Source organism: Emydura macquarii, unplaced genomic scaffold (genome assembly GCF_026122565.2).
Source record: "Emydura macquarii macquarii isolate MOO-44397 ecotype Brisbane River unplaced genomic scaffold, CSIRO-AGI_Emac_v2 contig_2924, whole genome shotgun sequence".
Lineage (NCBI taxonomy): Eukaryota > Metazoa > Chordata > Testudines > Chelidae > Emydura > Emydura macquarii.
The window spans coordinates 5,579,211-5,717,291 of record NW_027133061.1 but is presented as its reverse complement, the minus strand read 5'-3'; the positions used below and the strand labels follow the sequence as shown (position 1 = coordinate 5,717,291).

The window sequence follows — 138,081 nt, the reverse complement described above, 5'->3', positions numbered from 1 at the left end:
GGGCTGGGGGAAGCAGCAGAGAGCAGAATGTCTCTCTTTAAAGCGAGACAGCATTGTCCAGTGGTTTGGGTGGGCAATCGGCATGAGGATTCCTGGGTTCTAATCCCAGTTCACTCACCGTGGGGCAAGTCAGTTTCCGTCTCTGTAAGGGGAGGTACTGCCCTGTCTGACCTGGGGTCGCAGGATCTGATTCCCATTTGTAAAATGCTTTGAGATCCTTAGGTGATGGGTGCTGTGCAGAGGGAAGGGCAGCAGCAGGGAGCACCGAGGGTCTGCCCCTTGAAATAGAGAACAAGGCGTGACACAACCAGGACAGAAAGTGCGCACATGTGTGTCTCTTGCTTCATAAGAGACGTCAGCAGCCTCCGAAGAGCGCTGGAAGCTGGGAAGATAGAGTGGCCTGCCAGACTTTGCATTAGGACCTTGTAAACGGAGCCCTCTTGATTTACTGTCCGGAGCAGATGGAACCTTTCTAGCAGCCGGCGAAGCAGGGCTTGAAGTAATCCAGCCCAGTAAGTGGGGCGGGAGCCAGGCAGAGCTGAGGGTGCCAGAGACCCTCTGGACGCGTTTGAGGCACGCAGCCAAGGCGGAGGCAGCTTAGCGATGCACTCCCTTGGCGGCCGAAGCGGGCTTTACAGGCCCGGAGTGTAAGTGTCCAGCTGGCCTTCGGAAGCGGGTGATTCCCAGTGAGCGTGGCGCGGTAGGTGGCCGCGTGCTGCCAGTTTGGCCCTAGCCCAGGGGCAGGAACAGGGTGAGTGCTGAGTGATTAGCAGGGGACTGGGAAGCAGCACTCCCCTCTGTTGGAGCAGGGAGGCAGCTGGCTGGGCGGCTGCTGGGGGCTGACACAAGAGGTGTAATGGAGCCGGTGACTTGCTCTGGGGGTGCCGTTGAGATAGCCAGTGTTTGTGCCGGGCTCTGAGCGGGGAGGGGCTCCTACCTCCATGGGGAGTTCCTGAAATAACATGGGAAGTCTCACTTCTCTCTTCTCAACTGTGCTCCTTGCTGGGTGCTGGTACTTCCCTGGTGCCAGCCTGTTCTGTTTCGCTTTCAGGTCCTTAAACACTAGCTGGGGGCATTGCGGGGGCTAGAGGAAGGATACGAGGGTCAGGATCCTGGGTCTTCCACTAACTCCTTGGGTGGGTCACTACATGCCTCTGTGCCTCAGTTTCCCTGCCTCTACTGATAATGATTGTCAGTCCTGGGGTAAAGTGCTTGGAGATCCCCCCCCCAGGCAGGCCCGGCTCTGTTCTGTGCAGAGAGCAGGAGGGCTGCCTGTGCCCCAGGGGCGAGCTGGCTTCTGCTCCGTCAGAGCAGGTGGAGGGGCACAAGCCAGGCTGGCCTCCAGGGAGAGGCCAGAGGCTGAGCTGGGCAGAACTTTGGGGTCCCTTCCTCTGCATGCCGCTATTCTAGAAGCACAGGGAGCGTGTGCAGTGTGGCTCAGACAGCAGCTGGGGGCTGGAGGGGTCGGATTCTGATCTCACTGGTGCATTGATTTCAGCAGAGCGCCTCCTGCTTTACACCACAGAGCTCTGGTCAGGCGGCGTCCCTAGCACTGAATCTGTGTGATTTCCGCAGCACCAGTTCCCCCCCCTTTTATCTTTAGCGGCCCGCCTGGCCCGCAGGAGAGGGTCGGGCATGAGCAGCATAGTGCCGGGCACAGCGACTGGCAGCAATCCGAATGCTGCTGCTGAGCTGTGCGCCCCGCTGATGCAGAGCAGTGGATCCTGGCAGCACGTCTGACCAGCCTTGGAAGCTGTTCACAAGGTCCTGGCAGGCAGTTCAGGGTCCAGTGGCAGACAGGAACTTTCCCCTGCATCCCGCAAACTCCAGCAGGCCGCTATGGCTATTGACTTGTATGTGAACAGGAAGAAGCTGTGGACTGGATAGCAAAGCCTTCTGGGAGTTGTAGTCATTGCTGCCCTGTAACTTCCTTCGCACTGGGCAATGTGTGGGCTCCTGCGAGGAGCAGGCGTCTCTCGCTGCAGCGCTGCTTGGCTTTGGAAATTAAAGCCGAGCATGCCACTGCGGGAGACGGGTGCTGGGGCACTCGAATCCCTCATGCTGATCTCGGTACAAAACCGCAGGCTCTGGTTCTCATCTCATCAGCAAAGGAATTTAGCAGGGTTACATGGGCCGTAAGAAATATCCGACTATCTAGACTTTAGGCTGGGCTCCTCCCTGTATGCAGCACGGCTGCTCTCAGGCTCCGGGGGTGGCAGGCCTGCGCTTACGTTACTTGGCTCGTGCCCGCTCTCGTGGCTGAGCAGGGTTGGGCCTTGTCGGTACTTGGATGGGTGACTCCCAGCTAACCCTGGTGGTGGCGATTCTGCAGGGGGCGCGCTCCCCTCCGTCGGTGCTGAAACGGTGCCCAAGGCACCCTGCTGTTTTTCAGCAAGATGTGAAATTGAGGCCCTGGCTGCTTGTGGTTCTCCGCATATTTTGCAAGGCAGGAAAGAATGACCCATGTCCCCCTGCAGTTCTAGTTGGTTGCTGGGCTCCTTCCCCCCTCTGGGCAGTGGCACTGGGCGTGGTCTCTCCCATTTCAAGGGTGGTTGAAGGGATCTCTTCTTTGTAACTGGTCCCGTGAGGACTGGCATGCTCCCCAGTGCCATGCCGCTGACTGGGCTGCGGCTGCAGGCGGCGATGTGGCCAAGGACAGCGTGAGCCGCTGCTGGACGGGCGTTTGCAGGCTCTTTTCTGCCGCAGGCTTTGCCGTATTTTGATCGTCTCGACTACGTGTCCATGATGTGCAATGAGCAGGCCTATTCCCTGGCCGTGGAGAAGCTGCTAAACATCTCTCCACCCCTGAGGGCTCAGTGGATCCGAGGTGAGAGATCCTTTCCTTCCGACCGGGGCGTCCGCTGCCCGGAGCCCCGTGCTCTTTGTAGCTGGCACAGGGGCAGGTGGTCTCCAAGGCCAGTGTGCTCAGGTAGCTGGCTGTGCCCTCCCTGGGGCTGCGTCTGCATAGGAGTTGCCGGGCCCCTTTCACTCATTTGGCTTATTCTCTGGTGCATCCCCCCCATAATGCACTGAGGGAACAAGACACGTGAGGCTATTTCGGCAGCCGGTGGTCCCACCCACCACACTGCCCTGGATTTCCCCAGCGTTCTGCCTCCCTCTGGTTGGGCAGAAGAGAATCCCCTGACTGGGTGACCTGGCTTGTCAGAGCCCATTGGTGCTATTCTGAATTAGGCCAGAAGAGGGCACTGCAGAGGGAGAGGGCGGCTTCCTGCTTGTGTGTGTGTGGGGGGGGGGGAAGAGATGCATTGCTCTGCCTGCACCTTCCTGTGTGTGTGGGATGCACGCTGCCCACCTGCCCCTTCCCCATGTGCTGTTGGACGCACGCTGCTCTGCCTGCCCATCTCTCTCTCTCTGACTGGGGATGTCTCTCTCTGTCTCTCCCCTCCGCCCAGTTCTCTTTGGGGAGATCACGCGGCTCCTGAATCACATCATGGCTCTCACCACCCATGCCCTGGACATCGGGGCCATGACCCCCTTCTTCTGGATGTTCGAGGAGAGAGAGAAGGTAAACCCCCAAGTTGCAACGCGCTCCCCTGGGGGAGAAGAGCAGGGCGGCCAGATGCCAAGTCTCTGAATGGGCCATGGCAGGTGCCTTTGCAGCCAGTGCCCACCCCCAAACGCAGCCAACGGGGCAGTGTTGTCTAAGGTGGGTGGAGGTTTTCCTGGCCCAGCTGGGGAGGTCAGCGCCTGCTTCACCAGGGACCCCTGGAGCTCAGTCCCCAGATCTGGAGCAGGGTGATTGGCCCAGGAAGGAGTTCCCCCTTGGCCCAGGGAGCGTGCTGACAGCGGCCAGAGTCAGATGACGTTGCCCATGAATCAGCCTCAAGCTCAGCCACTGCTGAAGATTCTGGCGCCCAGGCCAGGGCTAAGCAGCGCTGTGCCGAAGGCCAGCGGTAAATTACACAGGCCCCGTGCATCCTGCTTTGTCTTCCTCCGCCACGGTGCTTCCCTGGGCTGCTGTCCTGCCTGGCTCCCTGGGGAACACCCTCGGAAGGGCCCTTTCTTTGCCTCCCACATGCGGGGTGCTGCAGCCACTGTGTGCCCCTGCCGGCGCTGGAATGACTCCCAGGAGTGCAGTCTGCCGACAGCCCTGCTCGCCGCACTGGCCATGGCTCAGCTCGCAGCCTTGTTTTACCTTTCTGGGGAACTCGCTGGGGCTTCCTAGTCCACCAAATATGCCCTGGAAAGGGTCCTTCCAGGGTGCGTGACCAGCCCTGAGCCATTGGCTTGAAGCCCTTCAGTTCCCCAGACCCCCTGGGAACAGGATCTCTGGGTGGCTCCATGGGGTGGATCCTGCAGGGCTGGGAATCACCCCGGGGTGGGGGGGATTTTAAGGCTGGCCTGCACATCTGGTTTGCTCGGGCTCGGTGCCCCACATGCGTGGGGTGCTGGGCCCGTGGGTGAGCAGTGCTCTTTCTGTCCCCTGCAGATGTTTGAGTTCTACGAGCGGGTCTCCGGGGCCCGGATGCACGCGGCCTACGTCCGGCCAGGTGGGGTGCACCAGGTACGGCCGGCAGCTGCGCGAAGTGCCGGCGTGGTGGCCGCGCAGCGTCCTTGTGGCTCTCCTCTTGTGCTGCACGGCCCCGATCCCTCCAGAGCTGCGTCCGCCTCTCTCTGACCCCACACGCTCAGCACGGGACCAGCCTGCGGGCTGGGGATGAACCCAGGCCCCTTGTCTGTGGACCCCTTGTCTGTGGATCACAGCGCCCCCTGCAGCTCACAGGGGGATCTGATCCCCCCCCCCCCCGCCCCTGCTCAGGGGGTGGAGCCGCAGACAGAGCTTGTGCCTGATTGGGCACGGGCACCCAAACCCCTCCCCCTTCCTTCAGCAACAGCACTTAGTTCCCACAGTGGTGCCCTGGGCCTGGAGGGAGGCCCCGTCTCTGCCCAGCCCTTCATCTCCCTCCAGCGCTCGCTGCGGAGAGAGACCCGCAGCGCTGGCCTCCAAGGGGGTGGGGAGGTCTTGCCAGCCCCAGCCACTGCCATGAGCCTGATTCAGGGAGGGGCTGCGTCCCCTGCTGCCCCCAGAGGGGGATCCCCTCGCCCCCACCGTGGAGTGCGTCCAACACGGCTGGCTGGTGGCGCTCGGCATGTAGTACGATGGCACAACCTGCCTCTTGTGGTTGAGTTTTCCACTCCCGTGACCCTGAGCTGGGGGAGTCGGGTCCTTCGCCCCGCCACACAAATGTGTCTTGTGAAGGCCAGTGTAGCTTCTGAATAGACCTTGGACTCCGGGTCTCGGGGCAGGAGGGGGAAGGCGAAGAGCTGGCTGGGGTCTTGCCAGCGCCTGTCGGACTTGGCAGCAATCCCAGGGGCCCCCTGCTCCTTGGGTGCTGAGCGATCGCCCCCCACGTTCTCCAAGGGCGCGTGTCATCGGCTTCCCAGCCACTCCGCACGTGCACGCTCACGTGCTGCAGGAAGAGCTCAGACTCTAACCCCCTCCTTCCTCCCCCCCACCCCAGGACATGCCGCTGGGGCTGATGGATGATATTTACGAATTCACCAAGAACTTCTCCATCCGGATTGACGAGCTGGAAGAGGTGCGGAATTGCTCTCTGCAGTCAGCCCCTGCCATTCCCCGGGGAGGGAACCCCTGGGTGGGACCTGGGAACACAGGAACCCTGTGTCCTCCTCACTCCCCTCCAGCCTCACAAGTCTGGCACGTCTCAGGGGTTGATAATGGGAGCTCGAGGAGGGTTTTGCTCAGTCCATCCCCTCTCCCACCCTGCACCAGGCTAACGTGGGATCGTCCCCTGCAGCCTCTCACCGGTCTGTGTCCGCTGATTCAGCCCCGGGTGCGCTGCTGTCGATCCAGACCCCTCAGGGTTTCCTTGTAGCGAGCAGCTGATACAGCCACAAAGGGCGTAAGGGGCGAGGGGCTGCTGCCCGAAGAAATGCACTTTTACGAGAGTGAACAAATCTGTGCGTGTCTGGGGCGTGAGGCTGACAGCAGAGCGAAATGCGTAGTGGGCCCTGTGGGGTATGGAGGCCCTGTACCCTGGCTGCTGGGCTGCCCTGCTTGACCATCTGATGTGTAATTCGTTGTCACTGAGGACCTGGGCACTCTTCGTTAATCAAGGTGTTGATTTTGTTGCCTTAGGCAAGTTCAAACCCCTCTGGTTACATCCCCATAATAGCAGAAAAAGCAGAATCCTATCTCCAGCAGGGGGAATTGAGGGAGGCAGAATATGAAGTGATCAGGGGCTGTCATCACCTGCTGTGTTCCACCCCAGAGCTAGCTGCATTCCAGTGGTGCAGAGGGTATATGTGGGGAGTGGGGGTGTGTGAAATGCTTCTGGTACTTGGAGCTACTCTGCCTGCACGGAGCCAGCGCTGAGTGTTTGTAACGAGCCCGGGGTGGCGATTCTCTGCTCACAGATGCTCACTAACAATCGGATCTGGAAGAATCGCACGGTCGACATTGGAGTCATAAGCGCAGAAGAGGCTCTCAATTACGGTTTTAGGTACTGTCCTTGCCTTGGGAGCTGGGAGGCCTGCCGGGCAACACTTGGGGACCTTGCTCCCCTTCTCAGAATGGGGGTGGGAGCACCCCGGGGCGATGAAGTTTTTATGACCTGTCTCTTCTCTCCTACATGCCGGCCTTGCTGGGGTGTCAGTGGGTGGCTGATGGTGTCAGACGCAGCAAGAGAGCCCAGCGTGGGCGTGTGAGAAGATGCCCCTGGTCTGGGGACGTCGGGGCTGTTGTGGTTTGGGTTGCCCCGGGGGTGGCCCTGGAGACTGTCCGTGGAGAAGGTGCAGTACGAGAAGTGTCAGTGCAGGCCCTGGGGTGAAAGGGGAGCTGAGTCAGGGGCCCGTTTTGGCTGGATCTCTGCTGATCCTGCCAGGTGGGGCGCTGCTGGGGCCAGTTTGGTGCTGCCACCTGTTGTGGAGAGTCCCCTGGGGAGGAGACCTGGCCTCAGCCTGTTGGAGTCCCTTGCCCTGAGGTGCAGGGAGCCGAGCAGCTGTCTGGGGACAAAGGAGCACCAGCGCCAGTCTCTGGTCCGCTCTCTGGCTGTGGGTCGATGCCCTCACTTGCTGGTGGTTTGCCCTGAGGCAGCGCCATCTAGTGGTGAGAGCCAGGAAAGCAGGATTCTGAGTTCTGTCTCTGACCCCTTGCTGTTCCTCGGTTTCCCCAGCGGTGATGGACTAATAGCTGCCGATTGGGGTCGGGATGCGGCTTAGCCAGTGTCGGAAGTTCTTGGAGACCCTGCTGTGTGCCAATTGCCTAGGCCAGGCTGGAAACTTCCCACAGGTGGCGGATTTGCGATTGGCCCTCCGGAAGGGTTATGCTTTCCTCAGCCATGTCTGGGGCTGGATCCTGGGTGGGGTGGAGCCATGGCCTGGGCCCCACTGCTTGGCTGACCCTTTCCTCCCTGCCCTTCCAGTGGGGTGATGCTTCGTGGCTCTGGAATCCAGTGGGATCTCCGCAAAACCCAGCCCTACGACGTGTACGACCAGGTGGAGTTTGACGTTCCAATTGGATCGCGGGGCGACTGCTATGACAGGTGCCTTCTGCATGGGGGGCTGACCCCGGGGAGGGCCGTGTCCTGTGGTGAGTTCTCCAGGGGGGAGGGGGAGCAGCTGATCCTGGGGAAGGCCATGTCCCACGCGGAGTTCTCCGGGAGGTGTGGGCTGAGGATTTGACAGCAGCTCCCTGTGCAGGCCGATGGGATCCTGAGTGTCCATTCCACGGAGAGGCCAGCAGGACTGGGTGTGTCTCTGCCAGGCTGTGCATGGCTCGAGCCGAGCAGCCTCCTCCTGTGGTGCCCAGGGTTCCTGGTGGGGGTGGAAGCTGCGCAGGGCCCCTCCCCCGGGTGCTGTGAGGTCTCCTCTGGTCTAAGCTGTGGGCCTGACAGTCAGTCCTGCAGCTTGGCCCCCGGCAGGCTGGAGTTGCCCAGGCTAAACCTGCTCTCCCCTCCGTGGCAGGTACCTGTGCCGGGTGGAGGAGATGCGCCAGTCGCTCCGCATCATCCTGCAGTCTCTAAACAAGATGCCCGAGGGGGAGATCAAAGTGGATGACGCCAAAATCTCTCCTCCCAAGAGAGCTGAGATGAAGGTAAAAGCAGGCGGGGCCCGTTACCCCCCCAGCTCCTGGGGCTCTTGGGAAGGGAATGAATGGCTCTAACAGACTGTCCCAGCCTCGAGGGAGGCGGGTCTCGGGGCCAGAGCAGAAGGCTGTGGGCAGTCGGGGTGCCTGGCTTCTAGACTCGGCTGTGGTGCTGCCTCGGCCCTGCCTTTCCCTCCCATGTCCTGTGGATGCAGCACTGAGCTCCCGGGAGGGGACGAGCGGCCTAGCATGGAGCACAAGACTGGAGCTCAGCTAGAGGATAGCGGTGCTGTCGTCTCATGCCTTTGTCTGAGAGGCCGCGGGGGAGTTTCTTTGGCAGGGGAGTGGGCCAGCAGCCTCGCAGGGGTGACGGTTTCCTGGGTTGGGCGGGTGAGGATGGCCGCAAGCCACGGGCAGCCGCTGGCCATAGGTAGTTCCGGTTTCCCCATGTTCCTGAGGTGTGACCCTGCTTTGCTACGGTGCTCTGAACCCTGCTGGGGCTGGGGGAGCCGGCAAATGAAAGGGCTCTTTGGTTAGCGGGCGCCTGGCACAACGGGCCAGGCTGGGCTCCCAGGCGCTGCCACGATGCGAGTCGCTGAGGATGCTGAGAAGGAAGATGGGCTTGGGGTCACGGCATGGCATTGGGCCGGGAGATCTGGGTTCAGCTCCCAGCTCTGCCCTGTGTGATCCTGGGTTGTCGCTGTCCCTCTGTGTGCCTCAGTTTCTCCAGCTGCAAAACAGGGAGAACAGCCCTTCCTTTCCCCGCCCTGCGTCTGGCAGGTCTGTGCAGGCTGGGCTCTTGGGACAGGGCCTCTTGCTCTGCAACGATGGGGCTGCCCTCGTCCTACTGCAATACGCACAATCCAGATGAAAACCGCCTTTGACTGGCTGGAGCAGGAGCCCCTGGTAACGAAGCTGCCACCTGTGGGGCGGGGGCAGGTCCGGGGAATTGTCGCCTGTGGTGGAAGAAATGGCTTTGCTTCTGGATGGGATCCAAAACGGGGCCCGGACCTCTTCTCGTCACTAAAGAGCCTGGCACCTGGAGAGGGAGGAGGATGGTGCTGGCCAGCGCCCAGGGCTGGGAACTGCATTCCTAGTCGTTTCCTGCCCAGAACTGCTGGGTGGTGAGCAGTGGTACGCACAGCGTCATCTGTGCCCCGTGCCCAGCTGGGGACTCGGCAGAGTCACAGAGAAGCGAAGTGACTGGGCCAGCGTCATGCAGTGCGTCAGTGGCAGAGCCCTGGCTCCAGTCCTGTGCCTGGCCACTGCTGTGTGCTGTTAGCCAGCTGCAGAGGTCCTCCGGGGCTCCTGTCCTTCCTGCTGGGTGATATGTGGGGGGCGGCGTGGGGCGAGGACCCATGGAACGGCTTGGGCCGTGCACTGCTGTATCTGCGGCTAAGGGCCGGGGAGCCTGTGTGTGATGTTCTGAATTCCCTTCCGTGCAGACCTCCATGGAGTCGCTGATCCATCACTTCAAGCTGTACACAGAGGGCTACCAGGTGCCGCCCGGAGCCACGTACACGGCCATCGAGGCCCCCAAGGTGTCTGCTCAATGGGGCGTGTAACCCTTTGCCCGCGGCACTTCCTGGAGCTCTCTCCTCCCTCATGGGGGCCAGTGGAGTCTTGGCCCCCTTTCAATGGGCTGATGCCCTATGGGGCAGTGGTGTGTTCCAGTGCCACCACGAACCACGGGTGATGTCTGGGCCCCTGCGGCCACATCTAGCCTGCCAGGGGTGGGGTTAGAGCAGCAGGAGCCTGGCTGACCACGACTGGTGCTGCCCGTGGAAATGGGCTGGCATGAGAGGCCAGCAGGAGCCTGTCATCATAGGCCAGTGATTGGCCCGTTGTTCCCTCGATGCCAGCTGTCCCAGGGAGGGGCAGCCTCCCAACGATGTGTCCCGGGCAGCTCTGAGCGTAGGCTGCAGATGGGGGTCCTGCCCCATGGGGGCTGTCCTGGTCGTTCGCTGATAGGTCCATGCCAAGCCGCTCCCCCCCGCACTCCTAGATCCCTGGCTCTGCTCTGCCACATGCTGCGCCACTGGGTTGGGATGTGTCCCAGGATCCTTCCGGCCAGCTGCCTCGTGTGCTGCAGCTGGACAGCTTTGCCTCACCCGACTGGGCAGGTGCAGGGGAAGCCTTGTGGGAAGAGGGGCAGGTCTGTCTGGAAGGAGGAGGGCACCGAATGCCACCCCGCCTTGGGCACCTGTGACGAGCGCTGGCTGTGGAGGGAGCGGTGGGGGGGGTTAAGGGAGCTGCTTCCCTTTCACACCCTCTGCCTGTGTCGCTAACTCCCTGTCCCCTCCTGCTCCGTCCCGCAGGGCGAGTTTGGCGTCTACCTGGTCTCTGACGGCAGCAGCCGTCCCTACCGTTGCAAGATCAAGGCACCTGGCTTCGCACACTTGGTAAGAGATTCCCCGGAGAGCGGGAGCCATGGGGATTGCGGGGGCAATCTGGAAAGACGGGGGGGGTTTGCTTTAGAGGTGCCACTAGGACAGTCGGTGGTGGGGGGCTTGTTTCAGGGGCACCATGGGGGTGGGATGCGGGGGGGCGTCGCTGGGACAGCCCAGGGAGTGGGGTTCCCTTTAGGGATCTGCCGGCCCCCTCCGGCTCCACGTGTTGCCTGGGAAGCCGCTGTGAGCAGTGCCTCGGCTCTCGGGGGCCAGGGGTTTTCCCAGCACGAACCAAACTCCGGCCGGCCTCGTGAACCGCTTCCCCTGCACTGAGCTGGAGGGTTTATTTTGGGCCCTGGGCTGTTCTTGGGGCCTCTGCTCAGAAGAGGGAAGTGCAGGCGACGGCCGCTCAGTCAGCCCCAGGCCACATCGCGCACTTGAGCGGCTCCCACCTTGCCTGCGGCTGGTGGAGCCAGTGGCCGGGTGCAGCCTGGCAGTAGGGGGGGAAATGGACACTGGGCCCCATTGCCACGGAGGGCAGCTGCACCCTTCTGGGGATGCGGCTGGTATGGGCCGCATCCTAGGGGTCCTGGACCAAGGGACGTTGTGTGCCAGGTTGTCACACTGGCCTGGGGCTGGAAGGGATCTTCTCTTTGCTGGCTGAGGGGCAGGAAACGCTGGGTCCCAGCCTGTGGTTGGTGTGGGGAGCAGCCCATAGCTGGCAGCCAGGGAGGCAGTGGGTGGAGGCGGGGCAGGAGCCGATAGCACACGTCCCAGCCCATGCGTGAGTTCTGTTGCACAAGGCCCCCCTGTGAGGAAGCACAGGATACACGTGCCTGGTGAATTCTTACAGACCACAGGCTTGGCACGCAAATTCTGCTCTAGAGAAAGCGCTTCCGTTCAGGGACGGGCCCCAGCAGCCTGGCGTTCCTGCTGCGCTGGGTTAGAGGGTGGCGCTACCCTGCAGCTTCTAGCCCAGGGCAAATAGTAACTTGTTTTTGTAGGACCTACACAAAAACAACACGCTCCCCTTCCTTCACAAGTGCTTTGCCCTCTGCTTGTGGCTCCACAAGCGAAGTGGGCTGGGGATGGGTCAGTACTTAGATGGGAGACTTCCCAGAGTGACCCGGGGGCTCAGGAGGGGTGCTCTGACCTCTAAGCCAGGGGGGACTCAATAGGGGGTGCTGCTGCATATGAGTCAGTGCTGGCCCCAGTTCATGACTCTGGGAGGAGCAGAGCCGTGTGGCTAAGTAAGAGAGAAAAGGGAGCCCCTGCACCCCACCTCCACCCCTGGCCCGGCTGTCCTGGCCTCGTGGCAGCCTGGCCAGTGCCTGTCCTGACCAGAGGGGCTTGGGCTGCGTAGCTCTGCATTTCTTGGCCATCGTCCGCTTCCCCCAGAGGTGGCTGCCCCAGGGCTGGTGAGTGACTGCTCTGGACAGGTCTGCCAGGGGCAGGCGTAGAGCCCTGGTCACCCCACCCCACCCCACCCAGCGCAGGATCGTTCCCTGCAGGGTGCTCCCAGGGCCAGGCCAGGCTGCTGCATCCCACGGGTTGGTGCAGGGTGTCTCTTCCCCCGGAGAAAGGCTGTTCCGGACCTGGCTGCCGCCCCTGTGAGTCCAGGCTCCTGCTTTTGCCGGCTGCGTGAAGCTGGGCTGGCCCAGCCCACAGGTCTTTCCCTAGACTCCGCTTGGCAGCCAGACTGCCCTGGGAGGCTGCTGCATGGGCAGGGGTCCTGCTGGCAGCATGCGTGCAGCTCCGTGCGCCGGGTGGGATAACGGAGCCAGCTGGCCTGGGCTTGGCGACTCATCAGTCATTGTCTCTCTCTCCCCCTGCAGGCCGGCCTGGATAGGATGTCACAGGGCCACATGCTGGCGGATGTGGTGGCCATCATCGGTACATTGGGCACAGCCTGCTGGGGCTCCAGGGAGATGGGCGTGGGGGAGGGGGGAGGTCATGCGGGCAGCGAACAGCCGGCTGTGGGGGGAGGAGAGGGGCCGGTGATCCCCAGTGGGGCAGAGGGGGCAGCAGCTGGCCGTGCTGGCCAGGACAGGCGTGTGGGTTGGGGGAAGCCTTTGAGACGCCAGGGCTGAGCGGGGAATGTGGCTTCCTCCCTGGAGGCCAGTGTGCCAGATCTAGGGTGCCCTGGGCCCGGCACAGCCCCCCGACTCCACAGCGAGCGGGGACGGGCCCTGCTGATGCGTGGGGTGCCCCGGCTCCCCCTGCAGGGGAACTTGGGGGGGTCAGCTGCTGCAGGGGTGCAGTTGGCTCCCTGGGTGCTGGACGGGGGGGGGCCGCGAGGGCTCCTCTGGCCCATAGCAAGGCTGGCGGTACCATGTGATGGGCCCTAAACCCCCAGCTGCCCCCATCCTGATGCCCCAAGAAGGGGCTTGGGGTGGGGAGAAGGGGCAGGGGCCTCACTCCTGGGGCTGGGGTGACAGGCTGCGCCACGCTGGGTGCCAGGAGGGGTCTGCTCCCCGTCTAACGGCCCCTCTCCTCGGCAGGCACGCAGGACATTGTCTTCGGGGAAGTGGACAGATGAGCTGCCGGGCATGTGGCAGCACCACCGTGCTGCGCTGCGCCCGGCCGCGTGGGACGCCGTGCTGTCTCTCTGTGCACGGTGCTGCTCTAATAAAGCTCCCTCCCCAGCTGCTGCGGTTTGGCTTCTTCAACTGAAACTGTGCATGAGGAATCGCCCGCTTCTCCCGCAGCGGGAGCTGCAGGCTGGGCGCCTGGCTCAGCGTGGGATGGGACGGGGGAGAGGAACTGGCTGGCTCGGCGTGGGCAGCTTCCTCTCACCCTGGCTGCTCCCAGCAAGGAGCTGGTGCAGTCGGGAGCTGCGGTGGGCTGTCCTGCCGGCCTGCCCCCTGCCCTCTCCACCCCCTGCAGCTTGCCCCCTGCTCCAAATCTCCGGTTTCCTCTTAGATCTCTCACCTCCTGCCCTTCCCACCCCAACTATCCGAATGGGAAGTGGGGGTTGTGGTAAGTGCCGGGGGGATCCCTGTCATAACACACTTCGCTCTGTGCTGTGTGAAACTGATTCTTCCTCCAGCAGCTTCCTGCTTCTGTGGAGAGGGAGCCCCCCCGGGCGCTGAGTGTGCATCCTCTGTCCCAGGCTTCTAGGGCTGTTCTCTGCCTCCCCCGCCCCCCCCCGGCGGCTATATTTAGTTCTCACCTTGTTCTAACTCCCCCAGCCCTGCCCTGCGTCCCCTCGCTGAGGGGCTCTCCTCTCCTGCCTGAAGCAAGCTGCCCTCCACTTGCAAACTGGAACCAGGGGGTTTCTGTGGGGTCTTGAAGGAACACCCTCCCCCCATCCCCGCGGTGCTTTTCCTCCAGCCCCTCCTCGTAACTTCTGGCAGGTTAGCTGCTCTGGCCTGGAGATGGTGCACAGCCCAGCTCCGTGCCAACAGTCACGCCCCCCCAAGTCTGCTGCTCTGTGAGATCAAAGCCTGTTTCTCAGGAGGGTGGTGACGGTCACAGCTGATGTACCAGATTTTGACGTCATCCTGCCTGCGGTTAAAACATGAACGGTGTAGCCAGCGATCTGAGAGCTGGTCATTGCTAGATCTTGAAGGGGGGGATGCTTCAAGGGCAGAGGTTCTCTTCTCACCTGGTCTGGCAGGGCTCTGTTCCCAGCCCACCGCTACTCGCTAGCTCAGTTAATGGGCTGTAAGAAAATAAAATATGAAGTCAGGGCTGGTGCAGGCGGCCCTTGATCGGCAGTGGTGGCGCGGTGACCAGCGCCAGGCCGGTTACGTAGCGGGGGCTGGATCTCTTGGTGAGCGGGGATCATTTGAACGATGCATGGCCAAGGCTGCGCCGTTGGTAACACAGAGCGGGTCACACACACATGATGGGGAGCTGTGTCCTGGAATGTGGGAACCAGTTGAACATGAGCTCCCACTGTGCTGCTTTACCTTGTGGGGGGCTACTCCATTCCTTGTGTGTCTAGACGGCAGGGTGTGTAACACCTCCGCATACAGCCATAGTCGCTGGATACTGGGTGCAGGGCTGGGGTCCATGCTTCCACCAGCGTGTTCACAGCTTAGAACGATTTGCAGACTGGGAAACCTGCCTGAGGGAGAAGGGGAAAGAGAGACAACCTTCTTGTGGGTAAGATCAAGCACTTAAAAGGTGACCTGATCAGTCTGGAAGGGCCTGATTCTCAGAGGTTTTTATTTAGCCACAAGGTAGGTGCCTGGTGGGAGTTTCAGAAATGCCCATTTGTCCCCTCACCCCCCATTGAAATAACGTGAACCTCCCACTCGGCCTGTGTCTGCATCGTTAGGTGCCGACGGGGCGGGAAGATTTCATGGCTCTTTTGTAAGCTGAAGCCAGGCAAATTCAGATTAGAAAGAAGCTGAGGCTTTTCAGCCAGGGGTGAGGCAAATTCTGTTGGCTGGAGTCTTTAAATCAAGATGGGGGCGGCGGTATCTTTTGGTGAGATCTGTTTTACGTTCAGCACCAGCTACTGGCTTGCTCAGCAATAAGCAGGGAGGTTCCCAGGCCTGTGTTACGCAGGAGTTCAGGCAGAGGACCAGAACGGTCCCTTCTGGCCTTGAACTCTATGAAAACTCAGCCCTGGCAGCTGCACCTGGGTGCCAGCCAGCAGCACAGAGCATCCAGGCCCGTTGTGTCACTGGGGGCTGCACTCGTTCACGTCTGAGGGCGTTTCAGACGCCAGCCTTTGCAGCATCTATTCCATGGACCTGCACGGGCAGGGACGAAGGCCCGGGAAGCGCTCCCCACCGCAGGAGCTCAGAAGCAGTGTGCCTGGTATCTTGAAGGTAAAAACCGTCCCAGAGAAGCAGAGGCAAGGTCAGAGGGCCCCTGCCTGGCATGCCACGGCCTGGTGCTGGGGGCAGCGGAAGGACCCGACCCTGCAGCACCCTGTCCTGGTACCGTGGGAACTGGCCGAGCTGCGGGTGACTTGTGGGCAGGGCCCTTCCTTCCCCTTCGCAGGCTGGGCTTTCATTGTTATGCCACATGTCGGCAGAGGCTAAGCAGTTCCAGAGAGGGAGCCGTGTTAGTCTGTAGACAGCAAAAACAGCGAGAGTTCGGGAGCACTTTAAAGACAAACAAACTTAATTTCAGCAGGCATAAGCTTTCGTGGGCTGCACCCCGCTTCCTCAGATGCGGTTGTTCATGGCATGGCTCGGGGGCATCGAGCCTGAGTTTAGTGGTGATGGGTGGGGTCCCTGGGCGGGAGCTCTTGGGGGCCGCCCCGGCACTGGGCTAGTTTCAGGCTGGATTAAATACCCTGGGACGCCAGCGTGGGGTGCCCAGGGCTCCCGCCCAGCGAGCACCGGCTGCTGGTCTCGGCTGACTCGCTCTGGTTGGAGCTGGCGCCCGGCAAACTCCCAATGCTTGTGCCTGGCTCTTGGGGTGGCAGCCACGAGGCTCGGTCCCTGCCCTGACTCTAGCCCTGGCTGGGCACAGCCCATGCCAGGGCCACGAGGGGGCTGGCGATGGGAGTTGGGGAGGCTCTTTCCTGGGGGCTGACGTCCATGCCACACTTAGTGCCTGATGCCCATTGCTGGGCAGACCCCGTCTCTAGCTGGAGCGGGTCGGTTCAGAGAAGGGGGGGCTAGGTTAGGTTTTGTGTTTACAAACCAGGGGCAGGGGCAGGGAGTGTCCCCCTGGGGCAGCTCCCGGCTCTGAGCCAGGGGCTGCCTCACGTCCTGGTTGCAGTGCTGGGGGCTGAGGCCCTTTTTAGAAGCCGAGGTGCCAGTGCCTGAGTCTGCAGCCGCGGGGAGGGGGTGGACGCTGTGGCCGTCCCGGGGCCGTGTGGGTGAACTCCTAGCGCACCCAAGGGAACTGCAGCTCTGCAGACACATGCAGCGAGCCCTGGAAACAAACCATCGCTGAGATAAAGCCAGGCCAGGGTGTCGCGTGCAGGGAGATACGATCTAGCCTGTTTGATGCAGCTGTGGCAGATGTTTAACCAGCTGCTTCTCAAGTTCACTGGGTGTGGGTGTGGGTCACGCAGGCCCGGTGCTGGGGGCGGGGGGGCGGCGAGGAGTGCCTGTACCCTTCTCCTGCCAACCCCCCTGTTCTCAGCAGCCCCTTGTTTCTGCCCCCACCAGCCTCGCCGGGGGGCGCTGGCCCGTCAGGGTGGGGCATGATCTTAACAAACATTTGAAAACAATAAAAGTTGGGTTTTTCCTTGAAAGCTGGATTTGCTGCCCGGGCCTGGGGGCCTGACCCCGCTGGTCCTGCAGCCCATGTGAGCCGGGCACGCTGGGTGGGTGGGAGGGAGCCCGCAGGAATGCCTCTCGCCTCCTTCCAGGACGCTGGTGGAGTCAGAAGCTGACAGAGCTAAGGAAAGTCCAGCTAGGCTGGAGCTAGGGCCCCCATGCCCAGCCCAGAGCGGCCAGGCCCAGCTGCAGCGGGTGGGGGGAGCAGCTGCAGAGAGAGGGCACGGGCTGGACATGGGGCTTGGCAAAGGGCACTGAGGCAGCCCAGATAGTTCTGGGCCCAGCCTGGTCCTGATTAGCAGAGAACCGGCCCCTGCCAGGTCAGTACCTGCCAGGCAGGGCACTAGGGCAGGGGCAGGTCCCTTTGAGGCCTAGGTTAGGAAGGACTCGGGCTGGGCGCTGAGTCTGGAGCCAGGGGCAGCCGGGATGGAGCCGTGGGCCGGGCCTGGCCCCATGGGAAGGGCAGTACTCGCCAGGACCCCGGTGTGAAAGGGAGCAGAGCCAAACAGCAGCAGCCCCCCAGCGGGGCGGGAGAAGGGGGCAGAGCGCAGGGCACTGTTATCTAGGGCAACGACACGGGAGCGACAGGACGACGCTGGCCGAGGGTGGTGCTGGGATGGAAGCCAGGGACCTGCCTGGGCTTGGCGACGGGCCATGCGGGGATTAGGAATGGGGTGATCTCCCTTTGAGCCTGGACGGACCCGAGTCGGAGCCTGGGCCCACGGCCGGGGGGCTGGCGAGGGCTCTGCCTCCTGGAGACTTGGATTCACACCAGCCTGAGGCACTAGCCCCTGGCTACCCACCCAAGCACTAGCCAGCCCCAAAGGGCCCCTGAGCATCGCCCAGCCCGTGGCTCCATGGCTCCACCAGTGCTCAGGCCATTACCAATGGGGCTGCCGCCCCAGCCCTTTCCGGGAAGGGGCCTGGGCCCGTCTAGTTCCCTAACGCAACCAGCGCCTGGAGAAAAGGGAACTGCGCCCGGCGCCGGCTGCACGAAGAGTTAAGGAGCGAGCGGTGAGCGCAGGAAGGCGTTGCTCTGTGGTCGTGGGGCGTCTTGCTGAGTCAAGCGCGGTGTCCAGCCCCAGCTCAGAGCGGCCAGGGCGTCTCAGCGGAGCAGTCGCTGCTGCCTTGGCCATCCCAGCCCCGGCCAGGGAGCCAACGGACTCGTGCGCCAGCTCCTTGGCTTGCCCCACCCCCCGCCGGCCAGGATGAAGATGTGGCTCGTGGCCGCCCTGCTGCTGCTCCTCCAGGCTCAAGGCACAGGTAGGGACGGGGCCGTTGCTGGCGGCTCCAGGGCTCCGGCCCGTCTCGGCGGGGCAGGCCGTAGGGTGGGGCTTGGGCTTGCTTCTCCCTGCACCGGGGCAGCCTTTCGAGGGCTGGTTCTGAACGGTCCCTGCAAGCCGCTGTGTCCCCAGGGGCGTGAGGCTCTGAGGTGGGAGGGGGGGGGCTGCTTTTCCCTCTGGAGGGGCCAGCACTGGGCCGGACGCCCCTGGCGGCCCAGCGTTCGTTCTGACGGAGTTGGCGACTAAGCCCCTTGGGGGCTTTTCGGGGCCTGGGAAGGGGGCAGAGGGCGGGTTCGGCTGGCAGGCCGGGCATCTCTGGTCTGGCAGAGCCAGGGGATGGCCCTGAGGTGGACACGGCCCCTGCAGGGCCATCACGCCGGCGGCACAGGACAGGGGTGTGCTTTGGCTTGAGCTTTAACGAAGGGGCAGTGTGTGGGGGGGCGGCTCGGCCTCTGGCTTTGTGCTGCCCCCGCCTCCCGCAGCGCCAAGGGTTGGGGCTGGAGCAAGGCAGCCCGCCTGGGGCCAATGGCATGCGGGAGCCAGTCGCACCCAAACGAGCGAGCGACTGACCCTCCGTCCCCACCCCTAGCGACACCCCGATGGTTTCACTTGGCTCATCAACGGGAGCTCCATGCTCAGCTGTGGTCCATGCCAGCAGCTGCTAGCGTGAGTTACGTTCCAGTGGATCCAAACACAGCAGGGGATGGGGCGTCAGACCAAGGCTTGGGCGCTCGGCTGTATGGAAAGCAGAGCCTGTCACACGAAGGTGCTGTCTTTTCTCGCGTGGTTGATAACGGTAGCGGGGTAGATGGAACAGCCTTACACAGCTGATACTCCATTAAAAAACCCGAGCGATATGAACTCACCACGGCCCACGCCGGATGGCTTGAAAGCGGGCTAGCGGAGAAGTCTCAGACTGTAACTGTACGTGGGGAGTGGTCACTGAGCGGCTGCGTTTCTAGCGAGGTCCCGCGGGGAGCAGGTCTTGTCCCTACGTTAGTTACACAGTGAGCAGGGACCTGGCAGAACACGTACCATCCTCACTGGCAGAGTTTGCAGATGACGCACAAATTGGGGGAGTGGTAAAGCATCGCCTGGCAAGCCGGGTGCAAGCTGGCCCTGCTGGGTCCGTTTCAGCGGCTAACTTTGGAGAAGGGGGTTGTGAGTGGCCGGAGACATTGTTAATTCTTGCTAATTACAATGAGAGCCTCTGAGAGCGGGAGAGCGTGCGTGGTAGCATCCCATGAGGGCAGTTTGGCTGGGACAGACAGAAAACCCCGGGGACAGGCTCAAGCTGAACCGTGGGAAACGGGGGGGGCTGTGGGGCCCATCTCCCCACCAGCCTGCCCTACAGAGCCCAACGTGCATTTCAGCCTGTGGAGCTCCACGGAGCCCCCGGCTGGGGGGGGGGGGGGGGCAGCACAGATGGGCCTCGAGGCCAGCAGGGCTGGTGCTGATTTTAAGGGGCCCCAGGCCAACATCCCCGCCCAGGGGAAACTCGTCTGGTTTCCAGGTGCAGGCCGTGTCCCCTGGAGGCTGGGTTGGGTCAGCCTCCAAATTCAGGGGCTTGCCTCCCATGGCAGGAAGCTGCTGAGCCAGCCCTGTGCTCGCCACCCACGGCTGTGTCCTGTCCGCCAGGACATACCCCAGTGTGGATCTGCGGATACGGGCTGGCAGGAGGGATGAATGAGAACAGTCAGGGGGGGTCTCAGCCCTGCCTTCGCGGCGGACTGGGGGAGAAAAGGCCCTCACGGACCAGCAGAGCTGGGCTCCAGTGGGTCGATCGTGGCCTGTAAAGCCAGGACGCCTGGTTTTCAGCTCACGTCTCCTCCCGCCGGTTCCCCTGCCTAGGCCAGGAAGCCCAGCGGCCCAGGAGGGAGGTGGCTCAGCCAGCCAGAGATGGCCAGGAAGGGCTTTGAAAGCGATTGCTAAAGGGCTAACTTACGCCGTTACAGCCCCTGCGGGAGGGTCCCGCACCCGGCACCCCAGGGATAGCACCGGGCAGCACTGGTCCGACACCTTCCTCTGAGTCCCCCATCAGAACCCTTCAGGGCGCAAGGTGCCCTCTCCATGCCAGGGTGCTGCACTTCCGTGTGGGGAGAGGGGCCCGGTGGTGCCCTGATCACACCGCCGCGCCTGCTGCTGGCACAGCCCTCAGGCAGGGGGCAGAGGGAATTCTGCTGCCATCCCTTCCGGTCCGGCTGGCAGGGATTAAGGGGCTCCTAGCAAAGATCTTGTTTAATACCCAAAGGAAGGAGCTGTGTAGCATCCCCACCCTGCGCCCTTTGGGGGCACCTCCTGCCTGCAGGGCTCTGAGCACCTTCGACACACTAACGAACTGCACCCCCAGCGAAGGGGGGGGCCTGTATTAGTAGCACTCGTTTACAGCTGGGGAAACTGAGGCACAAAGAAGGGATGTGACTCAGCCCACAGCATGTCAGAGCCAGAAATAGAATCTACGTCCCCTGATGGCTCGTCTCACGTTCCAACCACTAAACACCCCCCCCTTTCCTTAATCATTTGGAAATTAGGTGGCAAACTGGGGAAAACCCCCCTGTACGTGGGATGAGGCGGACACCGCTGCAGCCTGTCTCTGCCCCTGCTTTACGGGCAGAGTGCTGGAGCTGAGCTTCTGGGCTTTCCCGTGCGTGCGATTTCTGCCAAGCACCTGTTCTAGGTTTGGCCGATGTGCAGGCTGACCCCCTTCCTCCCCCCCCACCCTTTGTCGTGCATGGCCTGTGCTGAGTGCCTGTATTTACCGACTGCTGTGTGATACTTGTGACAAACCTGACCGGGTGGAGAGTCGAGAAACAGAGCGAGGGAGGCGCGAGGGAGAGCTCTGACGGCAAAGACAGCATGCGTGAGGCTGGTTCGGGTGCATTAGAAAGTAGCCATGTGTGCTCCGGAGTGGTCACTGTCTGGGCAAAGCACAGGGGTTATGCAGTGATGATTTCATACACAAGCATGTGCACACATGCACACACACTCACGCAAGTGTGTGCAGGCATGCACACGTACACCTGTGCACACGCTTTCCCCTCCACACATACCTGTGTGCACACACTCACACGCACATACCTGAATGCACACACTTACCTGTGTGCACACATGCCCACACCCATATATGCACATGTACCTATGTGCACACGTCCACACACACTTACTTGCATGCATATATACATGCCTCCCCATATGCGCCTGCATGCATGCACCCAAATACCTGCATGCACACATGTAGGTACACCGCTGTGCACACGGACACATACGTAGTTGTGTACATGCATGCACATACGCACATGCCCACAAACACACATACCTACATGCACACACACACACACACACACGCCTGTGTGCAAAGATGCACAGATATGCACATACTGGTGTGCATGCATACGCACACACCTCTGTGCGCACACGCACTGTTAACAAATTGTATAGGCAGTTGCTTGACCACACTTTGGCTTGCTAGTAAATGTGTGCAGGAGACCAAGTAAGCAATGCCAGGCAGGGGTTTTGCTATAAGCCACTAACACCATAGGACTGGATAAAGGTTCACGCCGCTCGCAATCTCTGGGAAGCAGTCTCAAGCAGGATTGTCACATTCCCCGTACATAGAAGGGGGCTCCCCAAATTTAACCCCCTAAAACCATCTTTTTATACGCTACCTCTTCACCAGGAATAGGCAGGGCTGGATTTCCAGTTAGGCAGAGCAGGCACGTGCCAAGGGGTGCCGGTGTTCCAGGGGCAGATTCCCGCATGGGCCAACGGGGCCTGTGCCCAGGGGCCCCGGCCAATTTGGGAACCTCGCACAAGTGATGGAACTCTGGCCCCGCCCCCTGCTCCTCCTCTCCCCCCGAAGCCCCGCCCTCCGCCGCCAGGTGGGAAGCTGGAACCCAGGGGTGACCATATCCCCCTGCCTGGAGCTGGCTGAGCCGGTTGCTCCAGCCCCTCCCCTCACACCCCCTCCCTGCAGAGCTGGCCCGGCCAGTCCCTCTCTCCTCTGTCCCCACCTCTCTCCCCCTGCGTGGAAAACACGAAGGTCCACTGTAGGCGGGGGCGAGAGGCACGGAAGATGCTGTGCCTAGGGGTGCGGAAGCTGTGGACCCATCCCCTGGTGACTGGTCTTGAGTGCGTCATCTGAAACCAGCTTTACCCAATCGGCTTTCTCCCTTGTTCTCGTCCCATGGAGACCCCCCCCCCCCGGGCTTTGTTCTGGACACGTGCGTTCCCGGTACCCCCGTGTCTGAAGGCCCCTCCACGGTCTGTACGAGGGGAGAACAATCACGCCTTGGCCTCTTCCCTTGGGACCTTCCTGTGCAGGCCTGTTGCTGTGGCAAAGCTCTCGGTCGTCCTGGGCGACGGTTGCCTTGTTGACCGACGCCAAACCTTACTTCGGTGAATGCAAGAGGCGATGGGGCACGCGGCGTAAGTGAGCAGGGGTGTATAAAAAGCATGGGCCAATTTAAACGCTATAGCTGCCAGTCTGTTACTCTTAGGTGCTTCGGTACAGAGTGGATAACACCTATAGGTAACGTGGGCTATATAGATAGATCGATACCTGCCAGCCGAGCACGTATCAGTCAGCAGCACACACGTGTGTGCACGCTCACACGCACGCGCATTCAAGCCGTGGTTCAGGATCCTGCATGGGGGGAGATGCAAAGACACCGGGTAACGTTTTGGAAGGTGCCCTCGTCCCTTAGCTGATCTATTGACGGCCCTTTGGACTGCAGACTCCTCTGCATCGGTGCCCATTCTGGGTGAGAACCTCCCTCCCCCATCTTGGGAGAGGTCCCTTTGTGCAGGGCCCCGGTAGCAGCCCCAGAGCCGCTCGTGGCCATGTGGCCGGGAGGAAGAGCCGGCTGATTTCTTAAGCGTTTCCCAGCCATGCACTGTGAGGTGGCCTCTGACAGCGACACCCCGACAGCTCCCTGCGGCGGCAGGCTCGGGAAGTTCCCTGAATGGCGCTGGGACCCCATATGCCAGGGCACAATGCCATGTGCTCAAATGTGGCCTGCCCACCCCCCCGTCATGACAGAGGGGCAGCCGGGCCATACCACAGTGGTGTGTGGGGCGGGGCGGGGCGGGTGATAGAAATGAGTGGAGCTGGGGGGCTGGGATCGGTGCTGATGGAGAGAGAGTTAGGTTAGATAAAGGCGTGTGTGCGGTGACAGCTTGCTAGATGGAGGGCTGGGGATAGCTAGATTAGCCGGAGGGGTGGAAGGGACAGATAGACCGAATGTTTGTAACTGTGCTTTGAGCCCTGCAGGCTGCAGATGCTAGAGACAGGCAAAGGGAGACCTGTATGAGTTAGAGCTGCTTTATGAGGAGTCCCAAGCGAATGGTGGTGCTCCGGTGCAGGAGCTAATTAACCACTAAGACTAGCTGCCTTCACCGCAGCGTCAAGCCCCCGTGCTTGTGGCTCATTGATTTGTGCATGCTCCTGGCTGGGCTCTGCTCTGGCTGTGGGGAAGAGACGGGGGCCCCGGAATTTCCTGCAGCACCAGCGCTGCGGAAGGCTGCTTCAGTCCTGTATCAGCCCCCGGAGCACGCAGCCCTGACAGTGGCACTGCCTGCCTGCCTCCCCCGGGAAAGGCAGAGGGTTGGAGGGCTGAGACATTGCTTGTCGCCCAGGCCTGTTGTGATCACAGGTGCGATCACACGGCCAACACCCACGACTGCTGCTTGCTTGAGGTTTAATGACGCTGTAGCCAGTTGGCTAAAGTGCTTGAGACATGCTTCTACCACAGAAGTGGTTTCCATTTCTGGCTTGCGCTGCATGAGAACTCTCCTGGGATGGCTTTGGGGGACAGCGGTGAGGGGCTACTCCTCTCACGAGAACAAGGTCACAGCTGAGTTGCGGGGCGGCGGGATCCTTCCTTTCTGTGTGGCTCGTTTCACAGTGGCGGGGCCGTGCCGGGCACCTCACACCACACTCATCTGAACAGCTGGGTGTTGCTGTGCCCTGGGGAAGGGGGGAGAGTGGGGCTCTGTGTAAGCGCTGTAACCAGAGGCTCTTCCCGCACCACATTCCTTCCCTGGAGCTGGGCCCCAGCTCTGTGAGCCAGAATGCCCCGGCTAGAAGGACGAGCCTGCTGAGGCGTGGACAGGCCCAGCGTGACCACGCTTGTGCCCCTTTAGGGCTTCCAAGACTTGAACTGAACCTGTGATTCCAGTGGCAGCCAGTGCGTGGAGCTGAGCGCTGGTACAGTGCGGGCCCCCCTCCACCGCCACTTGGGGGGATGCAGCCAGAGCCATTGGGTTGGGACTCGGGTGGTTGTGGCCAGATATGAGGTGCTCTTGGAGTCCCCATCTCCCAGCACACAGAGAAGGAGGTAGAGAGTCTCTCTGCCCTGACTGTACGGAGCCGTCCTGTGCCCCCGTAAGCTGTCACCTCTCCCATTCCTTCTCTTCTCCGCGTGTCTTTTCTCCGGGAAGCCCAGGCTGATTTCACCAGGGAGCCCTGCGTGACCAGCATTGTTCAATGGGTCTCTGCCAACCCCCTACCTCTCTACACATGCCAAAATAACAGCCAACTGCCCCCAGGAATCCCTGCTGCCAGCCTGCAAAGCCACTGTGAGCTGCATCAGTGGCCTGGGATCAGGACCCCTGGGTTCTGTTCTGCTCTCAGCTGGTTGGGTAATGACCTTGGGGCCATCACTTTCCCCTCCAAGCCGCAGAACAAGGATAATAATCCTGACATACCTAACGGGTCCCGGGCGGTGTCACTGATGTGTTTGTTTGCTATGCCCAGGCAAAGGGCTGATGGCAACATTCAGCTCTCAGATCTCAGAGCAACTGCTCTAGGTGCCTGATCCAGATTTCCCGACTCCCAGTCACCCTCCAACTACTAGACTATGTTGCATCCTGTACTCTAATGTCTTCCCTTCCCTCAACACTCACACTGGGACATCGGCTGATGTTCTGATGTGACCATGTGCTAGCGTCTCACAATCAGGGAGAGGTATTGGGGGCCATGGAGCAACGCAGATACCCAGGACACTGACCCTTTTTACCTGAAACCCAGGCGTGCTCTGGTCTGCAGACAGCTCCTCTCTCAGCCCCGCAGTGAGCATGGGGCTTATCTACATTGCAGAAAAGGTGCGTCCTTAACTTGGGTTCGCTAACCTGGGTTACACCCGACAACTCGTTAGCAGCTCTGAGAAGAGCCTACAGGGGATCTGGGGTTGAACCCGAGCTGCTGACCTGAGCTGCCGTGCCCTCACTGCTGCTGGAACCTGGGCTGACCAGATGTCCCAATTTTATAGGGACAGTCCCAATATTCGGGACTTTTTCTCATATAGGTGCCTATGACCTCCTGCCCCTGTCCCGATTTTTCACACTCGCTAGCTGGTCATGCTAACGAAACCTGAGTGAGCTCCCCCGAGCTCTGGGCACCAGTTTTCTGCAGTGCAGATGTGCCCTGGGAGATGTCAGCACAGAGTTCCCGTCCATCCACCCAGGCTGATTTGTCAGGGGCTGGCACTTTCTGCAGAGCCCTGTTCCTCCTCGCGCCGGCTTCGCTTTCCCCTGCTGCTCCCATCGCCACTGCACGGGCTGGTCAGCCAGGAGGCTGCAGGTAGCTCTGTCCGCACCTTGCCTGCTGGTGGTGTGTGGTGTGAGCATGGGCTGCAGCACCAAGTGGAGAAAACGAAACAACCGCCCAGCTTACTGGCCCCATGCCAGTCAACGGGGCCCGCAGGTTCTCTAGGGCTCAGAGAGCCCTCTGCCTGCTCCAAGACGGTGTCTCCCTCAGGCGGGAGCTGGACTCCCGGGCAGCATAGAAGGGAGGAGCAGAGTTCATGGACACACACACACAGAAACACACGCACAGAGACACACACACACACAGGAAGTACTGCAGGGGAAGCTGTGTGAGCTGGGGGAGGGAGACTGACCGGTAAGCAGCTGTCTCATCAGTGAAGTCTCAGTGCCCTGGTGTGCGGTTCCGCAGTCACGAATGACAGCAGGGCTACAGGACTATGTCTCATGGGCCCTTCCGCGGTGGTTTATTTGTAATGTATCTTCTCTGAAGGCGACCAGAGGCCTTTGGGCCTAAGGGGCCAAAACACTGAAATTGGTTGTTACTGCCCCGAGCTCGGTCAGCTTCCCACATGCTGCATTCCCCACTGCACCCCAGGGCTCTGCCCCCGACTCATGTCTATCCTCTGAAAGGGAACAGGACAAAATCCCAAGCTCTTTGTGTCATGAGGTGTGTGCTTCCCACGCCTCCGAGCGCCTTGTGTCGGGTGCACACCACATCCAGAGCACAGGGAATCCAGCGTCCTGGGCAGAGGGTGAGACAGCCGGAAATCTCACAGCACTAGAGGGTTTGTCGCTAGGCGGGCAGAGGGTAATGATATCATTGCTGTTAGGAACAGAGGGCTGGAAACAGTGTCTCAAAGCACCTGTCCATCCAACCCCCAATTCTGCCTCCAGCAGAGGACAGAGCCTGATCTGTCAGAGGAAGGAGAAAGCCCGCTTCCTTCCTGACCCGTGAAGCACAATGTCCGGAAGCATGAGATCTGATTGTTCTTTTTTTAGTCAGTATAACTAGAACGTCCCTGTTGGCTATAGTGTTGTCCCGTCTCTGTTCAAACCCAGTGATGCTCTTGGACTCTGCTAGGAGGAAACTGTGAAAAATAAACATGTATTTTTCGAGAAAGTGGAGGGCCAGATTTGGAATCTGTTGCCCTTCACAGGGTCACTTTAAAACAACTCCAGACTTGTTAGCCCAGAGCCAAACTCTCTCGCCATCTCTAATAACAGAGGCAGAGACGCCAGGTTCCGCCCAGCAGCACGATGGACCCACAACAGGCTTTGAGTCACTCTCTGGTTGGTTGAGTCATAAACACCTGGCTCCATTGAAGACAATGGCCAAGATCTCACTGACTTCAAGAGGGCCAGGACTTCAGCCGTGGTATTGATAGGGCCTAAAGTGGTCCAGAGGGATGCCAGGTCTGTCACTGGCCAGTGGGGGAATTTCATTAGCCACAAACTTGTCCCTCTCCTTTGGCTGCAGGGATATGACTTTGGTCAAACGGCTGTAAGTCCACAGAGGCCCATTAGATTATCCAGTCCTTCCACCAGAGCCAGCGTGGGATGGTTTCCCGAGGGCCATTTTGTCCAGTCTGGTTTAAGTGGGGGGCTCAGAGTGGCATGGTAACGAGAACCAGGAGTGACAGGTGTGGGTTTGCAAGGATGCACACAAGGCTATAATGAGCTACATCAGCAAAGGCACTGCATCACAGAGCAGGTGTTTTGTCTATCTATCTGTCTGTCTATCTGTCTATCTGTCTGTCTGTCCGTCTGTCTGTCCAGTTCTGATGTGCTCATATCTAGAATGTGGCGTGGGCACCTCAGTGCCAGAAAGATGCAGACCCACTGGAGGAAATAAGCAACAGTTCCTCAGGGGCTGGAAGAACAGGCTTGTGGAAAGAGACGGAAGGGGCTGAAAATGTCTAGCTTTGCTCAGGGCGTCCTGGAGTGGGGCTGGGAGGGCATGACAGATCCTTGTCTGCAGGCGTTGGAGGGCGGGACTTGTTCTGAAGGGTACCTGGAGGGGGAGCATGAGGAAACTGAGGCCTGAGCCGTTCAGGGGGAATGTCAGGAAAGGGTGTATCAGCTGGGGGAGAAGAGCCTCCCCAGGGGAAGCGGTGGAAGCCCCATCCCTTGGGACACGCAGAACTGGGCTGGCCAAATGAAGCATGGGCTACAATGACCACTGGTGGGAGGTAGAAGGGGCTAGCTGCCCGGAGAGACCTTTCCCATCTGGAGGGTCTGCATGTGTGGTGGGGCTGGAGTACAGGAAAGCCCTGCTTGGATGCATCGGCTCAGGCCCACCCTGACGCTCCAGCCTGCCACTCCTAGTCAGGCGGCTGCTCCGCTCTCCTGCAAACACCCGGATTGCTGTGACTCATTCCACGCCCTGGGAGGCCTGCGCCTGCTGGGCTTGGCGGGACGATGGCGGTGCAGCCTCCCCCTCCTCGCAGCAGCGGGACGATACATTCCCTCGGCCCCCCCACGATAAAGCTAACGACCCCCCCTCTCCGCTCTGCAGAGGCGCTGGCGGAGCCTGAGCTGTGCTACGTCCTGGACGCCATCCTCTTCACCTACGGTATCATCCTCACCGTCCTCTACTGCCGCCTGAAGGTGAGTTGGGGCTGTTCTCGCCTCTCTTTAGGTGACCCCTGACGGGACGGGGGGAGGGGCAGCTGCTGGGGGAGGAGAGGGTTAATGCGCCAGGCTTCAGCTCCTGGTGGGCAGAAAAGGCCATGGGGACAAGGGCCTCTGCTGGGCACAGCGTGGGGAGCATCAGCAGAGCAGCACTGGGGAGCTGCAGACCCCGACCGAGGTGCGTTAGCAGAGCCGGGGGTCTAGGAGAAGCTGGTGCAGCCCATCTAGCATCAGCCAGCACGACTGGACTCTTGTGTTTAATAGCAGCAAATTGACCTTTTGGAAAACATGCAATATAAGAGACAAGAAAGGCCCATTCTCAGTGCTGCTCTGCTCCCGCTGCCACGGGCCGGCCCATGGCCTCTCTGCTGGGGTTAGCCCAGTTCCCAGCCGGCACTGCTGACTCCTGCGCCTCCCTCCCGCCAGCTTCTGGCACGGGGGAGTGACTGGAGGATGAGACGCTCCAGCAATACCCAGCTGGCACAGGGGAGCCTCTGCCCTGCCCTCCCCTCCAGAAGGAAGGAAGGGTGGCCCAAGAATTAGTGCCCTAGGCGGTGCGGGGCCTGGAGTCAATTCCAGGTTCTGCCATAGGTACACTTGCCCCGCGGCCGAGTGCTCGGGTCGACAGACGCACTAGTGCGTGACAACAGCTGTGTAGCCAGGACTAGCCCGGCAGCTGCTGGAGTAGCCGCCTGAGTGTAAACTCACCCAGGACCAGGACCAGGACCAGTGCTGAGAGATATAACAGCATGTGGTGCATAGACAGCCAGGCGTAGCTAGTCCAGTTTAGTGCAGCACCAAGCCTGCTCTATAATGCCGTGCAGGCTGGGCATTATTTTTTTCTTGCATTAATGTTTTTCATTTCCGTTTTCAGCTCCAGGTTCGAAGAGCAGCAGCACCTACCCCCAGTGTGGCCTATGACGTACGTCCTTTCTCCTTCCTGTCAGTTACTCCCTTGCCATTGTTGTGGGTGTAGTAGGCAGACAACTAAAATCATCCACTGGGTCTGTGGTTTTCGTCCACGTCTCAGTGTCCAGCTCTGCGGTGCTGCCTTGGTCCTGCTGCCCCGGCACAGCTCTCCTGCTGGGTTTCATTGGGAGCAGGCGGGTCAGGGGGTTAGGGGCTTTGCTGTGGGGTTTTGCTTTCTGTGGGCACACTGAGGATGAGCTTGTTCTGTGCCGATGTTTGTGGCCTTATGCTGTAACGTGTGAGGCAGTGGGAAGCAGTCAAGGGACCCAGATCCTAGTCCCAGCTCTACCTTTCATTTGCATTTTGACCTCAGGCAAGTCAGTTTCCCTGTCTCTAAAATGAGACTAATATCACCGACCGACCATTGCAAAGTCCTCTGCGGTCTGTGCCTGACGTATGGTGCTGCGTGTCTCGGGGAGCGTCCCTGCTCCGTTCGAGCTCACCTGAGATTATCCTGTTCCCTCCTTTTGCATCTTTGCCCTTCACTCCCATTCCTGGTTTTCCATTCGCTGTCCCGCTTCACTTCGTAGCCCCTCCTTCATTTGAGGGGGGGTGGAACTGATTGTCTTCAGTGGGCTTATGCCCCTACTCCCAGGATTCAAATGGCTGGCGCTTTTCCCCTGCTGTTTGAAGGTGAAAAAAACAAGACAGGAGGAGAATGATAAGGGGGGAGGGGAGGAAAGGGGTGGAATAGGATGAAACAAAAAAACTGGAGGCCCAGGATAGTTCAGAATGTCCACTTCTGCATCCAACCAAAACCACAAAGTGCAGAGGCAGCTGCATAGAAAGAAAGTTCATTTGTTTTTCAATCTTCCCAGAGTCCCGGCTTTGGGCTGAGTTTAGGAGTTGGGTGAAGGCTGGGGTTGGATCGTGTGGACTGGCCCCAAGGCTCCAGTCTGTGTCACAACGCAGGAGAGTGTGGTGGGGAGGAAGCGGCTGTTTATCTTGTTTTGCTTCTTGTTCCTCCTGCCTCATCTCTCTTTCTCTTTCTCTTTGTGCAGGAGAAAGGAGAAGGGATTTACACAGTAAGTACCCAAACGTCCCCACCCTCTTTGCTCCAGCATGGAATAATCTGCCTGGGCCTTGGTCCCTTTCATCAGCTGCCAAGATGCAACTGACACGGGGGCTACATGGCACAGTTGTATTTTGAATCAATCAATCAATCAATCAATCAGTAGATTGTATTAGATAAGAACATCAGAGTCTGCCTGAAACTCATCTCCATCTGATGACTGTGGTAACATCCATGGCAAGGAAAGTTTTCAGTCTGTTTCCTATTAGACAGGTGCCCACATCACTAAACCACCAGTGGCACTAACTGGCCCCCCCATTGGTGGTCTCAGCACAAAGACCAAGGACTGAGCTTCCTGATAGTGCCCAGAGGGGTCCCCTTCAGGGCTGGGGCATTGCTAGAGGGAGATGCTGCTGCTATCCGAGGGGATGAGCAGACAACTCAAGCCAGAGATGCCAATCTGGTACCTCTCACTAGCATGAAAACTCTGCTTTTTGGTTATTTTTGGAAGGGTCCCGCAGTGTAAACGTCCGCTGTGCAGCTCAGACTCTGCTGCTTTTTTGCCTATACCCCAGAGCCCTTTTCTAGGTGGCTATTTAATAACGAACAAGAGGTTTTTCCAGGCAGTGTCACCGGGCAGTCCCTGCTCTGGGCACCCGGTTCAGATGGGCATTAATGTCTTTTGAGACCTGGCGGGAAGCACTGCTGCCCCCACTGCTGACGTTCTACCTAGAGCGGAGCCCGCTTTGCTGGGGGACTGGCGGCTGAGGTTGAACACTGGGGGCAGAAAGCAGGGGACGCTCCTGGACTGCGGGGAGGGGATGGATTATACCAGACCTGGCCAGGCTTTTCCACCTCTAGACTGGAGGGAAACCCCCCCCCACCCCGGTTCTGGAGTCAGATTTGGAGCCCTCAGCTACCGGCTCCATCTCTCCCACAGATTTCACTCCCCACCCCGGCCCCAGGCTCAGTTCACTGTAATGGCTTCGTGCGTCCCTAATCCTATTCCTCACCCCCACCTCTGTCACCTCCTCTCTCTTCCAGGGCCTCAGCGCTCACAACCAGGAGACGTATGAAACCCTTCAGCACAAGCCCAATTAGGAGTCCAGCAATAACCCCAGGAGGTTGAAGGGGGAGCCGGTGTCCCGAGGGTGATTTATATGTGCCCCTCTTCAGCCCCAGCAACGAAACTTTGTTGAAACCAGTGGTCCCCTGTTGCCCCCACTTTCTTAAATGATGGGGGGAGGCGGGAGTTTGCACCCCTGCTGGTCTACATGGAAGACATCCGTCCCTAGCTGTACATTGCTCAGAGACTCTGCAGAGGCCGGCTCAGCCTTTCCTATCCCACCTCTCTTGCGTTTCCCGTGCTGACGACCAGCAGATATTCTTTCCCCGGTGCCTCCAGCGTGAGGAAGGTGGGGTTCCCTCCAGCAGCAAAGCAGCTTGGCTACCCTCCCCAGCCAAGAACTATAATGTAAACAGCTACCCCCCCGTCCCTCCCTCCGTGCATCTCTTGGAAACCTCTGGACAAATCTAATGATGGTGTCTTGGAATATTCCCTTCTCTGTGCTCGCAAGTCACTGGCTACACCATGGCTTTGGCAGCGTGTTTCAGTTGCTTTGATTGTTTTGCCTTGGTGCACGGAGGTGACCCTCCCCCTAGCGTCTGTGCTTCCACAGACAGAGACTTAATGCCATGCTGGCTTCCTGCTCCATTCAGGAGAGATGGTGGCGGTAGAACTGTCGGGCACATGGCCGCTATTTCCCTGGGCTAGCTAGTACTGCCCCCTCCGTGGAGGCTGCTGGTTGGCCAGCAACGAAGAAGCGGGTATAACATTTCCTGTAGGTGGTCTAAAAAAATCTCGCTGTGGGTGGGGTGAAAGGGAGGCTCAGTCCAGTCTCAGAGGAAAGACGTTTGCCAGGCTCCATTGTCACCCTTTGCCCAGGCCTCATTTGAGGTGAGGAGAGCACCACAGCCTTTCCTTGGAGATGTAACGGAACCGGGCCAGACTGAGATGCTACAGTTAGCTTTCACCAGGCTGGCGGTGCCCGGATCATTGCCATCTCATGGGGAATAAATACCCTGATGGGGCTGGTAGGTGTCAGTCCAGTTCCCCGTGGACCAGAATGAACATACGTCACCTGCTGGTACCTGCACTGCCTCTGGTCCACGACTAGACAGAGAACTCCCACCTCCTGGGCGGTCCTTCAGCAGTTCACAGCCCTGAATTCGCAGGGCACTTATTTACAAATGTAGGCCCAGATTTTCAGAACTGCCCGTGCATATTTGGATGCTTGATTGGCATCTGCATTTACTGTAGTTGTGCCTGCAGTCCCCGGCAGTGTCCACACACGCAGTCTCTGCTACTTATGGACTGGCCATTTTGGTACATGGAATTCTGAAAATCAGGGCTTTATATTTGAAAACTCTGCATTTACTTCCCAAGGTCAAGGTCTGGCGTTTTCCCTGAAAGAGTTGGTGTTGTCACAGACAGCTAAGGCCCGGTGACAGGCACAGGAAAGCGCTGGGTTAGATATAAATAATCCCATCAATTCTTGCAAAAGAAAGACAGACAGCCCGGCCTCAGAATTTAGCACGAAAGTGGAAGAGGAACCCTTTTAAAAGCTTAGCTTTTCCAGTGCAATGTCATTTTGGGGCCCCGCCTAAGCCTGGGGGATGGGCACACGGCAACCCTGCCAAAAGATGCAACTGCAGCTGGGCATCAGTGGGGATCTTTTCATAAGAGCAACATAAGCTGGTGTCACAATTAGGAGAAACACAGGGATTTGAGCATGCTGTTAGCGCTTAACTGAGCATATGATGACCGAAGCAAATCATCATCTGAGTTCCTGAGCCAGCCGATAAAAGCTTTTGTGTTTAGAGTTGAAGGCTGCTCCCTTTCCAGTGCTTACTGACATACATGGCCCCGATTTTGTTCTGTGTATTGCCTCCTGAGTGCCTTTCTCCACTGGGCAAGCAACGGGCTCCAGAATCACCAGGAGAAGGTGCACGTCAATTTCTACTAACCCTAAGACAAAGTGTAGCAGTGTGCAGAGCAGCTTACCATTCTAGGAGCATGCACGCCTCTTTCTGCCCATGTAACCCTTCAAGAATTGAGACCCTTTTTTTTATTTAGTTGAATTTTTACAAAAATGTATTTTTAAAAAAGCTTTAAGCGGCGGCATTATGTCACGTGACATTGCAAAGCCAATCAGATGCTTGCAGTTGGAGACAATGTGCTAAAAGCCATCCTTGGAATGTTTATGGCAAAAATCCACTGTTGCATTAGGATGAAATGCTACGTCTGTAGGAATTAAGAAAGCAGAATAGGTCATAGCTAAAGCTGGCGGGAGAACAACAATTCCCTTTCAAGACAACTTTGAAATTTGTTTTTGTTCTGCATTGGAATGAAAACAAAATGTTTCCGAGGATTTTTTTGCACAACAGAATTGGGTCAAAATATCTTTCTTCTACTCGGGAAGCTCAGGTTTTCAAATCCGTTCTCTCGCTCGCTGACCGGATAGTCCACCCTGGGCCCCAGAAAGCTTCCACTCAAAAATTTCTTCAGAATCAATACCTCTCAGTGAAATGTTTCAGCTGTGACTAAACAGCATATTTGGATGAAAAGAGTTTATTCTAAAATGTTCCAGCCAGCGTTAGTCATATCTGAATATATATAGTGCTGCAGAAATGAAGACTTTTCCTTAATATCTTGAATGTATTGTACTGCACTCCTGCGTGTATTTTTTCTCTCATTAAAACTTGTATACAGGATATGGTGAGTATGCGCCCCTTTATTTAACCTACTTGCTGTGAATTGCCTGAGATCTCTTTGTGTCTGTTTGTCTGTCTCAGTAGCCAGCTGACCTTGTGTGGCCAACTTGTTAGAGATTATCAGTTAAGCAGGCTATGACTGGGTTCGTCTGTGGGTGATTTGCCTCCAAATAACACCTAGACAGTGCAAGAAGTGGTGTTGGAGATTGAGTGAGGATACTCGAGCGTGGTGTTCTGTAGAACTGCGCTGGGGGAGATGGTGGCGTTGATTCAAGGGAACCGTCTGTGTCAATATCCCAGCACGTTAGAGGGCAAGGCGCAGACTTTCAGTTGAGACCCAGAGCAAAGGTCCTGGACAGCCATGGTTGGCAGCATTACTGTGGCATTTTTTGCAAGAGTAACCCTGTGGATACTGGTGTCCAGTGCTGGTATTCAGGCAAACCTTCACTTTTTATTATCCTTGCAGTGTTAAGACCCATCTCAGCTATAATATTACAAGCAAGAGTCAATTGCCAGCCCTTTTCCCTGGGAAGAAAACTTTCAAAATGGAAGTTGACTCTGAGGGAAAATGTTCCTAAAGATCATGAGTTCTGCACGGTCTCAGCCACAGTCAGATCAGGGGCAGCCTTCTGGGTCTGTGGGTCACCCCATAATTTAAAGCCTCAGTTTCCAGGCAGTCGCTGAATCACACTATACTACAGGGGTCTGCAACCTGCGGCACTGGGACACTGCGCCGGAACGGGGCTCCAGACCTGCCCCCGCCGCAGACACAGCCGCTGGCCCTGGGAGAGGGGCGGTGGGGGAGATTGGGCACGGCCCTTTGTTAAGGTTGCCAACCTCTGCTTTCCATGAAATGCTGAACTATTTTCTGTAGCCATGGTAACTGCATAGCTGATTTCCCCCCCAGAGCCAGTTCTACAAATGTTATAACAATCCTTCTAAAGTCTCAGGTGCTGGCCTAGCGCTTTGGAGGGATTAGAGCGAAAACCACTGCTCATTCCACGGGAGTAGGGGCAGCGTGGTAAGGTACAAACGAAGATTCAAAGTTAGGATTCTCATAACAGTCTAGTTCTGCCACGTTATATGTGTGCGAAGGCATCGAAGTTCACACCATGCACAGCAAACCAGAATGCTAGTGATGTCAGATTAGGGTTGCTGTGAGAACCATAACTTTGAATTTCCTGGCTTTTGTGCATCACTATCTTGAACTGTATCAGCCTCCGTTTCCTCGGCCGGATCTGACAGATCACACACATGCAGCGCGTTGCTTTTACCGGTATCGTTCTGGCCTTTTTACCCACTGGCCCAAATGACTCCAGTGTTCCCAGCTCTCCCCTTTCATCACCAGTCCTGTGGGATATTTCATTTAAAGCACCAGCTCCCAGACTCATGAGAATCTCAGCTTTCGTTTTTTAAAAAAAGGAAGTCTCCGGCTCTCGTGTTTGTGGAGAAAAGCTTGAATATGTGACCGGCGTGCACCCGACCAGCTAGAAAAGCAGAAGGCAAATAAGACAGTCCCAGCTGTGGTAAAGTCAGGCCAGATGGCTACAAAAGAGTATTGAAATTCCCTTTTTGTCAGCTGGTGCCTCTCTGTATAGCTCATCTACTTCTTCATCTGTAAACCTGTCTCCCACTGCTGTCAGCAACTCTCTCAGGTAATCTTAAATGAACCCTGTGGCCTCTTCATCAAAACAAGCAAAAGCATTTCTGATTATATCTTCCAGAGCTGTGCCACTGAACTTCTCACCAAACATTGTAAGAAACAGAGTGAAATTAATGGGGCCTGGAGCCTCATTCATCATGGCACCTAAGTATGCACCAGTGGGATTCTTTCCAAGGGAAGTGAGCGTATCATGCAAGTCTTCTTCGTCAGGGAAGCCATCTCTGTTTTGCTCAGTCATGTTGAAGGCCTCTTTGAATTCTTGAAGCTGTGACTGATCGAACATTGCAAACACACTGGAGGCTGCGCGCTGAGGGCGCTTCTTGGCGGTCTTTGTCTTTGCCCTTTTGCTAGACATGTTGATTAGTGGGTTCCGCCGGCAGCAGCAGAGACTTGGGTCGGACTCAGTGGCAGAAACCCCCGATCCAGCGCAGGTACGCGAGCCCTAGAAGGTTAAAGGCCCCTTTCCCTGCAGGCAGGGGCAAGGTTACTGCAGGGCAATTAGAGGCACCTGGGCCCAATTAAAAGCTATTCCAGGCCTACTGAAACTCCACCTGGGGGAAGCTGCTAGAAGACTCATGGCAGCAGCAGGAGGAGGGCTGTCCCCAATTTAGGTGAGTGCTTCTCCCCAGATGGGGAGCAGCAAAGGAAAAACCTGGTACCAGCTTGGTGGGGAAGGGCTGATACGGCTCTAACCCCCAGGGTGACACCACCACAGCTACAGCCCCACGGAAGGGGCCAGAGAAAGGTACTTCCCCAGGGTCTGGGTGGTACAGATTGACCAGTTCACCTGCCCAAACCAAGTCCCACCCTGAGCATGCTAATGGAGAAGTCCTGAGGAGAAAAGCAAAGCTCTTGTCCAGGGTGGGGCAGGTCGACCTCAGGCCCGTCCTGCCAGAGGAGACGGCCGTTCTCTGCAAGACTGAGGGGGGGCTTTGCCACACAACATTTCTTCTTTTTTCAGATCTCAGCATTTTGCTTTTTTTAAGCCTGACTGGTGATCTTTGAAGGCTGGGGTTGGCATTACTGTGAGGTGAACTGCAGGGGACTGGGGCGGGTGGATCCGCGGCGCAGCTTGAGTGCCTCTGATCTGGGGCTGATCGGGTCAGACGGAGCGTTCCCAAATCATCAGTCTTCTGCACAGGCAGGTCCTATTCTTTCCGCCACCACCATATGGGCCTTAATCAGAGTGACAGGAAGAGAGGGAGGGGAGGAAGGAAGAGGGGAGAGGTAGGGGGTGATGGGAACTGAGTCACTTCCCATGCTGTGGGGTTTCCTCTGCTGAGTTTGTCCTTTCACACAATTAGACAAGTCAGGTCAACTTTGGGGCTGGAACTCAACGGCCCTTCCCCCAGTGGCCAGCCCTCGCCGAGGTGTGTGTTGCCATCTGGCAGTGAGACCCTTCAGCTGAGTGAGAGCTGTCGGGCCAGGCCTTCAAATAGCACAAACCTCATGGGTAATAGCAGAGAGGGAGAGGAATGAAGAGGCTCGGGAGCAGAGCGGGTTTCCTCCCGGGCTGGAAATCAGATGGAGAGTTAAGTGAGCCAGAGGGTGCAGCTCTGTCGAAGTGTCTTGTGCTACTAGTGGTGCCATGGTGACGAGCTAGAGGGGGCTAGACAAACCGAGGGAACAGGCTGCGGAGCAGAGAGCGGCCAAGGGCACGTGGGGAGAGCCAGATGGATCCACAGCGGGGCTGAAAGGATAGAGGGCAAACTCGCAGTGCTTCTCCATGTGAAGGGTGGCATGAGGATGGGCGGATGCGCTCACCCTTCTCCGTGTGTCTGAGGAGGTGGGAAGCTGCTTTCTGCGCTTGCTGGGCTCTGGAGAACTGGGGTCTGGAGATGCTGTAGAGAGGGGAGCAGGATTTCAGCAGAAGTGACCATGGCAAACTCGCTTCCCTCCCCCCCAAGTTTGTTGCAAGGTTCTGGAGAACCAGGGAAAGGAATAGAGAAGAGAGGTATTATTTACTCCTTCTAGTCCCGGTGTGCCTGCAGGCGCCAGCCCAGCCCGGGAGCCCATGGTGCTAGACGCTGCACACGCACACAGGGAGACGCTCTCTCGACCCAAAGCACTGCCAGTCTGGGGCTGTGGCTGGGGCATGGCAGCTCCAGCTTTAATCTCGCTAGCCCAGGTCCGGGAGAGGCACGAGAGCAGAGGCTTTCAGCAGCACTTTCCAAAGCCCTGGTCTACACGAGTATAGCTATATCTTTTGGGGGTGTGAAATTCACACCCCCTGTGAAATGTAGCCACACTGACCTCACGCTCCCCACTTCCCCCGGAGAAGACGGCGCTGGATGGACGGAAGAACTCTTCTGTCAACTCTGTTCGGTCCTCTCAGGGAAGCGGATTACCTGTGCTGACGGGAGATCCCCTCCCATCGGCGCAGGAAGTGCCTGCACTGAAGCAGTGCAGCGGTGCTGTAGCATTTTAAGTGTAGACATACCGTAAGAAAGGCAGGGCAGTGACAGGAGGCTGCTAGCCTGCCCCTGGGGTGTTGGGAGGAGATTCATGAATGTCGGAGTTGATCTGTGAGGCTCTGCATGGCGCTAGCTGCGATCACTCTCCTCCACAGAGTCAGGGTCCGCGTGAAAAGGGCCATGGCGGCATATTTTAGAGAACGGAGGAAGCTTACAAAGGATTTACACTGCAGCCCCTTGTGCTCCGTTCACACCAGCTCCGGTCTGGTCCTACCCACCAGGGCTGCGCTGAGCCTGGCTCGGTGGCTGCACCCTGGGGTACAGGACTATGGGGCTCCTCGGCCCCCCCAGGCCGGCGTGGGAAAGTCCGAGACCTTCCTGGCCTGGGGGTGGGAGAGGTGTCCAGAGCTTAACTCTGGCTGTTGCGGTTTGGCGCATCGGCCCCCGGACGTGAGACACAGAGAAGTGACAACCCGCTGCCGCGCCAACGGCAGAGCCAGGCACAGACCCTAGGAGTCCTGGCTCCCTGCTCGCGGTTCTTACCGATATCTGTCAGCCCCTCCCAGCTACTAGCCTCCCTTACCCTCCCCCTCCCGAATCCATTGCTGCCTTTTGGACTGCTTCCCTCACAAGGATGTGCGGGCTTCGGTCTCCTCATCCTACCCTCCAGCCCCACTGTTACTGCTCTATTGCCCTTCGCTTCACCATTAAACACTGAACACCCCACGCACAACTGCCCCTGGGGCTCCTCTCCTGCGCCTCCGCCTCCCGTCCCCCAGGCTGCCTTCCACCCCCTGCACTCCATGGGGATGGCTCACCCCCAAGTCCCCAGCTACTACTAGTGGTAGATATGCCCATGGCCTGGGATGGGGTGTTAGATGGGGGGTGTTCTGAGTTACTACTGAGAATTCTTTCCGGGTGTCTGGCTGGCGAGTCTTGCCCACATGCTCTGGGTTTAACTGATTGCCATATGTGGGGTCGGGAAGGAATTTTCCCCCTGGGCAGATTGGCAGAGGCCCTGGCGGTTTTTCGCCTTTCTCTGCAGCACGGGGCACTTGCTGGTGGATTCTCTGTACCTTGACTCTTTAAACCAGGATTTGAGGACTACAATAACTCGGTCATAGGCTAAGGGTCTATCACAGGAGTGGGTGGGTGGGTGAGGTGCTCTGCCCTGCGTTGTGCGGGAGGTCCGACTAGATGATCATAATGGTCCCTTCTGACCTTATCGTCTATGAGAACAGCCGCTCCTGGGCAAACCTCTGGGCCTGTGGGGCTGCTTTGGACACCCTCTAGGACACCCTGTTTCTGGAATTTTTACTCTCCCCTCCCCAATCCTCCCTGCCTCTTTGCTCTCCCGATTCCCCTGCCACTCGGACTGATGCGTCCGTGTCTCATTCGGTGAGTGGGTGTACCTCCTTCTGACCCCCTCTGAGAGACTGGCACAGGGCGCTGAGTCTGTTCTTAGCTCTTCTTCCTCTTGGCCCTTTCTCTGCCTGTGCTGATCTTCTCACATGATTTCCTCTAACTCCCGTACGCCGCTGAATCACAGCTCGAACTTTCCCCGTCTCCCTCCCGCCATGCTGACTCTGACATCACTTCCAGGAAGTCTTGCTATCGGCTTCAACTTAACATGGCCACAACTCAACTTCTGCTATTTCCTCTCCAGTCCTCTGAATCTCTCCCAGCCTGTCGTTGCTGAGAGAGCCCCTTCCTGCCTCCATCTCCTCCCTCTCTCTTGCCCCATCCACCTCAGTGGGTCCAAATCTTGTTGCTTCTCCCTGCAGAACATTTCTAATATTTCTCCTGTTCTTTCAGACAGCCCAACCCTCCATCCAGCCCTGCACCATAACCCGGTTTGATTGCTACCACCGCCTCCTCTCCCTGGTACCCACACTGCCTCACCTCAGTTCATTCAAAACACAGCTGCTCTGATCGCCTCCCATGCTTTCTGATCTGACCCCCACCCCCCAAATCTTTCCACTGATGCCACATGTTTCATTGTAGTCAAAATTCAAGCATCTTGTCCTTGTCTACAAGGCCCTCTGCAGAACTATGCGTTCACTTGTGTCTCTTTTTGCAGTATCTCTTGCCTCCTCTGCTTTGCCAGTGATGCCAGCCTCATCCATCTGCTTCCCAGTTATTTTCACAGGTGTCTCCACACCTTCTTTTGAGATGCCCCGTATGCCTGGATCACGCTCTGTGAACTAATGTGGAAACTCACTGATGTCTCCTTTAAAACCCTCCTCAAAACACCCGCTTCCACAACATGTAAAAATATCAGCCAGGGAAAGGTGGCTGAGTAGAGTGACACCGGAGGGGAGCTGGCACTTATTTACTCCTATAATAATAATAATAATAATAATAATAGCGGTAGTCTTGTGGATTGTGGTAGCGTATAGCAGCTCTAGTCATGGAGCAAGACCCTATTGCGCTAGGCCCTGTACAAACACAGAACAAAGAGACAGTCCCTGCTCCAAAGATCTTCCAGTCTGAGAGCTTGTCTGCATGGGGTGGGGTTATGAGACAAGAGGGCAGTGCAAACTGAGAGACAGACGGGGGAGCTCAAGGAAATAATGAGCATAACTGGTCATCATAGGTGTGAAAGGAAACGTTTGTATGTACTCCATTTTGTGTTCTACTTTCATATCAAGTTATATATTCTACTTTGTATTAAGCTTTTAAGACTCCATCTTGTATGCTAAAGATTCCATCTTGGATTTTTAGTAGCTTTCTTAGCCTGGAAACATGTACATTTTGCAGATGATGCAGGGTTTTGCAGCTGTCAGCAGATAACGGGACATTGCTTGCTAGCTAGCTAGCTCTAATAGATAATTGTTACAGTAACCAGAGGCCCTGGTTAATTAATTGGCAGTATGGAGGAATTTCTTAGTATATCTTAACGTAGAAAAAGGTTGAGCTAATGGAAAAGTACCGATTACGTCATCTTTTTCTTTGTTTCTTTGTCTAAATACTGTATAAAATTTAGTGATGTGAGTCTGTAAGGCAGAAGTCCTCGGGAGCCTTAGGGTGACCGACACTTCTCTGAGCCATTCGAAATAAACTGCCTCAAAGAACTACGCACTCAAGTCATTATTTAGGAGGGCCCTGAGCTTTCCTACGACATAGGCAGTGGTCTCGTCCATGAAGAGCTGCCAGAATTAATACTAACATTGTCAAATGGAAGTTTATAAGCAGCTGCAATGTTTGTGTTTTACTGTCTCTCTCTATCCTTGCCGTCTTACACTGTAAACTCTTCGGGACAGGGATATGTCTTCATATGTGGCTTTACAGCATTTACCGCAATGGGGCCCTGTTCCCGATGGGATCTCTGGGAGCTACTGCACTATAAAATTAATACACTCCTACCTGTTCTCCTTCCAGGCGAAGGTACTCCTAGTAATAATGCACCAGGCCATTTCTAGAATCCCTTTTGTTCCAAAGATCTTTGCAGGCCACATTCTTATAGCACCCCAGACATGCAGTCACCTCTGGGGTGGAGGGTGTCAGCCAAGAGGAACACAGCATGCTGCAAATCAGTGGGAAGGGAAAGTTTCCCCAAAGGCAGAAGGGCTAGCACTGCTCCTCTTCCACCAAAGAGCCAGGGGAACTGTCATGTCCATGCACGGCAGAAAGAACTAGGACAGGCTAAGCTGACTCGGGGTCAGACTGTGAATTTGCAATTCCAGGGAATCTCGGGGTTTAGATCACTAAACCATCCACATGGATGCGCCCATTTGCAAAGAGCATCAGATGTAAGAAAACCTTGCGCTGTCTTTTAATAAATGCATCTGAAAGCTTGGAGCAGCACATTGCAGAAGTTGGAATCCATTTTAAAGAGGGAGGGACGACTCGCCCTGAGAAAAATCACCCATCTAAAATATCCACTCACTTCCTGAGTGCACTGAAGAGCTGCTTTTAATTGACAGTCAGGAGAAATTTCCTGGCTTGCTTCATGGGTCTAGAGTCAGCTGCAGAGCAAGAAAATTGACCAACTACACCAGGGCCAGAACGAGGCAGGAAATCGTGGCCACTTTGCCTGCTCAGACCTCTCTTCCGGCTTGTTCACTGAAGCCTATTTCAGTCTCTGCATTACTATTGTTTCCCCTTCATTTCTGATAACGTTACAGAAACAGGATGTTCAGCTAGAAGCTGTCACGCTGTGTGCGGACCATCGTGGGTGATAAAGAAAGACTCAGCCAGGCTGGGAAAGGTTTGGCATCCTGGAGGCCCCCTGCTCTGAAATGACAGCCGTCATTTGTCTTCTCACCTGCTTTTCTCCTGCCTGGAAGAGCTGCTCAGCAGCTTACCTGGGCAACAAGATTGTGAGCCAAACTCCAGAAAACTTGCTTAACATGTTGTACCCATGCTCAGGGCCATTTGGCTGGTGAAGGGTTCAGTCCTGTTCCCTTTAAAGTCCATGGGAGCTTGGCAGTGACTTCAGGGAGAGACAAATCAGTCCCTTACAAAGGTTCTGCCCCTATTGTGTGCCCAGCAGTACAGTCTCGGGGTGCAGTCTCATCAGATTTCATGAGCAGATCAAAGTTAATTAGGAGGAGAGACGCCCAGGGAAAACCCAGCTGGTGCTAGAAATGGAAGGAGTGATTCAGAGGCTTTTTTCTCTGAATCGACACTGGAGAAAAGCCCAGCCCGGTGCCACTGTTGGGTGTCATGAAACTTAACGGATGAACTCAAGGATCACTTGCAATTCCCATTAAAGAGCTAACGGGACTTTTCTGAAGAGGAGAGGATATGATGTCAGTGTACTGGCTGTATTCCACCTTGCACAATTGCAACCAGCTTCCTGAACTAGTTTAAATTGGATACAGAATCTGTGACGTTCCCCAGGGTACAATCTGGACTGTCGAACAGCTGTGTCCTCTCAGCTTTCCAGCTGGGGATGCCTCTCACACTGCTGTGCTGATGAACAGCCCACCTCTCCAGATTCTGCTCACACACAGCTTCCAGCATGTAACTTGCTTCCAGCTACACAGTACTCAGTGCTACTAACGAGCCACTCCTAAATTACTTACAGGGCAACACCCGCATGTTCTTAGTCTCAACCTTGACCCCAGAAATGTGTGTCTTTTACTGCACAGTAGCTTCCTCGACAGTACACGCTCCTAGAACGGCTGCCATTTCAACAAAGGAAAATGATTGGGCACTAGCCTTGTTATCCGAGATGGAGTTTCCTACACACACGAATCCAAACACACTTGTTAAGATCAAACAATAAGAAATTTCTTAACTACAGAAAGACAGATTTTAAGTGATTACAAGTGGTGATGCATACAAGTCAGGATTGGTTACGAAAGAAATAAAAGAGGAAAATGCAAGATAATGTCTAATTTGACAAGCTAAGTGAACTTAAAAGCAAAGGGTTTGTCTCACCATGCACTGTAGTAAATTTCATAAGCTGGGTCTCCTTCCAGCCCGGGACCACTCCCCCTTTGTTCAGTTCTTTGAGAGTCATTGATGTCATGAGCCAAGAGATGGGAGGAGAGGTCAGATGGAGGCCATGGTCTCTCATTCTTATACCCTTTCCCCTCTTCAAGAGTTACCCCCTGCCAGAGTGCAGACAAACAATCTCTTGTGTATGTGAGGTTTGAACCGTCTCTAAGATGAAATGTAAATTTCTTGTTTACACCTTCATGGTGCTGGAGAATGGCTGCTTAAGCCAGGGATTGCTCTTTAACACCTGGCTGGGGTGCCAGTGAGTCTTTGTCTCTGAAAAACTGGTTTGGCTCTGCTTGTTTGAATCTTAGAGCATGTTATAACAGTGATACATGGTAGACACTTGTAACTTCACATACAGTGTCGATAGACACATTTGGCCATGACAATAATACTCAGCAGATCGACTTTTCAAATAGCACCTCACAAAGCGACTTTGTGCAAAATTCATCATAGTCTCGTAAAAGTGGTGCCCATAATAGTATTGACTGTCACAGGAGCCTTCTTTCCTTTCTGTCCTAAACCACTGTGCAGTGTTGCTTGGTGCTCTTGAACAGCTGCTGTGTCCTACCCCAGAGTTAATGCATGCAATTCATAAAGTCGTGTGGTATCGTTTAGGATGCCAGGTGACATACACAGTCAGGATATTAGTGGTAGGGACAAGTTTCAAAAGGATGCACCCCTCTGTCCCTCCCCCCCCCCACTTCTTTGAGTGATCACCTTTTACAGTTAACTGTATTAACCCTTGACAGAGCATCCTGCAGGTCATTAGCCAGATTTATCCTAATCCTCACTGGTCCATGAAGTGTGAGCAGAGTGAGGGGAAATGGGTGGTTGGCCATCTCCCCTTCTCCCCTTGCACAGCTCTCTCGCCAAGAGGAGACAAGCTGCCCTCGCTAATCTAATCTTCTGGAACATCCCTCTCTGAGAGTCACTAGGGCACCCATTGCATTGTCCAGAGTGAGGCCAGAGCCCTGCTTTTCCTAGAAAGCTCTTGAGCTCTGTAGCAGAGAGGTGCCTGTCCTTCCAGAGGCTGAGCGCTCTTTGGCTGGGGTCTTTGACTCCTAGGATGTGTGTGGGATGCTGCTCAGCATAAGATCTCACGAGCATTTAATTATCTTCAGCCTGAGACCTGGTCTGTCCACGGTTCTTGTCCTGGTATAACTACCCGCTCACCAAAATAGTTCTACTAATACACATCTAGGATGGACACAGGTATACTAGTATAAAGGGGCCCTCTAGTGGTATATTTTATTCTTCTCATATGGGACTAGCTATACCGGTATACAGACCTTTATTCCACTATAACGACGCCCATGCTAGGAGGGGGTTATTTAGTGGTTCAAATGATTGCAGCTACTGTGATCTACTGGTCTTGGGGACGTGTTTCTGGGCGAGGAACGTAAAAAAGAAAACACCAAATGACAGGGCATGGGTGCAAATGAAAGGCACGCTAATAGAAGACAGAAAAACGAAGGCCTCAGAATGTAGGCTTGGCTTGACGTGAGCAGTTAAACGTGGGAGAAGGCCTTGATTCCTGGAAGACTGGATTAGGGAGGTAACTAGATCACCCGACTGAACACACAATGGCTGTGCTAACTATGGGCTTGGCTAGGCTTAAAATGCTATAGTTGCACAGCTGCACCACTGTCATGCTTCAGTGTAGATGCTGCCTATGCTGGCAGGAGGGGTCCTGGTCCATGGCTGGAGCACCTGGATGCTATCCCATAATACACCTAATAACTAACGTGCAGACTTATCACCCTGGGGTCCTGCTCTATGGCCTGGGATCCTGGGCGCTACCATAATACACCTAATATCTAATGTACAGCGCCTAGCACCATGGGGTCCTGTTGTATGGCCGGGGCTCCTGAGTGCTACCGTAATACATCTAATATCTAATGTATAACACCTAACACTTTTTTGCTCTTAAAGATTATCTCACATGTAAAGAGTTACTGCATGCATTAGAGAGATCCAGCTGGGCAGGCTGAATAGGCTAATCTGCTGTCTGTGGGCAGAGCAGCGCCTTCCACTGTCCAGATGTTTTATTATTTTGCGATTAATCGCTGCTCCTGCAGCTCAGCCTGGATCTCAGGTCTCGGCATCAATCCAGCAGCCCAGCTGGAAGGGGACTAGCACTAGCACCTTTGGGGTGGTCTCAGCGAGGATGCCAAGGACTGAATGGGGCAGGGAGGCTGAATGAGGCTGGATCCCTTTGCCAGGCTCTCTCCATGTCTGGGATTAGGCATGTCAATAAGATAATGAATGGGAAGCTTGCTGGGTGGTTTTGTGTGTTTGAGGCTGCCCTCTAGTGACTGAAGAGATGAATTTGTCATTGGCCATCCCTCGGCGTTCCAGGATGTTTGTCTTCCATAAAATGATAGCCAGTTATGGAGCTGAGGGTGGCTAATGAGGCCGCTCCAGGCTCCCCAGCTCTTGTTGGGGCAGACATTTCCTGGTGGAAAGGGAGGATCTGGAGTGTTGAGTCAGGCTGTAGCATGTTCTTTCCTCCTTTCCCTGGTTGGAACTGGAAATACTGGGGTCCTTGCACATTTGTGTCACTGGAGGGCTTGGGCTTCCCCTGCCTTTACATCAATACTGCACTGGAAACTGCCTCCCTACTCTCAAAGCTTCCCCACGACAAGGGTTTATCTGGCTGGTGTGGTGGTGGCATGTCTGATTCATAGCTACCAGTACATAAGGAAGGGACATGGCTAGCATCACATCCCACTGTCTTTGACTGCCCTCACCTGATGAATCAGGTACTGGTTTTGCAGCTAGGGGAGGTAGCTGTGGCCTTTCACTGTGAGCCTGGGTAAGACCCAAACCTACAACATTCAAGATGTTAATCCAGCACCATAACTATTCAGTCACCACAGCCCCGGAAGATTGAATCGTCCTGGCATGTTTGTTTCCCTAGCAGTGCTAGTTTCTCCATGCCTTACTCCTGTCTTAGCCAGTAGGGCGGATCTGGTTGTTCTTGATGGAAAAATAATCACCAAGCTAGGATTCCTACTGTGCTGCTTCCCAGACTCCAGCTCCTCTGGACTTTCTGCCCTGCTGTGTCTGGTTCTGCTGCATTGTCCCCTTCTTGGACTTCCCCTGGGCTCTCTACCTTCTGGAATCTGATCCCTGCTGGGCCTTCTCCTTCCTGGGGTTTGTTTGCCAGAGCTCCTTTCTTCAGCTCTGCTTTCTGCTGGGTTCTCTGGTGCTGAAGAGATCCCTCACCATGGCGATGTCGGGATCACGGAGTGACTTCAACGTTTATGGGGCTGATTAATCTGCCGAAGGAGCCCAATATTTCATGGCCACCACAAGATCTGCGGAACTATACAAGGGTTGTTGGCTCCGATCACACAGTCACACAGCCGGGCACATGCTCCATCAGGTGTTTGGGACGGGAGCGGTGGTGGGGAATCTTGAAATAATTCCTTTGTAGGAGGGCCTCAAGATAAATCTCAACAAGTCGGATCTAGTTCCATCTCAGTCAGTGGAATTCCTAGGGGCAGTTCTTGCCTTGAACGCAGAGAGAGCCATTCAGGATGTGCTCTGAGAGAAAGTCTGGGATACACAGCTTAGCACACTTAAAATCACCTTCACTGAACAAGGACACTCCACCAGAGTCACATCATGGAATGGGCCCCCCAGATACCCTGAGAGAACCTGATTCAATACAGAAAACTGCCCCACTGACTACACCCCCCAGGTTGTCACCTACCACCCAACACTAGAACTTATACGGGGTACGGTCAAACAGTTACAACCCATACACGATGCCATCCTGCAAGAAATCGTTCCCAAACCCCCTTCTGCCTTTCAAACACCCCCAACTTTGCCACACTCATCATCAGAAGCAAACTCCGCACAGACCAGGACCCCCAACTCAGAGCAGCACCAGCCCCTGCCATAACAACGGATGCAAAATCTGCGGATACATCTCCACTGCTATGATGATCAACACCCCGCGTTTGACTGTTCCTCTCTCTGCTGTGAGATGTAGTTGAATTTATAGCACAGATTATGAGCCCAGTTTTCTAGATACATAGTTAGATTCGGCATCATAGCCTGTGCACGTAACTCCTAATGATTATTGAATTCAGAACATTACAAGCTTTCAGAAAAGCCCTTCCTGGGTGTTTTTATAGTATAGTAACAGTGTATACCATCAGGTGATTTGAACTGCTTATTTTGGGGGTTTAAACCACCTTCTCTATCCTTGGGGTGTCTGGACCCTGATTGTTACAATGGAATCTTCAGGGAATTTAGCTGCCAAAATCAAACACGCTTCCACTGAGCATGTGTGAACTGCAGTTTTTCCAAAGGCTTTTATGCGTTGGCCAAATTTGGGCTGATTTTCACCAGGCTGGCAAAAGGCACATCCCTGACATAAAGGCCATCCATCCCCATGCCAAATTTAACTCCCAGCTCCACGCCCCTGAGGGCCAGAACACTTCAGATCAGACGTTGTCAGAATGTTGTAACGTGAGCAAAACACTGTTCTGGGTCTCAGAAACCACTGACCCATTTGGCTGAAATGAAAAACAAACAAACAAAACACCACGAGGCAGCCAGCCAGCATGAAAAACTCCACCCCAAAGGGATGAAGTCTGGTGAGGTGATAGGGAACTGAGAACAGGGTCCTGTAGTGGGTGGCAATAATTGGGTGTGCCACCTGCCCCATCTATAGCAAGGGCTGCGAGCATGGAGTAGGGGATGGCGCATTAGCCTGAGGCTTAGGAAACCGATAGTCTGTTCCTGGCTGTGTCAGTGGATTGCTGGGTGACCTTTAGAAAGTTACTTCTGCGATAGACGCAGAGCTATGAAGACATGGAAGATTCAAAGACCTTTGTATCAGCTTTATTAGTGTGATCTGTATCTTTAGGGGCTGGCTAATGATTGTATTCCTGGCTCCCTAGATGAAATAAAAGCTGTTTTCTCAAGGAAACAAAGCAACAGGGGGTAAATTTAATGCCAATCTCCACAACTGAAACAATGCAGGTGACAAGGCTTTGGAAGTTTGGCCCAGCTGGGGAATATCAGTGCCTGGTTTGACCTGGTTCAAGAGCTGTAAAAAGGAAAAAGACACAATACTGCAGCCACCCACCTCCCAGCCAGTCCCTCTATGCCCCCCCAAACTCTACCCATGAATGCAGCTAACTTGGGAGCTGTGACAACTTCAACCCTGACCTTATTCCCTGCTTCTGTGACATGGGGATAACTGTTCTGAGCTCTTTGGTAAAGTGCTGTGAGATCTGGGGAGCCAGAGTGCTAGAGAAGGGATGGTGTTCGTAATGGGAGAAAGGCCTGATCCTGACGGGTGCTGAGAACCTCTCAGCCCTGTCTGTTACATTAGGGGAGTAAATCACACCCACACCGCAGCCCACTCCCCATTCTTTATTTGTTTCACACACATCTACAGCTGAGTCCATAAGTCCTCCACCCTGCAAGCAGCTCTCGCTGGAACAAAACAGCGTCGTTCACTGGGGAACATCAACCTTTCCAGTCTCAGCGGTAGAACAGCAGCACAGCCGATTCAATCATCTCCTTGGATACGCTCCAGTGCTGATGGGTACCGTAGCCGTTCCAGTCAAAGGCAGGGAAATCGCCGCACTGAATCGGGTTCCCTTCTGGGAAGAACCCTCCTCCGCCTATGCAGTACTGAGAAGAGAAGAGAGGAATTGCCAGATGGAAGCAGAGCTGGGGCCCATCTAGCCCCTCTCCTCTCTCCGGGCCAGTGCCAGCTGCTTCAGAGGAAGGTGCAAGAAACCCTGCAATAGTTGGTTGGCGAATAATCTGCCCACAGAGAAAGATACCTCCTGACCACCCATAGTCAGGGGTCAGCTAATGCCCTGAAGCATGAGCATTTAAATTCCTTCATAACTCTTGGGACCAGAGTCTCCATTACCCTGGCGTTTGTGCAGTCACTTAACCCTAGCACAAAGTGGGTGCAAAGTGCCCCCAGATGCCAGCGTTAACATCCACCCTTGGCCTACCCTTGGGGATGATTGCCTCCAAGGCCACAGCTGTCCCTGGTGGCCAAGCTGAAGTCACCCCGAGGCTCAGCAGCTGGCTCTTGCTCCAATGCTAATCCCCGTTCTGGCCAGATACTTACATGCTCAGTGTTACAGCCAGTCACTTTCAGCCCAGAACACAGAGCCATGGGCGTCTTCTCAGCATTAAACACGCGGAACTGGATGTAGCCGGGGACGAATTCATCTGGCGACAGAAAAGGGGAGGTCAGGACCATGGTTTGCCATGGACAGGTGGAGAGAAGGGCCAGAGCTCAGATCCCAGCCTTTCCACTTGGGTAACTCCCTTGGAACTGGCAGTGACTGGAAACTAAGGATCAGGAATTCCAGCCCCAGAGATTATCAGGAATTGCCAGTCTCAGCCGGGGTGTTCACAGCTCTGTCACTTGCACGGTGTCTTTCAATTCCTAAAAAGTTTTGGGTTCAGTTGCCATGTAGCATATTAAAGTGGGGGAAAACACACAGCGCTCTCTCCTGGGGGACTTACCATTTGCTCTCTCTCATTTCATTGTTCTCCCTTTCTCTAAAACAAAGGTCATTCAGACTGGAAGGACAGGTCTGATCGATGCGGGTGGAGAGGCAGAACATATGCGCTCACTAACAGACTTACTTCTGCTGTCTGGACCGTAATAGTTGGCGGTTTGCTCGGCATTGCCATAGTCATAGATGACGGACACGGCGGGGCCATTGTTTGTCTTGCAGCTGCCAGCGCCATATTTCATTGGGTATTTCTGGAAGACACAAGCACAGCAACCATCCACTGTTAGTTTCTGTCCCTGTGGCAGGGCAGCTCCAGCACAGACAAGGCAGCGTTGACTCACACGTATTCCATGGGTGATTTGTTCATCCATGCCGCTTTGTTCAACATCTTTATTAATGATCTGGAGGATGGGGTAGATTGCACCCTCAGCAAGTTTGCGGACGACACTAAGCTGGGGGGAGTGGTAGATACCCTGCAAGGTAGGGATAGGATACAGAGTGACCTAAACAAACTGGAGGATTGGGCCAAAAGAAATCTAATGAGGTTCAACAAGGACAAGTGCAGAGTCCTCCACTTAGGAAGGAAGAATCCCATGCACAGCTATAGACTGGGGACCGACGAGCTGGGCAGCAGCTCTGCAGAAAAGGACCTGGGGGTAACGGTGGATAAAAAGCTGGATATGAGTCAGCAGTGTGCCCTGGTTGTCAAGAAGGCTAATGGAATATTGGGCTGCATTAGGAGGGGCATTGCCAGCAGGTCACGGGAAGTGATTATTCCCCTCTATTCGGCATTGGTGAGGCCGCATTTAGAATACTGTGTCCAGTTTTGGGCCCCCCACTACAAAAAAGATGTGGACAATTTGGAGAGAGTGCAGCGGAGGGCAACCAAAATGATTAGGGGCTGGAGCACAGGACTTATGAGGAGAGGCTGAGGGAACTGGGCTTGTTTAGTCTGCAAAAGAGAAGAGTGAGGGGGATTTGATAGCGGCTTTTAACTACCTGAAAGGGGGTTCTAGGGAGGATGGGGCTAGGCTGTTCTCGGTGGTGGCAGATGACAGAACAAGGAGCAACGGTCTCAAGTTGCAGGGGGGAGGTCTAGGTTGGACATTAGGAAAAAGTTTTTTACTAGGAGGGTGGTGAAGCATTGGAATGGGTTACCTAGGGAGGTGGTGGAATCTCCATCCTTAGAGGTTTTTAAGCTGCGGCTTGACAAAGCCCTGGTTGGGATGATATAGCTGAGGTTAGTCCTGCTTTGAGCAGGGGGTTGGACTAGATGACCTCCTGAGGTCCCTTCCAACTCTAATATTCTATGATTCTATGATTCTATGATTCCCACCCAGGCCAGCCCTAGGGCACGGCAGTGACCCCGGCACTGGGCAGGCAAAGCTGACATGTCAAGGTGCCACTGGGGGAGGAATTATCACAAACTGTTTGGGGCAGGAGCTCTTGTTCTGTTCTGGGTCTGTGCAGCCCCTAGCACGTTGGGCCCTGGCCTGAGCGGGATAGGCTGCTAGGGGCTGCCACAATGCGAGCATTAAGAGATAATAGGTGAGAATCAGCATGTGTCTGGCATCGTTCCCCTCCCCACTGCTCTGGCCCTGAGGAGATGCCCCTGCTAGGATGCCTGAACCCAAAGCCGGGGCCCAAGTGTGGGTCAAGGGCTTGGCCTAGTTTCAAAGCGTCTATGTCCAATGGCCCCCCATCTCAAGGGCGTGCGGTGCAGTCAGTCTCCATGGGCCATTCAGCATCTGCTGAGTCTGCCAGCACATCAGTGCCAAGGGGGCTGGGTGGTTTGGGACGTGAACATCAGCAATCAGTTCAGACTGGCCAGGCCAGCTCATCTCACACCAAGGTCACGCTCAGATTTCAACAGGCTGTGTCGAGGGGAAGGCTCCTTGCCCATTATCAGCCCCAGGGCCCACCAGCATAGATGCTTTCAGCGTGTTGAGGATTTGCCCATCCCAGCTCCCCCATCAATACTGGGGCCAGCAAAGTCACCTGGTCCCTCATGCATACACCCCTCTCCAAAGCCCCCAGCCCAGCGCCATCACCTGGTAGAGTTTGAGGAGGTTTCCCCCCTCCGTGGAGAGGAAGCCAGTCTCGGTGTGGTACCTCAGGATGGAGCTGTTCTTCCATTCCTTCAGGGGAGTCTTGTTGGATACGTGCCACACAGACAGGTCCTGGGCTTGCAGATCATAATAACCAGGGTTCTGAAAAGCAAGGACCCAGCTGAAACCGCTCAGCCACATCCCTGGGTACTTACCCAGCCCCCCCATCACTGGGGCATCTGGGCACCTCACCAGCTGTGGTATATTTACCCGACATCTGCCCCGCAAGGCAGAGAAGCACCGTTCCCATTGTACGGGTGGGGAACTGAGGCACAGAGACTAGGTGACTTGCAGAGAATGGAACCCAGGACTGCCAAGACCTATGTTAACGCCCTGACCACTGGGCCATCCCTGCTGTCGAACCCACATGCCTGTGCCCCCATCTCCCCATGGCCATTCAACCACATTCTAATGCACTCTGTCCCCCAGCAGGGAGCTAGCGGCCATCGAGCAGGGGACCCACCTTGTAGTCGTCGCTGGTGGAGCCTGCCGCGGAGCCGAAGGTGTTGTAATTGGCCCAGTTGCCGTCTCCCTCTGGGTAGTTGATGTTATTCCCCTGCTGGCTGGTCCAGCGATCGCCCACGGTGCACTTCCCAAAGGCATTGTTCTCGTGCACACTGGCCACCAGGGTCCAGCCACCCCCATCGGTGGTCATGTCACAGAAGGTCTGGTAGGTTTCGCCGTTCTCGGTGCGCAGGGTGTAAATCCCGTCTGCAGGGGGTGGGGTGAGAAGGGAGGAGGGCACTGAGCTGATTAATCAGGGCTGTGGAGAGGGGCAGGGCGACGGACCCTCTCGGAGCCAGTCATTGAATGGGAAACACGCCCAGTGCGGAGCTCCTAGTGCACTGCAGCAGGGTGCAAACCCGGAGCTACTGGAGCAGGATGTGCCCCTGCATCCGGGAGCAGAGCGGCCTGATTCCCAGTGGCACTAAGGCTCCTTTGGCAGCGGAGAGCGAGTGCAAATTACAGGGACCCCGAGAGGACGGGGTGACAGCACCAGAGCCTTTCCACACACAAGTTGTAGCCCTTTAATGATACCGGTGTAGTTGTAGCGCTACAACCCTCCTATTGTGGATGCAGGTCATCCTGGTTTAAAGGTGCTTTACACTTATAACCATTCCCAAGAATAGGAATGAGAACAGGAAAGAAACTAGGCTTTCCTTGTATGAGGCACCTTTCTCCCAGTATAACTGTGTTCACACTGGAGCTGTACTGGTATAAAAAACCCATCCCCCAAACTGACAGTGATACTGGGACAGATGCTGTGCGTGGACCAGGCCTAAGTGTAACCGAGAATCAGGTCCGGGGGCAATTTGTGGTACGGAAAGGCTCCAGGCTTCGTTTTGAGCTCTGTGCCGCTGCCCTTCTTGCTGGCTGTGTCCCCGTGCTGTGTCCCTCTCTTGGGCCTGACCCTGTGGTGACTTGGTCTGGGGGCTGCACGATGGGTGGAACAGAGCCAGGCAAAGAATCCACCACCCAGTGGCTACACCCAGATCGCCAAGCACAGGGTTTGCAGCCCATGGCCTCCCTGTCTGAGTCCCGCCTGTTGTTCTTCCACCTGAGACTCATACTGGGGTCCATTAGTCCAGTAAAACATCTCAGCGCACCCACCTTGTCTCTCTATTATCCCGGGACCAACCTGGCTACAGCGATACTGCATTTAAACCACAGCTCAGGGGAGGTGATAAACAGGCTTTCTCCAGACAAAGAAAAGGGGCCAGCACCTGAAAACAGGTATCACCAAATTCAAAGAGTGATTCATCTATCGAGGAGGCTGCAAGCAGAGCTCATTTGTGGTGTAAAAAAGAAAAAACAAGTCACCAGCAGGGAGAAGACAGCCTGGCGGCTACACAAGACATCCTGATGTCCACACCAGCAGGAAAAGGAACGCTATCCAGGGATACATTTCAGAGGCTCATTGGGCTATAAAGAGAGAGGAGCAGACCCTTAAGTTATCCTTCACCTGAGGAGACAAGGAAAAGCGGAACCTGGGTCTCTGTGAGGATCCTGACTGAGAACTAGTCAGCCATTGCTGGGAAAGGAAGATTGGCCAGCAAACACTTTGAAGAAAGCTTGTACAGTGAGGTCTTTGCCATTAGAAAGTGTATTTAGACTTTTGTTTGTTTGAAGCCCTTTCTGTCGTTAGCTCTGCTACTTGAACGCAATTAAAACCTCTCTTTAACGAAATCAACTTTTTACTTTTTATCAAAGTCAACCCAGTGCTTTGACTGAACTGAACGGGATTGTTAACTCCAGTCAAGGTAACAAGCTGTGGTTCCTGGAGCCACGAACCTAATATCTTCTGTGACATATAAAATGGTGGGGTCTAAATTAGCTGTTACCACTCAAGAAAGATCTTGGAGTCATTGTGGATAGTTCTCTGAAACCATCCACTCAATGTGCAGCGGCAGCCAAACAAGCCAACAGAGTGTTGGGAACCATTAGGAAAGGGATAGATAATAAGACAGAAAATATATTGCCTCTCTATAAATCCATGGTACACCCACATCTTGAATACTGCACGCGGATCTGGTTGCCCCATCTCAAAAAAGGATATATTGGAACTGGAAAAGATGCAGAGAAGGGCAATGGAAATGATTAAGGGGATAGAACAGCTTCCATATCAGAAGAAATTAATAAGACTGGGACTTTTCAGCTTGGAAAAGAGACAACTAAGGGGGATATGGCAGGAGACTATAAAATCCTGGCTGGTGTGGAGAAAGTAGCTAAGGAAGTGTTATTTACGCCTTCTCATAAACACGTCACAGCCAGCTCCGGTAATGCAATTCCCCATCGTGCGTGTGCTCAGGCTACTGTCCCCACTCCCAGCACAGAGGTACCCGGGAGCATCTCAGCCGACTAGATCCAGCTCTAGCTTTACACTGGTCTGGAACAGGCACCGAACAGAAGCAAAGCAGGTTCTGCAGGTCCGGGGATGCCATATCTGCACTCACCTGCAGCCCCATCCCGGGTGGCTTTAATTTCCTTGCAGCTGCGGGGCTGGCTCTGGTCGGTCTGGTCGCAGTGAGTGTCTTCCCAGTCGTCCAGCAGCTCATGGATGGCGAGTTTCAGTTGCGCGACACCCCCACTGTCAGCTACACAGGGGGTGATTTGTAGTTAGTGAGGAGGTCTCAGTTACCACATCTGGGGCCAGAACGGCAGAGCCCATGCTTCTGCAGCATTGCCAACTCAAGATATCGAAAACCAGGAGTTAGCCCTCCCAGAATCTAGAGGTTTTGCCCCAAAATCATGAGTTTGGGTTTTTACGGAAAGACTAGATTGTGTCTTGGCTCCAGAACACAGACAGAAGAAATTCACAGAAGCGGATTCCTTGTGAGTTATGGGTGCAAGGAGGCTGCCTTCCCGTTGGGGTCATTATTGAGTATCAGCAAAGCCTTCCTGGTACCAACCAAACCAGCTCTTGCCCCGGGATGTATCACAGCCCTGACCCTAGAGTCAGGTTCAGCGTCTGGGAGAATAATTTCCAGGAAGAGGAAAACTAAAAAGCCACTTACCGCAAGGGGCCCCCTTGGTCACGGAGATAAGGAGCAGCAGCAGAGCCAGTTGCTTCATTGTTGACTTTGCAGGAGGGAAAACAGTAGATCAGCTGGTTAATAGCCAGACTAGTTAGTGTCACAGAGCTGGGGGGTTCCCCAAATCCTCCTGCTCCCAGGGATGTGCTGCTGTCTGCATAACCTGCCCCTGGCACTAACAGCCCAGAGGACAGGTTGAGACCCTGCAGCCCTTGAGTTCAATGGGGGCTGTGCCTGAGTGGGGATGGCCTTGCTATGACATCCTTAGAGCAGTTTTCATCTTCAGAGCCCGCGGAGGGCTCACCACAGCTCAGCGATGGGCTTGTGGGGTGGGAAGCTGAGGTCAGCCTAGATGGAAGTGGGGCACTGGGGACCATGGTGCCTACACAGGGTGCCGAGAGGAATCCAAGTAGTGTCCTGTGCACAGAGCGAGCTCTCCCCCTGCACTCCCTCTGCTAACTGAAGCTCACATCACTCTGTACGGTGGACAGATCCCATTATACCCATTGTGCAGATGGGGAAACTTAGGCAGATAGGGCCTGACCTAAAGCCTATTGAAGTCAATGGAATACCTCACACTGGCGCCAGTCAGTGCTGGGATCAGGTCCAGAGAAGGAAGCGAGGGGATCAGTACCCAAATCCCGGCTCAGACCTTTTTCTAGGTTTCTCTCCGTGCTTTGCAGCAGAACTGATGCCAGCACATTTCGCTCCGGCCGTGGCATCTGCCTGCACACTGCAGGGCCACAGCTTTGTGAGCCTAGCCAAAGGGCCCTGCAGCACAGCTACCATGTGCTAACGGCAGGGGGAGGGTGTGTGGTTGGGCTGAGGTTCATGAGAGTTGAGTTCAATTCCCCCTCTGTCACTGACTCCTTGGGCAGGGACTCTGCTCTCCAGCTGTAAAGCAGGGGTGATAACTTTCCCTGCTTCACTGGGTGCTCTGAGGCTAAATCCACTGAGAGAAATCAACGTCTGAAGCTTTTAAAAGTTTCTCTTTGCCATGTTAACATATTACAATGTCCACGTTAAATCACAGTGCAACACATTGAGGAGAGGGGCAGGACTCACCTGGTTCATGTTCCAGTGTCTGAGGTTTCCAACAGCAGATTTCACCATCAGAAGCTTCTTAACACAGGGAGACAGAGCGATTCCTCTGATGCGCCAACCCCTCTGCCTTAAATAAGGCACCAGTAGTGAAAGTGACGTTTTAAAAGCAAACACAACTAACAAACACCAGCATTATTCACACTCATTGGGAGTGGGAAAAGGTTTCAAGTGAACACTTAGACCAATTCAAATATAGTTATCTTTCATCTCCATGCCCCAGTACTACTTCTGCCAGTCCAGCCAGGGAACTCCATGTTTACACATGAGCACATGGCAAGCCTGCCCTTATCAGGTTATTGCTGATTATTTGTATGCTGCAGTGCCATGTTGGTTTAAAAGGTGGAGATGAATGGTTCCAATGAAGCCAGGAAGGATGCTGGAGCTCTGTAGATCCTTCTCTGCTATAATAAAGAAGCAGTTTAAAGCAGGAACTTTGTTATTTAAGTTTCATTAAAATAGCAGCTCTGCCCTTGGTATTCAGAAATGACTCCGGCCACTAAAAACAGTCAAGGGAGCAGAACAATTCATTTAATTTTTGTTCTGTCTTTCAAGAATGGTTTGCTCTTGCACAGCCCTTCTTATCCACAGATGTCTCCGAACTTTCCAAAAGGGATCAGTGCCATCATCCACATTTACAATGCAAAGCCAATGCACCAAGAAGGGAAGAAAGATTCTTGAGGTCTCGAGCAGAGCTGGGAATAACCCAGCTGTCCTGCCTCCCACTCCCCACTGGATCACACAGCCTCCTCTTTGCAGCGCAAGACCCTTTCTGCTCCAGTCCTCCATCTGCTCCCCTGCAATCCCTGAGTCCAGTGTTTCTCAATGCGTGGGATGTGTCAGTCTCCCAGGGTGACAGAATATACCCGTTGTTATGCTGAGTAGATGGGGGAGAGCATTTGTTATATTGTTTGACATCAATATGTCAAAATCATATTAATTCATGTGAGATATGCCATGTCAGGTACTGTTAGGAAGGTTGTAATGTGCTAAGTCAGATGATAATACTTAAGTTCATGTGTGATGTGTGAAATGGAAGTTATAGACAGATTTGATATATCTGTATTTCAAATGGTGCTGTCTGAGTAATGACTCAGACAGGATGGCTGCAGAACAATAGCCTGCTTAACGGCCCATTAAGACATTCCCAGGTGCAATGGGCCCCCGGGGAGAAGCCAGCACCACCAATGAGTCACCAGAACCTGCTCATGTGACTCTGGACTCCATTTTGGTTCCTGTAAAATTCCATGAGCAGCATGCCTGAAGAGGCACCAGGACTTGCCCATGTGACTCTGGACTCCATTTTAGTTCCTGTAAAACTCTACAGATCGCATGGCCAGAGCCAGAGGGTATATAAGGCAGAGGCCTTGGGAATCCATTTTGTCATCAGTCACCAGTCTTCAGCCAGGACTCAGCTTCAGGTACCAGCTTACCTCTGGATCAGCTCATCTACAACTGAACTGAAGCTGTGAAACAAAGGACTGAGACTCACCCAGAGATTGGGTGCACACCAGAGGAAATATACAAACCTGCAACTCCACAATTCTTCTAGAAACCTGATGTATATGGACTTTCAATCATTTGTATGTATCTAATTTGCTTTGACCCTTTAACATTTCTCTTATGGTTTGTTTCTTTCTCTTTATAATAAATCTTTAGTTTTAGTTACTAAAGGATTGGCTGGCAATGTGGTATTTTGGGTAAGATCCAAACTTATATTGATCTGGTGCTGTGGCTGACCCTTTGGGGTCAGAGGGAACCTTTTTAGTAAAGAGCATAGAGTTTAAATAACTGGTGTCTTTACTGGACCTAGTGGCTAATTGAGGGCCAGAGACTGAAATGCAGTAAAGGGGGCTGTGTGTATTTGTGTACTGGCTTCTTGATAACCGGTTTGGAGGAATCAGAAGCACAGTTTGTGATTGGTTGGGAAGCCTGACTTCAGTGTCACCCAATAGCGCTGGGAGAATCTGCTCTCCGTTTACAGCCTGCTCTGATCTTGGAATTTTCAGGTGGCTGCCCTGGGCACGAATGGGTCACACCCATGTTCGCACCCTACATGCTAGTGTAACACTTTTGTTCAGGGCTTGTCTTGCAAGGTACTGTTTGAAAACTCATAATTTGCTGATTGGCATTGTCCTGATAAAATATGTGCGGCGACATTGTATGTAAAGTTACGAGATTTCCCTGCATGATGTTATTAACCGACGCCCCAGAACCCACAGTGCTGCCCAAACAGAAGTTGGCAAACAAGTCTGTCCTAGACAAAGGAATATGTGCTCTGCCTAATTTGCATTTAAGCTGTAAACAGAGTCATCAAGCAGGAAGGGAAAACAAAGGAAGCTGAAATGTGAAAAATGTGTCAAGCTGGTTGGATTGGGGGGAGGGAATTTATTATATTGTTTGACATCAGTATGTCAAAATCATAATAATTCATGTGAGATATGCCATGTCAGGTACTGTTAGGCTATAATGTGCTAAGTAAGATGATAAGGTTTGTGTTCATGTGTTATATGTGTAATGGAAGTTATGGATATGTTTAATATATCTGTGTTTCAAACTTTGCTGTTTGGGACACACCCCAGACAGGATGGCGATAGAACAATAGCCTGCTTAATGACCCATTGAGACATTCACAGGTGCATGGTCTGCCCAGGTGGAGAAGCCAGGGATATACCTGTTGAGTCACCAGGACTTGCTCATGTGACTCTGGACTCCATTTTGGTTCCTGTAAAATTCCACAAGCAGCATGGCGAGGGCCAGAGGATATATAAGGCAAAAGCCTTGGGATCCATTTTGTCTACAATCCTGTTCAGCTTCAGCTACCAACCTACCTCTGGATCAATTCATTTGCAACTGAACTGAAGCTGTGAAACAAAGGGCTGACACCCATCAAGGTACTGGATGTATACCAGAGGGACTATACAAGCCTGCAAACTCCACAGTTCTTCTACAAACCTGATGTATATGGACTTTCAAATCATTTGTATGTATCAATTGCTTTAATCCTTTAACATTTCTCTTCTTGTTTATTCCTTTCTTTTTATAATAAACCTTTAGTTTTAGTTACTAAAGGATTGGCTTGCAGCGTGGTATTTTGGGTAAGATCCAAACTCATATTGATCTGGTGCTGTGGCTGAACCTTTGGGGTCAGGAGGAACCTTTTTAGTAAAGAGCATCACTACCCGTTGAGCCTGATGATCTGGCCCGCTCTCTATCCATTTTATAGTCTATTCATCCAACCTATACTTCTTTAACTTGCTGATAAGAATACTGTGTGAGACTGTATCAAAAGCTTTGTTAACGTCAAGGTATATCACATCCACCGCTTTCCCCACATCCACAGAGCCAGTCACCTCTTCAGAGAAGGCAGTCAGGTTGGTCAGGCTTGACTTGTCCTTGGTGAATCCATGTTGACTGTTCCTGATCACCTTCCTCTCTTCCAAGTGCCTTAAAATGGATTCCTTGAGGACCTACTCCATGATTTTTCCAGGGCTTGAGGTGAGGCCGACGGGTCTGTAGTTCCCTGGATCCTCTTTCCTCCTTTTCTTGAAGATGGGCACTATATTTGCCTTTTTCCAGTCATCAGGGATGTCCCCCAATTGCCATGAGCTTTCAAAGAGAATATCCAATGGCTCTGAAATCACATCAGCCAACTCCCTTAGCACCCTAGGGTGCATTGCATCTGGCCCCATGGACTTGTGCATGTCCAATCTCTCTAAATAGTCCTGGAGCTGTTCCTTCAGCACTGAGGAATGTTCACCTCCTCCCCATTCTGTGCTGTCCAGTACAGTAATCTGAGAGCTGACCATGTCTGTGAAGACAGAGGCAAAAAAGACATTGAGTACCTCAGCTTTCTCCACGTCCTATGTCACTAGGTTGAACCCCCCATTCTGTAAAGGGCCCACCCTTTCCGTAATCTTTCTCAAATCAAAAGGGAAATATTAATATTTAGATGAAACTTGGGTGTAATAATATCATCATCTTTATTTCTCTTTGGAGTTTGGAGTTAACTGCCTATGAAGGCTTGAGATGGATAGTTACTTTATGCTAATCAATACAGCTAATCCGTGGTGTGTGCCTAGAAAATAGAGATTTAACTTCAAAACAACCATATATGTTCTTCAGCCAAGGAATCCCTGCTGTGTTAACTACTGTTAAGAGATGATCGATAGCCTGCCAGAGATCTGCTTGACCTTCGTCAAGGGAAGGTTAAATCTCAGGATTGAGGTCTCCCCAGCTCCAGTCTGCATTATGCTGATATTTGACATGGACTGCCTGTTTGGATAATAACCTGATGTCTGGAAATAACTTTTTGCAACTCAGCAGCTCACCATCTCTACTATGAAAGTGACCTAAGAACTTTTTTTCATATCTGAATGTACTCAGATCTGTATCTTTGATCACAATATTCTCTCTTTTCTTTTTAAATAAATCTCTGTTTAGTTCTTAAGAACTGGCTGTAAGCGTGTATTTGGGGAAGATGTGAAATGTTCATTGACCTGGTGGGTAATGTGTCCAGTCTCTTTGGATTGGGAGAACTTTGTATATCATGGACAAGATTTTCAGTAATCCTCATCATATTTGACTTGGCTGTCTGGGGGTGAACCCGGGCACGATTGCTTTAACTTTTGGTGTTTTTGGCCTCTGGGTAACCAGTAAGGTATTGTAGAAGCTGTTTAGTTGATGGATGCATGAATCTAATTATTAGAAATAATCACCAGTTTTGGTCATTGTCTGCCCCATTCCTTGCAGTATGCCTTGATTAATCAGTCTCAGTGTGGTTCCCCCAACAATCATGGCCACACAACCGTACCGTGCTGCTCCTCTGTCCTTTCTTCCTCTTCCTGAGAAAACATGATCACCTGACCCTCCTCCTTAGCTGTTTGCTCTCCAGCTGTTCACACTGAGTTAGCTTTCTGTGGAGGGTGGGCCATCCATGGACGTCAATGGCTACATGCCAAATGTCCGGGTAATTGGAATGGCCATTGTCTTCTCAGAATCTCCGTGGGCATGGGGCCCAAGCCCCATAGAGCCAGGCGTCAGTCACACCTGGATCTTTGGATCTCTGCAAGGAGTAAACAATCTTTTCCCACTACCTAGTTAACCATACACCGCATAGGGAAAACTGAGGCACACACAATATTCCTACAAAATATTATGGAAAATTCCCACGCCATCACACCCTTGGGGTTTGGAAATGACGCTGTCCACTAAGAACAATCAGAAGAATTCATATAATTTGTCATTTTTGTTCTTTCAGTTAGAATAATTCGCTCTTGTACAGGACGTCTTATCCAGAGATAAGACATGCTGAGCTTCCCAAAAGGGATCAGCATCAATATCCCAATTTACAGAGAAAAACTGAGGCACAAAGACTGGAAGGGACTCACCCAAGGTCCCACTGAAGGTCAGTGGCAGAGTTCAGACTGGAACCTAGATCCCTTGGTCTCCACTCCCCACAGGATCACACATCCTCCTCTTGCAGAACAGTACCCTTTCCGCTCCAGTCCCTGCTGCCCACTCATCAGCAGCCCTTAGTTCTGTGTTTCTCAATGTGTGGGGTGCGTCAGCGTCCCACTGCGTCAGAAAAACCCCTATATTCACACCCTACACGCTGTCGTAATAGCGTTTGTACAAGGTATGCCTTGTGAGGTATCGTTTAAAAAGTCATAAGCTGCTGAGGGATAATGCCATGGCAAAATGCACGTAGCAGCGTTTTGTGTAAAGCTAGGAACAGAAACTGAAATCATGACTGAGGTGAGTTTCCCAGATTAGTCTGGGGAGGGGTTAGATCAGCTCCTCAGAGGCCAAGGGAAGCTGACACCTCAGCCAGGCGACAACCAGGCTAATGGGCCATTGACCTGCTCAGTGGCCGTTCTTTGGCAAGGAAGGGGGAGGGACAAGAATCTGCAGGTTATGGAAGGGGTCCATTAGCCCCACGCTGGAACTGAGCGGGTCTTTGTGGTTGGCATCTCTGGAGGGAGCAGGACCCTGAGGCAGACACAGCCCTGAGGGCCAGGGGAGAGAGGCCAGCTCAGGTCAGCCTGATTGACAGGGCGGGCCGGCCAATGAGGGAGCCAGGAGTGTGGGGGGAGTCCCGTCCTCCGTGTGAGCTGGAGCTGCCTGTGCCTGGGCAGAGCTGAGGGAGCTGAGGGCAGAGCAGCCAGTGGCTGGGAGGCCAGAGGAGAGGCTGAGGGAGCTGAGCTGAGCCGAGCTGAGCCAGAGGGGATCCCAGAGAGCCGAGCCAAGCCGGGCGCAGCTGCAGGGAGCCCAGTGCGGTGAGCAGCTGGGCAGAGCCAGGGGGACCCTGGGGGCGGGTGGCCACTGCCAGAGCCAGTGTCTGACTCTCTGCGTCCCTGCAGCGCGGCCAGGCCTGGGCAGGGGACCTGCGAGGTGTGACGCAGACTGAACCTCCCGCACGCCCCAGAGAGGCTGTGTGTGGGGCCCCCGGGCCGGGGGCAGTGTGGGGTTAAAGGAAAACACCCTTCTCCTCTTCTCTTGTTTTGTATCTGCTCTGTGGTTGTGTTTGTGTAACACATTGTGTTGCTTTGCGCTGTGTGCGGTGATCAGTGGGTCAGGGACGCGCCCAGAGCAGAGTTAGCCCCCCGGGGTGGGGACACCCTAGCCCCTGCCCTCAGGGACCACGGCAGGATCAGGGGTTGAGCCCCAGGAATCCTGGACCCCGCTTTGTTGGGGTTACGGGGACCCCACCACACAGGAGAGGGGGAGGGGAGCCCTCGAGGTCAGGTGGGTCTCTGGGTGTAGAGAGCGGGAGCAGGGACTCAGAGCCCTTTGCTAGCCAACTGCACCGGGGTCGTGTACAAGCCAGGACAGTTCCCCACAATAGCGGGCCCATTCCCCCGCTTACACTTAGCAAAGAAACAAGAGGTTTTTAAGGCCCAGCAAAGTCCTGGCTGGGATGATTTAGTTACTTTGAGCAGGGGTTGGACTAGATGATCACTGGAGGTCCTTTCCAACCCTAATCTTCTATGATTCTATACCAGATCACTTGACTCCAGGAGCCAGAGCATCCAAAAACACCAATAAATATATTGCGAGACTCTTGATAAATTCACAGCAGCTGGCAAGACTGAGAAAAGCTGCCTGGGTGCTTAGGAACATCTAGGCTCTGCCGTGGCAATCAGTCATGCATGCTGTCTGGGCAAGCCGGAGCCCAATGCTCCGCTGGGGTAGATCAGCCTAGATTCCAAAAATCCCATGTTATTTCTGTGACAAACTTCAAATGAAACAATTTGGTTTCAAATTTCACAGGAAATTTAGATTTTTCCATTTAAAAAAAAAAGTGGGATGAAAAGTTTTCATTTCACTTTTAATTTTTTTGTTTAGAAATTAAAAATAAACTGTTTTGGGGACATATTTCATAGGTTCTCTGGCCAGGTGATCAGCTAGTCTGATCTCCTGTAATGCCCAGGCCCCAGGACTTCCCTGAATTAATTTGTTCGAGCTGGTGTTGGGTAAGACCCGAGTAAATGTGACTTTTTGTGAATTTTAAAATAAGTTTATATAATGGTTAGCATAAATATACTTCATTTTGGATTTGGTGTGGTGTTGCTTTATTGCTGATTTTGCTAAATAACTGAATGAATGAAGTATGCATGGTGTATTTGTTTGAAAGCAAACGTTTGCTTCATCCTATTCCAAAAATAAAAAAAAGACCACTGCTGGTCATCCCGTCCAGCTGAAAGCCAGTCAATGTAAGTAAACAAATCCAACACCAAAGAGGCATCCTGCCTTCGGACAAGAGCAGCCCAGAGAGATAAGAAATGATCATGCTTGTCAGCAGCAGGTGACTGATGATCACACAGAATCTGGGGGCAGCATAACACCGCATGACTCACAGACATTCATAAAAACGAATTACTATTAAAAACAACAACAGCAAAGCTTTGGGTAACATCTGCGTACAACAGCATTGGGGGCATCAGAGGCGTCTGGCAAAGGCCCGGCTCCTCCCTCATGCTCGGCTCTCTTGGCCCGTTAGCCGCCATGAGCTGCCGGAGACGGATGGGGAGCAGTAGCGGACCTGCATTTCCACATAGGTGTGGGGCAAGTTGTACTTGTGAGGCAGCTTGCGGTCATTGTTGATGAAATGGTCCAGGATGGAAGGGCTGAGAATCGGCTGGATGGAGACGGCACAGGGAGTGTTACAGCATCCACTGACCTTCCAGAGATACGGACTGGGAGCCACGGTGCCACGAATGGTAACCAGACCAACTGCAGACATTTGTGTGTGTGTGCACGTATGTGCATAATATCTGTGATGCATTTGTAATTACAATAAATGCTGTGTATCCCCTGATTAAGATCCTGCTCGTCTTTTCTTTTATAACAACACTACAGCAACCCTGTAATGTGGTGCAGCATTCCTATATACATCCTATAATGAGGCATATCATTCTTGTACAAATTCCTGTAAGGGGGCACACAGATACTACAGCCATGGCTGCCACTATAAAATCTTAGACAGACAGACAGATAGACAAACACACAGACAGCTGACTTCCTGGACAGTGACAGCCTCTAAGCTCCAAGCTCGCTCTGTCTTTTCAGACATTCTTCCTGTTCTCAAATCCTGGCTCTTCTCTGACCTGACCTTGTGACGAAGTGAAGATATTCTTGGGGCTTTCTCTAAGTGCTGTGTGTGCCTCAGTTTCCTGACATATGTTACTCATGTATGTCGGTGAGGGGACCCTGGTGTGTGATCATTTCAGAGACCACTAGAGGGCAGATGGCTCTTCCCCAGCCACACGTACACAGACCTGGCCAGGACCCCCTGCCTTGGCCCAACCAGTTGCAACAGGTTGTGACCAAGAGGAGTGGTCACCTTGTAGAATGGAATAGGAATGGAGGAAAGTTGTTATAAAGATTTGTTAGGTGGAGGAAAGCAACTATTTGACCCAGATATTAAAAGCTTCTGTGCATTGTCATTATGTGTAGACCTGGATTTGTGTGTTCTCTCATAATTAGTTGTTTGCTGGTCAGTAGCGCATAGCTAATTGATGGCTACGTTCTCAGGATATTGAAGGAGAAAGTTGGCAGCTTTACAAGCAAGTCAGGTGGTAGCATTTTAAAATATTAGTAATGCACACACTCTGTGTTAACAGAGTTTGTGAAATAAGCTCTTAGTGGAACAAGGAGCCTCACTTCTGGAAAAGGTTAGGTTGTTTATTTAAAGAATGGATCCCTTTCCTGTCTTTATTGCTTTCTTGGGTGACTATTATGGCCCCTTCGTGGGTTACTGGTCTTAGGACATTTTATTTATAGCATGTTATAGCAACTTTTCTATTTACCATTTTCCATTCACCTGATGAATTGGATACTGGTTTTGTAGGTGGGGTCTTTCACTATGAGCCTGTGTAAGGCCCAAACCCACAACTTTCAGGGTTGTAGTCTAGCATCATAAGCATTCAGCAACACAGCCCCAAAGGGTTGCACTCTGGTGAGGTGATAGGGAACTGAGAACAGGGTCCTGTAGTGAGTGGCAATGATTGGGTGTGCCACCTGCTCTGTCTATAGCCACGGGCAGGAGCTTCTGTGGCATGGGGATAACTGTTCTGAGCTCTTTGGTAAAGTGCTGTGAGATCTGGGGAGCCAGAGTGCTAGAGAAGGGATGGTGTTTGTAATGGGGGAAAGGCCTGATGCTGACGGGTGCTGAGAACCTCTCGGCCCTGTCTGTGACATTAGGGGAGTAAATCACACCCACACCGCAGCTCACTCCCCGTTCTTTATTTGCATCAAAGAGGTCTATTGCTGAGGCCACAAGTTCTCCTCCCCAAAAGCAGCTCTAGCTGGAACAAACTGGGGAACGTCAGCCTTTCCAGTCTCAGCGGTAGAACAACAGCACGGCCGATTCAATCATCTCCTTGGATACGCTCCAGTGCTGATGGGTCCCGTAGCCGTTCCAGTCAAAGGCAGGGAAATCGCCGCACTGAATCGGGTTCCCTTCTGGGAAGAACCCTCCTCCGCCTATGCAGTGCTGGGGAGAGAACAGAGCAATTGCCAGATGGGAACAGAGCAAGGGCCCATCAAACCCCTCTCCTGTCTCCAGGCCAGTGCCAGCTGCTTCAGAGGAAGGTGCAAGAAACCCTGCAATAGTTGGTTGGCAAATAATCTGCCCACAGAGAAAGTTACCTCCTGACCCCCCCATAGTGAGGGGTCAGCTAATGCCCTGAAGCATGAGCAGTTAAATTCCTTCATAGCTCTTGAGACCAGAGTCTCTGTTACCCGGGCGTTTGTGCAGTCACTTAACCCTAACACAAAGTGGGTGCAAAGTGCTCCCAGATGCCAGCGTTTGCCACTCCCTTTGCGCGGGTGTGAATGTCTTCTCAAGGGGCAGGGCTGGGATGGTTTAAGCCATTGGGTTTTATATGTTGCTTGCATTGCAGTATCGCTTAGGAGCCCCAGTCCTGGACTGGCCCTCTGGTGCTAGGTGCTGTACAGACAGAACAGAAATAGGGTCCCTGCCCCACGGAGTTCACAATTTAACCTTTACCCTAGGAGTTTGGGAGAAAATGGCTGTAGAAGGGAAACCCTGCACTGGGCCAGAAAGCTTGATGCAGGAATCCCTGGGGGAGGTTCTCTGGCATGTGATGTGCAGGAGGTCAGACTACAAGATGCATCGTAGTGGTCCGTCTGGCCTTTTCATATGAATCTGTGAAGGCACCAGAGAAGGGGCTGCTGGGGAAGGCGCTGCTTTGCTGCAGTGCCTACCACCTGTGTATTGCCCCCGAGAATGGAAATAGAGGGTGGAGCTAGGGAGGTAGTATTGCCTAGTGGATACAGCACTAGACTGGGACTCAGGAAACCTGGGTTTTTATTCCTAGCGCTGCCTCACCGTGCCTCAGTTTCCCCTTTGATAAAATGGGGATAGTGCTATTGACCCCGTCTGTGCAGCACTTTCAATTTGATGAAAAAAGCTGCACCAGAGATGGGGATTATTATTACAAATGCTTGAGGCTTGAGCCTCGTGGACCTCACTGGTGCAGGAGCAGACAGCGAGCGGGTTTGATTCACTCCCAGCTCCCTGTGACAGACGCTTGGGCTGCAGACCCCTTGCTGGCAGAAATGACACCTTAAAAGACCTCTCAGTGGTGCCACATGTCCACAGTAGCTTCTGACCACAGGGTTCCTGGAAGCTGTTCCCCCCACCCCCTCAATGGAGAAATGTAACATCCACCCACTGGCCTAACCTTGGCGATGATTGCCTCCAAGGCCACAGCTGTCCCTGGTGGCATAGGAGGTCCATGCTGAACTCACCCCATGCGTGGGCAGAGCTAAAAACGGACCTTATGCAGCCGGCCAGCTCTGACACCAGGCAGCCGCAAGGCTCATCAGCTGGCTCTTGCTCCACTGCTAATCCCTGTTCTGGACAGATACTCACATGCTCGGTGTTACAGCCGGTCACTTTCACTCCAGCACACAGAGCCATGGCCGCCTTCTCAGTATTAAAGACGCGGAACTGGATGTAACCGGGGACGAATTCATCTGGTGACAGAAAAGGGGAGGTCAGGACCATGGTTTGCCATGGACAGGTGGAGAGAAGGGCAAGAGCTCAGATCCCAGCCTATCCATTTGGGTAACTCCCTTGGAACTGGCAGTGACTGGAAACTAAGGATCAGGAATTCTATCCCCAGAGATTATCAGGATATGTCAGTCTCAGCCAGGCTGTTCACAGTTCTGTCACTTGCACGGTGTCTTTCGATTCTTAAAATTTTTGGGTTCAGTTGCCATGTAGCATGTTAAAGTGGGGAACACACACAGCGCTCTCTCCTGGGGGACTTACCATTTGCTCTCTCTCATTTCATCGTTCTCCCTTTCTCTAAAACGAAGGTCATTAAGACTGGAAGGACAGGCCTGATCTATGCAGGTGGAGAAGCAGAACACACACTCGCACTAACAGACTTACTTCTGCCGTTTGGAGAGTAATAGTTGGCGGTTTGCTTGGCATCGCCATAGTCATAGATGACGGGCACGGCGGGGCCATTGTTTGTTTTGCAGCTGCCAGCGTCGTATTTGACTGGGTATTTCTGGAAGACACAAGCACAGCAACCATCCACTGTTAGTTTCTGTCCCTGTGGCAGGGCAGCTCCAGCACAGACAAGGCAGCGTTGACTCACACATATTCCATGGGTGATTTGTTCATCAATGCCGCTTCCCACACAGGCCAGCCCTAGGGCACAGCAGTGACCCCGGCAGTGGGCAGGCAAAGCTGACATGTCAAGGTGCCACTGGGGGAGGAATTATCACAAACTGTTTGGGGCAGGAGCTCTTGTTCTGTTTTGGGTCTGTGCAGCCGCTAGCACATTGGGCCCTGGTCTGAGTGGGATAGGCTGCTAGGGGCTGCCACAATGTGAGCAGTAAGTGATAAGAGGTGAGAATCAGCATGTGTCCAGCATTGTTCCCCTCCCCACTGCTCTGGCCCTGAGGTGACGTCCCTGCTAGGTGCCTGAACCCAAAGCCGGGGCCCAGGTGTGGGTCGAGGGCTTGGCCTAGTTCCAAAGCGTCTATGACCAATGGCCCCCCATCTCAAGGGCATATGGTGCAGTCAGTCTCTATCGGCCATTCAGCCTCTGCTGAGTCTGCCAGCACATCAGTGCCAAGGGGGCTGGGTGGTTTGAGACGTGAACACCAGCAATCAGTTCAGTCTGTCCGGGCCAGCTCATCTCACACCAAGGTCATGCTCAGATTTCAACAGGCTGCATCGAGGGGAAGGCTCCTTGACCATTGTCAGCCCCAGACCCCCCAGCACAGACTCTTTCAGCGTGTTGAGTATTTGCCCATCCCAACTCCCCCATCAATACTGGGGCCAGCAAAGCCATCTGGTCCCTCCTGCATAAAAACCCTCTCCAAAGCCCCCAGCCCAGCGCCATCACCTGGTAGAGTTTGAGGAGGTTCCCCCCCTCAGTGGACAGGAACCCGGTCTCGGTGTGGTACCTCAGGATGGACCTGTTCTTCCATTCCTTCAGGGGAGTCTTGTTGGATACGTGCCACACGGACAGGTCCTGGGCTTGCAGATCATAATAACCAGGGTTCTGAAAAGCAAGGACCCAGCTGAAACCGCTCAACCACATCCCTGGGTGCTTACCCAGCACCCCCCCCATCACCGGGGCATCTTGGCACCTCACCAGCTGTGGTATATTTACTCAACAACTGCCCCGCAAGGCAGAGAAGCACCTTCCCCATTGTACAGGTGGGGAACTGAGGCACAGAGACTAGGTGATTTGCTGCAGGTCACACAAGGGGCCTGTGGCAGAGTAGGGAAGCCCTACACTAACACCCTGACCACTGGGCCATCCCTGCTGTCAAACCCACATGCCTGTGCCGCCATCTACCCAAGGGCATTCAACGACATTCTAATGCACTCTGTCTCCCAGCAGGGAGCTAACAGCCGTCGAGCAGGGGACTCACTTTGTAGTCGTTGCTGGTGGAGCTGGCTGCAGAGCCGAAGGTGTTGTAATTGGCCCAGTTGCCATCTCCCTCTGGGTAATTGATGTTATTCCCTTGCTGGCTGGACCAGCGATCGCCCACGGTGCACTTTCCAAAGGCATTGTTCTCATGCACGCTGGCCACCAGGGTCCAGCCGCCCCCATTGGTAGTCATGTCGCAGAAGGTCTGGTAGGTCTCGCCGTTCTCAGTGCGCAGGGTGTAAATCCCGTCTGGAAGGGGTGAGGTGAGAAGGGAGGAGGGCACTGAGCTGATTAATCAGGGCTGTGGAAAGGGGCAGGGCGACGGGCCCTCTCGGAGCCAGTCATTAAATGGGAAACATGCCCAGTGAGGAGCTCCTAGTGCACTGCAGCAGGGTGTAAACGCAGAGGGACTGGAGCAGGATGTGCCCCTGCATCCGGAGCAGAGCGGCCTGATTCCCAGTGACACTAAGGCCCCTTTGGCAGCAGAGAGCGAGTGCAAATTACACGGACCCACAGAGGACGGGGTGACAGCGCCGGAGCCTTTCCACACACAAGTTGTAGCACGTCAATGACAGTTAAAGTGCCGCATCCCTCCTACTGTGGACGCATTTGATACTGGTTTAAAGGTGCTTTACACTGGTATAACCATGCCTATGTGGGAAGTGGAATAGCCTATCCTTGTATGAGGCACCTTTCTCCCAGTATAACTGTGTTCACACTGGGGCTGTACTGGTATAAATATATCAGGGAAAACCCACCCCCCGAACTGACAGTGACACTAGGACAGACGCTGTGCGTGGACCACGCTTTAGTGTAAGCGAGAATCAGGCCTGGGGGCAATTCGTGCTAAGGAAAGGCCCCAGGCCTTGTTTTGAGCTCCCTGACCCTGCCCTTCTTGCTGGCTGCGTCCCCGCACTGTGTCCCTCTCTTGGGCCTGACCTGCGGTGACTCGGTCTGGGGGCTGCATGATGGGTGGAACAGAACGAGGCAAAGAATCCACCACCCAGTGGCTACACCTAGATCGCCAAGCGCAGAGTTTGCAGCCCATGGCCTCCCTGGCTGAGTCCCGCCAGCTGTTCCTCCACCTGAGACTCATGCTGGGGTCCATTTGTCCAATAAAAGATATCAGCGCACCGACCTTGTCTCTCTATTATCCCGGGACCAACCCGGCTACAGCGATACTGCATTTAAACCAGAGCTCAGGGGAGTTGATAAACAGGCTTTCTCCAGACAAAGAAAAGGGGCCAGCACCTGAAAACAGGTATCACCAAATTCAAAGAGTGATTCATCTATCTAGGAGGCTGCAAGCAGAGCTCATTTGTGGTGTTAAAAAAAACAAAAAGAAAAGTCACCAGCAGGGAGAAGACAGCTTGGCGGCTACACAAGACATCTTGGTGTCCACACGAGCAGGAAAAGGAACGCTATCCGGGGATACATTTCAGAGGCTCATTGGGCTATAAAGAGAGAGGAGCAGACCCCTACGTTATCCTTCACCTGAGGAGACAAGGAAAAGCGGAACCTGGCTCTCTGTGAGGATCCTGGCTGAGAATTAGTCAGCCATTACTGGGAAAGGAAGATTGGCCAGCAAACACTTTGAAGAAAGCTTGTACAGTGAGGTCTTTGCCATTAGAAAGTGTATTTAGACTTTTGTTTGTTTGAAACCCTTTCTATCGTTAGCTCTGCTACTTGAACGCAATTAAAACCTCTCTTTAACGAAATCAACTTTTTACTTTTTATCAAAGCCAACCCAGTGCTTTGACTGAACTGACGGGATTGTTAACTCCAGTCAAGGTAACAAGCTGTGGTTCCTGGAGCCACGAACCTAATATCTTCTGTGACATATAAAATGGTGGGGTCTAAATTAGCTGTTACCACTCAAGAAAGATCTTGGAGTCATTGTGGATAGTTCTCTGAAACCATCCACTCAATGTGCAGCGGCAGCCAAACAAGCCAACAGAGTGTTGGGAAGCATTAGGAAAGGGCTAGATAATAAGACAGAAAATATATTGCCCCTCTATAAATCCATGGTACACCCACATCTTGAATACTGCACGCGGATCTGGTCGCCCCATCTCAAAAAAGGATATATTGGAACTGGAAAAGGTGCAGAGAAGGGCAATGGAAATGATTAAGGGGATAGAACAGCTTCCATATCAGAAGAAATTAATAAGACCGGGACTTTTCAGCTTGGAAAAGAGACGACTAAGGGCGATATGACAGGAGACTATAAAATCCTGGCTGGTGTGGAGAAAGTAACTAAGGAAGTGTTATTTACGCCTTCTCATAAACACAAGAACTGGGCGTGAAATGAACAGGCAGCAGGTTTAAAACAAACAAAAGGAAGCATTTCATCACAATGCACAGTCAACATGTGGAACCCTTTGCCAGAGGATGTTGTGAAGGCCAAGATGATAACAGGGTTCAAAAAAGAACTAGCTAAGTTCCTGGAGGATAAGTCCTTCAGTGGCTATTAGCCAGGATGGCCAGGCCATGCCCTGAAGTGTCCTTAGCCTAGGATTGCCGGAATTGGGGAATGGGCGACGGGATTGATCATGTGACGATTGCCTTGTTCTGCTCATTCCATCTGAAGCCCCTGGCATTGGCCACTGTTGGCCAACAGGATCCTGGGCTCAATGGACCATTGGTCTGACCCAGTCTGGCTGTTCTTAGGAGTGTGCAGCGGGAGGGCTGCAGAGACACATCCCCGAGGTGTGCAAGGGCTGGAGTTCATGGACAGTTACCTGCTAGGCGAGGTTTGGGCTGGGAGAGCCCTGCAGAGTTTGCTGGCCAGGCAGACGGACTGGAGCAGGAGGACGCTGTCACACAGTTCGCTGCCGCACAGCTCCCACTTGCGAGGACTGACAGGGCTAGCACAGCATCGAAGGGTGTGCACAGGAATTTAAATTTGACCCCTTTTGAGGAAGCTCACGCTCCCCCCACCTCCCAGCCCTGGCAGGAGCTCGCTTTCCCCGTGGTCCCCAGACTGGAGGAGTTCTGTGCCCCCAACAATTACTGGGATATGGGGGGGCCATGCCTCAGCTTGTTCCCTGTTGTGCATGGCCCTGGCAGTGTCTCATGGCTCTGGGTATCCCCAGCAGTTTGTCACAGCCAGGTCCAGTAAAGCAATTCCCCATTGTGCGCATGCTCAGGCTACTGTCCCCGCTCCCAGCACAGAGGTGCCCGGGTGCATCTCAACTGACTGGATCCGGCTCTGGCTTCACACTGGTCTGGAACAAGCACCGAACAGAAGCAAAGCAGGTTCTGCAGGTACGGGGATGCCATGTCCGCACTCACCTGCAGCCCCATCCCGGGCGGCTTTAATTTCCTTGCAGCTGCGGGGCTGGCTCTGGTCGGTCTGGATGTAGTGAGTGTCTTCCCAGTCGTCCAGCAGCTCACGGACGGCGAGTTTCAGGTGCGCGACACCCCCACTGTCAGCTGCACAGGGGGTGATTTGTTGTTAGTGAGGAGGTCTCAGTTACCACGTCTGGGGCCAGAACGGCAGAGCCCATGCTTCTGCAGCATTGCCAACTCAAGATATCGAAAACCAGGAGTTAGCCCTCCCAGAATCTAGAGGTTTTGCCTCTAGATTGTGTCTTGGCTCCAGAACACGGACAGAAGAAATTCACAGAAGCGAATTCCTTGTGAGTTATGGGTGCAAAGAGGCTGCCTGCCCGTTGGGGTCATTATTGAGTATCAGCAAAGCCTTCCTGGTACCAACCAAACCAGCTCTTGCCCCGGGATGTATCACAGCCCTGACCCTAGAGTCAGGTTCAGCGTTTGGGAGAATGATTTCCAGGAAGAGGAAAACTAAAAAGCCACTTACCGCAAGGGGCCCCCTTGGTCACGGAGATAAGGAGCAGCAGCAGAGCCAGTTGCTTCATTGTTGACTTTGCAGAAGGGAAAACAGTAGATCAGCTGGTTAGTAGCCGGACTAGTTAGTGTCACAGAGCTGGAGGGGTTCCCCAAATCCTCCTGCTCCGAGGGAAGTGGGGCACTGGGGACCATGGTGCCTACTCAGGGTGCCGAGAGGAATCCAAGTAGCATCCTCTGCACAGAGCGAGCTCTCCCCCTGCACTCCCTCTGCTAACTGAAGCTCACATCACTCTGTACGGTGGACAGATCCTATTATACCCATTTTGCAGATGGGGAAACTTAGGCAGACAGGGCCTGACCTAAAGCCCATTGACGTCAATGGAATAACTTACACTGGCGCCAGTCAGCGTTGGGATCAGGTCCAGAGAAGGAAGCGAGGGGATCAATACCCAAATCCCGGCTCAGACCTTTTTCTCGGTGTCTCTCCATGCTTTGCAGCAGAACTGACACCAGCACATTTCACTCTGGCCATGGCATCTGCCTGCACACTGCAGGGCCACAGCTTTGCGAGCCCAGCCGAAGGGCCCTGCAGCACAGCTACTACGTGCTAACGGCAGGGGGAGGGTGTGTGATTGGGCTCAGGTTCATGAGAGTTGAGTTCAATTCCCCCTCTGTCACTGACTCCTCGGGCAGGGGATCCGCTCCCCAGCTGTAAAGCAGGGGTGATAACCATGCTTGCTTCACTGGGTGCTCTGAGGTAAAGTCCGTGGAGGCTCGTGTGTGCTGGGGAGCCAGACAGACCGATGCTATGTATTAATAATACCTAGTGCCTTTCACCAGTAGATCTCAAAGCACCTCCGTATCATTAGTCTTATTTTACAGATGTAGAGAAACAAGCAATACCTTGGGCTTTTTAAAGCTACTATTTGTCATGCTAACATATCACAGCTACTTACTTCTATGCTACATCACAGAGTAACATACTAAGGGCAATATTCACCTGGTCCGTAGTTCCAGTGTCACTAAGGCTCCTTATCGCAAATATCAGCTTCGGGCCAGAGGAAGAGAGAGATTCTTCTGATATACCAATAGCAAAAGCAAACCTTTTAAAGCAAGTGGAGCCAATCAATAAATCAGTCAATCAAATCCAGTAAAAGCAAACACAACTTACAAATAGCACGCCTCTCCAGGCAAACAGGGGGTGGGGAGGTGATTTCCAAAGAAATGTTTAAACGGGATCAAATGTACTTTATGTTTCGCATACCTGAATTTGTTGCCTTTCAAAACAGCCAGGAAACCTCACGTTTATGCAATAGGGCACGGCAGGCCTGAGAATAGTGCATTGTCACTGGTTATTTGCATACTGCAGCAAGAAGGAAATCGAACTCTGTCTGTAAATCCTCCGCTGCTGAAATAACAAGGCTGGGGAAAGTAGGAACTTTGCCATTTAAGTTTAATTGAAACAGCATCTCACAGATCCAGGGACTCTTGAACAGCTCTGGAACAGTCCCTGGGGGGACTGTTCAGTGTGCCAGACCTGCTTTAGGATCACACCATCACTAGGGTGAGCCACTTGGCTTCCCCACCTTCTAGGACCAAATCTTAGAGCCTTCAGCACCCTGCTTTGCATCATAAGCTGTCTTCAGTGAGTCCACCTGAGTTGGCCACTGGAGAGAGACCTGAACACCCAAAGGGAGCAATGCATCCCCACCTTCTGCCTCTGCAGGCCAGGGACTCTCAACCAGCCTGGTAAAAGCAACAGAGTTTATTAGGCATCTGGAATGCAGCGTGGAAAGTCCTTGGTTAGCAGAGAGAACAGAAAAGTTACAGCATGGGCCATCTGGGTCAGCCCAGAGCTCTCCTCTGACCCTTCTTTTGTCCCAGTCCAGGAGTGTCCTGCTTCCAGCAACCCACACTGAACAAGCTGTGACACTGAGCCAGAACAAGGGTAAAGCAACTAACAGGCTAAATGGCCCAAATTCAACCTTTAAAGACACATTAGAAAAGTATACAAATGGTAATTAGGGCCATTCCTTATAAATAACTAACAAAGCCAAGTTAGTAGACTGAGCTTTCACATGCCAGTCTGTATGTTAAAGAATTAGAAGTAAATAAATACTAATGATATTAGTCTATGTTTACCTATATCTTGATAGATGCTAAACTTCAGTTCCTGTCTGTTACTATGTTTTATTGATTCAGAAATCATAGAATATTAGAGTAGAAAGGGACCTCAGGAGGTCATCTAGTCCAACCACCTGCTCAAAGCAGGACTAACCTCATCTAAATCATCCCAGCCAGGGCTTTGTCAAGCCGCAGCTTAAAAACCTCTAAAGATGGAGATTCCATCATCTCCCTAGGTAACCCATTCCACTGCTTCACCACCCTCCTAGTGAAAAACTTTTTCCTAATATCCAACTTAGACCTCCCAAACTGCAACTTGAGACCATTGCTCCTTGTTCTGTCATCTACTACCATTGAGAACAGCCTAGCTCCATCCTCCCTGGGACTCCCTTTCAGGAAGTTAAAGGCTGCTATCAAATCCCCCCTCTTTCTCCTCTTTTGCAGACTAAACAAAACTATAGTTCCCTCAGCCTCGCCTCATAAGTCTTGTGCTCCAGCCCCCTAATTATTTTTGTTGCCCTCCGTTGGACTCTCTCCAATTTGTCCACATCCTTTTTGTAGTGGGGGCCCAAAACTGGACACAATACTCCAAATGCGGCCTCACCAATGCCGAATAGAGGGGAATAATCACTTCCCTCAATCTGCTGGCAATGCTCCTAGTAATACAGCCCAATCTGCTATCAGCCTTCTTGGGAACCAGGGCACACTGCTGACTCATATCCAGCTTCTTATCCACTGTAACCTCCAGGTCCTTTTCTGCAGAACTGCTGCCTAGCTTGTCGGTCCCCAGTTTGTAGCTGTGCATGTTATTCTTCCATCCTAAATGGAGGACTCTGCGCTTGTCGTTGTTCAACCTCATCAGATTTGTTTTGGCCCAATCCTCCAATTTGTCTAGGTCACTCTGTATCCTATCCCTACCTTCCAGGGTATCTACCACTTCCCCTAGCTTAGTGTCATCTGCAAACTTGCTGAGGGTGCAATCTACCCCATCCTCCATATCATTAATGAAGATATTGAACAAAATCGGCCCCCAGGACCAACCCCTGGGGCACTCTGCTTGTGACTGGCTGCCAGCTAGACATGGAGTTATTGATCACTACTCGTTGAGCCCGATGCTCTAGCCAGCTCTCTATCCATTTTATAGTCCATTCATCCAACTCATACTTCTTTAACTTGCTGATAAGAATACTGTGGGAGACTGTATCAAAAGCTTTGCTAACGTCAAGGTATATCACATCCACCGCTTTCCCCACATCCACAGAGCCAGTCATCTCTTCACAGAAGGCACTCAGGTTTGTCAGGCTTGACCTGCCTTTGGTGAATCCATGTTGACTGTTCCTGATCACCTTCCTCTCTTCCAAGTGCCTTAAAATGGATTCCTTGAGGACCTGCTCCATGATTTTTCCAGGGCTTGAGGTGAGGCTGATGGGTCTGTAGTTCCCTGGATCCTCTTTCTTCCCTTTCTTGAAGATGGGCACTATATTTGCCATTTTCCAATCATCAGGGACCTCTCCCAATTGCCACGAGCTTTCAAAGATAATAGCCTATGACTCTGAAATCACATCAGCCAACTCCCTCAGCACCCTTGGGTGCATTGCATCTGGCCCCATGGACTTATGCATGTCCAATCTTTCGAAATAGTCCTGGAGCTGTTCCTTCAGCACTGAGGAATGTTCACCTCCTCCCCATTCTGTGCTGTCCAATGCAGTAATCTGGGAGCTGACCTTGTTTGTGAAGACAGAGGCAAAAAACGCATTGAGTACCTCAGCTTCCTCCACATCCTCTGTCACTAGGTTGCCTCCCCCATTCTGTAAGCGGCCCACCCTTTCCCTGATCTTTCTCAAATCAAAAGGGAAATATTAATATTTAGATGAAACTTGGGTGTAATTATATCATCGTCTTTATTTCTCTTTCGAGTTTGGAGTTAACTGCCTATGAAGGCTTGAGATGGATAGTTACTTTATGCTAATCAATACAGCAAATCAGTGGTGTGTGCCTAGGAAATAGAGATTTAACTTCAAAACAACCATATACATTCTTCAGCCAAGGAATCCCTGCTGTGTTAACTACTATTAAGAGATGATCGATAGCCTGCCTGAATTCTGCTTGACCTCCGTCAAGGGAAGGTTAAATCTCAGGATTGAGGTCTCCCCAGCTCCAGTCTGCATTATGCTGATATTTGATATGGACTGCCTGTTTGGATAATAACCTGATTAACTGATCCTGGAAAGAAGTTTTTGTAATTCAGGAGCTCACCATCTCTACTATGAAACTGACCTAAGAACTTTTTTTCATATCTGAATGTACTCAGATCTGTATCTTTGATCACAATATTCTCTCTTTTCTTTTTAAATAAATCTCTGTTTAGTTCTTAAGAACTGGCTGTAAGCATCTATTTGGGGAAGATGTGAAATGTTCATTGACCTGGTGGGTAATGTGTCCAATCTCTTGGGATTGGGAGGGCTTTGCATATCATGGACAAGATATTCAGTAATCCTCATCATATTTGACTTGGCTGTCTGGGGGTGAACCCGGGCACGATTGCTTTAACTTTTGGTGTTTTTGGCCTCTGGGTAACCAGTAAGGTATTGTAGAAGCTGTTTAGTTGATGGATGCATGAATCTAATTATTAGAAATAACCACCAGTTTTGGTCATTGTCTGCCCCATTCTTTGCAGTTTGCCTTGATTAATCAGTCTCAGTGAGGCTCCCTCAGAAATCACAGTCACACAACTGTACCGTGCCGCTCCTCTGTCCTTTCTTCCTCTTCCTGAGCAAACATGGTCACCTGACCCTCCTCCTTAGCTGTTTGCTCTCCATCTGGTCACACCGAGTTAGCTTTCTGTGGAGGGTGGGACATCCTTGGTCGTTAATGGCTACATGCCAAATGTCGGGTAATTGGAATGGCCATTGTCTTCTGAGACTCTCTACGGGCATAGGGCCCAAGCCCCATAGAGCCAGGCGTCAGTCGCACCTGGATCTTTGGGTCTCTGCAAGGAGTAAACAACCTTTCCCCACTACCTAGTTAACCAGACACCGCATAGGGAAAACTGAGGCGCACACACTATTCCTACAAAATATTATGGAAAATTCCCACTCCATCACACCCTGGGGGTTTGGAAATGACGCTGGCCACTAAAAACAATCAGAAGAATTCATATAATTTGTCATTTTTGTTCTTTCAGTTAGAATCATTTGCTCTTGTACAGGACGTCTTATCCACAGATAAGACATGCTGAGCTTTCCAAAACAGACCAGCATCATTATCCCAATTTACAGAGAAAAACTGAGGCACAAAGACTGGAAGGGACTCACCCAAGGTCCCACTGAAGGTCGGTGACAGAGTTCAGACTGGAACCTAGATCCCTTGGCCTCTACTCCCCATAGGATCATCCATCCTCCTCTTGCAGAACAGTACCCTTTCCGCTCCAGTCCCTACTGTCCCCTCTTCAGCAGCCCTTAGTCCTGTGTTTCTCAATATGTGGGGTGCATCAGTGCCCCACTGTCAGAAAATACCCCTATATTCACACCATACGTGCTGTTGTAATAGCGTTTGTACAAGGTATGCCTTGTGAGGTATCATTTAAAAACTCATAAGCTGCTGCTGAGGAATAATGTCATGGCAAAATGCACGTAGCAGCGTTCTGTGTAAAGCTAGGAACAGAAACTGAAATTATGACTGAAGTGAGTTTCCCAGATTAGTCTGGGGAGGGGCTAAATCAGCTCCTTAGAGGCAAGGGCAAGCTGACACCTCAGCCAGGTGTCAATGAGGCTCTTTTCGGTCCTGACCTTGTGATGAAGTGGAGATATTCTTGGGGCTTTCTCTAAGTGCTGTGTGTGCCTCAGTTTCCTGACATATGTTACTCATATATGTTGGTGAGGGGACCCTGGTGTGTGATCATTTCAGAGACCACTAGAGGGCAGATGGGCCTTCCCCAGCCACACGTACACAGACCTGGCCAGGACCCCCTGCCTTGGCCCAACCAGTTGCAACAGGTTGTGACCAAGAGGAGTGGTCACCTTGTAGAATGGAATAGGAATGGAGGAAAGTTGTTATAAAGATTTGTTAGGTGGAGGAAAGCAACTATTTGACCCAAATATTAAAAGCTTCTGTGCATTGTCATTATGTGTAGACCTGGATTTGTATATTCTCTCATAATTAGTTGTTTGCTGGTCAGTAGCGCATAGCTAATCGATGGCTACGTTCTCAGGATATTGAAGGAGAAAGTTGGCAGCTTTACAAGCAAGTCAGGTGGTAGCATTTTAAATATTAGTAATGCACACACCCTGTGTTAACAGAGTTTGTGAAATAAGCTGTTAGTGAACCAAGGAACCTCAGTTCTGGAAAAGGTTAGGTCATTTATTTAAAGATTTAAAAAAAACCCGAGAGTCCTGTAACACTTTAAAGACTAACAAATTTTATTTCTGCAGGCATAAGCTTTCGTGGGCTGTAACCCACTTCGTCAGATGCAAGAAATAGAAATCAGATGGCAGGTATATATATACATCCAAGTTTAAGGAACAACAATGGGGAAGTAGTTGAGGCCTATTCAGAACCATTAGGAGGTAGAATGTGTGAACAGAGAGAATTATTTCTTGTAATGAGATAGCCATTCCAAATCCCTGTTTAAACCCAGTTTGATTATGTCAAGTTTGCAGATTTAAATGTAAATTTAAAGATTGGGTCCCTTTCCTGTCTTTTTTTTATTGCTTTCTTTGGTGACTATTATGACCCCTTTGTGGGTTATTGTTCTTAGGACATTTTACTTATAGCATGTTATAGCAAGAATACCATTTTCTGTCAAATGTCTGGCTTTGTTGGTCCAGTAAAACTAAAATCTGTAGCACATTAAATACAGATCTAAGGTGAAGCATTCTTTGTTACTGTTCTGCTTGACTGGTGGGAAAAGTAAACCCTCTACCTCTTGGAGGCTTAGTGGTATAACTTATTTTTCAACCGTGAAGTACATACTGTAAATAAAGGAAAATGTTAAATGTTTATAGACAGACGTCTTCATAAGTGGCTTAAAATAAAAAAAGGAGACAAAGGACTGGGGCGGGGTTAGGGGACAGGTCTGGGAGTAGCTGGGGGAAAGAGGCCAGTCCCCTCTGAGGGGCCAGTGGGGCAGGAGCCTCCAGAAGGGAGCCCCAGGTGGTCGCTGCTGTAACCTCTAGCTAAGCTGCTAGCAAAGCCCTATGCTGTGATCCTGAGAACTAATAAACACTTCTGACTCCCATGCTGGCTGTGAATCGCTTCTGACTACGGAGGCGAGGTGCATGGCCCCCTTGGGGGGCGTAGGGCTCCCCAGAGTCCCGGCGAAGGGGGTTCATATGGGCAGCTTGGGCAGAACCGGGGGCTGACCCCTTCGAGGCCAGATGTAGGAGACAAGTGCACTGGTGTGTGGAGATCCAGGGGGGCAGACTCCGAAGCACTAGAGTCCTGTCTGGCTGTGTCGGGAACTGTCCAGAGCGCGATCCCTGGGGGGCTCTGTCACAGACCTAAATTTACATCTCCTAGCGAAAGAGATTCATAGATTCCAAGGCCAGAAGCGACCACTGTGATTATCCAGTCTGACCTCCTGAAGAACCCAGCCCCAGGCCTTCCCTGAATTAATACCTGTTTGAACCAGAACAGATCTTCTAGGAAAACATCCAAACTTGATTTAAGAATTACCAGTGACAGAGAATCCACCATGACCCTTGATAAATTGTTCCAGTGGGTAATTACCCTCACTCTTAAAAATGTGCTCCTTATTTTCAGCCTGATGTTTGTTACCCGCACTCTAGGGCACCTCACCTTTACCCAATCCGTATTGCTCAGGGCATAACCTGATTAAGGCACTCCCACCCTTTCCCAGTCGGTAGGGCTCTGAGGGGGAAGGCACCTAGCCGTACCCAGTTCACACTCTAGGGCTGAGGGTCACGCTTTCCCACGCTATAGGACTCCGGGCGTAACCTGGTTAATTGAAGTACCCACTTTTTTCCCAATTCGTAGGGCTCTGGGCGTAATTCTCTGCAGGTTTGGCAGATCTTTTACCAGTGAAGGAGCCTTGCACGGTAATTTTCTTATTCTCTATTTATTAACAATTGCCAAAACAGAATGCACACGCTAAGCATACAATGATCACCACTCCCAATAAGGCTGACAAACTTCTCCTGGTGGCCAGCCAGGATTAGATCATGTAGGATCAGATTCCAACTGCTGCACAATAGAGTTGGCAGGATGTTACAGTCTGGCAGCTCTGATCTTGGGCTGTGTCCTGGAGTTAGGTTCCAAAGAACTTCCTTTTGGACCTCAGTTTATATCGTTAAAACTTGGGGTCCTGCTTAGCTGTACCTTAACCAACCATTTTAAACTAAAGTACTACAAAACACCAATCCTAGCCCCTTATGAAACAGTGCTTTAACCAATCATATCCCACCACCTTAATTGATTTAAATAGGGCATGCTTAGTTATGCAACAGACAGAAACAATCAAAGAACCAGGCAGAAATCATTCAGATAAACAAGAGAGAAATGGGGACCATAAAGACAAAACAATAAGTGTAGATTTTACACTCACAACTGTTGAAAAGTGATTCTTTGCCAGACAGAATGCTATCAAACAAAGTTTTCTTTACACCTTTTAAGATACGTTTCTTTATCCGGTGGTGGTAGGTACTATTAGGATAGTAATACCTTCTTAACAGCTCGATATTTTATTGTCTTGAAGTAATTTCAGGGCTGTGAAGATGTGACTACATGCTACTTAGCTTATGGCTGCACTCTCTCCTACTACGGCTGCTACTGCTTAGCTCAAGAACAAGGTCTAAGTTTAGCCAAAAAAACAAGACCTCTGACCTTACACTTTGTCTAGCTTCAACTCTCAGCCGCTGGACCTTGTTATACCTTTGTCTACCAGATTGAATAGCTCATTCTCCAAGTTTTGTTTCTCGTGTTCCCTTTGATCACTCATAGATTGTGATCAAGTCACCCCGAAACTTTCTCTTTGTTAAGCTAAACAGATTGAGCTCTCTGAGTCTCTCACGATAAGGCATGTTTTCCAGTCTCTGAACCTTTCCTATTTTATCAACAGCCTCCTTGAACTGTGGGCACCAAAACTGGACACTGTCACTTCAGTGCCAAGAATATAACTTCTCTAATCTGATTTGAGATTCCCCTCTTTATGCATCCAATGATTGCATTGGCCCTTTGGCCACAGCATCACAGGGGGCACCCATGTTCAGCTCATTATCCACCTTTCTCAGGATCACTGCTTCCCAGGTCCTGCATTCTGTAAATATGGCCTTCATTCTTTGTTCCTAGACACGACTTTACATTTGCCTGCATTAAAAGGCATATTGTTGGCTTGGGCCCATCTTAGCAAGTGATGAAACTGCATTTTTTTAATGAAAAAATGTTGGTCAAAAACCATGAAGCATCTCTGTACAGTGGTACTGATGTCAGTGGGGCAACGTTGAGGGGCACCAGGAGATCCTATCTCTTTTATAGCTTGACCTCTCTGCCATATTGTCAATATCATGTTTTCAAAAATCATGAGTCAGAGCCTTGAAAATCATGAGATTTAAATGTATATATATATATATATATATATATATATATATATATATATATATATATTGGGATGTTTTAATCTGTTTTTTGTTGTTTTGAGTTTTTCTTCACAACTCTGAGGGATAAAAACACACTTGTTATTTAACTGCAAATGTGGCTTTAGAAGCTGGGACTTTAAGTAAAACAGCAAATATCTCAAGACTTGGGGTAAAATCATGAGTGTTGCCAACTCTGCAAAAACTCTGTGGCACTGGGCGTCCTTCTGGGCAGCCCGACCCCAAGGTGCTCACACATCTAGTTTAAAATAAAGCATCTACAATTAATGGGGCTGCTCACAGGTTTAAACTATATATGTACACTGGAGTTACTCCAAGTTTACACCAAAGTAACTCCTGGTTTACAATGGAATATTTACAACAGAGCTATGCCCATTTTACAATTAGCTATTTGCTTCTAGTGGTATTACCCCCAGCTTCTGACAACATATTTACAATGGATTTACACCAGTTACTCTTGGTGTTCCATAGATTTACTCTTGGTTTGCACCAGTGTAAGTGAGAGCAGAACCAGATTTGATATTTGAGGTTCAAATAGCAAAGTAACAACTGCGACAGAAACTTTAGAAATTCGTTGCTGTATTTTATATCCAGCTAGGGAATGAAATTCTAACATTTGATAGGAAGCTCAAGGGATTTCCTGTGGATTTTGAGGTCCTGTTTCCACCTTCCCTCCATAGAAGGTGTCTTGATCTTTCTCTCTCCTCCTCTCTGGCTCACTTCTCAGCATCCACCTCGAAGGCTTTGATCAGCACCCTCTGGACACTGGCAGCCACCTCATCCATGAAACTCCTCAGCATCTTGTAAGTGGTGGCAAAAGACAATGCTCCGGATGCCATGGAACCCAGAACGGGGACAGAACTCAGCACCTCCTTGGATAGCTTTGGCACCTTGCCCCCCGCCTGTATCAGCAGCTGCACCACCAGGCTGGTGGAAATCTCCTTAGCCAGTGGTGCCTTGATCATGGCCTTCATCTGCCCCACTGGCTGCCCCACTTGTGCTGCCAGCTTCTCCAGAGAGTCGTCATCCAGGCCAAAGCCCTTGCAGTAACCTTGCAGGGTCCTGGCCAGGATGTCCACATCGCAGGAGATCAAGAGCCCTGGGATGGGCACAGCATGGACACCACAGGCCACGGTGGAGACCAGCCACATCTGCTTGAGGATGGCAGCCTTCTTCTTCTCCAGGATGTGCAGGGAGATGTTGGGCAGGGCCATCAGGAAGGCGTGCCGCTTGTGGTGGCTCAGCTCCCTCTCCAGCGTCTCCTCCAGGAGGTGGAAGTCGTACTTGCTGAGCTCAAAGGCCGAGAGGAGGAAGACACGGGGAGAGCTGATGCCTTGGGCCCGCAGACCCTCCAGGCAGTTCTCCCGGATCTCCTGCAGCACCCCCACCTCGCTGTAGCTGGATGGCCGGCGCCTGCGGGAGGAATCCACATCCACGTCCACCTTGGAGCGGACAAAGTAGAAGCTCTTGTCCATGGCCTGGATGTGGCGGGCCAGAGCGGCATGGTTGGTGGTGAAGCGCTGCGAGGTGATGATGAAGAAGATGTCGTAGCGCGAGAAGCCAACCTGCTCCAGGTAGGAGTCAGGGTGGAAATCAGGTGTGCCGATCCCCGGCAGGTCCCAGATGGTCACGCTGGGGTACTGGGGATGCTGGTATGGGGTCGGCTCCTTAGTGGTCTCCACTACGCCGGTGCGGGCGGCCCCTGCATCCTCATCACCCAGGCCCCGCAGGGCATTGACGAAGGATGACTTCCCGGAGCCGGTCTCGCCCGTGATGCCCACGTCCAGCTGGACGCTCTCCAGCGACTCCAGCGTCTCCTGCAGTCTGGAGGCCACTCCAGAGAGGTTCCCCTCCTCAAAGGCGGCTTTCAGGTCCTCCAGTTCCTCCCTCGACAGCTTGATGCTGCCTTCACTGCTCTGTGCGGCCATGTCGGCTCTGGCAAGCTGCTGCAGCCCCTGCCTTACAGGAGGGAAAGGCCAGTTTTTATGTGAGTTCCAGGGACTGCTGAAAACCTCATCTAGGTCTTTGTCTCTGGGCAGCTCCTCCCAGAGACCCAGCCTCGTCCCACCCTCCATCTTCTTTGGCCTGGCCTAGGACAGCCCCCACCCTTCTGTCTTCCCAGAGCATCAGACACTAGCGTGGGCTGGCTGGGGAGGAGGGCCTGGGCTTGAAGCAAGAGCAGAAGTGGAGCCATTTCTGCTGCACTGAAGGGCAGGAGATCATGAAGTTACGAGCAAGGAGGAACTTTTCACCAAGACCAGCTCCACAGAACAGGGCAGGGCCGTCAAGGAAGAAGTTGGTGAATCCCAGTGGTGCTGAGAGAAGATGGAAGCTGAGGGTTGGACTGAGAGAAAATTTCTTCCTCTGACTGTGACATTGTTGAAAGTGAAAGTCCCGCCTCACTTTAATCACTAGACCCCACACCCCTCCCAGAGCTGGAGATAGTCCCCAGGAGTCCAGACTCCCTCCCCTCCATTCCCGCACCCACCTGACCTCCCAAGGAAGCTCTGGGGACAGAGATGGTTCTGGCTAGGGTTGTTTAATAGACCAGGGAACAGCCTTACTCCCATCCACACTGGCCTGGCCTCTGTCCCTTGCCTTGCCTCAGGGTCACCCAGCATCTTATCTCTGGGTGAATGTAGCCCTGGGTGGGGGGAGCTGCCATGGAAACCTGATCCTGTCTTATAGCCACGTGCTGATTGGCTGACTGAGCCTTCTTATGTGATGTCAGTGGCTGTGGTGCAGTGCCGCCAGACTCATCACTGATTTGCATGAATGGTATCCCTTCGCCCATTCGAAATCTGAGGGATATCCCTCCGCCCGATATGTGCACAAGATGGGGTGAAGGTCAGAGGTAGAAACAAAACAGCTAGTGACTCTTCTGGTCCAAACCATAATGCTGCACTTAAATTGTCCATTTCACCTGAGTGTCTGTCTGTTAGCTACTAATGAGCCTCAATTAACTAACCACTGAGTTAGAAGTGAAATGAAAAGTGACCTGCAAAATGGGGTGTGTGCCGCATGGGTCTTGTTTCCTGCAAAGTGGACCCACTGGGCGGATCCTTTCTCAGCCGGAGCATTGCAAAGTGACCTTAGCGTGAAGAGGAATCAGGCCCTGGATGGGGAAAAGCTACGCACTAGCTCAGCCACAGCTGTTGGGCTCAGTGCTGGCCCTATGGAGTCTTTCTGGCCTAGTCTCAAACACAGGGCTGGCGCATCCGTGGGAACAGCTGCACCCCACCTCTCCTTTGGCTGTTGGGAACGTACCTGGGACTCATGAAGCTCAGCCTCAGATTGGCAGAGCCTCGGCGTGGCGGGTTGGCCCATTGGCCCTACTCAGCCAGTGGCCCAATCCAGGAACAGGGAGTTGTCTGACCAGCTGGGGTCCACTCTGCCCCTTGATTTCCTGGCATCCTGACCCGGCTTGAATCCTGGCATCTGATTGTGGTCCCTGCCCTCTAGTTTGTCCCTGTCCCTGACCCTCCGGGATCCTGATCCGGCCTGACTCTGCTTACCCACTTCTGGCTCTGAGCTCCAGTTTGTCTCCTGCTTCTGATCCCCAGGTATCCTGACCTAGTTGGCTCCTGCCTTGGACTTTGGCTCTAACCCCGAGGTCTGGCTGCCCATGACCCAGCTGTGACGGTCAGACTAGATTATCGAATCAGGAGCAGGAAAACTTTTTGGAAGTGGTTAAAGCTGTTAAGATTCCCAATCCTCAGGTGACAGAATGTGTTTCAGTCTCCCGGGGGTGTGCACCTGGCCCCTAACTGCTGCGGTCAGGGCCCCCACATGGGTGGGGGGAGGGTACACTTTACCGGGGTCTGGAGGCGCTGAGAGGCCTGGCCCAGGCTACAACCCCCTTGGGTATGTGTGTGGGAGGGGGCCCATGTTACAAATTTGTTCTGGGCCTGAAAAAATTATGCTTGGGGCCTGGCAGCGGTTTTGAGCGCCCACAATCTTCAGGGTATTTATATGCACAGTCTGCCTGCGAGGTAGGGTAGGGCTATGACAGGTTAGGGGAGTGAGGCCCAGAGAGGCTGTGCCTGTTTCTTTACTGCCAAACGAGATATTTTCCTTACAGGGAGATAACTAACGCACGTCAGCTCTCACTGTAAATCCCTAGAGGAGACAAGGCGCAGGCAGACGTGCGAGGTCAGCACTCCACACGGGTTTGACCTCACCTAGCTATGTTGCAGGAAAAGCTACAGCGCCTTGTCTCCACCAGGCTTTCACAGCGAGGGAGCAATGTGCATTAGCTCTGCACTGTAGACACGTACCTTACGTGGAAGTCAAGACACAGCGGAAGTGACTTGCTCAAGGTCACAGAAAGAGTCAGTGGCAGAGTGGGACTTGAACCTTGGCAATCCAGAGCCCCTATGTGAGGCCCTAATCATGGAACCGTCCTTCCCTTCCTTGTAAGCATCTAGCTGATGACATTTCAAAACAAAATAGTCCCTGAATCATCTCCTCCTTGTCTTTCTGCTTAAACCCCAAGTTCAAGGTTCTTGTTTCCCTGCCGGGATATCGCCATTCACCAGCCCTTAAAGCCAAGTAAGGACTACAGAGAACTGCTCTACTTTGCGGCTGCCGGCTGCAGAGAAATTGCAGAATGGGGAGCTTGGGATGTGACGGTTGAGCGACATGGGAACTGCTTTCCCAATAGTCTAAACCAGAAATCGATTGGAAAGTCTGCCCAAATTTCCAGTTAGTGGCCTGGTATCAGGAACTGGCTTTTGCCTTTCAACGTTTCCAAAGAGCAGCGCTGCTCAGGGGATGTTTCAAAGCACATTTCAATAGCATGGCTGTTGTGACAGCCACATCGTACTTACATTAGTGTGCCCAGCTGCTTGGGAGTTCGGCTCTGTGCTGCTAGAACTAGCTCAGGTAGGGGCACAAGGTTTTTGACCGATATAGTTATCCAGGGGTCTGAACGAGCTCTCTCCTGCCATCTATTGATGACTGGAGGAAAAGGCCCCATGAGAGAGTTTATCTGCATAGACAGACCTACCTTGTCAAGGTGATCAATAGACGCACCTACTTTACCAAGGTGACCGATTTTGGCTGGTTTGGGTTAAAATTCACTCAAATCTTAGCTGCAAGGATAATGAAATTGTATTGTGTGACTAAATCAAAACAAACGTTTGGTAAAGTCCTCATGAATTATTTTGCTTTGAAATGACTTTTTCTTTAGAAATTTCTTTTATTATGTTATAAATTATAACATCTCAGATAGACAGGTCGAAATTGAAACGCAACAATTTGATTTTATAGAAATGAAATATTTCAACTGATCCCAAATTAATTATTATTTTTTTAAAAAAATTTTTATTTTTGGCTTGCTGCTAACATTGGAATTCATCAGTTGATCTAAATCTGGAACAAAACCCCATTTTGAAAAGTCAGAATTTCTTGTGAAATTGAAATTCCGGTTCTTGCAGCGCAACACCTTACCGAAGTTGTGAAGATAGGAATGGGCTGCCGCCAGGTGGCTGCCCTCTAGAACTACACTCCCATCACATCCCACTGAATGTCCCAGCTGAGCGAGCTGGCTGGCGGTTGAGATAGAGGGGCAACACCTGGCCTGAGGTTACCTCCGATGCCAAGGCACTGAGCTACTCAGCTGTGTCAGGCTTGTGGCAGCTGTGCACTCACCTGCCGGCAGGAATTTAGGCACAGTGGGGACTTTGCTGGTGGAAAATTAGGTGCCTGCAGGGTCAGGTGGCTGCTGCATGGGGGATTTGAAGATCTAAATTGTGGACTTAGGGGCCTAGAGTGGCAGTCAGACCCTCCCAACCCTTCGTGGATCTAGCCCCTCATCTCTCCATGTCTCTGTCCCCAGCTGCTGGCTCTGCCCTGCCTCCTGGGCTTTGTGAGGATGAATGTAGTGCAGGCTGTGAGGTGCTCAGATACTGCGGTGATGGGGGCCTGTGACAGGGTGTTTACCTCACACACGGCCGGAAGGGTTACTGAGGCTAAGAAGGGGGGCTTACGTCCACAATCCGTGACTGCCTGTAAAAAGGTACATTTAAATGTATTTACGTTTATTTCTGAGGCTGTTACACTTGTTGTCTATAAATGTTGGATATTCAAACTAGAAAGAAAGTGCACAGTAGAAACTGCACCCTCCCGCTTCAACTCCCCCTCCCTCCGGCGGTGTCTTCTTTCTGGGAACTTGAAATGTGCTAACCCTAGACAGGGGGATTTCCACTGCTCCCCGGGGGCTCTGAGAGTCTTGAGAAGAGCTTGGAGGAGGGGCAGCCATTGAGCTTTTCATGCAAATTGCTGAGAATTCAGGTCTGGCTCCAGAGCACCCCTGCATCTGGGGTATTTGGCTCAGGGCGTTGGTCTGGGTGACGTGCAGCACCCGCAGTCAGCCTGGGATCTCTGAGATGCACACAGCACTGTGTGCATTAGCTGCAGCAGGGTGTCAGCTAGTGAAATGCTTCTCTGCAGGAATCTAGTCCCAGCCCACACCACCGCACCTCGGCTGGCCTATGTGGATCTCTGTGTAGGTCAAGGCTAAGGGAGAGGCTGGCCTTGTCATTAGGGAACTGGGACATGGGAACCCTGGGGTCAGTGCCCAGCCCTGCCACAGATGCACTGTGTCTCTGGATAAATCATGTGGCCTCTCTGGGCCTCAGTTTCCCAGCTGCAAAGTCTCCTCTGTCTAGCTGGTGAATGGAGACGAGGAAGGGAAAGTGGTCAATGGTATGCGGGGGGAGAGCTTGTGTTTGAAAGTGATTTGCTGTCAGAAATGCAGAGAGAAGGCTGCGGTTTGGTGCTGAAGGCTGGGGATGCAAAAAGCAGCTAATGCAGCCTGCTAGTTCCGCAGAGCTCCATGTGACTCCTGCAGAAAGGCCACGGGCAGGGCTCGGTGACAAGGGCACTTGGCTAGGTCTATTGCCCTGAAGGCACGGTCCTCGTGCCCTGGCTGTGTGGTTACAGGTGCACTAACACAGGAGTGCCAGTGGCAAGGAACGGCTCAGCCAGAACCGGGGAGTCCCTGCTGCCCCCTAGATCCCACGAAGGGTTAAGGCGAGTTACCCCGACATTTCTAGAGTGAGGCAAACAACTGGGATAATCAACTTCCGTACCACCTTAGTGTTTCATAGCATCTCTCTGTTACATGCCTGGTTCCTGACCTCTTGGACAAAACATCCCTGTTAACTGTTTTGTCAAACCGTCTTATCTTGTCCCCGAGTGGGGCGTACCTGGACTAGCTGGAATATACTTATCTAGATATCTAGTGCATAGTGTGCTAGCTAAACTTTACCAAGTTCATGGACTGGTCCACGAACTCGTACGCATCTGCTTTAATCAGATCTCGCACCAGTGCTCCAGGCTCTGTCTCTACTACGAGGAGCGGGTGCTCAGAGGTAGCTTGGCTCTGTGCCCCCAGTTCTAACTGGGAGGGAGAGTGGCAGACCGACGGGGGGAGCAGGAAGGAGCCATGTCCGCAGGCGCCGGCTTTTGGGGAGGTGCCGGCTGGGCCCTCCTTGGAGGAGCCGCTCTCCGCTGTTGCAGGCAGCCAAGGGCCGCCAGGCATCCCCAGCGGCTGCGCCAACCCCAGCTCAGGCCTGCCGGCAGCCGAGGGCTCCCGCTGCAGGGGTAGCAAGCGTCCTCCCGGCCCCTCCGCCCCGGCACTGGGTGCGACAACGCCAAGAGAGCTGCAGGGGCCCTAGCCACGCAGGGACCCTAGCCACGCAGGGACCCTAGCCACGCAGGGACCCTAGCCACGCAGGGGCCAGGCAGCCAACCCAACAGCGGGGCTCCAAGGCAGAGCCCACCACGCCCCCCCCACCGGGCAGCCCAGGGGCATCTGCCCTTCTCACTCCTGCTCCCAGCTGCACCCGCTGCCCCCACAGCGGGGGGAGCAGTGGAGGAGAGCGGGAAACGGGCCTGCAGACACCACCCCCACGGGGTGCTGCTGCTGCCGCTGCTGACAGGGGAGGAGGGGGGCAAATGCAAGCTTTGGCCCCCAGACGCCGGAGACCCACAGTACCCCACTGGGGGAGGGGAAGGGGGAGGAAAGGGGGTATAATTAAAACACTCACTTTCTGTACGTCCCCGCCAGGACCAGGCAGGTGTTCACAGAGCAGCGCTGGGCTCCCACGGTGACACTTCCGCTTTGGCCCCCAGGGAATCCCTTGATTTGCATTGTGGCGATTCCAGTTCACCCAGCTGTGCGATGGCTTGCAGGGCACCCAGCCCCGGTCACACGGGTAAGCGAATTGTCAGCCTTAGCGCTGAAGTGCTGGGGTGGGCAGGCGATAGAGAGAGGGGTGTGTATGGAGACAGGCAGATAAGTGCCTGTGGAGATTGACTGGGTCTGGGTCTCTTTGGAGGCATGGATTTCAACCCACAGCTGTGGAGGGAGGGAGTATAGCCTAGCAGTTAGGGCACAAACCAGGGATTCAGGAAATGTGGGTTCAGCCCCTGCTCTGCCGCTGCTCTGCCTGGTGAGCGTCGGCTGGCCCATCTGTAAAAGGCGGATAATGCTTTGGGACTGAATGAGGAGCCCTCTGTCTGAGTGGGGGGTTAGTGGAAAAGGCAATGTGCCCAAGCTGCACTTTCAGTGTATAATTTTTAACAGCCTTTGCCTCTCCGTTTGGACCAGCCTCCCGTGTTCACGCCTCGCTTGAGGTGGCGTGGCCATCTGCCACTCACTCAGCGGAGGGAATCAGGAGCGACTCCACGGCCAGGCCCTGGAGTGAGGGGCAGCCCGTAACAGGCTGGCTGGGAACCCAGTGTTGTTCGTGACATTACAGACAGGGCGGCTGAGCTGGGCAGGCCAGGAATGTTGGGGTGGGGTGCGGCTCCTCTGGGGTCATGTGCACAGTCAACAGCTGAACGCTGGCAATGTGCAGGGAGATCAGAGGGAAGAGAGTGCCTGGGGCCAGATCTGTAGCTGGTGTTAACCACTCCATCTGACTTCTGTGAAACAGAGACTATTTATACCTGCTGGGGGGCGATCCGCTGATGGAGCCAGGACGAGGCTAGACCAAGGTCCCCTGCCTGTGCCTGGGGGTGACTCTCGGTGGGGATCAAAGAGGAGTTGGGGATGCCCTGCCAGCACTGGCTCCCCCAGGGCTGCGAGCGAGTGCTGAGCTCCCCTGCACCCCCTGGCTGGCTCCGGACCCGGGTGAAGGGTGCTGTCAGTGCAGCAGCAGGCGGGGAGCAGCCCCCACGTGAAGGGGAAGCTGCTTCCTTCCTCCTTCCCCAGAAGAGAAGTCATATGCAAAGGGAGAGTGTTCTGCTACGGTGGGTGGGCAGGCCCCTCTCACAACACCCAGGATGCCAGGGAGAGCAGCGCTGCTTGTCCTGAGTGAGTAGGGGCTGGGGGCTGGGTGGGGGGAGTCCCAGGGCACCCACAGCCCATGCAGGCTGCAGTGGGGAGCAGCTGCCCTAGAGGAGCTCCATGAGAGTCTGTGGGGTCCCCCCTGCAGGGACGGGGGGCTCAGTCTCCGTGGCCCATTCAATCCTTGGCCTCTCTGCAGACAGCGCCATGGGTCAGTTAATGCCGGGGAAAAGGCCATTTTAGCTGTGCGCATGTCGGTGGCAGTGAGGTTTGCTGACCACCAGGGAAGACCTTTCCCTGCCCAAGGGCAGGCGAGATGTCCGCCCCATCCATCGAGCTGCAGAGCCGGGGACACCAGGGGAGCTGTGTGTGTCCTGCCCAGCTCAGCGTGGGCTCTCCTGGGCTCGGCCGGTGGGTTTGCTGGGTCCCAGATCTTCACATGCTGGGGGATGAAAAGAGCTGGGCTCTGGTACCACATGAGATCCGTCCCAGTCCGGGTATCTCTGGGATCCCAGTCTGATTCTCGGCAGAGGCTGTTCCTCTGCCTCACACACCCCGTGCTGGGAAGGGGCTTCCTGCCCTGACTGCCCTCAGCGAGCCTGGAGTGCCCATCTGGGTGGAGAGCCATGCCCTGGCCAGTGCCAGTGGGGCAGCAGAGATGGGCACCGGAGGCAGGGCAGGTGAGTTGTCTCATGTGTGACAAGCTCAGGGTCCATGGACTGGCCCTGAGCCCTTCCCAGCCGGGTTCTGGTCTGTGCTTAGCCCAGTTGGTGCAGAGGGCTCCCGGCTCTAGGAGTCTGGACGCCTGGGCTCTCTCCCCGGCTCTGCCACAGACTCGGCAGGAGGCCGTGGGAGAGCCCCTGCCCCCGTGTCCCCACGTGCAGGGGAGCAGAGGGCTCTGACTGCCTGGGGAGCGGGTATTCTCCCTAGCTTGGGGAGCCAGAAGGGACCTCTGTAGTCACCGCCTCTGTGCAGCTGCTCGACACAGGCCAGAGGACTTCCTGTAAGAGGTCCCACGCCGGTTTCGGGGGAAATGGGCTCTGTACTCAGCCATGCTCCCTTTTGTTTCTTTTGCAGCCCTTGGCCTCGCTGGTGAGTCCTGCTCATTTCTGATTATTCATGGTATAAGCTCCAGGGGCCCCGACCCCTAAAGTCCAGGTACCAGAGGGTGCGGCTGTGACATTACCCCCTAGTACTAGGCAGTACCTGGACACCAAGGGGACATCAGCCCACTACCCACTAATGCTGAACACGACCCGGGTACCAGAGGGTGCTGCTGTGACATCACCCTCTCCCCAGTGCTAAACAATACTTGATTACCAGGGGCACTGCCCAGGTGGTCGGGTGCCTAACCCCCCTAGGCTCCTTTGGCAATCCCAGCCTAGCAGCGTAGCCCTGCACAGTTCCCTGGCTCCTCATGCCAAGGGGCACGGGGCTCGTCTCTTCCTTTACACTGAGGTCGGCTCTGTCCTGTTCTCTCCCTCCCTCTCCGCCCGGCCCCTCAGCGACGGCACAAAAGTCCAAGCTGACCCTTGACCCTCCGTGGAGCACAGTGTTTTTGAAGGAGAGCGTTATTCTGACGTGCAGCGGATCCCGCTTTACTGCCAAGCGCTACACATGGTATCACGATGACAAGGCCTTACGTACACACACAAGCAGCCACAGAATTGGAAAAGCAGACCAGAGCCATGCAGGTAGATACCGGTGTGTGGCTCCTGGCTCCAGGCAAAGCGACCCCGTTCAGCTGACCATTTCAGACGGTGAGTGAAGTAACAGCATGTCGAAGCCTTTCTGCTCTTCTCTGACCCGTGGGGCCCTGTGGAGCTGCTGCCTGTTCTGCAGTGGGGCAAACCCAGCTTCCCGAAGGAGCAAGCGGTGGGAAATGCTGTCAGTTCCCCTGGCCAGAGCCCCGCAGGGGGCAGTCTGGAGTGGGGTGACCACCTTTCTTGGGTGGACATAAGAGAAAACCACATGTAAAATTAGGGACAATGCTTTTTTGTAAGGGAGATGTTAGGGAAACAGCATTTCCCTCAGCTCAGCACATGCTGTTCTCTCAAGTGTACGTTTCTACTGCCCTCAGGAATACAGCGTGGTTGTCGTGAACTTCAATTTAGTGTTTAAAATGGTCCAGGGATGTTAAAATAAGGGATGCCTGGTTACCCCAAGGGACAAATCAAATTAAATAAGGGAAGGTGCCCTAAAATAAGGGACAGGTGGTCACCCTACCTGGGGGCCTTGTGATTCCTGTTCCCAGCTCCCTGTAGCCGGAGCAGCAGTGGGGCAGGCCAGGTAACAGTCTGGGGAGGCTGGGCTGCTGATGGGTTGGTCTCTGTTCAGGGATCAGTCAACAGAACCTTAACCCGGGACCGGTTTGCTGCTAAATTCCACAGGGCAGAGATGCAGGCCAGCGGGCGCAGACCCCACCCCACCTCGGGGAGCTACCACCCCCCCCTCCTGTGATGCTGTTTCCCTCCTGCTCTCTCTCCGGGGCCCTGACTCTCTCCTGCCTCCCCTTTGCTCAGCCTGGACTCACCCATCTTGCTGTTCTTTGACTCGCCTGCCACTCGCTCCCAGGGCAAATTAATGTCTGACTTTCTACTGGCTAGAAACGATTTTCTTGTGGTTCACTTTAAGTTGGGGGGAGGGGAGGCTGGGGAATTTTTTTTGTCTGTCTCCCCGCCTCTCTCTCCCTCCCCCCCAATGGGTTAGTGTGACTGGCAACCCACAGCCGCCAGAGCAGAGTACGCTGACGGGTCTGTTCCCTGGTGCCATGATCTTCTGGGGCTGCTGCTCTTGGTGTCTCTCTTTCAGAGTGGCTGATCCTGCAGGCCCCCTACTATGCCGTGTTCGAAGGGGACCCGCTGCGCCTGAGGTGCTACGGTTGGAAGGGAGCAGAGGTGTCTGGGATAAGATATTACAGAGATGGCGCAGAAGTTCCACAATTTCGTGAGCGCTCTGAGCTGTCCATGGAAAAAGCAACGACAAGAGACAGTGGCAGATATAAGTGCACCGGATCAATGAGATCTCCTTTAATATATCATGAAAAGACTTCTCCTGAGGTGTTTGTTTCTATCCAAGGTGAGGAATTGTTGTGAGTGAGGGGGCTGGGCAGAGAGGGGGCAGTCCCAGGACACACTCAGAGCTTAATTTGCACCAAGGCTCACCCTGGTGCCTCTTCTGTCAGGGCACAAGGCGTGACTTCACACGTAGGGTGTGTGCGAGGTCATGCGGTGCAGAGGACACCATCTCTATTGCTTGCGCCCGGCACCTCTTTCTTCACACACTAAGCACAGGACATCTTGCCCCTGGCTCCCTTGGAAGGGAAGGCTTTGCCTTTGGCTAGATGCCATTGGGAGAGTCCTAATCTGGCCAAGTGACTTTAGTCCTAAATCTGGTCTCCCCTTGCTTTGACATTGGCATAACTGCATTGGCTGCTATAACTGACGTCCCCGTGATGTCAGAATCAGGCCCTTTAGCTCTACCTGTAGGAGCAGCCGCCTTACAGTGCAGCAGGTAGGGACGGGCGTCAGCATGACATGGATCCATTTTAGGAATTGGCCGAGGTGCCAGTTTGGTTTTAAAGCTGAGATCTAACAGACTCGACTGGCCACTTTTGATAAGAATTGTCGCCAAGATTGGAATGGAATCTACACAGGATAACCCCTTCTATAGGGTCCAGGGAGTTGTAGCTTACTCATGTCACTGCTAGGTTCATTTCAGCTCAGCTTTTATCTTGGATGGTGTTTCTCGGATCAGGTCACTTGATTATTCGTAACCAATCAACAGTTTAGTAATTCACTCAGGGCCACATCAGTCTACCACTAACACTGCACCAGTACACGCAGCCAGTGTCCTAGGCATGCCGTGAACACATCAGCACAGTCTTGCAAGCAGCTGTCATAGCCTAGCATTGAGGCTCAGCACTTATACCGAGCCATAGTGCAGCTCACCGAAATTTCTTATTACATTTACTTACTATCATCCGTTCTTTAGTCCCTCTAATGCATTTTTCACACTTAGCATCATAGAATCCTAGAAGATGAGGGTTGGAAGGGACCTCAGGAGGTCAGCTAGTCCGATCTCCTGCTCAGAGCAGGACCGAACCCAACTAAATCATCCCAGCCAGGGCTTTGTCAAGCCACACCTTAAAAACCTCTAAGGATGGAGATTTCACCCCCTCCCTTGGTAACCCATTCCAGTGATTCACCACCCTCCTAGGGAAAAAGCTTTTCCTAATATCCAACGAAGACCTCCCCCCACTGCAACTTGAGACCATTGCTCCTAATTCTGTCATCTACTACCATTGAGAAAAGCCTAGCTCCATCCTCTCCATGCTCCTCTGCAGTGTTGTATCCATGTTGGTCTCAGGATATTAGTGAGACAAGGTGTGGGGAAGATAATAGCTTTTGGCGGAGCAACTTCTGTTGGTGAGAGAGACAAGCTTGTGAGCCACACAGAGCTCTTCTTCAGGGCTGGGGATTGTCCTGAGACTGAGTGTTTTTGTCTTTTGACATTTTCCTGTCTGGGTTCATTCGAGAATATAGTGATTTGTCTGGTTTCACCCACATCATTGTTACTGGGGCATTTCAAGAGCTGGATGAGGTACACCACATGTTGTGATAGGCTCTTGAATGCTGTGTTGTGGGGGTATCATTGTAGCCAGGGAGATAGGTCTACAGGTTTCACATCTGTTGTTCTGGCAGGGGGTGGTGCTGCTTTCAGATCGTCTGTCTTGAGCTGTGGGGAGCTGAAAGATTCCAGACAGAAATCTCTCCTGAGCCCCCCACTTCCGGCCTTTGCATGACTCCCCAGCCTCATCATCAGAAGCAAGCTCCCCGCAGACCAGGTCTCACCAACTCAACCTAGTATTTAGCTGTGACACTCTGAGGGCTTGTCTGCACATAAACCCCTCCAGGGCACAGCGGCCTCGGTGCACCTGCACCGCTGTAGTGCTTCAGTGAAGACGCTGCCTACAAAGACAGAAGGGGTTCTTCCATCGGCAGAGGTAATCTATCTCCCCGAGAGGCAGTAGCTAGGTGGATGGGAGAATTCTCCCATCTAACCTAATTTCCTAGTGTGGACTAGGCCTGAGTATCTTTCCTGAACCTGAAGAAAAGCTCTGTGTAAGCACGAAAGCTTGTTTCTCTCACCAACGGAAGATGGGCCAATAAAAGATATTACCTCACACCCCCTTATCTCTTTGATGCTCCTGTCAGTCAGAAGGTTTAATTCATTCCATGGATTATATTTCAATATTCGCCTAAGCGATGAACTGGGCCCCCACTTTTAGGTGCTGCTGTCTTCCAAGGTTCCTGTCTCTTTCTTGTGCTATCACTTCTAGAGCGCAACGACCATTTAGAAAGGAAACAATCTCTTACAGTCTTCTAAGTGTAGTGGACACGGTCCAGACATTCTTTGATGGGATCTAATACCTTTCACACTTCACACCTTTCAGGGCTTGTCACTGGATATGAAACATTGCATTGGCAGAACAAGACAGATTATTCACACAGAGAGCTGGACATCTGATGAATCAGGCAAACAAATGTACAGTGGGGGCTGAAGGCCAGGTGATTTGGGTCTCAGTTTTCTTGGTCTCCAGCCAGTTAACGCTGGTTGGTTTAATTCCTGTAACTTCCATCCCCCTCCCTGGCTCTTGGTTCACACATGGGAGACGTAGGGCACTCTGCACAGGAAAAGGGGCAGTTATTCCTATTGGTCACCCAGCAGGGTTCTCCTTAGCTAAACCAAGCAAGATGGGAGTCTCAGCCACAAGTGAATTACAGGAGCTGTTGGTTTGGAGAATTAACAACGTTGGAAGATTCATTATCAAGGATCAGAGCTTTCCTTTCCTGGGAACTGCGTATTTTAGCTTTAACCTAATTAATACTCCCAGACAGATGTCCCATCTGCTGGGATGGGGCTATTGATTCTCACTGGCTTCAGCTCTGAGGGGAAGCTAAGGGTTTGGAATATACATAAGAATGAGTGGTGACAATCTTATTTGCTGCAGAGAGATAGTTAGTGGGGCAGAGAAGGAGCGAGAGCCGTGGCTGTTAACACTGTATGTTTGAGACGGATTTTAACTTCTGTACATCTAGGCAGAGCAAAGTAAGTGGGGTTGGATAATACAGTGAAAGACGAGGATAATAATATTTAATAATGGCCTCACAAAGGATCATCGGGCACCCACTACCTGCCTCCTCCTCCTGTCTTGCATCAGAACACTGAGAACAAAACATGCATTCAAATGAAAGCAATGTTATTTATCAGGTAGCAGGAGCCAATAAATAAATATCACAGTGTGCTCAGCAATCCTGCCCTCCCCACCCACGAAAGCAGCCCCAGACCATAGCAGACCAGTCCCTGCAAATCTCAGGCAACTGACAAGGAGCCAGAACTGCCTGGGGTCCTGCTCTGGAATGGCCTCCCTGTCCGTCTGCACAGAGTCCTGGCCTCCCCAGCATTGCAGGACAGTCAGCAGTTCCGACCTGGGCCACGATGGGAGATAAAGCAGCAGAAGGCACCTCAAAGCAGGCCTGTTCTGATGTGGTCTGAGGCTTTAAATACCAACAGTGAGTTTATGGGTGGGCAGCAGTGATTGGGAATGCAGCAGGGCACAGATCCCTGACTGTCTGTCTGTCTGAATGTGCTCATTTCCAATGCCCACCCCTGGGCTCTGGCGCAGAACATGCTGGTGGTGACCAAGTCTGATATCCTTCTAGAGATATTTTCGACTCCAGTGCTGAGGGCATCAGGCTCAGCTGACCCCACAGAAGGAAACCCGGTGACCCTGAGTTGTATCACACAGCTCAACCCCCAGAAATCAGACACACCGCTTCAGAGCATCTTCTACAAAGACAGCGAGACTGTGAGAGCATCTGGGAGCTTCCCTGAATACCACATCCCAGCGGTGCGGCTAGAAGACTCAGGATCCTACCATTGTGTGATGCAGACCATGTCCTCAAGTGTACAGAAACCGAGCTCCAAGTTAACAATTGCTGTTAAACGTGAGTGTCTGGGACAGGGATGCTGGGGGCAGGTTCTGAAGATTCCCACCTACCTGGGATGGAAAGACAAGCACATGGAATCTATGCAGAGATCCTGTGGCTTCTGAGTCCACAAGGGTCCAGCCAGTCCTTGCCACAGTCCAGTTGTACTGGCAGGCTGAAATCCGAGAAGCAGGGAAGATTGATCAATTCCATGGTGCAAAATAGGGCTTTAGACCCCAGGAGACAGGAACGAATCAGTTCTGCTTGCGTAGGGCCAGAAGAGCACACGCTGAGCTCATGGGAGAAGTTCAATTTTCAGTGAAATTGTGGCAGTGTTTTTTTCAATTTTGAAATTGTGGCAGTGTTTTTGAAATAGTGGAGAAAATCCTATTTTCTCTCCTTTTTTTTCAGAAAAATGGGGAAAAAGGGTGTTTAAAAGTTTGAAAAGTGAGAGAATGTAACAATCTCCCTCACTATTACCCGCATCACCACTTTGCCAGTAGATAAAAGAGGAAACTGGTATTAAAAAGTGATTCAGAAAAACAAAGAAACAAAATCCCCACATCAATTTCTTTTCTTGAACAAAACAAAACTTGTCAAACATCTGGGTTCATTTTTGCAAAATTTGCTTCTGAATTTTTTTTTGTTTGAAAAATTTGACAAAAAAACTTTTTCATTTAAATTTTTCATTAAAATTAAAAATAATATTTCATCCGGCCCCAGTGCAAAGCAGCAGGGTCTCAGAGGAGTCACTCCAGTCCCCTGAGGTTAAAGTCTGAGTTTGAAAGCTGTTTAGGGATAATGTCTCCTGAAAACCTTCGAGTAGCATCTCCTGCCTGAGCTCTCCGACTGGGGAAAGGGCATGTCTAGAGGGCCGGTTGGAAGGGAGAGGTCATAACCAAAGTGCTGTAAAGCTGCAGAGTGATGTAAACCCCGTCTGTTGAATGGCCTGGCCCCCTCTTTGATGTGGCACCAGTTCTGCTGCAGGCCCCATGTTGGGCACACAGGGGCCCCACACACAGCTGGGCTTTTTGCCCAGGGGATCTGGGTCACATGGAGCATGCTGTGCGGGCCTGGACCCCAAGCACTGTGGTGCGGGACAGACGCTGGCCCCATGCCCTGTGGTGATGCCCATACCCATCCCCTGTTGTGTTCCTGCTCCAGGCCCCATGGCCTGTAGTGCTGGGAGCACGTGGGCCCATGACCCGTAGTGTTGTTGGCCTGGGCCAGGCATTCTGTGTGGTTTGCATGAGACTCCCCTCCCCACATCAGTGATCTACACACAGGACCCCCATCCTCACCTAGGGGTAGAAGTTCTGATCTGTCTGCACAGCACTGAGCCCCTCCCTTGGATCACTGCAGCATGTCCTGCCCTCTGTCCCTCTCCCACAGGAATCCCAGTGTCCAGGGTCTCCCTGGGGGTCCATCCCCTTGGGGGGCAGGTGGTGGAAGGGGAGCGGCTGGTGCTGACCTGCTCTGTGGCGGAGGGCATGGAGCCGTTCACCTTCTCCTGGCACCGGCAGGGCTCCAGACAGGCTCTGAAAAGCGAGATCCAGCACTCACAGAGGGCAGTCTATGAGATCCCCGTGGCCACGGAGAACGACACTGGGGAGTATTACTGCACGGTCACCAGCGGCAACACCCGAGCACTGAGCCCCGGGGTGAAGGTTGCCGTGAAGGGTGAGCTAGGTCCCAGCTGACTGATGTGGTAACAGGGGCTTTATCCCAGCCCGGGTGGGCATGAGAGACTCCCCCTAGCCCTAACCTCAACAGGGGGGTGTTGGCGGGATACTGGTGCTGACCTCAGCCTGCTGAGACTGGTGCGGCCCACGGCTCAGAGGCCCACAGCTCCTACGGGGAGGCGGCTGTAGTAGCTGGAAGTCCCAGGGAGGGACGTGGCCTCCCCACGGGACTGTCAATGGAGCTGGTTGAAATGTTTTTGTCAAACCCCCCACTGGGCAGAGAGGCCCGACGCATGTACCCCCCTGGGGTCCCTCTGCCGACTTCCGGCCTCCCCACGCTGCAGAGACGGGGCGTGTGACACTGCGCCCTCGGGCAGGTTGTTGGCAGCCGGGATTGAGCCTGGGCTTGGGATCCAAATGCGTCAGCGTCTCCTGTCGGAGCTGAAAGCCCCGGCTCAGCAGCCACGGTTGTAGCAGACTCATTGCGTGGCCCAGGCCAGAGACCACTAGAGGGGCCAGAGCTCCACGCTGGGGGGTGTGGGCTGTGCTTGTACCCAGTGGGATTGCAGCTGGCTGGGGAATCGCCTGGTCCTAGCTGGGCCGCAGAGCAGCCTGCTGCCTAAGGTGACACGAGGGGTAGACGGGCCGAAGAACTCGGTTCTCGGACCACGACGGCCCTTCCCTTTGAATGATCTGATAGCTGTACTGGGCAAGGAGCCCAGCCCGGGACCTTGCCCTTTGTGCTGCGCAGACACAGAGCCAGGAGACTCTCCTGCCCGGAGGGCTCCCAGTCATAGTGAATCCACCCCGCCCCAACTCTCAGCTCCCTGGGGTGCTGGCTGAGCCGTGACCCGCCTTGCTTCTGGCAGTTCCAGTGTCCCCGCCTCTGCTGACCATCAACGTGACCGGCACCTGGTCCACCGTCGGGGACATGGTGGAGATCCGGTGTGAGTCGTCCCGCAGCTCGGCCCCCATCCTCTATCGGTTTTATCACGAGGGAGCCATTCTGGGGAGCAGTACGGTCAGTTCTCGAGGGCCGGGATCCCTCGCCCTGCACGTGACGTCCGAGGGGGACGCTGGGACCTACTCCTGTGAGACTGATAATGGCATGGCCAACAGCTCCCAGCGCAGCGCCCCCTTCCACCTCTCCGTGCTTGGTATGTTGGCTCAGTGCACTGTCCCGGTGGGTGGGGGGGGATCTCTACCTAGAGACCGGGACCCTGCCCTCCCACCCTCAGTGCCCCCATCATGGTACGGGAGCCCCCTTGCGCAGAGGAGGTCCAGACATCGCTGCCTCTGGAGTCTGGCATGAATGCTCAGCGGGAGGCACAGATCCTCCTCTGCCCCACTGTCCAGCTCTGGGTGGAAAGACCCCATCGGTCCCCTCTAGCCATCCCTGGGGCCAGGGCAGGATTGCTCCCGCCGGCCTGTTCTCTGCTGCCTCACGCAGCCTGGGTTACCCCTCCCTGCTGTGTCTGTGACGGGGCCTCCTTTCAGCCCCAGCTTTGCTCTCAGGCCACCTCTCTTGTGCTTGCAGTGCCTGTGTCCGAGGCCACCATCGTCGCGGATCCCACGGGGCTAGAGGTCAGGGCTGGAGGAAGCCTGAATCTCAGCTGCTTGTTGGAGTCTGGCACCACCCCCCGGTTCAAGTGGATTCACAACAACCAGGAGCTGGCTATGGCCTCAGAGTTCGGCCCGCCCACAGCTGTGGGGAACACTCTGCATTTCTGGTCTGTGCAGCTGAGCCATGGAGGGAATTACCAGTGTATTGCCAGCAACCAGCTTAGCCCTCAGAGAGTCTTCCAGGCCCCCAGCGAGATCCTCGCCATCACTGTGATAGGTACGTGCAGAGCTTGGCTCAGTGACAGCACAGAGGCCGGGCTGAGATCCAGACTGGGTTCTGGTCCGGGTTCAGAATTCCAGACCACAGCAGGGCTGCCTTTCGGGTTGGGATGTCTGGGTGTAACCCCGTGGTCAATGTGTGCTATGTGTCCCCTCTGGGTCTGGTCCAGCTCCCGCTAGAAAGGCTTGACTCAAGATGTAGCAGCTCCTGCGCTCAGCTCTGGAGGTCTCTGGTCCAACCCCTGATGTGTCAGCCAAGATGGTGGCCATCACAATGGCACCAAAATCTGACGGGATCGCCTTGTGCAGCATTGGACACAAGCGGCGGAGCTCTCGCACGACCAGCTATTCTCAGGAGATTCCGGTCACTCTGGAGTGGAAGATGGGCTTGGATCTGACCCGGAACCTAAGCTACAGAGGCAGGCTTGGAGGCAGAGGTTAAAATCTGAGCCTCCTGCACCTTGGTCCTCACCCTGAAATCGAAGGGCTCTGGTTGCTGGTGGTGGCCATGTTATCCTGATGATCCTTACAGCAATGACAGGAGCAGCGCTCCTCATCGCTCAGTTCCCCAAGAGCAGATCAGGGTCACTGGCCCCATGCTCTCGTTCAAACGGGAATTATTTTGGGGTGGTTCTTAGACTGGATGATCACAGAGGCCCCATCTAGACTTGAAATCTATGAATAGTACAGATGAGGAAACTGAGGCTCAGAGTGGGGAAGGGTGACAAGGCTCAAGGCCACACAGTGAGTCAGAGGCAGAACTGAAGAGAACTCAAGTGGCCTGGCTCCTTATCTGATGTCTGACCCATTGGACCAGGACCTGTGGTCACTGGCAGTGGTGTGGTTCAACAGGCTCAGTTGGTTTCTGTCGGGAAGTCTCTCCTCCAGGAGCGATGCGTTTATCTGGGCATGTTCCCTTTGTCTTCGCCAGAGGATGCTAGTCCGCAGGTGGCTGTGACTGGGACCATCTCCTTCCTGTGCCTGATGGGTGTCACTGCGGCTTTGGTGTTCTACTTCAAGCCCTGGAAGAAAGCAGGTGCGTGGCTCCTTCCACGGAGCGTGGCTATCACAATCCATCACGCGCTCAGAAGTTCACGGCCGTTTCCGAGTGTCTCTGGGAATCTTGGCTGTGTGACCACTCCTGGGAAAGCGAGCATGAAATGGCTGGAACCATAGCAGATTCCGACTTCCTGTCAAATTCACACCGTGAATTCTAGACCTTCAATCCCACCCGTGTGCTGCTGTAATTTAGCCCTTCTGCCAAACTGGCCCCCACATCCTTAGCCCGGGGAGGCTCCTGAATGGGGAAAGGCAGGTTCCTTCGGTCGCATCTGATGTCTCGTCTCCTGTAATGAATCACCTGAGCCCCCTCCCTTGCATTCACTCCCCCTGAGAGCAACCCAGAAATTACGGCCTCAAAGCCAAGGCCAAGGTGATGCATCTGGAGAAATTAACACACATTTTTCTTGCTTGCTTTGCAGATGGAAGGTTTTTCAATGCCCAGGGGAGGTAAGTTGAGCACAGATGAGTGGAAGCACGTGGGGGAATGGGGCAGGGGGAAAAGGACGAGTTCAATGTTGCTTTGATTTCACTGGGTCATGATTTAATCATTATTAAGTGACCAGTTGGTTTGTCTCAGATCTCCTGGCTGCTTGGGGACTGACTGAAAGTGACTTTATATAGCATGGCCACCTGAAAACTTTGGGGCCTGATTCTCCACTGCTTGCGCCGTGTGGGTCATTGATCCCAGTGCAGTGTGGGTGTAAATCGCCACCACATCAGAGCAGCAGCATTTTTACAGCCACTCTGTGCTGGTGCAGAAGGACACACAAGGGATAGAGCAGCACAGAAAGGCACACGTGGTACCTCTCCTTACAAAGGGATGCAAAGAGGACCCAGGGAATTATAAACCTGTCAGCCTAACTTCAACACCTGGAGAGATACTGGAGCAAATTATTAAACAACCAGTCTGTAAACACCTAGAAGACAAAAGGGTGATAAGTAATACCCAGCATGGATTTGTCAGGAACAAGTCATGCTCTACCAATTTAATTTTCTTCTTTAATAGAGTTACTGGCCTAGAGGATGGAGGGGAAGCAATAGAACATAAGAACAGCTATACTGGGTCAGACTAATGGTTCATCTACCTCGTATCCTGTATTCCGACAGTGGCCAATGCCAAGGGCTCCAGAGGGAATGAATAAAACAGGGCAATTATTGCGTGATCCATCCACTGTCATCCAGTTCCAGCTTCTGGCAGCCTGAGGCTCGGGACACCCAAAACTTGGGGTTGCATCCCTGACCATCTTGGCTAACAGCCACTGATGGATCTATCCTTTATGAACTTACCTAATTCTTTTTTGAACCCCGTTATAGTTTTGGCCTTCACAACATCCCCTGGCAATGAATTCCCTGGGTTGACTGTATGTTGTGTGAAGTACTTCCTTATATTTGTTTTAAGCCTGCTGCCTATTAATTTCATTGGGTGACCCCTGGTTCTTGTGTTATGTAAAGGGGTAAATAACACTTACTTTCTCCACACCATTCATGATTTTATAGACCTCTGTCAGATCCCCCCTTCATTGTCTCTTTTCCAAGCTGAAAAGTCCCAGTCTTTTTAATTTCTCCTCATATGGAAGCTGTTCCATGCTCTTTATCATTTTTGTTGCCTTCTCTGTACGTTTTCCAATTCCAGTATATCTTTTTTGAGATGGGGTGACCAGATCTGCACGCAGTATTCAAGGTGTGGGCATACCATGGATTTATATAGTGGCATTGTGATATGTACTGTTTTATTATATATCTCTTTCCTCATGGTTCCCAACATTCTGTGAGCTATTTGTCTGCCACTGTACATTGAGCGGATGTTTTCATAGAACTATCCACAATGACTCCAAGATCTTTTTCGTGAGTGGTAACAGCTAATTTAGACCCCATCATTTTGTATGTACAGTTAGGATTCGAATCCCAGTGTGATTTGACTGTCTCGGGGCACCACTGACGATTTTTGTTGCACAATAGATCCAAGAGAAGTGTAGAGAACCACACCAGCCATTGTGTATTGCATTTATTGACCTAACTAAGGCCTTTGATTCTATCAGTCATGAAGCATTATGGAAGGTGCTCTCTAGGGTTGGTTGTTCATTGAAGTTTATTAGTGTACTCAGGCAACTCCACTGTCCTCTCTAATGGGTTGGAGACGGACCCGTTCATCATCCGTACTGGTGTTAAGCTGGGCTGTGTTATTGCTCCAACCCGTTTTTCTATCTATCTTGTCGTAATCTTGATTCTTATTCATGACCACCTTTCTTTTGGAATTGGGATTCAGTATCGCATGGATGGCCAGCTCTTCAGTCTCTGGCATCTTCATTCTAAAACTAAGGTCATCAGGACTATTACCGACCTTCAGAATGCTGATTACCGTGCTGTCCTCACTCATGTCTAGGCTGACTTGCAATCCTCTCCAGACCTCTTCTCAGGTGCCTATCATAGCCTAGGACTCTCCCTCAACATTGGGAAGACTAAGGGCTCCACCAGCCTGCCCCAGCGCAAGTTGCCCCCCTTTCCTCACAAATTGTCATCAGCAGTGAACACATTGAGCATTTCCCTTACCTTGGTAGCCTCCTCTCTCAGACAGCTAATCTTGATGTAGAGATTGAACATAGGATGCGTTGTGCCAGCGTATCCTTCGGAAAGTTGCTCCGTCATCTTTATTGACAGAGATCTGCAGATGGAAACTAAGATCCTGGTCTACAATGAAGTAGTCATCCTTCAATGCCTACAATGAAGTAGGCGCTCTTCTTTATGGGTGCGAGACAGGGGTGACATATCAAAGCCATCTTAAGCATCTGGATTGGTACCAACAGCGCTGCCTTAGGAAGATTCACCGTATCAGATAGGAAGGCTGTCACATCATTGACATCATTCTTTCTGCAGCTAACATCACCAGTGTTGAGGCGAAGATTATGAAACTTCAACTTCTCTGGGCTAGTCATTGTGTGTGGATGGCTGATACTCGTCTTCCAAAGCAAGTCCTCTTTTCTCAACTTAGTCATGGTAGGAGGACCCCCGGGGGACAGAAGAAAAGCTACAAGGACACCCTGAAAGTATATCTTAAGAAGGGAGGCATTGACCACATGAATTGGGAGGAGTTGGCTGGCAATTGACTGCAATGGTATCACATCATACATCAAGCCTCAGTCCATTTTCAAGAGAATCGCCTTGCTCAAGAGGCAGAGAAACGGCAGAGGAGGAAGGGAAGTGCACAGTATCCCAGCCAGCCGTTGGGCTCTCTCCAAGCAACCACCTGTCACATATGTGGAAAAACCTTTAGAGCACGAAGAGGACTCCTCAGCCATCTTAAGTCTCATCAATGATTTTCCTCCGGCAGACATCATCTTCGTATCAAGGGATAGCCACCGATAGTTGGGATTATGTTTTTCCGATGTGCATTACTTTTCCTTTATCAGCATTGAATTTCATCTGCTATTTTGTTGCCTTGTCACCCAGATTTGTGAGATCCCTTTGTAACTCTTCACAGATGTGATCTGTCTTGATTGTAATAAGGCTTTTGACACTGATCCACCTGACATTCTCATAAGCAAACTAAGAAAAGGTGGGCTAGATGAAATTACTGTAAGGGGAGTGCATAATTGTTTGAAAGACCATATCAAAAAGTAGTTATCAGTGGTTTGCTCTCAAACTGAGAAGACTTGTCTAGTGGGGTCCTGCAGGGGTCAGTCCTGGGGCCAGGACAAGTCAATATTTCATTAATGATTTGGATAATGAAGTGGAGAGTATGCTTATAAAATTTGTGGATGACACCACACTGGGAGGGGTTGCAAGCACTTTGGAGGACAGGGTTAAAATTCAAAATGACCTTGATAAACTGGAGAATTGGTCTGACTTCAACAAGATAAAATTCAGTAAAGATAAGTGTAAAGTACTCCATAGGAGTACTTGGAAGGAAGGAAAAATCAAATGCACAACTACAAAATGGGGAATAACGGGCTAGGCAGTAGAACTGCTGAAAAGCATCGGGGATTGTAGAGGGCCGCAAATTGAATGTGTCAAGAGTGTGATGCCATTGCAAAAAAAGCAAATATTATTCCGAGAGGCTCTGTCCCGCTCTACTCAGCACTGGTGAGGCCTCTGCTGAAGTACAGTGTCCAGTTTTGAGTGCCACGCTTTAAGAAAGAGAGAGTTCAGAGGCTAGCAAGGAAAATGATAAAACCTCGTTTAAAAAACCTGACCTGTGAGGAAAGGTTAGAAAAACTAGGCATGTTTAGGCTTGAGAAAAGAAGACCGAAAAGATAACAGCCTTCAGGTAAGTTAAGGGCTGTTATAGAGAGGACGGTGATCAATTGTTCTCCATATCTGAAGGCAGGACAAGACATAATGGGCTTAATCTGCAGCAAGAGAGATTTAGGTTAGATATTAGGAAAACTTTTCTAACTGCAAGGGGAGTTAAACTCTGGAGGTTGTGAAATCCCCATCACTGGCGATTTTTAAGAACAGGTTGGACAAACACCCGTGAGCGATGGCCTAGGTTTACTTGGTTCTGCCTCAGAGCAGTGGACTGGATTGGACCTCTCAAGGTCCCCTGCAGCTCTACATTCCTGATTCTAGGATATTTTTTGTACTCACCTTGACCCACTCCTTCCCCTGGGAACGTTCAGGGCTGGATTCTTGTTACACTTCGCCCCTGGCCCTGCCCTCGGTGTGAACGAGCTCCGGCCCTCAGCGTTTTCCTGCCTTCTCTGTCTCGCGCCGGCTCTTCCTCTCTCCCGTCTATTTCCGCCCTGTTCCGCTGCACTCATTGTGCTTTCCTGTCGCCAGGGACCCCGGGCGCCCAGCCCAGCACGAAGCTCCGGGCCAGAGGCTACCTCCACGGGAGAGCAGGGATCCCCAGGCCGAGGAGCCGTCTTATGGCAATGGTAAGGACCCTGCTGTGAGGGCGAAGGGAGCTGACCCCTCTGCTCGGATTCACTTCACAGCTGCCGCCATCACACGCCATTCTGAGCGGGAGGCTGGGGAAGTCACCAGGGGAAGTGACGCTGCTGGAGGCCTGCTTGGGGCCGATACCAGAGAGAGGAGGCGATGCCCCGGTCCTGAGGTGTGGGCACTGGGTGCCAGGGCAGCGGTGAGCTGCCCAGACGCAGGCACTGTCGCTGTGCTGTGCTCTCGGTTGTTGTCCCCTTGTGAGCACATGGCCCAGACAGCCAGTGGCCCTGCTGGGAGGCGCTGAGCAGACACGGCTCCTGTGCCCCTGGCTGCTATTCCGGAGGGGGGGCGGGACCACAGTTAATAACTGTGTGTGGTTAATACCAGGGCCCTGTTGGCCTTGTCTGCACTAGAGCTGGATTCTCTGCCTTCCCCAGGCTGAGATCTCCATTCCCATACTGGGACCCTTCAGCGCTCCCATCCCTCCCACCTGGGACCCTGCCCCCCTTGCAGTGGGTGGGAGGGTAGGGTGGTCGTGGCCCCTGGCTGAGAACCCAAGAGCTAGAAAACAGAGCCCACCCCTTGTATTGAGCCCGTTTGGAGGCAAATAGCTCAACGTGTCCATGCTGGCCAGGCTGGGTCATGCTCTGAGTCCTTGCACGTCCCACTAGCCCCACCCTTTCAGTCACAACACCCACTAGTGCCTATCCCACTATCCCTGCGATGGGAGGATAGTTTGCGCCATTTCAGGGAGCTGGCTGCACCCTGGTATTGAAAGGGTGCAGGTGGCAATGGTCACACCCGCTCCACGCTCAGCCCTGCTGTAGCCTGGTCGGATCCCAATGGGACGTGGCAAGCCGGCATGCTGCTGGGAGGCCGTGCAGGAGTGGGCCGCAGGCATGCTATAGCAGGGAGAGCAGATGATGTCTAGCACTGGCACTTCCTCTAGGCACACAAGGCCTAAGTGAGACCTGCCTTTGCTTTCACAGTGTGTCCCCTGGAGCAGGAGAGTGGAGACGTGGTCTATACAGTTGTCAACATCAAGAAAAGAAATGGGGGTGAGTGGAACAAAACAGTGTCTTGCCTAGAGAGGCCCAGATGATGTAACAGAGATGCAGAGGATGAGACAGGCAGATGCAGTTGATATTTGGCTCATCTGGTCTGCGACTCTCCAGCTCAGTTAACTGGTTCCAGGTGAAAGTCCGTACGGGCGTACAGGTGTCATTCATAATGTGTAAAAAAGCCTGAAGTAGCTGAGAAGTGAAAAATGTATGGTATCAGACTGTGCATCCCAGTGATTTGAACCTGGTGAAATTCTGAAGAAAAAGAGCTCTTGCTCATGCTTGTAGCAGGTTCCACCATCTCTCTCTGACTCAACAGACATCCTAGGCTTCGGAGTGGTGCCAGAAACAGTGGCAATCCTGGAATCTGGTTGTGTAGATTGTGCCACTGATTTTGTTTCCGTGTGCGCGCAGGGCAGGGGCAGAGTGAACACAGCAGATTATCCGCGGGGTTGAGTTCCTTGAGCGTGGAATTCTCTCCACACAAGGCCTGGGCACCCCTCAAGTCCCATTTACAGTCTAAAAGGCGACACAGGGTGTATTTCCCCCATATGGATCACTTTTCTCCAACAACCGCAGAAACACCGCCCCTTGGTAGTAATGCTAGCTGTGAACATGGCGCAGTGACACGGCAGGACGGTGAGAGACAGGAAGCGAGGGAATACCGTGTCCGATTCACTTAAAGGGACACTGTCAACTTGAATTTTTTTAAGTTGACTAATTTCAAACATTTGTGTTTGGGAGGAAAGCCTCCTTTAAACTGTGTCAAAAGAAAGAGGGGTTCTGTGTTCCCCTGCTGAGATTAATGGGGGTCTGCTCAGTTAGGCATTTTCTTCTGTGCTGACTGAGTTCAAGGAAATTACTGTTCGACTAACCCCAGTCATGGCTCATCAGTGTAGTTTGAACCTGAGACCTTATCAGTAAAAGCATGAGCCTCTACCGCTGGACCTAAAAGAGTAAGTCCATAAGCTGGTAGCAGTAGTAGGCTCTTGTCCTCTATGTGGAGCAGGCACGAGTGGGGGACACAACCCATGTTGCCAGAGTGCCACACTGTCAAATGACAAAATAAATGGAGAAAAAAAATGGAAAAAAGTATTTTCTCTGCACTAACTTCTTACAGTTTCAGTCACGTCAGGCATTACTCAGCACTTCAGTAACTACAAAAGCAGCAGCTAAATGTGATTTGCTAGTTGAAGGTGTCCCTTTAAACCAGCAGGAAATACTGAGCTGGGTGAATCTCACAGGTTGGAATTGGAAGGCTTTTCTGGATCACTTGGGTAGAAATTTCTCCTGAGGTTTCTGGTTCTACTGGTACCCGGCTCAGGCCTGGAATACGGTGGAAATGGTGTTTTCCTTGGCATTTTGGCTCTTGAGCTTCTGTTCCCCCTCAGAGTCCAGAAGCACAGAGGCAAATGCAAACATGCAGGATGGGAAAAGTGACCCCGGCTTTTGAGACCCTCCAAAGGCTTGCTCAGAACTTGGTTCCTGAAACAGGAGGCGGGCTGGTTGCGCAGGGCTCTGACCCTGCTTAGCGTTTGGGTTGGTGGGTGTCACACCCCAGGTTGGGGATCTGGCCACCGCACTGGGGGCAGAGCCCTGGGATCCTGAGCCCCTCAGGTTTGTGTCTCACACCCAGACGGCAGCTGGGACTGGCAGCTGAGGAGCTGGGCTGCTGGTGACGGGGGCTCAGAGGCTGAATGTTAATGCCCAGTCCTGATCCCTTTCTGTTTCTCTTACAGACAAGCCCAAGGGAGCTTCGCCAAGTGACAATGTAAGTGCGACACCCCCCACCCCGCTCAGCTCTGCTGCTCCTTCCCTGCTGCTCTCTATGGCCTTCGTCTGCCTCCGTCCCCCCACTCACTGTCCCCATGCCTTCTCCAGGAGGAATACTGTGTCACCTACTCTGTGCTCGCCGACTCCAAGCCCACCGGGGACTCCGCCGCAGGAGCCAGGGCTCCAGAAGGGGGATCCGAACCCAGGAATGACATTTATGAAAACGTTCCCCACCTGTGACCGGCGAGTGACCCCAGCCCATCCCGTGGACCAGCCTGGGGAGCCTAGCTGCGATCCTTCGCTCCCCTGCTTGGAATGTAAGGCATGGAACGCAGCACGTGCAGGCTGGGACCATGGGGGCTTTGTCCCTGGCTGGTGCCCTCTGCACTGGGACTGATGGGCCGGAGCAGTGACTGAGGCAAACGCTCCTGGCCTACGCAGCCCAGTGAGGTGTCATGAGCGGATGATTCACTGAGGTGGGTGACTTGCTGACTTAGCGCTTAATGGCCCTCAAGGAAGGAGCCCAGGCAGCAACCCTGATCTGCACTAATCCCTGTGCTGGGTCTGTGCCTGTCAGATATCCAGCGCACGAGGGCTACTGGCTTGGTTGGTGTGCATGGAGGATCCGGCCCCCTGGGTCTTGTAACAGTGGGGCTGTTCTGCTCTGGCTCCAACACAGGTTGGATTTGCCACATGGTTTGTCTTTGAGATTCCTTCATTTGCTTAAAATGGCTTTATGTGCGGCTCTTGTCCCCACAGGAAGTGTCTTCTGCCCATCCAGCTCTCCTGGCTCAGGGCTTCCCGGTTAGCCATGGCCCTGTGCAAGGACACGCTGAAGAGAAGCCCATCCATGTCCTGATTCTGGGGAGGGCAGGGTCAGTGTAACACCCAGGGGGTAGGTCCCAGCTGGGCTGTTCATTAGGGGACTGCAGCAACCTGCAGCTGGGAGAGAGATTTTCCATCCTGTGTGGCTATAAGGATGAAATGATGAAATACAGCAATAGACCAGCACCAGGAGTAGATCCCTATCCAATACGCTAGCAGAGAGACTGTCTGGGGAATGGCTGTATCCATGATCACACAACAAAAAGCACGACCCAGCTGGGCCAGCTGGGGCCCGACTGTGATGCTGGAGGTGATTCAGGCGTTGGCTTTCTTCAGCACAAAGGTATCCAAAGCTCACTGGAATTTCCACTCTCATCTCTCTGGGGGAAACTTTGTTCAGTTCAGTGTTACAAATGTGTTTTCAAAACTATTGTTTTCCCCTTAGAACTGCAAAAAGAATAAAGCACCAAAGTGCCCAGAGCACTTGGAGAGAGCAACTGTCCCACCTTCTGTAGATTCCATCTAGTCTGACCTCCTGTGTAACATTGCTTAGAGAACTGCCCCAAAATAATTCCCACCGCAGATCTTTTAGAAAAACATCCAACCCTGATTTAAAAGTTGTCAGTGTGGAGAATTCCCCACAAGCCTGGCTAAATTGTTCCAATGGCTAATTACTCTCACTGTTAAAAATGTGTGCCTTATTTCCAGTCTGAATTTGCCTAGCTTCAACTTCCAGTGATTGCATCGTATTAGGTCTTTCTCTGGGACTGAAGAGCCCATTAGTAAACATTTGCTCCCCGTGTAGATCTAGATTGTAATCAGCAGTCTTCTCTTTGTTAAACTACATAGATTGAGCTCTTTGAGTCTATCACTATAAAGCATGTGTTCTAATCCCTTAGTCATTCCCGTGGCTCTTCTCTGATCCTTCTCCAATTTATTAACATCCTTCATTATGGATATTAACACCAGCACTGTGGAGAGCAGAGCTGGACACAGGATTCCAGCAGGGGTCACACCAGTGCCAAATACAGAGGTAAACCTCTCTGCTCATACACTCAGAGGTACATCTGCAAAATGACCTGCCCAGCTGTGGGGCACGATGAATAACAAAGGGCCCAGTACAGAGCTGAGATCCAGGGCCAGCTGCCCTATTGGGGGGACATGGAGAAGGGGCAGTATTTGGGGGTGGGCATTTAAATACTGGTGCAGATCAGACAGTTTGTGGGGACTAGCCAGAATTTCTGGTCCTCTATCTCTCCCAGTTGGGGTTGTGGCTACTGCTATGACAGTTTTTTGTGTCAGGGGCTATGTTCCCACCAGGTCAGACAAAGGGGTTGGGATGGTCTGAGCAAGAGGATCTGGCTGAGGGGAACACTGTGCAAAGAGCCCTCGGCTTTTTAGTGATCACAAGTTGTCAGGGCCTTAAATCTCGGACCTGACACAGGGTGTGTTCACTAGCACATAGTTTCTCAACGTGTGGTACACGTACCCCTAGGGGTCCACGAGACACAGGCAGGGGATACACGGCGAAAAACCCAGTGAAGGGAAGCGAGCAGTAGCCGCCGACTTCTGGGGAAGGCAGGTGGGAGCAGCTTGTTTCCTGCCTGGTCCTAGCTCCCAGCTGGAAGGCAGGCGGCCCACACAGTGTGATTTGCCCCAGGCCCGCACCCCTCTAGGGAGGGCCATGGGGAGCGCTGCTATCCACTCTGGTGGGCCACTTGTGCCTGCTCAGACCTCTCAAGTTCCCACCTGTGTGTGAGGAGAACACCACGTGACCCCGCCATCAGGCCATAGTGATTGGCTAGCGTTGACCTTTGTTCCTATATGAAGGAAGGGGAGGATGAAAGAGGGGAGAAACAGCAGGGGGTTTTGTGATCTGCCACAGCCACACAGCACTGCAGAACTCAGAACTCTCCTGCTGTACGAGAAATACAGTTGTCCAACGGTAAAGGAGAAAAAGATTGTATTTCTCAGAGTGGAAAATTGAGTGTTGGGGTGCTTATTAAAATGTTTGGAAGTTAGGGGGTATTTGCTACTTAAAAAGTGGAGAAACACTGCACTAACACAACAACCAGAACACCACACCCAGGTATTGGCTCAGCATGACTCAGAAGGAAGAGCGCCCCCTACTGAATTGCCAGCACCATTTCCTGTATCACCTGTGACTAAACATGGAGGTTTCCCATCTGAACATTGAGCAGGCTTGACCAACCTTGCTTAGCTTTTGAAACCTGTTAAGATAACAGGCCATGGTGGAACAGCTTAAGGCAGAATAGGAGCATAAGGCTGAAACAGTGAAGTGCATAGAGATCGATGATAGGCCATGTAACATACAGTAATATTGTGCTAGTTATGAAAATGCAAGAGGCATGTAAGAATAAAACAGTTTGCACAGATAGGAGAGTTGCTTTGAATCCCAGATGTTATCTGATCTGGAAAAATGCTGAATGAGTAGCTGGAATATCCATCTCTTCCATGTATAGAAAATAGCTGTGTATTCCTGCTTCAACATCCAGCTGTTATAACTGCACAGTCTGTGCAAATGCTTAACTGATGCTTAATCTGGGATTTTTTCCTGCAGTAGTTTTTTCCTGGCCCCACTTCCTCTCCCTAAAATCAGCCCCTCCCAAACACACAAACTTTATCTCCCTGCATTAAAATAGTGTATTGGAAATCCCCTTCCTGCAGCTAGCTTGTTAGGAGCTTTTGAAAGAAAGGGCTCCTGTCTGTTTGGGGAAGGCTTGGAGGGTCTGCAAGAGAATGAGAGTAGAGCCCTGCATGGGACTATTTTTCTAATCCTGCTCCTGTCCTGCTCCGCAATACCCAAACTCACCCGCTCCCGCATTGTTTCTTGCACTTTTATCCTGCTCCCACCCACAAAAACCATAGATTCCACAAATCCTGCAAGAGAGACAGATTCCCCCATGCTACTAAAAAACAAACAAAGAAAAACCAACAACAATCGGTTAATATATTATATATATAAACGGAATTCAGACACAATTTTAACCACTAAAAGAATAAAACAAATCTTGCATAAACCATGTAAAATAATGCTTTAACGCCTCTTGTAATAGACATCACATCTCTTTCTGTCTCTCACTTGAATTTAAGTATTAAAACCTTTGTTTAAAAAAGAAAAGAAAAGAAAAACCTGCTTTACATTGCTGAAATTCTATTTAGGACAAACTGTATATCACAAGGAACATCAAAACAAATTGCACCACAGTTTTGCCTTAAAAGGTGCAGAGTTTATTTTAATGATTATAAAAAGTAAGTTGTTTAAAAAAACCTGGAATTTTTTTAACCACTTAAGCACTGCTTTTAGAAATTTGACAAAAAACCATTCAAGTTATTTATATGTCAGGATTATTATTGCTTTTTGAAAAATATTTAATGGAAAAACTGCTCACAGCACTAGGTTTTTGATAGTTCGAGTCTCTTTTTAACATTTATTTCTAAGTGATCGATAATAAGATCAACTTAAAGAGCAGGTATGGCTGAATTTGTATTTTGTTTTCCAGCAAATTACTGCAGTCTGGGTTCCTTTGCCCACCCAATCCAGCCAGCAAAGAAGTACATTTTTTCTTAGGACTTCCACCCATCTCACCTCCTGATATTATTACGATTATTCATTATTATTATTATTATTAATAATAATAATTAATAAGCAGTGCTCACCTATATTTACTAGGGGTATTTCTTTCTGCTTTTTGCAGCACTCAGCAACTCCCGATCTAGTTGTACAGAGATGAAAAAATAAGGGACTGCTGGCAACCCTATGTTCTGCAGGGCTAGTGTAAACCATGACACTGGGTGCAGAGCAATGGTGATCTGGGCCCAGAGCTCAGCAGCTCCTTCTAATGGGAATCAGTGGCTGAGTGGCTCTGGCTGACAATCCAGCTATGAGCAGCTTTGCTGTTCATGTGGGTTCAAAGAGCTCTGGTGCTACCTAGTGGATGAGATGGAAATGTTCCCGGCCGAGTCCTCTTCTCAAAATGCTCCTTATTCACCTTGGCCCAGATCCACAAGGGTATATGGATACCCAATTCCCATCCATTTCAGTGGACATTAGGAGTCTAAATACTTTTGAGGATTTGTGCCAGTCTTAATAGGGAGAGGTTTAAATGTCTGAGAGCTACACACAGCAGAGAGGGAGACAGAGTCTTATCCCAAGAAGAGGGAGTGACCCTTTAAATGAGGGAAGTGGGGGGCCAGGGATCTTTTAGGCGAGTCCTTAAACACCAAGGTTTTGAGAGCTCCCAGGGCACGTTTCACATGAGCAGGTTTCCCCCAGGATCCTTGGCCTAAGGATCCCCACCTCTGTTGCGCATCTGTCTGCTGCCCTCCACCCCAGAGGTGGCTGCATTTTGGACACATGGCTCTTACTACCTATGGCGGCAGCTGCTGCGCCCGCCTGAGATCCGTTTCCATCCCGAAAGCCCTTGTCCCTGGGAGCTTCCAGTGGAAGGCCCTGATCCTGCAGGGAGCTCCCTGGGGGCTCCGGGATCAGTCTGTACATTTCACTGAATAAAGAGCAGGCCCAAATCCTGCAGGGCTCATGTGCCCACCACTCCCGCTGACCTCGGCGGGGCTCTGGGCCCCCCAAGCAATTCACCAGCTGAGACCCCAAACCACAAGAACACGGTGCAGGTGACAGTCACCGTGAGGATGTTTTGGGGAGGCCGTGGGGGGCTCGGCAGTGGTGGGGGGGGGGGCACGGTGCAGGCAGGGGACGGGGGCGTGGGTGGGTCTCACAGGTGCTGCCCTTTCGCTGACGGCTTCTTGGCAGGACAGACACACCTTTAAGAGCCAAATCGAGGGAGCCCCTTGTTCCCGCGCCCAGCGGCGGCGTTCCCGAGGGGGCGTGGGGCGGGGGCTCCGCCCTGGGGCGCCCCTGGGCTCCCCGCTGCCCATCGCCCGCTGCTGCAGGGGGGCCGGAGAGCGGTGCCAGCCCCAGGGCCGGGGGCGGCCGGTGAAAGCGGGCTGGGGGGCAGGGATGCAAACTCCAATGTCAGGGGCGCGACAAGGGGGGGACGGGGACCCCGGATCTCAGCTGGGGGGGGGGAAGGGCCGGGCACCCTCCTTAGGAAAATCCTAGCCGGGCCCTGGCTGGCGGGGCCCGGGAGTACGGGGCGCCAGGACCCAGGGCAGGGGCCGGGTCGGGCCCTAAGGCGGGGCCGGGTCGGGGCCGGCTCCCCCCGCCCGCGGGCCCTTTAAAGCTGGCGGCGGCGGCTGGGCCTGGCCCCGAGGGAGGGTCTGAGCCAGGCCGGGCCGATCGGCTCCGCCCCGCGCCGACGGGAGGAGGCGGCGTTGCCGCCGCGGCAGCGGAAGGGAAGATGGCGGCGGCGGGGGCCGGGCAGGCGGGCTCGGACCGGGAGCTGGACGAGCTGCTGGAGAGTAAGAGGGGCCCGGGGCCGGCCGGGCTGGAGAGCGGCCCTGGGGGGGGGGACCCTGGCGGGGGAGGCCGGAGTGGGGCTGGGGGACGGGGATTTGGGGAGGATCCGGGCTGGAGGTGGGACCCGGGTGCTGGGGGGTCAGGCTGGGCCTGGAGTTGGGGGAAAGCCGGGGGGGCAGACGGGGGTGTGGGCTGCCCTGATTGCGGGAGCCCGTCCCGGGACAGGGATGTGTCCAGTGAGACATCCCCACTTCGCTGGTGCTCAGGGCCCCGGGGCCTGGCCCCCCCCGGCAGACGCTGGGGGAGTCGCTGGTGCAGGAGCAGCTGAGGCTGGGGTGGGTCCCCTGCTGGGCCCTGGGTTGCCCCAGGAATGACCCTTGTATTGGGCCGTGACCTGCAGCGGAGCGGGGTGATGGGCCCCACGGGCTCTGCAGAGATCCAGGCGTGTGAGACCCCTGATGGGGTGTGGGTGTGGGGAGGAGACACGTAAAACCGTCTGGTAAATAAACTTAATCCTGGGCCTGTGATGGGGTGACTGGGGGCTCTGACGCCGAACGGGGGCTTCTAGGTGCTACTTGGGCGGCAGTGACAGTGGTTTCTCGGGGCTAGAGGAGCATGGTCTGTCTGTGCCATGCCATTAGTCGGGGTAGGAGTGCTCCGCTGACTACAAGCATCTGTTGACAACAGCTGATCTTTGGTGCTCTTGGCTCTCAAGCTGCCAGGTTGGCCTGTGTCAGTATCTAATTTTGAGAGACGCAAGAGAAAATTCGGTAGGTGACCCTCTTCCTAGTTATCCAGTGCCCTTGTGCAAGGACGGGGGCCTTGGTCAGAAGGATGTGTCCTCTAGAAGAGAGGTGAAAGTTCCCAGCCATCTGTGCTTGTTATGGACTCCTGGCATTTTTCACTGGAGCCTGGACATTAACTCTGGTGGGGCTGAATTGCTGCTTAGGGTATTACATGGGGTCTTCTCAGATTTCCTCGCAGCTTCGTTTAGATACAAGATATTTTGTCCCTCGTTTGTTTTAAATTTATGTATGTGGCTGTTAAATAGCTGCCAAACCTCACCCCAGAGGCAGTGAATTTCAGTGGCTGAAGTGATCTTTATTGGTGGTGGTTTGTTTTATATTGCAATAGGGTCCAGAGGCTAAACCAGACTGAGCCCTGTTGTACAAACATATAAAAAGTGGCTGCCCCAGCCCCATAGAACTTGCAACCTGAAAGATGAGGCATAATGCCTGGATGAGACAAACAGGCCATTGATGGGGAGGGAAACAAGGTAACAAATAATAGGATGTGGGTAATTCTTGGTCAGCCAGGAGCAATGATCACACTGTAAATGTCAATTCACTAACTTTCCTCACATGTGCAATGAGATCGCAGACTGGACCCAGATTGCTACGTTACAGGAATCTGTGACTTCTTAAAGGGACACTGTCACACTAAAACTAAAGAATAATACTACCAAGTTCTCTCGGCTGTGTGGTAACATCTCAGACCACCAACACTGAATGAGCCGCTCAGCCTTGGCCAACAGACGTGAGCTAGCGGGGCTAGTGCTCAAAGCACTGTCTACACAGCTATTTTTAGAGCGCTAACATGAGCCCTGCTAGCCCCAGTCTGTCAACCCACACTGTGGGAGGCTGTCTCAAAATGCTGCGTAGACGCACCCATAGTGCAGCGTGAGCATCTCAGAAGGCTGTCTCCTTGTCACAGCGAGCATGGCTTCTCTTGGGTCGGCTGTCTCAGTTTCCTAGTGGCCTTGGTGTAACCCCTCCTGTCTCCCTCTCTTCCGGGGCCTGCATGGTTCTGGCCATTCAAGTGAACTTTCCCTGCTTCTGTCTTTCAGGTGCACTTGATGATTTTGAGAAGACCAAACCAGTCCCGCCGCCACCCCCTGCTGCTGGAGCTGGGGATGCCAGCAGCTCGGAGAAGTCGCCCAGCGATGCAGCCCAAGTATGTGCTCTGAAAGTCCGTCTGAGTGCAGGGGTGGAGAGGGTTTTGGGAGAAAGTTCCCCTTGCTTTACAGATCTGACAGCGTCCCTTGTTCTTCTGGGCTGGGCTCTTGTCTGGGGATACTTCGCCCACGCACGGCCAAGCCTTCCTCCCAAATATGGGACGTAGCGTGGACGGCTGGTCTCTCTTGGGGATGGGAAGTGTGGCTGGGCCACATGGCCGGGCATGCTGCTGTCCCAGGAACTGCCTCTCCTCAATCCCTGTCACTGCGGTTGTGATTGGCCAGAACGTTCTTGCTGCCTGTCCCCAGAGTCAGGCGCTGGAAGCCCCATGGCAGGACCATTGGGGGTTGAGCCCTTTTGTCTCGGGATTTCATGCTTCCCGTGGCTTGGTCAGGACCCAGCCTGGAAGCTTCATCTGTTCGATCCAGCCCAGTAGCTGGAAGGGCACCCGTAGTGGGTGGAAGTGGTGGGGAGTGAGCTAGTCTGGGACCATTCGTTGCCAAACGTCACTGTTTCCGATTATTGTAACTTATCTAGATACAGCTGCGGTGGGGCCCATGTTTTCGGAGGGGTTTTGATGTCTAGAGCAGGAGATGGGAGTCAGAACTCCTGGCTTCTATTCCTGGGTCTGTCACTGATTTGCTGTGTGAGCACAGGCAAGTCGTGTCCTCTCTCGGCTTGACCTTCCCCACCTGTAAAAAGATCCAAATCTCTACCTCAGATTCGAACCCAGCCTGAACACTTTGGAGGCTTTGATTTATTCCGTTTTTACAAAGCTTTGTTCTTGCTCTGCCTCTGTACTGCCCATTTCGGGGCGCAGAGCAGCAGTCATGCAGGAACCTGTTCTCAGGAGACTCAGCTCTGTTTCACAGACTTGGCAAGCGTGGCTCAGCGTTGGAATTGGCCCGTGGTCCTTCCTAGGCTTTGGTCCTGGCCAGTTTCCTAGGGAACGCCCCTGTGTCTGCATCTCATGGTCCCGGCATGTCAGTACTGACATGAAGACTCTGTTCTGAGTGGGGCACTGCTCTGAGACACCATGGTTTGCTTGTTTCCTTCTAGCACTCCCTCTTTGCCTCCCAGGAGAAGTTCTTCCAGGACCTGTTTGACAGCGAGCTGGCTTCGCAGGCCACGGCGGAGTTTGAGAAGGCCATGAAGGAGCTGGCTGAGGAAGAGCCCCACTTAGTGGAGCAGTTCCAGAAGCTGTCCGAGGCTGCCGGCAGAGTTGGTGAGGAGCGGATGTGGCACCATTACCCTTTGTGCAGAATTGACTCTGCTGGAGGGAGAGCTACCAGGATTTTAGATTAGGGGAGTTAATCGCCCAGTGGGTTAGCGCAGGGGACTGGACTCCTGGTTTCTGTCACTGGCTTGCTGTGTGGTCACAGGACAGTTACTTCCTCTGTGCTTCTCCAGGTGATACTTTCCTCCCTCTCTGGGGCGCTGAGGGGCTTAACTCCCATTTGGCGGGCTGTGGGATCATCAGATGACAGGGGCTTCAGGGGAGCGTTGTAAATCTTACTGTTGTCCAGCACAGACATCCCACGTGCTGCCTCACCAAGGTGCATCAGCCGTGCCCAGAAAGGGAAGAGGAGTTCTGGCTCCATGACCCCATCAGCCCTGGACCTCTCAGACAGATTGAGGGGGCAAACTGGCATCAGTTGAAGATATATGAAACCAAGGGATAGTCTGGGGCCTTGGGTTAGGGGAGTGGCCAGACCTGGAGCGGGAGGGGGAGGCATCGGGTCCGATGTCTGTTTCCAACAGAGGTTAGTTTCAGCTGCTTCAAAGAAAGGTGCAAGAAATCCAGAAATTCTGGGACAGCCTGTCCCAGGAACAGTTTGCTCCTGAGCCCAATAGTCAGTGGCTGGCTTGTGCAGAGCGTTAATAGCCCTTGCAAAATGTTGCTGTTTTTTACTATTCTAACACTGGAAATGCTCATACTCTATAGAAAGTCGTACCCTCTTTGATTCTTCCTAAACTCTTGGTCTCAGTGATAGTGGCAGTGAGTTCCATGGGCTAAGTAACCATGGCTCCTGTGAAAAAGGTTTCCTTTGGTCAGTTTTGGATTTGCCAGCTTTCAGTTTTTCAGTGTCCTGTATAATCCATCCCCAGGATTTCTGTGAATGAGGAAATTCCCTCTTTAACAACTTTCAAATGTCTTCTCTCATTCTGCAAATTCAGAGTACCTAACCATGCAGCTAAGAATCTGTTTGAAACTGACAACAGCCCTTTAAGGGGTACTAGAGGTGTACTTCCAAACCCAACTCCTTCAGATCACTAATAGCACTGGGAGAGCAAGGTATTAAAATGGAGAAATAAAAAACCAAACCACTACCACTTCACTGGTTCACTATCATGGTAGAAAGGGCCAGGAATAATTTTAGCAGAAAACATGCAGTCAGGGCACACAATACTTAGATGCAGTTTGTTCCCTTTGAAGCTTTACAGAGCTGGTAAAAGCTTCGGGCATAGTTACACTAGAAAGCTTTTACCACTTCAATTTGGCTTGGTCTACACTAGAATTGCTGTGCCAGTGTAGCTATGCCAGTATAACGCTACGTGCATCACGCTCCTAGAGTGGACGCTGCTTGTCCTGGCAAAACTGATGGTATAGCTTATTCCAGCCATCGGCACGCTTTTACCAGCATAACGGTATCTACAAAGATGCTTTGGCCAGCGCTGCTCTGTCGGTCACAGTGATGCCGGCAAAAGTTTGTAGCATCAGCTTGGCCGCATATCAGTACAGATAAAGCAGCAACAAAACAAAACCAAAAAATCCCCTAGGGTAGATGCAGTCATACTGGTTTAAGTGCTTATACCAGTATCGTGTATTCCAGTTCAGGAAGCGAAATAAGCTGTCTTTGTATAAGATTCTTTTGTGTAAGTTTAACCGAGTCCATGCTAAGGGTTGTATTGGTATAACTTGATGGGTAGAAGAATCATCCCCAGTCAACACTGTTGACCTGGTATACATTTTCTAGTGTAGAGCAGCCCTTAAAAGCCTCTATAGAGAACAACCGAGAGGCAAAACTGGCTTTTTTTAAACAAAGCTTCATTTCACGTCTGGTCCATGGGGTGAGGAGCACATGCTGCAGGGGAGTCTGGGTTTCCTCTGTCTGTAAACCTTCTTGGTCTCAAGCCTTTCTCTGCCCCATGCCCTCTTCACATTCCTAATCAAAGAGCAGAGGAAAGTTTGCACAGAGTTGCGCCTGTTGTCTGCAGCACTAAGCAGTGTCTTCCCAGTGATGGTCAGGGTCCTGAGGCTCCGGTTCACTTGGGATGTGCAGAGGGAGCTGAGTCTGCCTCGCAGGTCTGAGGGTATAGAGATTTGCCCTCATTTCCAAGGAGCAGAAAACAACTGGTCAAGGCACCCTGGTCTGTTGGTCACTGCACCAACCTGAGAGTCTAGAGAGGCTCCACCCACTTCTCCCTTGCTCTGTGACTTGGGTAAGTCACTTCCTCTCTCTGGGCTGGCAGAATTGGGTCTGAGAATCCTGAGGCACCTTTATAAAAGCTCTTTGAGGTCTGTGGATTAAAAAAGCAGTAGAGAAATCGAGTATTGTTATTACAGAGTCCTAGGTCCACAGTCCATCCCTGCTATTAGAAATTCTCTCTGTTGCATACATAGAAGCGCTAATAAATTGGAGCCATAATTTAACCTGCTTAATTACATCGGTATTTGTCTGATCTAGCATCTCTCCCCCCTGGTCTCCACAGGAAGTGACACAACATCTCAACAAGAGTTTACCTCCTGTCTGAAAGAGACGCTCAGCGGCTTGGCTAAGAATGCCAACGACTTACAGGTGAGGCATCTGCTGAGGCCTCTTCTAAGGTTCCCATGGCTTGGTCACGTTCTGACCCAGTTCAGAAGAGGTGATTTCCAGTCCAGACCCTGACTCCTCTAGAGATCCGGAAGGGAAATAGCTTGAAAGATGCAAGAGAATGGAACAGTGGGTTGCAGAGATTGTTTGAGGGTGCAGCAATGTGGCTTTTGCATCCCAGGAGAGCATCGCTGTATTGATGATGGCACAGTAGGGGGCGCTGCTCCCTCTACCAGTGACCTTCTCTGCGCACTAGTCCTTAGGCCAGTTGCCTGCACTCTTTCCGACCCTGTTGTGTGTTGGATGGCCACGAAAGGGCTGTTTAACTGTGCAGGTCTCCTCATTCGTGGGGTTTGGTTTCTCTCCCCAGAACTCCAACATGTCAGAGGAAGAGCTGGCGAAAGCCATGGAAGGCCTGGGCCTGGAGGAAGGAGATGGCGAGGGGAATATCTTGCCCATCATGCAAAGCATCATGCAGAATCTCCTGTCCAAGGACGTGCTCTACCCCTCCCTCAAAGAGATCACGGAAAAAGTAAGCGGCGGGGAGCTGGCGGAGTGGGGCGGCGGTGCCCCCGGCCTCGCGGGTCACCACATCTCCGTGTCCTTTGCTCCTAGTACCCTGAGTGGCTCAGCAGCCACCGCGAAGCCCTGCCCGAAGAGCAGTTTGAGAAGTACCAGGAGCAGCACAGCATCATGGGTAAGATCTGCCAGCAGTTCGAGGCTGAGCAGGCTACGGACAGCGACGCTGAGCAGAAAGCCCGCTTTGAACTGGTGCTGGATCTCATGCAGCAGGTGAGCGGCTGTCGGGGTCCTGCACGCTCCTCCCAGCCATGGGCTCTGCTGAGGGCTCGCGGTCCTGGCGTGGCAATTGGGCTGGGTGGCTCTTGAGAAGGTCAGTCCAGTAGGGAGCGGGCTGAGAGCCCAGACTGGTGTCATTTGGGCCACAGAAGCAGGGTGGGTGACAGCCCAGCTCACGCATGACCTCGGCTGGACCAGGATCCAGTGACCTCGGCTGGACCAGGATCCAACCACTGAGGGGTGAGGCTTTGCCTCCCATGAGCCATCCACTCACGCGCTGTGCCGTGCATGTGCTGCTTGGAGCGACTGTCCCATAAGCTCTTGTCTCTCTTCCAGCTCCAGGACCTGGGGCACCCTCCCAAGGAGCTGGCCGGAGAGTCGGTGAGTGTGGGATGTAAATTCCTCCCGTAGACACTGCCCCATGCCCAGCCCTGCCCTCTGCACCGTTAGCCCCCCGCAGTCAAGTGGGATACAGAGCCCTTTGCTCCTGCAGGGACTGGGCCCCTAATCTGCTGCAGGATGGTGGAGCTGTCGGGTAGCCCTGGACCTTGTCTCTCGCTGCTCCACCATTCTTCTTTCGACTGGCTGGTGTCTAGCAACAGGAGGCAGAACAGCACTGGGTGCTTTTGGTTGGCGGGGACCTGGAAGGACCCACTTCCTAGTGGGATCAAGCAGGGTCTGGATGGGCTACAGGAAACCTTGTGGCTGCTGTATGTTGCCAGCAAGGCGAGCTCGTGACTCGAATCCTGCCTCAGTTCTGTGTGTGGTTGGACTCCTGGCTCTAACGCAGACGCGCTGTGACACTGGGCAGTCCTGTCTGTGGCTCCCTTTTCCGGTGTCAAATGGGGGTAACGCTGACCCCGTGGGAAAGGGACTTGTGAGGCTTCGTTACTGGCTGAAGGGCTTTGATCAGGTGCTGCTGGGTCGTTTGCTCCACTGACTGGTGAAGGCCTCGTTAGCCAGGTGTGTCGTGTCGTCGTCCCCCCTCCCCGTCACCTAGTGGTGCTGATTCCCAAGCTGGACGGTTCCCGCTGAAGGACAGGAACATGTTAGGACTGCCCAGGAGAACAGTGAAACTGGATTTGAAAAGGAAAAACCTTCCTGAGCAAATCCACCAGGTGCAGCTTGTCCCTGTGACCCACTCAGCTGTGTGCCTGGGGTGGGATATCTCAGTGGTTAGAGCACTAGCCTGGGATGCGGCAGACCACGGTTCAATTCCCCCACTCCACCACAGACCCCTTCTGGGAACATGGGCCAGATGTTCAGCCTCTCTCTACCTCAGTTTCCCCTCTGTGCAAACCGGGATCGTGCGTCCCTGGCCAGCAGCTTGTGATGAGCACAATACACAAGCTAAGCGTTTATTTCTTGTTGGATGCCATGCTGCGCCAGCGCTGACCTGGGGCCATGCTTCATGGAGCTGGAAAGCAGCCCAGGGCCCTTCATTGCGTGCAGCGTTTGGGGTCTGCTTCTCCGTGCAGTGAGCAGCATTGTTCCTGCCCCGGCTGTTCTGCTGCTTTACTGCATTGGCATGCGTCCCCTAGGCTCTGCAGCTGGGAGCAGGGTGCTGGGGCAGTTCCATCGACAGGGCTCTGCGTTGCGGGCTGGGGTTCGAGGTGGCTGATGCCGGGCACGTGCAGCGTTTGTGCTTTCCTGCCCACCTCGGGGAGTATCTCTTGTAGCCAAGGCTGATCCAGGTGAATCTGAGCTGAAGACTCGGTCCCTGTCTCGCAGCTGGGGCTTGGGACAGGTCTGGGGCATATGGATGTGAGGGGCTATCCGTATGGGACAAGCTTTCCCTTGCCAGAGCTCACTCCTTGCAATGCTCCTAGGTGTCTCCACACTGGGCAAGTCGAGCCATTCGACTGTTGGTCTAACGCCCGCGTGGTCCCTCAGTGCCAGGAGCACTAGCTTAGCGTGACCGCGGTGCCCTTTCCACGGCGGCGTCCGAGCAAGCCAGGAGGAACGTTGGCAGCTGGTCTGCGCTCGTGCTCTCACTGTTGCCAGTGCTGGCATTAGCCCAGCAGTGGGAGAGCTCTGGGAGATCCTCCGAGCAGAGGAGGCTGGAGTGAAAAGAGCCCCCCCTTAGCGAGTTTCCAGCCCCACTGCAGTGTTCTCGGAGCATGGGGTTAAGGACGTGCTCCTGGGAAGGGCTGTAAGAGCGCTTGCGTAGCTGCATTATGGCGACGGGAGAGAGCTCTCCCGCCCACATGATAAAACCACCCAACCGAGTGGCTGTAGCTACGTCCGTGGGGGACGCTCTCCTGCTGACAACACGCTGTCCACACGAGCGCTTATGCCGGCAAAACTTATGTCACTGGGGAGAGGGGGAGGGGTTTTCCACACCCCCGAACGACAAATTTTGCCGGCATAAGTGCTAGTGTAGCCAAGGCTCCGAAACGGCTGCGTCAGGGCTGGTCTGCCACGCTGGAGTGCTTTAACTGTCCCGCTCTATTAGCAGTGCATCCCCTGTGGTGCAGATCCAGACAGATCCCTGCTGATCTCGGTGTAGCTTGTTCCCAGTAGGGAAGGGGAATAAACTGTTCCAGTGTAAGGCCCCTCTCGGGGCTCTGCCAGTGTAACTGTACTTGTAAAAACCCCACACGTCTCCCTGGCATCGTTACACTGGGATGAAATGCGTGTGTAGACCAGGCCGTCGCCATTCTGGAGTAGCTTGATGGCCTGCCTGCTCTCCCCGGCTCTAGCTGTGCAGGGAGTTGCTCTAAATGGCTCTCTGCTCTCACCCAGGTGCTGGGACAGTCGCTTTCCCTGCAGCCGTCCCACCCCAGAAGTTACTGCCTGGGCCTCTTTCTTGCCTAAGGGGATTGGGGATGGGCAGGAAGCCAGCAAGGCTCTAAACTTCCTGTCCTCCTGGCTTCTGATCGTGCTCATCCTGTGCAGAGGCTTTTCCTATTGCCAGTGATAGCTTGGGGAGCTGGGGAAGGGGGGAGCAGGAAAATCTGCCCCCTGTGGAATGCAGAATACGAGGCTGAGCTCCGTTAACCTGGCAGGCCCTCGCACTAACAGAGCCCAGGAGCCCAAACAATCTGTTTGCTAGCATGGCAGGCGCAGTGACATTTCGAAATGTCTCTGATTTCCAAACCAGCCGTGAATCAGACCCTGGCTTTCCCCTTAACTGGGCATCACAGAACAGCTGACGCTGGGTGGAAAAACATTCTCTCCGGGAGCGGTTGGGCACACAGGCCCCATCTGCTCAGAGGGGTTCTGTAACTTGCCAGAGAATAAGCCGCTCTTAACTCTTTGCTGACCATGGAGCTGCAGCCTCCTCTGGGGAGGGGGAAGGGATGTTTGGGGGTTTGTGGGGGGGGGAAATTGTGTTGCACAAGCCATGTAATCTTTAACCACTTAACTGCTTATCCTCTGCTTACCTTTGCTGCTGATTGGTCTGTGCCGCAGCTCTTGCCTTGGCAGTATAAAACCCTGGAACCTAGCACCTGGTCCCTTTCGTAGGCGAGCTAGATTTCCTTTTGGGCAGGAGGTATGACAGGAATAGGACCCAGGAGTCCTAGTCCGGGTTCTTGCTGACTGTGAGACCCTCTCAACCTATCCATGGCCCAGTTTAACCCTCCAAAACCGGGACGGTGCAATAATCCGTTGTCTGGTGTGCCACTGCCCTCTGCTGGCTAGAATCAGAACTGCTCAGATGTGACATAGGTGCTGCACAGCTGGAAGATAATGGAGAGTCTCCTTTAGCTCAGGTGAAGGAGGCGGTGCTTGTGCCTTGAAATCCTCAGATATGAACCTGCGACATGCTTAGGATTTTGGCTCTGAGGACATATGGATCTTCCCCTCAGCCCCTTGTCAGTTTCTTGCCCATAATCTCCCTTGATCCTGGAGCATTACACAGTACTTTGTCCATTGCTTGTTTTGCTGCCAAATCCACCCAGTGTGGTGGGAGTTCATAGGGGAGGATTTGGGGGTGAGAGTTGACTGGTCTAGGCTGTTTAGAAGATGCCCTCGTGCCAGGTCTCACTGCTGAGCCCTTGCTTGTTTGAGCCCATGTACCAGAGGGCCCAGTGCCCAGCTTCAGCATCTCTGGCATCCTGAGCAAGGAAGCAGTGAGCTTCTGGCTTTACTGCAGTGGGAATCCCAGGCTGCCTTTAGGAGTGCACTCCCGGGGATCCGAACAGAAGACGTGTCAAAGACGGCCCATTTGTAAGCTTAGCACTAACAGCCGGGCTGAGATGTGAAGCAGCCCCTCCTGTCTGGAAAACAAAACCTTCGGGTCCGTTTGGATCAGGATCTGAGCTTTGTTCTTCAGGCGCCTCTTTGCGTAGCTGTTAATTCCCCGGAGTTTCTCCAGAGGCAAACGGAGAATGTGTTTCCCTAGCCAGGTCTCCACCTATTTAGCTTTTCTCATCCCCTGTGTGCATGAAGTCCAGGGGATCTTGGCAGGTTATGCTGTGATTGGATGGGACTTTGCCCCCCACAGCTTGTGATCAGATGGCTGAAATACAAGCACTTTCAGGCTCCCAAAACTGAAACTGTCCTGCTGAGATCTGCTTCCTTTCCCCACCCCCCAGCCAGGGAATAGTTCCCATTGAATTCTTTGTGCATGCCTCATTCTGAGCGGCTGGTCTCACTCCGTGTGGTGGGAGAAGGGGTGCAGGAGATGATCCCTGAGGATCTTCCCGTCAGGGCACCAGAAGTAACCCGGTACACCTGGATTGCAGGACCTTGGGGTTATGTCCAGACAGAGCCTTAACCCAGCCACCTGGGCATGGGAGTGTCCTAAAGGAGGCTGGCAGAACTGCTGGGAAGGTAAACGTCCTCGTGTAACTGCCGGGTCCAGCCACCTCTAGCACTGCGCTGCCCAGGCTGTGATGATGGACCAGTCCTAGGTGCCCAGGGATATAGCCTCAGCTCTCGCCTGAGGAGATGAGTGTGTCCCGTGTCGTGGTGCTCAGAGGGGGAGAGGTGGCTGGTTTTTCCCCCCACAGCAGTCAAGGAGCTTCCGCAGGAGGAGCCACCGAACTCTCCTCATCTCTGTCTGACATCACAGCGACGATTAATGGCGTGAAGTGCTTTATTGACATTCACACGGGTGGCACCTGCCACTCTTTGATCTCGAAGCACTTTGCAGACGCAGCCTTGCGACGTCCCTGCGTGGTAAGGTGGCGCCGTCCCAATTTGCAGGCAGAGCTGCTGTGTAATTGGCACCCCAGATGGCTTTGGGGAGGTGTGACTTCTCTCTTGATGGCCTGCTAGCAGCTCTGCTGGGGGGCAGAGGCGTGTGGAGTCAGGTCTGTGCGTGCGCTGGATTTCTGCCAGCGAAAGGAGAGGGCCGTGGAAGTGACTGGCTGGGACGGCTCCCGGCTCGGGAGGTCAGCCGTGGAGTCTGGCTGGCAGGCTGCAAAGCGGCGCTAAGTCGGGGAGGGGACCCAGGCCGGGCAGTGAAAAGGTCACCCCGGCTGGGTGCAGGAGGGAGGGACGTCTGGCAGCGCGTTCACCTCTGCCGGAGGAGTAAGTGCAGCATAAAGGGAGGCTGCAGGAACAGGAGGGGTGGGTGGAAGCTGTTCTGCAAAGCAGGATCGCTCCCGCCTCCCTCTGACGCACTTGAACCCTAACTGCTCCGTGGCCAGAGACCCTCCGCTGTCAAAACTCTACCCGGGACAGTTCTTGCGAAGCAGCAGTGTGGCCTAGCAGATAGGGAGTTGGGGGAGCTGGGTTCTGTTCCTGGCTCTGCCACTTGCAATGTGACCTTGGACAGGGCCCTTCACATCTCTGTGCCTCAGTTTCCCCCACTCCCCTGTGTCTGTTTAGCATGTAAGACGATGGTAAGGGACTGTCTCAGTATTTGTACAGCACCCAGCCCACTTCTATATGAGTAACGAGTAACTCCCTGCGCTAGGCAGGTCCATAAAGGCCCGGTACCAATATAGGGTGGGACGCTGGTGTCCTGGGCTGGGATGGAAGGGAGGGGGTGTCTTGGGGCCATAGGGGTGCCTTGCTGGCCAGTGTGTGAGGTGACACGAGGAGGCAGCCTGGACTGGATGCTCCTGGCTGGGGAATAAGGGGCATCGGATTTCCATTACAGCGGGAATGTAACATGTCAGCACTGGGCCCTGTCCCTACCGGAGTGCACCCTGCTTGCGGTGATGAGCTCCGCTGTCCCCTCACCCTCCCGGCCGGTCCATGTGCCCAGCTCTCTGTTGCGGTCCTGTCCGTCCAGCTGAGGCTTGGCTGGAGGCAGATACGGGCTACAAATGGGGGTTTCAACCCCTATGGTTGGTACCTAGTTGGGAGGAGGATTTTTGCTGGGGAGGGGGTCGGCGCGAGAAGCTTGTACTGCTGCTGCCCAGCTCACACCTGCTGTGTGGATAAAGCCTCGACTGGCTTAGAGCCTCTGTGGCCATCCAAGTGCCCCACAGCCCATGGGGCTGGGGCTGGCAGCGGCCGTGTGTGTAGGTATTACCCCCCCCCACACACACACACGGGGCGAAAGGAAATGGAGCCAGGGCAGTGACGTAAACATGTGTGGTCTTGCGCTGAGCCTGCAGCAGAGCAGGGAGAAAAGCACCACCCTGGGGGCCAGGACTGCCGGCTCCACACGCTCGTCTGTCCTGCACCTCTTGGAGCGCCATGCTCACAGCCGGGGGCTCCAGCCTAGTGGCAGCAACACGCGAGAGCGGGCGGCCGTCAGGCGCCCTCCCACGGGCTAACCCTTTCCCTTCTTCTTTCCCCAGCCGCCTGGGCTGAACTTCGACCTCGACGGACTCAACCTGTCGGACGCAGCCAACGCCGGGGGCGAACAGTGTCGGATCATGTGATCGCTGCCCATGCCGGCCGACCAATAGGAAGGGGCAATGGGTGTAGGTAGGGGCTGGGGTGGGGGGCAGCCCCCTGAAATGCTGTGGTGCCTAGAGCAGGCCGGGGCTCATTAACATACAATTAAAAATCCCAATAGGACGGCCTCATTCGGAGACTTGCAGCAAGTCTAAAGCAATGCCAGTTGACGAGGGGGGAGCGTGCCCTGCAGAGATGCCAGGGCCACTCTGGCCGTGTGGTTCCTCCCCTCTGGCTCCGCTAGGAGTCCCCCACACCGGTGCTCTGGTTCTGTATAATTCGCCTCTGCGGGGCTGGAGTGCTGGGGAGCAGCCGTTGCAGCCCCAGCTGTTCAGGGGGCTCTCGGGGGTGGGAGGCCAGTTTTCTTTTGACTGCGTGGTTTGAAATCCTCGTTCACAGGAAAAACCGGCCCCCTCGGCCCGAGAGATTCTGATCCAAGTCACTTCCTGCTGCGTCCGGTCCCCGGCTACGGGCAGGGCTGGGGGGTCTTACTGCCCATTCGAGGGAGCACTGCAGCAGCTGGGCTAACCCCTGGACTGGGCCTCCCCTGCCTCTGTCAGTGACGGAGCCAGCCTGGGTGGGCAGCACCACCTTGAGGGCAGGGAGTGGAGGTGGAGGCTGGGGAGATCTCACGGCAGAGTCCTTTCAGGGTTGCTGAGCAGATTCGTGTACGGGGGAGTGTTGGGGTTGTGGGGCCCTAAAAGGGTCTCTGTCGCTCTTCTGCCATCAGCATCATTGGTGCAGCTGACGGGGGAGCCAGGCCTGCACTGAACTCTGTTCCTTTTCTCACACCGCGGCGCTGGTTTCAGCTGGGAAAGGCTTTCTCCTAAAGGCAGCTGCCCTGCCAGTGGCAGTCTCTGCTGTAGCAACCGCAGTCTGCCCGTTGGCTAGCAGCTGAGCGTGCATTGCACGGCCCCTGCCTGAGCCCCAAACTCTAGACCCCCGTGTGCCAGTGCCCGGGTCCCCTGGGGCAGCTTGCTGCATACGGCTCTCTACTCCACGTCAATGACTGCTAATCCCCTCTCAATACTGGGAGACCAGTGCAGGCCTCCCAGGCGCTGAAGATCTGTCAGGAATTTACGCTGCCCAGCTGGATTCACTTTCAGCTACCATCCAGCCTGCGGGACCCATGGAGTACAGGCCTGTGAGCTCCCCCCACTGAATTTCTCCAAACACCCCCTTAAAGGCAGTGCACGGAGCCCCCTGCGATAGACACTAACACAATAAATGGCCACCTGCACTCAGCGGTCTCTCCTTTCCCTCCTCCCAGCTCTCTAATTAACAGCCTGCACCAATTAACTTGGATCTGTACCTTCCTCTGTGGGGGGGGGATGATTGTGTATTCTAGGGGAGCAGCTCAACTTCGCCCTGGCTACACAGGAATGCAGCCCTCTTCGGAGCGGCTTGTGAAAACCTGCAGGCTGCTTCCAAATCCTGGCGGGATGCTGCCCGTGGGGGCCTCCGTGTAGCTGGACCGAGCTGGGAGCGCTGGGGCAGACGTGATCGCCACGGCAACACGGGCGCCTATGAACTCTGTGATGTGACTTTTTTTCCCCCTTCCCGTCAGCAGAACCTGCCTGTACGCACTGGGCTCCAACTTCCCCGAATAAAGGTGGTGGCAATCTCCGCGGCTCTGTTTCTATGGCGGGGCTGAATGGGGAAATGAAGAGGGAGGGAACAGAGCACAGAGGTCTCACGTGAACCTTTCTTCCCAGTTGTGGAGTCCTGCCCCCCCTTGCAAACTGTACAGAGCAGTACAGCTAGGCTGACTCCTTGTAATCCCCGTCCAGAGCAGTAACACCTTGGGTTCCTGCTAAAAGACTCCCCATCAGTGAGTCCTTGGGAGAAGTGGAGCATTTCTTTCTGAAAGAGCTGGCCCATGAGATCGCTGATGGGGTAGCAGGGCTGTTTCATCAGTCTGTCTATGGGGGTAGTACAGTACTTTGTGCCTGTACGTAAGAAAGTAAACGAGGCAATTACAGACCTGTTAGTCTGACCTCGTGGTAGGTAAGGCTGCAGGGAAAGACTAATTAACTTCGTGGAGGTGAAGGGGATGTAATGCAACGAGGGTTTACCAAAGGTAGATCGTGCCAGACTAACCTGATTCCCATCTTTGAGAAAATAACTGATTTATTTATTTTTTAGATAAGGGAACTGCAGATCAAATATACTCGGACTTTGGTAAAACATTTGACCGGGTACCATATTAGGGAAACTCCTGGGGCGGATGGGGATCAGCACAAGCATTGTAAGGTGAATAAGGACCTGGCTAAAGGGGAAGGCAATGGGTTGTGCTGAAAGGTGAATTACCAGACTGGAGGGAGGTGGCTATCTCAGGGTCTATCTTAGTCAATATTTTTATTAATGATTTTGGCACAAAGAGCAGGCAAGGGCTAATGAAATTTGCTGATGGTACAAAGTTGGTAGGCAGGGTCAATACAGAGGAGGGCCGGACTATTACACAGGAAGATCTGGATGGTCTTGATGACAGGAGTGATAGAAAGGGGATGAAATTGAATAACGCAAAGTCATGCACTTAGGGTCTAATAAGAATTTCTGATACAAGCCAGGGCCTCATCAGTTGGACGCACCAGAGGAAGAGGAGAGAGCCCTGGGTGTGTGTTGATCACAGGATGGCTATGAGCCACCAATGTGATGCAGCAGTGAAAAATGCAAATGCAATCCTAGGACACATCAGGAGGGAGAGAGAAATATTAATACCATTGCACCAGGCACTGGTGAGATCTCAGCTGGAATAGTGGGTCCAATTCTGGTCGCCCATGTTCAAGAAAGGCGAATCCAGACTGGAACAGAGAAGAGCTATTTGAATGATCAGGGGAATGGAGGGCCTGTCTTATGTGACGAGACTGGAAAAGCTTGGCTTGTTTTGTTTAGCAAAAAGAATGCGGAGTGGGGCTATGATTGCTCTCTATAAACAGTGGGGGGGGGGGAGAAGGGGGGGATATCTGGAATGGTGAAGAAATATTTAAGGTAAAGGACAATCTTGGCACAAGAACCAATGGATATAAACTGGCCACGACCAAGTTGGACATTAGAAGGCGGCAGCTAACCATCAGAGAGGTACGGCTCTGGAACAGCTTCCCCATAGGAGTTGTGGGTGGGGCACAAACAATTCATTTTGAGAGAGCTGGACAAAGTTATGAGTGCAAGCATGCGATGGGGGTGCTAGTGATGGGGGGGCGGGGGGTCAGGGCTCAGCCGCCCTGGGGCTCACTTCTGGTTTATGTCTTATGTCCCTAAAAGCTCATGCTTCAGGGTTTCTGCAGGTTGTCTGTAAGGGTCAGGAAGGGATTCTCTTGCTTCCCCTACAGTGTATTCTCTTTGTTTTGTTTTATATCGCCTTCCTCTGAAGCAGCAGGGATGGCCATGGCTGGGGAGGGGACACTGGATGGGGAGGGCTAGGGCTCGCAGATGGCACTGGGCATTCTCTGTCTCTCTCAGGTGCTTGGCTGGCTGGTTCTCACTCACCTGCTTGGGTCTCACTGATCGCCATAGGTGGGGTCAGGAAGGAGTTTCCCTCCAATTCAGATTGGCAGTGACATTGGGGGGTTGTCCCTTCTGGCCTTACTCTACATGCTGGTGAATTGCAGTTGCCTGTGGGGTGGGTTGTGTGGCTGTTTTTAATCCTGAGCAGTTCTTAAAACTCCTGTTTAAGGCCGATTACTCATACCCAGATGAAACTGCAGGAGCTATTTAGGGATCTGGAAAGGAATACCCCCAGCTGGTATGAGGCCAGGACACGGCTGGTTAATGCTCCTAACAGTGTGTTGGGATCTTTAATGATAGTCTGGGAACATAATGGAGTAAAATCTCATTCCGTGGTCAAGTTAGTGATAGAAAGGGAAGGGGAGGGCATTTGATTGGTAAAAATCTACAGAACCATCATTTCCATGGTGTCACCCTGGGCGTCACCCCCACTGCCAGGTCCTCCGAAGGTTAGAAATGCTGATAATACGTCAATGGAAATGGGTCAAGTTGGCAATCGTTCGAAAGCCGGTTCTCCCATGAACGCAATGGTACTAACCATGACAAACCTAGACCAATTGTACTGATTTCAGAATGTTTAAAAATCAATGTTTTTTTTTAAGTTATACCTTATGCAGAGAGGCATTGCTTACAGAAAAAGAGACACTGGTCTTCGGTAATCCTCGGGAAGTTAGCCTGAAAACATGTATTCATCAGTCGCCATCAGTGTTGGGCCACCACTATCTGGGCCACCACTGCCAGCTGCTTTGTCACCCTGATCCTCATCTGTGCCATACTCTCACATCTCCACGCAAGGCAGGCTCTTGGCCAAATATTTGCAGGGTGGTGAGCATCTGGTGTTTGCAAGCGAGCATTTAATTAGCTGAAAGATTGATTCGGGAGTTCATGGTTTTTCGCACACAACTGATATGATCAGTTCATCCTCCATGACCCATCCAGGCCTGATAGCGGAGGGTGGTTCTGGATGCACTCGATCATCCTGGAGCCATTCCATTGCTTGATAATTTGCCCCTTTGATAACAAGTATATAGGTGCCCCTTGTCGGTGGCAGTTTTTCTCCATTTATCTGTTTCTTGGAAGACATCCACCAGTGAAGGTTGATAAATGTTGGTCTTCAAATGGTAAACTTGGCATATGGATGCCTTCGGTACATTTATCAGTCACTCATCAGTGACTATCTCAGCCATTCTGAGCACCTTCACAGTGAGGAGAGAATCTATGGCGGTGAATCAAATGCCTTTCAGTAAGAGAATTTAGGCTTTCCAGCAGCGTCACATCCTGAAAGAGCGCAAAAACCTGGCAGTGCGGCAGCTTTTAATGATCCGAGTGATTGGAATACATCTCAGAGGGATATACAGTGAGTCTGTTCCCCTGCAGCAGGCACAGAAACAGAATCTTGTAGACATCTTGGGTAGCCTCTCACAGAGAGCGCTAGGATGTCTGTCTTGTGCAAAAATCCAGAGTTTAGTAGCACCTTTTTCTGTGGCATTGATGGCATGCGAGATAATTATAGTGTGAGCCTTCTCTTGGGAACTAGGAAAAAACTCCACTGATCAGTGTAAGGCAGCAGCGTCGTTACGCCATGCATCGTCAAAATTCTTCAAGCAATTCTTTGCATGCTGGAGCGTTTTTACTGCAAGATAGGCAGCTAACTTGTCCTTCGGGCCAGTATTAGACAATAGTTTCTTCATTGCGACACTGGAGGGCTTTGTGGAATCAATGATTTTTGTACTGGGCAGGAGCAGTCTCTTTTTGGTACTATTATCGAGTCTTCTGCATACGTGTCGAACATGGGGCAGACTTCATTATAGGTCCAGAATTTTCTCGGTAGCCTCATGAAGTGTTCAGCCCCAAATCCCGGCCGGTGTTAAGTTTCTAGTTTGTTGAGAGTTTGTACCTCAGGCACACCCTCTATGGTTGCTACACAGAAAGGCCTCTGCTGGCATACGGCACCGGTCATGTTGTCAGTAGCTGCTGGCTTGGACAGGCCATGCAAGATGTGCATTAGGACATGTACTGTAGGACAAAATGCTATTCTGTAAAAATTCAGCAGCTGCAGACAGTGTCTTCATATTATCGTTGACATCAGCGCTTGCTTCCGCTTTTGCGGATTTGTGCTGTGATTCATCTGTGCACCTAGCCGTGCTCAAAACGAGGTCCATATCTCACAGTTCATCTTCGGCAAACGCTTTCCGAGCTGTTTGGCTAAGCTGTCGTTCCTCTTTAATCCTATTCAAAGCACGTCTTTCTTTGTACTTTGCCTCTGCATCAGCCATCACCACCCCTTTGCCATCCCCATTAGAGAGCCTCTGCATGGCAATTTACGAACTCCAGCGGAGTCGCGTAGTTTGCAGTAGTAACGTCAGTATTTGTTTGATGCTTTTACCTTTTGATGCAACTCATTACAAACATCCTTGGTGCAGCACTTGATGTAATCTGCAATGTCATGTGCAGGGGTGCCTTAGCTCATTGCACCTACTTGACTTTACTTTCCATGCATCGTTTTTGCTAAGAGTGACTGACTGCTTCCTACAGTTTCTCCCATGTTGAAACTGTACTTAATGGATGCTTTTCGGCTTCTGGCTTGCTGCAGAAGAAGCAGGTGTCCTTCTCAAAACACATGCCATGGGACCTAGTATAAGGTGAGTCTTGCCCACTGCTGGCCCTTGACTTGGTGTCGTCGACATTTTCTTTATGCTTGATGTACTTCCTGTGCAAGCTGGCTAAGTTCAGTTTATGGGTGCATGTAAAGTGACGCTGAGC

At 53.3% G+C, this 138,081-nt stretch overlaps 7 protein-coding genes across 10 annotated transcripts in view; 4 read left to right on the top strand and 3 right to left on the bottom strand.

The window, feature by feature from the left end:
* NDUFS2 (NADH:ubiquinone oxidoreductase core subunit S2) overlaps positions 1 to 13,106 on the top strand; it is a 20,103-nt gene extending 6,997 nt beyond the window's left edge. The window contains exons 4-14 of the mRNA XM_067569464.1: positions 2,707 to 2,827; positions 3,414 to 3,526; positions 4,451 to 4,525; positions 5,484 to 5,561; positions 6,400 to 6,485; positions 7,407 to 7,526; positions 7,948 to 8,077; positions 9,514 to 9,609; positions 10,387 to 10,470; positions 12,294 to 12,351; positions 12,960 to 13,106. Of these exons, the coding sequence (XP_067425565.1) occupies positions 2,707 to 2,827; positions 3,414 to 3,526; positions 4,451 to 4,525; positions 5,484 to 5,561; positions 6,400 to 6,485; positions 7,407 to 7,526; positions 7,948 to 8,077; positions 9,514 to 9,609; positions 10,387 to 10,470; positions 12,294 to 12,351; positions 12,960 to 12,997 (999 nt within the window). The 3' untranslated portion in view covers positions 12,998 to 13,106. The remainder of the gene's footprint in view (positions 1 to 2,706; positions 2,828 to 3,413; positions 3,527 to 4,450; positions 4,526 to 5,483; positions 5,562 to 6,399; positions 6,486 to 7,406; positions 7,527 to 7,947; positions 8,078 to 9,513; positions 9,610 to 10,386; positions 10,471 to 12,293; positions 12,352 to 12,959) is intronic.
* A 4,650-nt stretch (positions 13,107 to 17,756) lies between these two features.
* Positions 17,757 to 33,940, top strand: FCER1G (Fc epsilon receptor Ig). 2 transcript variants are annotated; one of them, XM_067569525.1, is made up of 5 exons: positions 17,757 to 17,915; positions 27,996 to 28,087; positions 28,986 to 29,033; positions 30,082 to 30,105; positions 31,137 to 33,939. In XM_067569525.1, exons 1-5 carry the CDS (start codon positions 17,861 to 17,863, stop codon positions 31,191 to 31,193), a joined length of 276 nt encoding a protein of 91 aa, XP_067425626.1. In that variant the 5' UTR covers positions 17,757 to 17,860; the 3' UTR covers positions 31,194 to 33,939. The 2 variants fall into 2 exon arrangements, with proteins under 2 accessions (XP_067425626.1, XP_067425625.1); XM_067569524.1 differs by lacking the exon at positions 17,757 to 17,915 and having other exon boundaries at positions 25,936 to 28,087; positions 31,137 to 33,940.
* A 14,547-nt stretch (positions 33,941 to 48,487) lies between these two features.
* Positions 48,488 to 56,685, bottom strand: LOC137167326 (intelectin-like protein). Of its 2 annotated transcripts, none has more exons than XM_067569421.1 (8): positions 56,613 to 56,685; positions 55,530 to 55,593; positions 54,969 to 55,109; positions 52,478 to 52,725; positions 51,958 to 52,116; positions 50,037 to 50,157; positions 49,510 to 49,613; positions 48,488 to 49,055 (listed from the first exon to the last, which is right to left on the bottom strand). In XM_067569421.1, exons 1-8 carry the CDS (start codon positions 56,658 to 56,660, stop codon positions 48,903 to 48,905), a joined length of 1,038 nt encoding a protein of 345 aa, XP_067425522.1. In that variant the 5' UTR covers positions 56,661 to 56,685; the 3' UTR covers positions 48,488 to 48,902. The 2 variants fall into 2 exon arrangements, with proteins under 2 accessions (XP_067425522.1, XP_067425523.1); XM_067569422.1 differs by lacking the exon at positions 56,613 to 56,685 and adding an exon at positions 56,120 to 56,242.
* Positions 56,686 to 66,261: 9,576 nt separating this feature from the next.
* Positions 66,262 to 74,991, bottom strand: LOC137167313 (intelectin-like protein). Its single transcript, XM_067569405.1, has 8 exons — positions 74,889 to 74,991; positions 73,899 to 73,962; positions 73,370 to 73,510; positions 70,077 to 70,324; positions 69,542 to 69,700; positions 68,575 to 68,695; positions 68,050 to 68,153; positions 66,262 to 66,645 (listed from the first exon to the last, which is right to left on the bottom strand). Exons 2-8 carry the CDS (start codon positions 73,954 to 73,956, stop codon positions 66,493 to 66,495), a joined length of 984 nt encoding a protein of 327 aa, XP_067425506.1. The 5' UTR covers positions 73,957 to 73,962; positions 74,889 to 74,991; the 3' UTR covers positions 66,262 to 66,492.
* Positions 74,992 to 84,338: 9,347 nt separating this feature from the next.
* Positions 84,339 to 85,697, bottom strand: LOC137167412 (interferon-inducible GTPase 5-like). The gene has a single exon (XM_067569543.1). It carries the CDS (start codon positions 85,695 to 85,697, stop codon positions 84,339 to 84,341), a length of 1,359 nt encoding a protein of 452 aa, XP_067425644.1.
* Positions 85,698 to 93,578: 7,881 nt separating this feature from the next.
* Positions 93,579 to 115,610, top strand: LOC137167411 (Fc receptor-like protein 3). The gene is made up of 14 exons (XM_067569542.1): positions 93,579 to 93,600; positions 93,998 to 94,012; positions 94,426 to 94,680; positions 95,732 to 95,998; positions 99,646 to 99,930; positions 101,305 to 101,592; positions 102,464 to 102,751; positions 103,132 to 103,434; positions 104,368 to 104,472; positions 104,918 to 104,945; positions 109,275 to 109,372; positions 110,369 to 110,437; positions 112,180 to 112,211; positions 112,322 to 115,610. Exons 1-14 carry the CDS (start codon positions 93,579 to 93,581, stop codon positions 112,451 to 112,453), a joined length of 2,187 nt encoding a protein of 728 aa, XP_067425643.1. The 3' UTR covers positions 112,454 to 115,610.
* A 2,662-nt stretch (positions 115,611 to 118,272) lies between these two features.
* On the top strand, positions 118,273 to 133,435 carry PEX19 (peroxisomal biogenesis factor 19). 2 transcript variants are annotated; one of them, XM_067569672.1, is made up of 8 exons: positions 118,273 to 118,438; positions 120,283 to 120,389; positions 121,472 to 121,616; positions 124,106 to 124,191; positions 124,580 to 124,741; positions 124,825 to 125,001; positions 125,344 to 125,388; positions 131,712 to 133,435. In XM_067569672.1, the coding sequence occupies exons 1-8, from the start codon at positions 118,378 to 118,380 to the stop codon at positions 131,793 to 131,795; spliced, it is 867 nt and encodes a 288-aa protein (XP_067425773.1). In that variant the 5' UTR covers positions 118,273 to 118,377; the 3' UTR covers positions 131,796 to 133,435. The 2 variants fall into 2 exon arrangements, with proteins under 2 accessions (XP_067425773.1, XP_067425772.1); XM_067569671.1 differs by having other exon boundaries at positions 118,274 to 118,438; positions 121,451 to 121,616.
* Positions 133,436 to 138,081: the final 4,646 nt, after the last annotated feature.

Bases quoted from the DNA above. Each gene is read 5' to 3' on its own strand.
- LOC137167412 (XM_067569543.1), bottom strand. From the start codon at position 85,697: ATGGAGGGTGGGACGAGGCTGGGTCTCTGGGAGGAGCTGCCCAGAGAC.
- PEX19 (XM_067569671.1), top strand. From the start codon at position 118,378: ATGGCGGCGGCGGGGGCCGGGCAGGCGGGCTCGGACCGGGAGCTGGAC. The intron at 118,439-120,282 runs GTAAGAGGGGCC...TCTGTCTTTCAG, and splicing joins GCTGGACGAGCTGCTGGAGA to GTGCACTTGATGATTTTGAG. The intron at 121,617-124,105 runs GTGAGGAGCGGA...TGGTCTCCACAG, and splicing joins CGAGGCTGCCGGCAGAGTTG to GAAGTGACACAACATCTCAA.
- FCER1G (XM_067569524.1), top strand. From the start codon at position 27,899: ATGGCGGTGCAGCCTCCCCCTCCTCGCAGCAGCGGGACGATACATTCC. The intron at 28,088-28,985 runs GTGAGTTGGGGC...TTCCGTTTTCAG, and splicing joins TCCTCTACTGCCGCCTGAAG to CTCCAGGTTCGAAGAGCAGC. The intron at 30,106-31,136 runs GTAAGTACCCAA...TCTCTCTTCCAG, and splicing joins AAGGAGAAGGGATTTACACA to GGCCTCAGCGCTCACAACCA.
- LOC137167313 (XM_067569405.1), bottom strand. From the start codon at position 73,956: ATGAAGCAACTGGCTCTGCTGCTGCTCCTTATCTCCGTGACCAAGGGG. The intron at 69,701-70,076 runs GTGAGTCCCCTG...CTTGCTTTTCAG, and splicing joins CCACCAGCAACGACTACAAA to AACCCTGGTTATTATGATCT. The intron at 68,696-69,541 runs GTGATGGCGCTG...TGTGTCTTCCAG, and splicing joins ACCTCCTCAAACTCTACCAG to AAATACCCAGTCAAATACGA.
- LOC137167326 (XM_067569421.1), bottom strand. From the start codon at position 56,660: ATGGTGAAATCTGCTGTTGGAAACCTCAGACACTGGAACATGAACCAG. The intron at 50,158-51,957 runs GTGATGGCGCTG...TGTGTCTTCCAG, and splicing joins ACCTCCTCAAACTCTACCAG to AAATACCCAATGAAATATGG. The intron at 49,614-50,036 runs GTAAGTCTGTTA...TTCTGTCGCCAG, and splicing joins TTACGGTCCAGACAGCAGAA to ATGAATTCGTCCCCGGCTAC.
- LOC137167411 (XM_067569542.1), top strand. From the start codon at position 93,579: ATGGGCACCGGAGGCAGGGCAG. The intron at 99,931-101,304 runs GTGAGTGTCTGG...CCTCTCCCACAG, and splicing joins GTTAACAATTGCTGTTAAAC to GAATCCCAGTGTCCAGGGTC. The intron at 109,373-110,368 runs GTAAGGACCCTG...TTGCTTTCACAG, and splicing joins GGAGCCGTCTTATGGCAATG to TGTGTCCCCTGGAGCAGGAG.